Source organism: Labeo rohita, chromosome 6 (genome assembly GCF_022985175.1).
Source record: "Labeo rohita strain BAU-BD-2019 chromosome 6, IGBB_LRoh.1.0, whole genome shotgun sequence".
NCBI classification, from domain to species: Eukaryota; Metazoa; Chordata; class Actinopteri; order Cypriniformes; family Cyprinidae; genus Labeo; species Labeo rohita.
Window position 1 is genome coordinate 1,875,111 of NC_066874.1, and position 144,179 is coordinate 2,019,289.

General features: G+C 35.2%; 5 protein-coding genes across 11 annotated transcripts in view; 2 read left to right on the top strand and 3 right to left on the bottom strand.

The window, feature by feature from the left end:
- Positions 1–7,106, bottom strand: part of dlgap4b (discs, large (Drosophila) homolog-associated protein 4b) — a 126,880-nt gene extending 119,774 nt beyond the window's left edge. For all 5 annotated transcript variants that reach the window (XM_051112304.1, XM_051112302.1, XM_051112303.1 and 2 more), the window contains exon 1: positions 6,843–7,106. The gene's annotated coding sequence lies outside the window, so the exon portion shown is untranslated. The remainder of the gene's footprint in view (positions 1–6,842) is intronic.
- A 39,830-nt stretch (positions 7,107–46,936) lies between these two features.
- On the top strand, positions 46,937–86,146 carry quo (quattro). 3 transcript variants are annotated; one of them, XM_051113137.1, is made up of 23 exons: positions 46,937–47,261; positions 57,438–57,635; positions 58,501–60,400; positions 61,213–61,386; positions 63,578–63,701; positions 64,622–64,715; positions 64,891–64,977; positions 65,601–65,717; positions 66,270–66,365; positions 67,090–67,238; positions 67,601–67,739; positions 71,706–71,828; positions 72,100–72,294; positions 73,036–74,141; positions 75,710–75,959; positions 76,911–77,000; positions 78,734–78,964; positions 81,869–82,039; positions 82,119–82,296; positions 84,169–84,285; positions 84,364–84,582; positions 85,445–85,650; positions 85,789–86,146. In XM_051113137.1, exons 1-23 carry the CDS (start codon positions 47,259–47,261, stop codon positions 85,828–85,830), a joined length of 6,009 nt encoding a protein of 2,002 aa, XP_050969094.1. In that variant the 5' UTR covers positions 46,937–47,258; the 3' UTR covers positions 85,831–86,146. The 3 variants fall into 3 exon arrangements, with proteins under 3 accessions (XP_050969094.1, XP_050969096.1, XP_050969095.1); XM_051113139.1 differs by having other exon boundaries at positions 78,737–78,964; XM_051113138.1 differs by having other exon boundaries at positions 61,216–61,386.
- Positions 86,147–88,252: 2,106 nt separating this feature from the next.
- tgm2b (transglutaminase 2b) lies at positions 88,253–102,608 on the top strand. Its single transcript, XM_051113192.1, has 13 exons — positions 88,253–88,328; positions 90,731–90,910; positions 94,936–95,154; positions 95,300–95,418; positions 95,938–96,066; positions 96,774–96,954; positions 97,500–97,635; positions 97,787–97,890; positions 99,456–99,695; positions 99,780–100,055; positions 101,242–101,402; positions 101,490–101,626; positions 102,021–102,608. Exons 1-13 carry the CDS (start codon positions 88,325–88,327, stop codon positions 102,169–102,171), a joined length of 2,037 nt encoding a protein of 678 aa, XP_050969149.1. The 5' UTR covers positions 88,253–88,324; the 3' UTR covers positions 102,172–102,608.
- Positions 102,609–106,241: 3,633 nt separating this feature from the next.
- vstm2l (V-set and transmembrane domain containing 2 like) lies at positions 106,242–119,542 on the bottom strand. The gene is made up of 4 exons (XM_051111605.1): positions 119,319–119,542; positions 108,999–109,169; positions 108,748–108,791; positions 106,242–107,214 (listed from the first exon to the last, which is right to left on the bottom strand). The coding sequence occupies exons 1-4, from the start codon at positions 119,416–119,418 to the stop codon at positions 106,828–106,830; spliced, it is 702 nt and encodes a 233-aa protein (XP_050967562.1). The 5' UTR covers positions 119,419–119,542; the 3' UTR covers positions 106,242–106,827.
- Positions 119,543–136,877: 17,335 nt separating this feature from the next.
- The window catches only part of tgm5l (transglutaminase 5, like), a 9,905-nt gene continuing 2,603 nt past the window's right edge, over positions 136,878–144,179 (bottom strand). The window contains exons 6-15 of the mRNA XM_051112322.1: positions 144,128–144,179; positions 143,827–143,962; positions 142,766–142,869; positions 142,323–142,562; positions 142,205–142,237; positions 141,094–141,126; positions 140,785–140,991; positions 139,394–139,557; positions 138,973–139,103; positions 136,878–137,969 (exon numbers count right to left, since the gene is read on the bottom strand). The exon at positions 144,128–144,179 is cut by the window's right edge and continues 126 nt beyond it. Coding sequence (XP_050968279.1) covers positions 137,819–137,969; positions 138,973–139,103; positions 139,394–139,557; positions 140,785–140,991; positions 141,094–141,126; positions 142,205–142,237; positions 142,323–142,562; positions 142,766–142,869; positions 143,827–143,962; positions 144,128–144,179 — 1,251 coding nt within the window. The 3' untranslated portion in view covers positions 136,878–137,818. The remainder of the gene's footprint in view (positions 137,970–138,972; positions 139,104–139,393; positions 139,558–140,784; positions 140,992–141,093; positions 141,127–142,204; positions 142,238–142,322; positions 142,563–142,765; positions 142,870–143,826; positions 143,963–144,127) is intronic.

Below are 144,179 nucleotides of genomic sequence, written 5' to 3' on the forward strand. Positions count from 1 at the left end.
AAGGATTCACATATAATGTACTCACTCCCCCCCCCATGTCATCCAAGATGCTCCTGTTTTTCCTTCTTCAGTCGTAAAGAAATTATGTTTTTTGAGGAAAACATTTCTGCAAAAGGAAGACGGGTCTTATCGAGGGAACAATCAGTTATTTTCATTAAAAAAATACAATTTAAATACTTTTAATCTCAAACGCTCATCTTCCCTTGCTCCTTGAACTCTGACTCAAGACAGTTAGGGTATGTCGAAAAACTCAGACCGTATTTTCTCCCTCAACTTCAAAAATGATTTCAAAATCATCCTACATTGCTGCAAAAGTACCGACCCAGTTTTTGCAAAGTGAACATGCAAAGAAGATTAAACACCCTTAACAAAAAAGGTAAAACAGCCATATAGGACAATTTTGAAGTTGAGGGAGAACATGAGATTTTCGCCATACCCTAACTGTCACGAACCGGAACAAAAACAGTCCAGACAGAGTAAGACAAGACGAGCGTTTGGCATTAAAAAGTATATAAATTGTATTATTTTTATGAAAATAACCGATCATTATGCTAGATAAGACTCTTCTTTCTTGGCTGGGATCATTTACAACCGCATTTGGGATCGTTTGAAGCCGAATTTAAACTACATTTTGGAAGTTCGAACTCGAGGCACCATATCAGTCCATTATATGGAGAAAAATGCTGAAATCTTTTCCTCAAAAAACATAATTCATTTATGACTGAAGAAAGAAAGACATGAACATCTTGGATGACAAGGGGGTGAGTACATTATATGTGAATCTTTGTTTTGGAAGTAGACTTCTTCTTTAAGTTATAAACTAATAACTGAGAGTTCACTGTACATCTCGCAATTCTTCTCACAATGGCAAAATATAAACTCAGAATAGCAAGAAAAAAGTCAGAGCTGTAAAAAAAAAAGTCACAATTACCGTTTAGCACAGCACATTTCGTAATTATGATTTTTTCCTAGACTTGCATGTTTATATATCTCAATTTTAAGTTATAAACTCACAGTTGTTAGTTTACAGTAAATCTAACAACTGTGACTTTTTTGCAGAATTATGAGCTTAAGTTTGTAACTCAAAATTCTGACTTTTCTCTTACAATTGCAAGTTACAAACTCATAATTTTAAGTTTACAGTACATCTTGCAGTTTTGACTTTTTTCCTCAGAATTGCAAAATAAAAACTAATGAGAAAAAGGTTGAGAGAATAGTGAGAAAAAAAGACTGAACTGAGATAAAAAAAATTGCAATTACCTTTTAGCTCAGCACATCTTGTGTTTATGATTTTTTCCTAGAATTGCATATTTATATATCTCAATTTTAATTTATAAACTCACAATTGTTAGTTTGCAGTAAATCTCACAACTATGACTTTTTTTGTAGAATTGTGAGATTATACATAAGTTTATAACTCAAAATTATGATTTTTTTTTTTTTCTCAGAGTTCATATCTTACAATTGCAAGTTACAAACTCAGAATTTTAAGTTCACAGTATATCTTGCAGTTTTGGCTTTTTTTTTCCTCAGAATTGCAAAATATAAACTAGTGGGAAAAACTGTGAGAAAATAGTGAGAAAAAAGACTGAACTGTGAGATAAAAAAGTTGCAATTACCTTTTTTTAATCGCATGGCAGAAACAAGCCTCCATAAAAATCTCACCAGAAACTGTTTTGATTTTATGTTGACTTTAAGCCAATTTCACCATGACGAAGCGTCTTTGAGTGCTATTGTTCTTCTATATCTAGTTTTTCATCTAAAGATCACTCTGTCTCTCTCACAGCACAGCAGGGGTTTGAGAGAAAGATTGTGTCATAAAGAAAACAGAACAGAGTTTCTATTCGTTTTTGTGTCTTTCTCTCCTCCCGATTGATGCAACACAAGGAAATCAGGCAGCTGATCTCCAGAACCAAACACTCGTCTCTATTTCTGCAGATACTCAATACAAGGAAGTGCATGAATAATGTAGAGGCCAGCGAGGCTGTGCTTCATCAGCGGGCCGCCTCTGTCCAGATAGTGCTATAGTCACAATGACACGTCCTTCACTTTTACACACAGCGGCCTTTCATGGCCAATTAGGCCTATTTGTCCTCGCGTATGTAGGTTAGAGCCATCAGAGCTGTGATTTGTTTTATATAAAAATCACTGCTGGGATTTAGAAGGTCATTTGAAATCTGAAATAGCTTGAGGAGAGCGTTTTCTTTGGGGTTTGAATGACACACCAGAGAGAACAGTGACATTTAGGAATTAACGTAGTGAAAGTCTTCTCTGCTGATGGATTTAACGACGTGACGCTTGAAAACAAAAACACAAAGCTGCTTTACTGACATCTCTGAACTCCACGGCTCTGCTCCAAAATGAACTGAGCTCCCTCAACGCCTACATAAACAGCTGCCTACTAAGACAACATCAGCTTTTATTTAATTAAACTATTTCCAATTTAATTTTTATATAATTTTATATTATTGCGATGATTACTTTTTTGTAATATATACTACTATTCCATCATTTGGAGCCAGTGAGATTTTTTAAAAATTAAATTAATACTTTTCTTCATCAAGGATGCATTAACTGATTAAAAGTGACAGTAAAAATATTTGAAATTGCAATAACATTTCACAGTTTTACAGTTTTTATTGTATTTTGCTTGAATAAATAAAGCCTTGGTGAGCAGAAGAGACTTCTTTCAAAATATTTGAACAGTAGTATATAAATAACAATATATAATATGCAAATAATATGGAACATTGCATTTTATTCTACGTGTATTTAAAACAACTCTTGAATTACATTTTTCCACTAAAAACATTACAAACATTTTTAGTTTTTAACCATAAACAACACTGCAGCAATACTAATTATGTACAGTATATAGAAACTATTTTGCTATTTTAAAGTAGTCCTTGCGAACTGATTTAAGCTGAAATTTTATTTTTTAAATGATGTGCAGCTTTGACTCACAAGATTTTTTGCCACAACAAGACATCAGTCGCCTCCAATTCGGCTTCTTATTTTTCTTTTTAGCACAAGAGCATATTGAGGTCGCTAAAGCAGTTAGGTGGGGCTTATTCAGGCCAATAAAAAAGCATCCACACACACACACATTCACGCTTACTGAAATAGTGCTGCTAAAGTGAATGTTAATTTGGTGGCATAAAGACACAGCTGGTACTGCGAGACGTGAACATTGTGTCACATTTCAGCAGCGAGCGCGTACAGAAAGAGCTCTCAGCCTGAGCCCTGTTTAAATATGAGTAAGCGCAATTGAAAAGGCTATTGATCTGCCTATGATTAGCAGTCCATTCATGGCCTTTGCTGTGGCTGTTGGCCCTCGCTCCCTTATTGACTCGCCGTGATGGACTGACTTCGGCCCATTCAAGAAAAGCGCGTCAGTGTTTTCACAATGGCAGACTGAGATAACATAGAAACTTCACTGCTCTTTGAGGGCTTTCGATTGATACGATTGTTCGGAGGTTTCTAATGAAAGCACAAGTCAATCATCAATGGAAAGCAAAACTTGGAGTGCACAGTAGATTGAGGATATACTTTAAGACAAAGCACTACAAATCTGAGCATTTGGTGTTGATTTTAGATCATGCAACAGATCTTGTGCACTAGAGTGAGTGCACTAATTAACTTCTATATTTATTAGCTCTCGCTCTGTTTCAAAATCTAGTGATGTGACTAGATAGGCAACATAATTATTAAAAAAATAACATTAACAGTTAATGCATTAGGTATCATGAGCTAAAAATTAACAACGCGTTTACATCATTTATTAAACTAGGCTTTTGTTCATTTAAAAATGCATGATTTTTAATGTAAGCAAGTGCATGATTTTTAATGTAAGCATGTAAGCAAGATTTGTTTGAACAAACTTTTACTTTATTAAAAACCACCGGACAAATTAAAAGAAACAATGTTGTTTTGTGATTTGTGATTTTTGGATTGCTAATTAACGAAAAGTTTATTTGAACATTTTACAACCTGGACATGTTAGAAAAAAATAATAATAATCATTTACACAGATTAACCAAGATTACTAATTGTGGTAAAATAATTGTTCACTGTTATTTAATGTTAACTGCTGAATTATATGATAATGCTTTTCTAGTAAAAAAAAAAAAAGTAATAGATTTAAAATGCATTTATTTTATAGTAAGTACAGTTCAAGTCCATTAACATAACTACTGACTTATTGCTCGAGACTTACTGATATAAAAATTGTAACTAAATTACAATTAAGAACAAAATTACTTGTTCCAGACTTTAAATATAACATTTTAGTATACTAAAAGTACAATTGCAGGGTATTTTTATAAAGTACATAATATGTAAATGTATTTGTAGTATACTTATCATAAAATAAATGTATTTTAAATACATTTTAGTATGTTTATTTTTCACTAGGGTTACTGGAAAGCATTATTATATTAACTGTACTGACTTCTAAGTAATCTTCTTTTGAGCAAAATCTTATGCAGCATTAAATGCATCTTTTACAGAGGAGGCAAACACAAAATGCATTTTGATAAAATTATTGTACATACATAAGTATTATTATTTCAGTGACTTAATATTTGTGGATACAGTTTTTAGTGTTACATCATTATCTTCATAACTTCATATCACCATAACTCTATTAAAATTGTGGATCCAGTTTCCCGTTTGCTTCATGTGAGACGCTATTTGTATGACACACATTTGCGCTCCAAATCTGTCACTTATGAGCCTCCATTTCAGTTAGGACGCATATAGATGGTAGACAGCAATTCAGTGCACTAGGTTGTAGAAAAGAGTCCTAGAATTACACTTTCCATTCACGTTTTGAGAATAATCTCATCAGGATACCCAGCTTTTGTCAGTAAACTTACAAAAAACAAAGAGAGAAGAATAAAAAACATTAGAAGAAAGTTTGTAAACTGGACATGCATTTCCAAAACGTGCACTTGTATACAGTCTTGTTTATTGTCTAATCTGTTGGATTATTGTCTTCGTACTACATATATTGCACTGCTGATATGTGATAAGCAAAATGGCATTGCTATATATTGTCATGCTGGTAACATTAATGTTGAATCAATGCCAGAACCTGTAGAGAAACAGAAATTCATTCTCCCATATCTGGGCTGAATGACAATAAAGTGAACTTGACCATGCATGAACTTGCAAATGTTTGGGCAAAAGTAACTTAAATAGCTAACAATATAATGTAGCTGCAATATTATGCCATCATCATTCAAATTAAAACACCACAGTATTATTATAAAACAGCACAAGCTGAAGAAGCACCAACCATGCAGTGCAGTATAAAATGCACTGAGAAAATGCAGCAAAAGCCAAGATATCTAGGTCTTCTGTGAGTTGCTAAAACAGTGCATGTAAGTGTGGCCAGAGACGAATCGAGCAATTGCCAAGCCATCAGCCTGTTATAGAGAGCATCACAGATGACACTCACTGCGCTAGATAAAACTCAACAAATGAGAGCTAACACAACAATCTGAGAAGATCTGTTGTATTTTTGAAGATGCTAAAAGGACAGACACTCGTTACGCAACACAGTGTTCAGTTAAAAAAGTTGACAAACTTAAAGTCACATTTAGATATTTAGATTTAAAAAAAGCATTCTGCAGAAACTTGAGAGGTGAGAATGGAATAAATGAGGGTCAGATACAGGAAACAAGAATGATGGAGCCAGATGCACAAACAAAACCAAAACTGAGCTTAAAATCTGCCCTATTCAACCAGTATCTTAAAGGAGCCTGTGTGACAAGACTAAAAATGCAACTCGTGAGCATATGATCGACTGAAACCATCACCAGCTGCAAGATATTTTCAAACAGCTTAATTCACATCACACAGAATAGCCAGACAGCTGTAGAAGCAAATTCAGCTTTCACAAAAAGGCAGACATTTACAAGAGCTTAATTAGGCTACAAGCTGAAAAACAGCCCAAATAATGATTACACTGAAATGGCTAAACAACACTGCTGACAATATCAAATCTTATTTTTGCACCCTGCTCATAGGAACCAATGTGTAATACCGCACGTATTTATATTCATACAGCACTTTTTAGCAACACACACATTTCTTTTTGGCATGTACTGAAACTACTCCTGACCTCCTTTGGGAAATGGCCAATTTAGAGGTCAGGAGAGCATCTGAACCCAACCTTCAGCCTCAAACCAGCTTTACAATCAATATCTGTGATTCTCCACCAGATAATGAGAATTAATGTGGCTAGCAGTTCTTTCTGGCATTTAAGAAAGCCCAATGCACACTAGAAAGTCGATCAAAACTAGAGCAAAACCAACAATTAGAAAATCGCTGCTACAAATGCAGTTTCACTCTCAGAATGTGTTTTAACCTACATGTGAGATAAGACTGAAAGACAGTGGTCATTACAGGAAATAACTTCCCTTCATTAAGTGCTTATTAGCCCAAATGCATCACCCACACGACTAATAGGCTGTGTCTCAATCCCTAATAAGCCGACTGAATAGTGTTTGCGTTCTGTGACAGTACAATTTTTGTACATTAACACTTGTATACAATACAAAACATTATGTACATGAGCGTTTCGACTTACAACTGGCTATGATGGCCAAAAATGCAGGCTATGTAGCCAGCTCACTATGTTTTGAGACACAGCCCAAGCCCTCACACAGTTTTCCAGCTCATCAGATAGAAACACACGGGCACACTTACAAAACAGGAAAACACACATGCTGAGACACATCTCAACTCAAACAGCACAAATAGCCTGACAGGATCTGATGTTCTACCGTCAATATTTGATCTGAGACTAGAAGGTTTAGCAGATCAAGGAGTTTTACCTCAGATGCTCGGATGACTGTTCCCGTCGCTCTTGAGAAATATTAAACTTCCCAGCGCCGCTCTTCGTCTCAATGTGAGCTCAGGTCTGGCGGTGTGTGAGATCAGCACAGGAAACACGCCGCATTTCTCCCTTAAAATCACTTTATCTCCGGCGAACGCGAAAACGAGCCACTCTGGTCTCCATCACTGCGAGATTCATCCGCGAGGAGAGCAACACAAACACTGAGAGGAGAGAAAGAGAGAGAGAGAGAGATCGGGTTGTGTGTCTGTGTATGAGAGAGAGAGAGAGAGAGAGAGAGAGAGCGAAAGAGAGAGAGAGAGAGAGAGCGTTTGAGATCAGCACCACGGACAGCGACCCCCACTCATTCAGTTCAGACGTTTAGCAAGTAAATAAAACAAGCGTAAAAAATACTTTTTTTAATCTTTAAAAGCAGTGTGATATTGGTTCTTCAGTGGAATGCAAAATATGTTCTGAAAAATGTTCACACTGCTTTTTTTTTCTATACAATTGATTTGATTATTAATTCCAAATATATATAAAAAAGTAAAATACATTGTTCAGTTCTTATTATTTTACAAAAAACTATGGTTGAAGTTAAAATTTCAAATATTAGTAGGATACATTGTAAAAAGAAAAAAAAATGTTGAGTCAACGTAAAATAATTTATTACTCTGCTGCTTAAAATTTTAAGTTCAGTCAACTCAAATAAGTCCATTCAACTTGAAATGTTAAGTTGTTAAGTGACAACTTAGATTTTGGTGACTAAACAAAAAATTGGTTTGTTAAACTTAAAAGCTGGGCTTGTTACCCAGCTGTCTTAAAATTGTAAGTTTAATCAACTGAAATATCTAATATGTCACTTAGTACAACTTAAGATTTCCAGCTGACTAAACTTTTTTGAGCTGACTGAACTTAAAATTTTAAAGGCAGCCGGGTAACAAATTATTTTAAGTTGACTTGACAAATTGTTTTTTTTTTTTACAGTGTATAAGACAATATTTGGCCGAGAAACAAATATTTGAAAATCTGGCATCTGAGGGTGAAAGAAAAAAAAATATTGAGAAAATCACCTTTAAATTTGTTCAAATGAAGTTCTTAGCAATGCTAATGCTAATACTAATTAGAAATTAAGTTTTGATATATTTATGGAAATTTACTAAATATCTTCATGGAACATGATCTTTACTTAATATCCTAATGATTTTTGGCATAAATAAAAAAAAAAAAAAATAATTTAGACCCATACAATGTATTTTTGGCTATTGATACAAACATACGGGTGCTACTTAAGACTGGTTTTGTGCTCCAGGGTCACATTTTTGCATGTCAATCGAATGGTCAATTCCTGTCTAAGTGGGCCGTTCTGGGTCAGAATAATCTGTGTTTTAAACTTTATGGTGATATTTAAAATTCTGACTACATGACACTAACAAACATGACAGAAAGAACAGGAGGAATTCTATTACAGCACAGAAGCTAGAGCACTATAATGTTTGTACATGTCAAGCCTGAATTAAATTGTGCACACACTCGTTTTGACAGACTCACATTAACATACAATACTTTGTTCTGTATATTTAACAGTCTCTTCTTCAGGTCTAGAGTACAAATTTACCTGCAGAGGCATGTGACACATATGCTGAAGTCTTCTGGGAGGAGATGTTGGGAATAATATGTCAGCCGTGATCTGAGGAGGTGACTGAAGCGTTTGACTCGTTTGAAGTGATTCGATGAAGTGATGCTTGACACTTTTGGATGCAGTTATTATATACAGAGTGAACTGGGTTAAAGTAGGTGTCTAAATTAAGTGCACAAACAAATCTGAATAACTATATCAGTTTATTTCTGCGAAGTTTAGATCCTGAAATAACACTGACAATGTGCTTCTTACATGATTTTTAAAAAAAAATGTATTTCCATCATTAAGATGCATGTTAGCTTCCCTATTGTGCAACACTTTTACTATAATTTAAAGAGAGTATGTTTGTGTTGTCTTATAAGAATTGTGTAAATATGCTATAGAAATACACATGCTCTGGTCAACCACAAAATGACAAGAAAATTAAGTTATGCATGAAGTGCTAAAGTGAATTTCATATTTTTGAGCATCTTTTAAAATGGTAATATTAACAATTGTGTAATCTGATTAAAAATGAATGAATGTTTTAGAGAAACACAAACCAACACCACAAAACATCCACTGCATTCAAATGATCCAATTAAGGATATTTGGTGTTTACAGAGAGGTTAAAGATTCGTAAGATTGAACACACACGCATGTCTGCTCCTCTTCTATCATCATGAAGGCCTTTGGAGAAGCATTTAGCCCTGAGCTGCCAATAGGAATCTGTCACTGCAGTCTACAGTAGTTGCTTCGGATTAAAAATCTGACAAGTGGTACATTTTGCATACTTATCCTTTAGACTCCCTTCTCTGCAGAAGCTAATGGGATGAAGCGAGATTCAATCCGAACCTTTCCGTTTGATCCCACCTCAAACACATTAAATCCAAACGCCAGCTCTGTCCTGAACCAAACTCTTACCCAAACTGCCCTCGAACTTACACTCTAGTCTGGATTATCCTAAAGTGACCTGAAACTTCTTGTGTATATGAATGTGTTTATGTAACAGCATAAACTATGCATCTCTTTACTGGTGACCGATGATGAAGGAGATTATTAGAGTTATAGACATTGAGCTACTGTTCAGATTACATACACTACCATTAATGATAACGCGATACAGTGAAAACGTAATACTTTTATTCAGCGAGGATGCATTAAATTGATCAAAAGTGGCTCTAAAGTAATTTACAATTAAAGATTTTGGTTTCAAATAATTACTGTTCTTATGAACTTTCTATTCATCAAAAAATCTTAAAAAATAAAATAAGTTTCCACAAAAATCTGAAGCAGAACTGGTTTCAACACTGATAATAATCAGAACTGTTTCTTGAGCAGCAAAACAGCATATTAGATTGATTTCTAAAGGATCATGTGAGTAATGATGCTGAAAATTCACCTTTAATCACAGCAATAAGTTACACTTTACAATATAATAATATTCAAACAGAAAACAGTTATTTGAAATTGTAATAATATTTCACAATATTACTGTTTTACTGTATTTTAGATCAAATAAATGCAGCTTTGGTTAGCAGAAGAACTATTTCTTTAAAGATTAATGTCAATATCTTTTAATCAATGTCCAATAATCTGTTTTATGCTTATGTTTAAACACACACTCACACACATCAAACAAGTTGAATTGAATATTGAGTGTTTTCCTGGTTAATCACTGCAGTCAGTGTAAACTGTGCTGTAGCCGCAAGGCAGAGTTGAGCTGCATCTCTCTCTCTCTGTGTGTGTGTGTGTGTGTGTGAAGGAAAAGAGTTAGTCAGTAATCAATACAAACACTACCACGCCAATCAATGCATTCAAACAAATAAACAAAAACAAATCATTCAGTCCCACATCACTACCTCTAAAACAAAAACAGGCCAATCAAACCACATTTTTGTGCTTTTGTTTCTGTTTATTATGCAGACTCCTATTTATTAAAAAACAATTCTTTGCTATGCACCATGAATATTGTCATCTCTTATGACAGATTGCTTGTGATGTTCTTCATTTGCAACTTGTGTTGGATAAAAGCATCTGCTAAATGAATACGTGCAAAAGTCACTTCTTAAAAGGATAGTTCACTCAAAAATGAAATTTCTCTCATCATTTTCTCACCCTCATGCCATCCCAGACGACTTACCTTTTAAGATGAACACAAGTGAATATTAAAAAAAAAATAAATCTCTATGAGTCCTTGTAATGTCAATAAAATGAAGTGAGTTTTTTCTTTAACCATGGAAAAATCTCATGAATGCACAGCTTATTGCATTAATAAAATACATCAACAAGAGACACCAGTGTTGGATGCAGAGCATTTTTTTTTTTACATTTCTGCCAAGTTCTTCATTAGCTTAACCGAAGTCTGTTTACAGTTTCCAAACATCTTCAAGACTTTAATGCATTGTGCATTTATCCACATTAATCAACTGTTCTAAGCATGGATCATCTAATGAATTAATTAGCAAATGTCTCAGAACTATAATGTTTATTCCCAATCTAATGTGCTTTGTGCTATTTGTAGCCAAACTCTTGTGAAAAATAACCATTAAGTAATTCATATCCAGCAGACTGCCATCGTCACTCTTTTAAATGTATTTTTAGCTCATCAAATAGAGAGAGATGAGCGGAGATGTCAAAACCACATGAAGAGCTTATGTGACGTGGCATCTGATCGGCAGATGGTTGTGAGACACATGAGAACATCCATAGATGGGAACAGCTGCCATCCACCAAATTCAGCCCAAATCCGTTTAGAGACAACAGCTAAAATGATCTCAAACAAACTACTCTGGGTGAATGTTTTTAGGATAAAAGATAAAGATGACATGGCCTAACTCCATATAGATTACACTCAGATTGCTCTGACAGGAGAGAAAGAGAGAGAGAGAGATATCAGGCAATGAGCACACGTGCATTTTAGATGCTGTATTAAAACAATATTTTTGGAGCACCACTTTAAAAATGCAACCATAATTGCAGCCATGGGAATAATAAGCACAAAATATGGCTGAATAAAACAACTCAAGTGGAACAGTACTGTAATATTCCAGAGCCTACTGTGAAGAAAAAAAAAAAAAAAACATTATTCAGAATATATAATTCAACCCCTCAGATTGATAAAAATGTTCATAGTGATTCACTTTTCTTGTACACAAGACAAGAAAACACTATCTCTGTGTCTATCTCAGGATATCATATTCACTGCAAACCGGATGAACGGCATAACAACAGACAAACAGTTTCTCGCTGAGTGTTGTTTCTCCATGGGCTGCAGCTGTCAGATCATTCAAGGTAAGCCAGCTCTAAGCATTGTTTATTATTTCAGTTTTTAGTAAAACTGGGAAACATTCTCATCCTGTCAGTGAGGTGCATTAAACAAAATCATTATCCTTGCTGTCTAAATCAAGACATGAACTGCATGCAGTTAAACTGCTTTAAAAATAAAGCTAAATGCATTGACTTCTATTCTCAACTTCAGATTGTATACATTTAAAACCTCGTGCATATTGCACACACAACTGAAAAATCACAAACTAAGTGTTTCTATTTTTATTGTGGTCTTTTTTAAATTTGCTATGATTATCTGTATCACATAAAGCCGCCCTTAAATGGCACATAAGATTGAAACAAACTGTAGTTGGTCACTGTGAGCATTTTTCCAAACTAAACTAACTTGTAAAGACAGTTGGATAAATTTGCAACAACTCATAATAGGTCATTCATTGTTAAGAGTTTCTCATTTCAACACTATTTGTTCTTCAGACATTCCTCTTTTTGAATGAAAAAATATTAGCTAAAATGACCCACATTTGGTTTCTGACCATTGAAAATGTGCACAATTTAATGATTTACCTTTGAGTCGCACTGAAATCCCTACAGCTCTGGAAATCATCACTTTTGCCTCAAACTCCAAACTTCCTGCTTGTTAAAGGAGAAGTCCACTTCCTTGTCACCCAACATGTTCATGTCTTTCTTTTCGTCGTAAAGAAATTAGATTTTTTGAGGAAAACATTTCAGTATTTTTCTCCATATAATGGACTGATATGGTGCCCCGATTTTGAAATTCCAAAATGCAGTTTAAATGCGGCTTCAAACGACCCTTTTTCCCAGGAAAAAGGGTCTTATGTAGTGAAACGATTGGTTATTTTCATCAAAATAATACAATTTATATACTTTTTAATGTCAAACACTCGTCTTGTCTTACTCTGCTGAACTCAGTTTTTGTTCCGGTTCATGACAGTTAGGGTATGTCAAAAAACTCCCATCTCATGTTCTCCCTCAACTTCAAAATCGTCCTATATCGCTGTTTTACCTTTTTTGTTAAGAATGTGTGATCTTCTTTGCATGTTCACTTTGTAAAGACTGTGTCGGTACGTCTGCAGCAATGTAGGATGATTTTGAAATGATTTTTGAAGTTGAGGGAGAAAATACGATTTTTTTCGACATACCCTAACTGTCTTGAGTCAGAATACACATAGTTCAGGCAGAGTAAGACAAGACGAGTGTTTGACATTAAAAAGCATATAAACTGTATTATTTTTATGAAAATAACCAATCGTTTCACTACATAAGACCCTTCTTGCTCGGCTGGGATCATTTACAACCGCATTTGGGATCGTTTAAAGCTGCATTTAAACTGCATTTTGGAAGTTCAAACTCGGGGCACCATATCAGTCCATTATATGGAGAAAAATGCTGAAATGTTTTCCTCAAAAAACATAATTTCTTTGCGACTGAAGAAAAAAGACAAGAACATCTTGGATGACATGGGGGGGGGTACATTATATGTGAATCTTTGTTTTGGAAGTGGACTTCTCCTTTAATATTTAGTAAGGCAAGTAAGTAAGTTGTGCTTGAGTATGTGCTTTACAAGTACTAATAAACACCCAATAAGCTAGTAATATGCATGCTAGTTATTAGTGAGAATTGGTCCCTAAACTAAAGTGTTACCCAGGAAATAAACCATACTGGGCCTTAAAAAATAGGATACCAAAATAATTGAGTCTAATAAGGTATTAATATATTTTTAATACTTATTTTGAGTTGCAGACATGCAAACTTTCTGGAAAAAGGTGTGAGAAGTGCTTTTTTTCCTATTTTTGAACTGTCACCATTGGCAGATAATACAACAAGCACTGCAAAAGTCAACTGATTTAACTAACAGATCTACCAATCTCTGTCTAAAAATAACATTATGATGCTGTCATCTTTCTAAAGTCACATTTACCCCTCTGTAATTTGTCTCCAAAACTCAGGTGAAAATTGTAATTTTGATCTCTACAATCTCTACAAAATAGTGGATTACTCAGTAAATACACAACCACGGTATGTCATATTTTTGCTTTTCTTCATATTCTTGCTTTCAAGACATGTTTGTCTTTCTCCAGAAAAAAAAATAAAAATTAACTAAATTAAAAAAAACGTAAACTGGGGAAGTTTTGAAATTTGATTGATTTGACACAGAATGCTATAATGTTACTGCACTTTAAAAACACTTATAAGGGTCAAGATTTAATTCATAACTTATTTTTATAAACCAAACAATCTTTGACAAGCAAACTATGCCTAACATTATTCTCCTGCTGAATTTAGAAGATGCACTTCTGGTTGAACATTGGCACTTTCTCATTACTGATGCAGGTGTTTTATGAAAGCAATAAGTCATTTGAAGCTTTGATTTTACCGTGCCTAAGAGTGTGTTTTACCTCAAAATCATTGTGAGGCACATTCCTCTCGGCTTATTGCTCTTTTTGAGACATATTTTTCATTCGTTTACTTTTAAAAATTGCAATAAAAGTGAGGTTTCGACAGATTTGACACAAGCGCACACCTGTTTTCACACTCACAACTTCACAGTTTAATATTGTGTCGTGATATCACAGTCATAACTTTACATTGCTTATGTCTTACCAGCTGCTTGTGAGACCGACCAAATCATTCATCTCATCTTGTTTCACAGTCTGACTATAAATTGCGCTCTCCACACCTCTCTGTGAGCGCTCAGAGGTGCTCTTACAGAGGTCTCTGTGCTTTTCTCATTAATTATCACCTCCAAACATGCACTTTTACAACTTCAAAACACATCTATTCTCAAAACCGTGATTCACACGCTTTCCAGATTAAGAGACACTCACAAACAAAAAGGTGTTTAGAAAGAGCTTCCAGTCATTATGAGATGATTTCAGGATCATAATGGAGACGTTATTGGTTTGATTGTTCTTGAGTGATCGCTAAATGACATCATGTCTTTAGATTAATACAGTCCAGACACTAAACTACATCTGCCATCAGATGCGCGTGACCTCACACTGAGACGATAATTAATTATGAGTGAAATGGCTTGTTACTTACAACATATGGGAAGTGCGGATTTGATTCGCAGAGAAAGGTGTGTGTGGGAGCTGACTCTAATTACAGCGATGCAGTTGGAAATAAAGACGGAGGAAATCGTCTCAACTCTCTTCCCTCCTTTCAACAGGGGATGTCAGCAGAAACAGAGATCAGGGAAATAAGTGTCAGCTCAGTTCTCTCTTCTTTCTCTCTTTTCATGCACTTGATAAGAAATATCAAGTGTCATCTGCATTATGCAACCTTTGGCCCACTTTGTTATTGTAGCATATTTTAGTTTAGAAGAAGCCGTGCAAGTTTCTGAATCACTGGAGGTACCGAACGGAGATGCAAAAATAATGACAGGATGTTCTGCCCACCAAAGCTCTATTTACTTGATTAAAAATACAGTAAAAGCTGTAAAATTGTGAAATATTATTACAAATTAAAATAACAAATTCCTTTGTGACTATATTGTGAAATGTAATTGATTGCCGCGATCAAAGCCGAATTCTCAGCACCACTTACTCCAGTCTTCAGTGTCACATGATCCTTCAGAAATCATTCTAAGATGCTGATTTGCTGCTTAAGAATAATGTCTGATTATCAATGCTGAAAACAGTTGTGCTGCTGAATATTTTTTGTGGAAAACCATTTCATTAATTAATTTATTTTAAAAAGAATGTCTTTACTGTCACTTTCGAGCAATTTAATGCATCTTTGTCAAAAACAAATTTAAAATTCTATTCCAAAACTAAAAAAAAGTACAGACTAAACTTTTGAACAGTAGTGTATAAATTAAATATATATAAGGTGCTTCATAATGCCATAGAAGAACCTTTTTTGTTTAAATGGTTTCAGAAAGAACCTTTAACATCCGAAGAACCTTTCTGTTTCACAAAAGGTTCTTTGTGGCAAAAGAAGGTTCTTCAGATCATGAAAAGGTAAGAATGAGATGGTTCTTTAAAGAACCTTTGACTGAATGGTTCTTCTATGCCTTCACTGTGAAGAGCCTTTTAAAGCACCTTTATTTTTAAGAGTGTATTACAAATAAAACTACAACAGATATTTTATCAGTGCCCAACATGTTTGGGGCTGATACAGACTCAGTGACTTTAAAAATTAGATCAAGATGGAAGAAAATACTTTAACAAAAACTCAAGCACAACTTTTGAATCAGTATAGAATGAGTTTTTCTATCTCACTAGCTCACAGACATTGTCAGGTGTTCAATGCAGGTTGTACATGTGCTCTTGTGTGTGTTTATTCAGCGCTGCCTGTTTCTATGCTGGATTCTGTGATGTTGGTTTGAACCTCCAGAGCTGCTATTTAAAACCCATATCAGCTACACAGAGAGAGAGTTTGCTCAGCCCAAGGCAAACAGAACACACACGACACACGCTTTACACACACATACTCCTTCAAACACACACAATTCACACTTTGGCATTCTTCCTAAATGGCCACATGTCATTTTTCCATCCACTCATCCGACTTTAGTCGCTCTCAGTCTGTCCGTCTCTCCAACACACACACACACGAGGTAAAACAACACAAGCGCTGAAGGAAGCGTCACTCTCGAACCTCTTGTCTGGTTACAGTAAATCCTGTAAATGGCACGACCGTCTGTTTCCTCTCTGACTCTACACATTTAATTGAATGAGAGGGTCGGCCGGCGCTGTTGTCCACCGCCAAACCGCTGCAGGATTAACTGGGGCATTTTAAAAAGCAGATTACGGGAGGATTTTGGAGCAGATGAGACCTGTTCTGTTCTCTTCATGTTCCATTAACTAATTGTTACGTATTACCTCGCATGCTCCTCCGATCACACCGACACGTGGTGGATGATGGGAAACAGGAGGGACTGAGAGAGAGAGAGCACTGCGTCAAACACACAACCCCAGTGGACGAAACTACTGCAGATGGTAAAGATGTGCATTTTTAGAAGAACATACTAGTGCTTTGAGGCAGAAAAAAATAAGAAAGTTTGAAATAACGCGCATCTTTTTAGTATAAAGGTCAAAACAGTAGCTGCTTAAAGAAGTGTTTAAATTAAATGGTGATGAATCAGGATTCTTCATGCCAACATTAAATGTGAGTGGATAATGTTAAAGGAACTCAGGACTTTTTAAACTGGTACTACACATTACCATAGTAATTGAGATTTGAGAGCTATGGCAGAGGGGAAAAAAGTTGGCAACCAACAATTTAATTTTAGCAGTTCCTCACATAAAGCATGACATTGATTTAGAAGACTTGGAATACAGAACATGAACTAAATAGACTATGATGGTTGCTAAGGTTTTCTAAGATTTCCAGGACATTCTCGGTGGTTTCTAGAGTGTTGCAGATAGATTACTATTCATTATAGATACTATAAACTAACAAGAAACTCTGATTAATGAATCAGTAAGTAATAGTACTCAGTTGAACTCAGTGGTAGTTCACTATTAGCTAATCAGTAACTACTATTTTTTTCATATCTCCTGGAGAACTGCTAAGAACTACTATATGCATGTTCATAAATAATGTGAATAATGCAAAATGTATAATTAATTCTAAAGCAAAGATCATGGTAACCCACCAGTAATGACTCAGGTACTACCAGATCTGTCAGAAGGAAATATAAATTACTTGGATCAATATTCTAAAGTGAAGATCATGATAACTCCCTAATAATGACTAAAGTCATTAAAAACTATTTGAATGGTTTTTGTAAGGTTCCGATGGCTTTGGTAACACTTGAGTCATTACCATGATCTTCACTGTACAACACTGATAATAATTAGTAATCTGTTCTGATGGATTTGGTAATAGTCACTACTAGTCATTATTACTGGGTTAGCATGATCTTTACTTTAGAATTAATTATACATTTTGCGTTATTCACATTATTTATGAACCTGTATATAGTTCTTAGTAGTTCTCGGGGAGAACAGTAGTAACTGATTAGCTAATAGTGAACTACCACTTTCAGCTGAGCACTATTTGTCAGAATTTCTTGTTAGCTAATAGAAGTTACTAGAATGTTAACAGTGCATTAGTCATTAGTTCCTGTGTTTTCATTAATGACAGAACAGTATTCTAAATTGTTACCAAAAATTCATATTACAAAAATATGACAAAATAGGATATTTGAGTTTTAACAGACCCCCTAAAGTGTAAGTCTGTAGCTTGTTCCCAACCCTTGGTTCTTTATACTGTGTGTAGTTACCTGGATGATCTACGACTGTTTTTTTTATTTTTTTTTTTTTTTTTTCTGTTTTGTGATGGTTGTTCATGAGTCCCTTGTTTGTACTGAACAGTTAAATTGAGCACTGTTCTTCAGAAAAATCTTCCAGGTCCTGTAGATTCTTCAGCATATTTTGCATATTTGAACTCTTTCTAGTAGTGATTTATGGTTTTGAGATCCATCTTTTCACATGGAGGACAACTATGGGGCTCAAACACAGCTATTAAAAAAGGTTCAAATATTCACTGATGCTCCAGAAGAAAACACGATGCATTAAGAGCCGGGGGGTGAAAACTTTTTGAATTTGAAGATCAAGGTAAATTGTACTTAATTTGTCTTCTGGGAAACATTCAAGTATCTTCTGTTGCTTCCGAAAGGCAGTACTAAATGGAAAAATGATGCTTCAACAAAATAAAAAAAAATTTGGAGATCAAAATTTTCACCCCCTGACTCTTAATGCATCAGTGAATGTTTGAACCTTTTTTAATAGTTGTGCTTGAATCCCTCAGTTGTCCTCGGTGTGAAAAGATGGATCTCAAAATCATACAGTCACTGCTGGAAAGTGTTCAAATTTGCAAAAGATGCGGAACAGTGCTCAATTTAACTGTTCAGAACAAAAAAGGGACTCATGAACAACCATCACAAAACAAAAAAGCAGTCATAGACCATCCGGGTAACCACGCACAGTATTAAAGGGGTCATCGGATGCCCATTTTACACAAGTTGATATGATTCTTTAGGGTCTTAATGAAAAGTCTATAATATACTTTGGTTAAAAATTTTTAAAGGTTGTGTAAAACAGCACCCTTTTTACCTTGCCAAAACCAGCTCTGCAAAAATCGTCTCATTCTGGTCGAGGCTGCTTTAAATGCAAATGAGCTCTGCTCACCCCGCCCTCTCTTCTCTCTGTAGAAAAACGAGCCTGTTTACTTTAGCCGCATTTAGCCGCGTTTAGCCGCTAAACATGCTAACTAGCACTTTATTAGGAAAGGCGATCGCAAAGATTCATAAAAAAACCCTTATACTCACTTCTGCTGTAAGTGGAGCTGGATCACGAATGATTCACGCGAACATAGATAGATATATGTAGATCGGGAGGCGCATTCCCTTCACAAACAAATGTAATCTACTGCGTCTTCAGCGGCTCAGATGTCAGGAAGTAAATGATGACCACTATGTTCATTATTACATCCAGCAACAGGACACCTCAATCGCTCGATCAAAGATATTCTTGTGTAACTTACATCCCTGCTCTGGCATCAAAACATGGAAAGTTACTGGACTGTGACAGCTGATCTGAGGTAAAACGCTCATGTCAATCAACTATCGTGGGAGCGGCCTCTGTGGGTGTGACGGCACACCGACAGGCATCTGAGAATGGCTCGATTTGAAAAAGGGGATATTATTTTTACAGATTAATTAAAAACCACTGCATGGATTTTTATCATTATAGGGTAGATTTGTACATACACTACCAACACACATTACTGTTCAAACAACATGAAAAAGTGAACTTAGCGTCCGATGACCCCTTTAAGAACCAAGGGTTCCCAAATTTTAGAAGGGGGTTATTTTAATAATTTCAGCTATTTTTTGGTCTTGTGGACTATATGTAAACATCTTTTATGTAAAATATCTTACCCAGGACAGTACAAAATAAAAAATAACATGCATTTTGTATGATCTCTCTTACTTTGTTAAAATTATTCAAATTTGCATTCTGCAAGGGGTTCCCAAAATTTGCATAAAAACTGTATATGTTATTTTAAAAAATAAAGTGAGGACTTTACATTTCAGAGCACTACTGATAGATAGATAGATAGAGCGATAATACAAACACTACAATGAACATATAAATGACAGACAGACTGACAGACAGAAAAAATACTAAATGTCCTGAGGCTATAGGGCATCCTAGCTTATTTTAACCCAGCACTACCACTGAAACCTTCAACTGTGAAAATCAGGCCAGCAAATCAGACCAGAGCCGACAAGAGCAGAGACTGACATGAACCCAGCTCTGAAACACAGGACAATTCTGCTCACGCTTTATATTACAGTGTCCTTCATGCACATAATAGATGTTACAATTAAAAAGTTAGAACCATAACAACATGCAATTGCGAGCAGCTCCACAATAATGAAGTGCATGTAGTTAGTATTCATTAGGATTTCGTAATGAAAATACTAAATAACATGAACACTAATGGCAAATTTGACTGCAGTTTTATAACGGGGCCAACACTGCAGGCTCGGTTTAGGATAATTCCCCATTTGGCTCTGAAAAACATTATCCAACTGGCTGAGTTCCATGTTTAACCAGCTATATTTGTATCCACGAAGTGTGAAAACAAGTTTACCCTTTTCGAAAAATATTCTCCTCATCTATTCATCATGGAAAGCGAATGCACATTTTGGCAAGGGTTAAACTCCGAAGGAATAGATTTCTAAAAATTGCAACTAAGTTACATAATTCACTATGGCGTAGAATCTGTATTCTAACAAGTCGTGCGTATTATTATGATTACAAGAACTTGAGGGTTAAACACATCAAAGTATATTTTTAACCACAACCGCACAGTCAGAATGAGTTTAACTAACCGAACAATCAGTTAGCGGGACAGTCCACTGCACGCCATCTGGGATATATGTGTCATCTGTTATGCACCATGTACTTCACATACTGTCTCTTCTGGGGGCGCATGAAGAAGAGTTTCCATTGGTGGCTTTCCCTCAATTCAAGTGTGGCCACCCAGAAAGTAATTCAGCTGAGGGAAGGCAGCCAATCACAGCTCTTCTTCTTGCAGTCTCCTAGAGGCACTTGACATATACATGCATTATGAACTGATGCACAGCCTGTTAGCCAAAGCATGTGAAAAGTACTGTATAAGGCACCATGCATAAGGTAAGGGTCTGAAATTCAGAAAAAGAAGATTTTTTTTTCTTTTCTAAAAAGCAAGTGGTCAGTAAAAGAAGGTGCATTTAGAAAATGTGGATTGGCAAACTCAGAGGATTGCAATTTTGAAACCCTGTCCCAAATTCTGGTTTCCAGTTATCTATAAATGCATATTTCCCATAAATCAAATAAATAAATAAATATTTCTTTGATCATTTCTTGAAAAAAAAAAGAAAGAAAGAAAAAAGTTTAACATTCTCTGTTAATAATCATATGATAGATAATAGTCTTAAGCATGCAGGGGAAAAGCCTTTGGTAAATTTATAAAATAAAATAAAAAATAAAATAAAGTAAAGTAAAATAAAATAAAATAAAATAAAATAAAATTTTACGAGCAAATGTCACAAACACACACCCTCTCCAGAATCATTTGAGACATTTAACTTAATTTCAGCACTCTGATGAGGATTTTCTACACAACCAGAAGGTCTTTAGAGGACAACACCATCATACGCTCATCCTGAATGTAGTCTGAACATGACCTGTGTAAACACAAGCAAATATATTCAGATTATTTATGAAGTTCACCGCAATCCGAGGGAAATAATTAAGCCTGCCTGGGCATTTTATACTAAAATCAAAGGAATTCAAATTTCCCTTCATTACTTATTCTTACCAGGTTCAGCTGAAGACATCAAGTTATATAAATATTTAAATTAAGCCAATTATCATATGCACAGGCTTTGCATAAGCCAAATAAGTTCACTATTCATGCACTCAGAGCAAAACATCCACTCGGTGAACAAGAGAGAAACCGCAGGCAACACTGAAGTGTACAGTAGGTAAACAAACTGAACTGCTGCAGTGAGCTGATTACTGAATAAAATAATAATTTAAACAGTAAAACCAAAAGTAATGGTGACTGCAATAACTACAACAAAACTAAGACAAAAAAGTAAGTATGAGCAAAAGTGATGCTTGTGTTAGCAAACAAGTTAAAAAAACACAGAGTAAATAATCTGCCTCTCCTCTCCAAAAATACAAGGTGTCATAGCAACAGTGTAGCAGAACATTTTGCAGGGTGTTTGAAATACTTTAACATCTCTGAAAGCACACAGCACTACATCAGTTACAGGAGATGAAGCAACCCTGACGGCCGTCTTTTACAGCAAGTGCAAGCTGAAGACAGGAGAGGAGGAAACTTCAGCCTCAGCTGTTTTTTTTTTTTTTACAAGACAACAAAAGATCAGAGAGCTTCCAATTCAGCATTGAGCAGTGCTGGTACACTCAGACATGATGACCTACTTAGAGTTTGGGCTCAGAGTAATTCCTCATGCTGGACCTGAACTCAAAATAACACAAAATGCAATTCTAAATGCAAACAGACTGAGAACTCTTGACTGTGTGTTAAACATTAGCACTGATCACTGGAAAAATAATAATCATTAATAATTAGGTTAGTGATTTGAACAAAATCCAAAACAAAATCAAAGCCACAGCCATCAACCTAGCAGCTGCATAGCAACACACTGGAAACCAACCACCTTTAACACCCTAGCAACCACATAACAACGCCCTGTCAGCAATCCACAACACCATAGCAAATACAGAGCAACACACCTAAAATCCCTCAGAACACCTTAACAAGCAACTAACAACATCCTGGCAACCACCCCAGCAACTGCACAGCAACACCGTGAAAACCAACCACCACTAACACTCTAGCAACCACATAGCAACACCCTGTCAACAATCTACAGCACCATGGCAAATGCACAGCAACATGCCTAAAATCTCTCAGAACATCTTAACAAGCACCTAGCAACATCCTGGCAACCACCTTAGCAACTGCATAGCAACACCCTGGAAACCAAACTCCTTTAATACCCTAGCAACCACATTATAACGGCCTCACAGCAACTTACAACACCATAGCTAACACACAGCTACATACCTAAATTAATCAGATCACCTTAACAAGCACTTAGCAACACCCTGGAAACCAACCACAACTAACACCCTAGCAACCACATAACAACACCTTGTCAACAACTTACAACACTATAGCAAACATACAGCAACATACCTAAAATACCTCAGAACACCTTAATCAGCACTTATCAACACCCTGGAAACCACCCGAGCAACTGCATAGCAACACCCTGGAAACCAACCACCTTTAACATTCTAGCCACCACATAACAGCACCCTATCAGCAACCTACAAACCATAGCAAATGCACATATCATATAATAGCAACATATCTAAAATCCCTTAGAACACCTTAACAAGCACTTAGCAATACACTGGCAACCACCCTAGCAAATGCATAGCAACATTCTGGAAACCAACCACCACCAACAACATAGCAACCACAAAACAGCCCCCTGTCAGCAACTTACAACACCACAGCAAACAAACAGCAACATACCTAAAATCTCCCAGAACATCTTAACAAGCATTTAGCAACCCCCTTGGAAACCACCCTAGCAACTACATAGCAACACCCTGGAAACCAACTACCACTAACACCCTAGCAATCGTATAACAATGTTCTGTCAACAATCTACAGCGCCATGGCAAATGCATAGCAACATGCCTAAAATCTCTCAGAACACCTTAACAAGCACCTACAAACATCCTGGCAACCACCCTAGCAACTGCATAGCAACACCCTGGAAACCAAGCACCATTAACACCCTAGCAACCACATAACAACGCCCTGACAGCAACTTACAACACCATAGCTAACGCACAGCTACATACCTAAAATTAATTAGATCACCTTAACAAGCACTTAGCAACACCCTGGAAACCAACCACAACTTACACCCTAGCAACCACATAACAACACCTTGTCAGCAACTTACAACACCATAGCAAACATACAGCAACATACCTAAAATACCTCAGAACACCTTAACCAGCACTTATCAACACCCTGGAAACCACCCGAGCAACTGCATAGCAACACGCTGGAAACCAACCACCTTTAACACCCTAGCAACCACATAACAACACCCTGTCAGCAACCTACAAACCATAGCAAACACACAGCAACATAGCTAAAATCCCCTAGAACACCTTAACAAGTACTTAGCAACACACTGGCAACCACCCTAGCAACTGCATAGCAACACCCTAGCAATCACATAACAACGCTCTGTCAGCAACTTACAACGCCACAGCAAACACACAGCAACATACCTAAAATCCCTTAGAACACCCTAAAAAGCACCTAGCAATACCCTGGCACACAACCTAGCAACTGCATAGCAACACCCTGGATGACCACCCTCAACAGTGTAGCATTATGGTGGTGAGTTGTGCACAGGCAAACAACACTCATTTGAATATATAGGAGTTCATTCTGAACCAGACTGGTGTAAATGTCTGCTTGAGAGTATGATGAATACAGCAGTGAAAATGGAAACAGTGTAATGGCTCAACACTTTGTTAATCATTTCCATTATCAGCCTCGTTGCCATAACAATGACCCGTCTGGTCCTCTGATGACTGTATCATTCATCATGATAAGCATCACTACAGGACTCCTGAACGCTGAAGGATGCAAACAGGTCACCTCTCTCTCTCTGCCTATATATCTGCACTGCGGCTTTAAAGAATCACCCAGAGCTTGTGTGTGTGTGCGTGTGCGTGTGTGTGTTTGAGCTCTCCGACGGCTCTCTGACCCAAATTCAGCTCCTCTTCATCCAGCAGACAGGTGGAGATTGGCCACGCTAGGACTGTGCCGCAGTGTTCCGCATGCCATCTTAAAGCAGCTATATTTATTCTAAGGAGGACACTGTGCTGCTTTTCCTCCCGGAACTTCTGATAAGTTGACGCTGGGCTAAACGGGCCACAGAAACCATCAGGGAGTCTGAATTAGGCTGAGTCACACGCACAACACACTGGTGTGAACTCTGAGATCTATGACAAAAACACAATGTTCTACTTTTCTGCTCTTTTTTCCCTTTCCACTCAAAATATGATCAAATGTTTTCTGCAAAGGCCTCATCTTGATTTTCACACATTATAAATTCAACACCCACATACAAACAAATATAATCACTGTATTCACACACTGCACGTTCATTCACTCCTGTTTGAAGCTTTACATCTCATGTAAATGGATAGGAGTTTCGGGTCATGCTCCATAATAAGAGCCGGTGAATGTAGTGTAACATTTGGCTCCATCCAGTGCACAACAATGGTACTACAACTGTAAGTAAGATGCAGTAGTTAAATAGGCAAGTAAATAAATAACTAAATAATTACATGAATAAAATGTATTTATTTATTTGCTCTGGCAGCTCACCTACACTCAGATGCCAAATGGTACTTTTCTCAGTGCTGATCAATTGGACCAATTATTTTATTTAATTAAAGCTTAACATGTCCACCCTTGTCGACATAAAATATGCCAAAAAAGATTAGATTACATTTTTTTATTATATTTTTTTAGAAGTTGAATAAATGTTTCATTGTCATATTTTGTCATGGTTTGTGTGTTTTGCTTTATTTGTCCACTCCGTTGTGTGCTGGTCAACCCTGTCATCTTGATATTTTAAATTAATATTTTCAATAATAGTTCAATAAGTTCTATATAATCCAGTGTGTTCGATAGCTAGGTGTGGGGGCAATAACATGCAAACAAAAAACTGCATTAAAATAAACACAGTTTTCTTCAAATAAGAAAAAAAATGCATGTGTGAATTGTATGAATTTCTTTAAAAACACATGATTTACATAAAATATTTTATGCATTTATAATTTAGAAAGCAAACAAATAACCCTTTTTAGGAAAGGGACATCACTCCTTTCAGAAAATATCACTTGCATCTTAATATTGCAATGAAAATGTATTTAACAGTAATATATATGTCCATGACAGGGTGGAGATATCTTAGGGTTTATGTTTTAAATAATGGCCCATAATTATCTAAAAAAAGAAAAAGTGTGGGAGCTCAGCTAATATGCTTTTATAGTAGTTAAGTGTCTACTATTTATGACATGACATAACGCGAATGGAAAATTAAGACCAAAATTGTTGAGTATTGTGAGGCTTGAAAAGCACTCTATAGTGATACTGACCCAAGCATATCAAAAATATGCACTCCCCTGTTAAACTGGTGATTTTGGCTGAAAACTGGAATCATACAACACAATTCTGACAATCATTTCAACTGATATTCAATTATAGAAGCCTATTTCTGCTGTAAAAAAAGGTAATTGTGACGTTTATCTCACAATCAAGACTTTTAAAATCACAATTTTGTTTACATCTCACAATTTAGGATTGCAAGAAAAAAGTGAATTGTGAGATAAACTTAAAATTGTGAGATATAAATGCAAAATAGTGAGATATAAACTCACAACTGCTAGAAAAAAAGTCTGAATTGTGAGATGAAAAGTCAGAAGTACCTTTTTATTACTTTTTTATGGCAGAAACAAAAACAGAATTGTAAAGTCCATGTAAACTCCGAGTTCTGAGAAAAAAACAACAACTCAGAACTGCAAAAAGAAAGAAAGTCTGAGTGGAGGGGTTTAAACTCATAAAACATAAAAGTCGGAATTGTAAGAAAAAAAGTCATAATTTTTTTTGTTCCATGGCAAAAACAAGCACCCATATTCAATTATTTTTTATGTTACTGCAGGATTTTTCACCTTATAAACATTTCTTAATATTGTGACCTAAAAGAAACATTAAATGAATATGATTTTAAATAGTAATAATAACTGCAGGAACTCTGGTATTTGGGTAGAAACAACGGCTGCCACAGTAAATGTTCATTTTATATAATCATTGTTATAGTACTTAAAGGTAACATGTAATTTGTGTAACATGGAAATTGTAAAACAAAGTGAACACCATTTTCTCCTTTTCTTTTTTCTTGAAGTAATCCTCCAGTCAGAACTCTCTCTCTCTCTCACACACACACACACACACACACACACACACACACACACACACACCTGTTGGCTGCAGCAGCACCTGCTGTTGTTCTGTCACCTGTCCGTCACGTTCACACACATGGAGTTCAACACTGCAGATCACAGTACATGTGGAGTTACACAGAACAACACTACAGTCCAGAGAACTGCTCAGGGTAAGTGCGTTTTTTTCGTACTTTCTTTCTCTATACACATACAAGCAGCACTGAAGTGTGTTTATATAAAAACAGCAGAAATCTCTTCTCAATTGCAGTCAAATGAATAAGTGTGTGTTTCTTAGTTTAGTCTACCAAAATGGTCAAAACTGTGTTTGTTGAAAAAGTCTTCAATGTGATCTATAATCACTTAAGTGTCCATAATATTTATTACATTGTGAATACCTTTAATTCTAAACCTGTAATAAGATAAACAACCTATCTGTGCTTCAAACATACTTAAAGATTTAAGCTGTGGCCTTCTATTGATGTAAATGTTGTTCAGGTTTGACAGTGAATTATTAGAATTCAGCTTCATTCATGTGTCTCACAACAGGGGGCGCTGCACAGAATCAAATAAATCCTTCTATTAAATTTAATTTCTTTGCTTAGTTTACTAGTGTAGATGCATTTGTAACACACTTAATACAGTTCAGTATTGATGTTATTTTAATGTAGTCAAAAATAAAAACTAATGTACTATAGATAATTTAATGACTTTTTTCTCATGTGAGACACATTAGGACATGTTTAGTGTCTGTCAGCCTCCAAAAGGCACAGAACAAATACAAAAGGACAACTTTTACAGTGATTTTTTATTCTTTTTGCCACTTGAAAGACCTTGTTCACCATCTATTGCTGTTGTTCTTAACACTTGGATTTACCTGAAAATAGTTTTCGGTTGCGTGAAACAGGACATCAGTATCAAATCAAATATAAGATGAACAAATATTAAGTCTTTCTTGCTGAGAGCATAATAAAAGCTCAATAGTCTTTTGAAAGGGAAAGCACAGGTTTATGTAACGCAGCTGCAGCTTCACAATAAACCCTGTGATATCAATTCATTCTCACTTAGAGACTGTTGATTTTGGATCCGATCCATTTTGTTTAGGTCGGTGCATTAAAAAAAAAGATCCTGTTCTACATCAGGAGCTCGATTTACACTCTGATTGAGGTCTTTTCTTCTCTGACATATTAACAGAGGACACATAATACACAACTGGGTGGAGAACACTGATGAATAACCATTTGAGAAAAAAGAGCTATTCAGATGATTCATATGCATGGGTGTATTTATTGTGCAAGAGAATATTACATCATTTATGAGCAGACCAGAAACAGGTTACAAAATTTTACCAATCTCAGAATGCAGTGCAATAAACTGTCCAAAATATTGGAAGAAATAAAGAAATCAGATGCATTGTTAATATTCTCTCTCAATGCTATATTTACTTGATAAAAAATACAGTAAAATTGTGAAATATTATTACAGTTCAAAATAACGGTTTTCTATGTGAATATATTTTAAAATGTAATTTATTGCTGTGATCAAAGCTGAATTTTCAGCATCATTACTCCAGTCTGCATCAATCACATGATCCATTAGAAATCATTCTAATATGCTGATTTGCTGCTCAAGAAACATTTCTGATTATAAGCAATGTTGAAAACAGTTGAGCTGCCCAATGTTTTTGTTTAAACCGTGATACATTTTATCTTTTGATGAACAGTTCAAAGAACAACATTTATTCGAAATAGAACTCTTCTGCAACATTATAACAAATGCTGTAAAATAACTTTAATTAATGCTAACAAGTGAGGCTTTACTGTAAAATGTTAAAGAGAAAATTATGAATAGATCTCATCTAATAATGAAAAGTATTAAAAAGTGTAGTCCATCACTGCTTTGTGCTATTTGTAGAAGTTGCTGTCTATGTAGAGTACTACAAATCGCTCACTTATAAGTTTCTATTTCAGTCGGGATGCACCCTTAGAAGGTAACTGCCTATATAAGGCAGCTCATTAGGTTTTGGAGCAGAGCCATAATGTTGAAAACCACCAACATGTGTAAAACAGCAATATACTGTATATCCCTGCTGAACAAGCTACGACTTGTTGTCTTTAAGTGCTGTAATAACAGTAGCTATGTGGCGGTAACAAAATGAATATGGGTGAAATTTCTGCTTGTTTCAGGAAGGCGAGGTCAAGTTTAATCTCTTGTCCGTTGATAAGCGTCTCTGATGGTCCGAGCGCCAGACGTGAAGTCACTGTTATCGGCAGAGCCGTGCGGGTTCACGCTCATGTCACGTCTGCAGTGTGTGTTTGTACAGGAAGTTTTGTCTGACCTGCTGAAGCCTTCAGAGAACAGAGCCATAATGAGTGTTATCCTGCCTCTGTGGTTGTTACAATAAATCCTAGACAACATACAGACATTTTTAGTGTATAATTCATGTCTGCAGGGAGAAAAAGCTCCTGTAGTGCAGTGTGATGTTCGTGTGAATCCTTTATGAGTCATTTGTCACAGGGCTGCTGTTCAGGATACAGACTTATAACCCTAACACTGAAGAATATCAGTGTGAAATGCTGTTCAAAACACACTTCACTTCCATATTCTGACATACAGAAACAGAATAGCCAAAGAAGTAGAACATAAACTGAGTTTATCAATCAGGAATGGTGAAAAGTAGGCAGTTGAAAATGCATAAGGACTGATGAGGTTAGATGAAAAGAAAAGTCATTTCAGAACACGTTATTACGTTTCGATGGAACAGCATGCACTGATGAATAATGCCCATTAATATCAGGAACGTTTTAATAATGTAGTAAGCACCCAGCTTTCGGGGAACGTTGTTAGAACATTGCGGCTAAGGTTCTCTCAAAGTATGAACGTAAATAAAGTTACGAGTTGTGAACGTTCCAGTAACATTAAAGGAGAAGTCCACTTCCAGAACAAAAGTTTACAGATAATGTATTCACCCCCTTGTCATCCAAGATGTTTATGTCTTTCTTTCTTCAGTCGTAAAGAAATTATGTTTTTTCAGGAAAACGTTTCAGGATTTTTCTTCATATAATGGACTGATATGGTGCCCCGAGTTTGAACTTCCAAAATGCAGTTTAAATGCGGCTTCAAACGATCCCAAATGTGGTTGTAAATGTCAGACAAGACGAGATTTTGAGATTAAAAAGTATTTAAATTGTATTATTTTTATGAAAATAACTGATCGTTTCGCTAAATAAGAACCTTCTTCCTTGGCTGGGATTTTTTACAGCCGCATTTGGGATCGTTTGAAGCCGCATTTAAACTGCATTTTGGAAGTTCAAACTCGGGGCACCATATCAGTCCATTATATGAAGAAAAATGCTGAAATGTTTTCATCAAAAAAAAAAAAAAAAAAAAAACGTAATTTCACAAAATTTCACATAATTTCAAAAACATCTTGGATGACAAGGGGGTGAGTACATTATCTGTAAATCTTTGTTCTGGAAGTGGACTTCTTTAGGATAGAACGTTCATTTAATGTTCTCAAAACATTAGGACAAAAACATAATTTAAACATTATTCATGAAACTTTTTTTTTTTTTTTTTTTTTACTGAAACGTTTTACTTTGGACGTTCAAACATTTTTTAAATGTTTCTATTTTAGGATATTTTATATGTAATTGTTTTAGAATGTTTCAAGAACATTCAAAAATAACGTTGCCATAATGTTTGCTAAATTGTAAAATAGAATGTTCCCTTACCATTCACATTACCAAGAAAAGACTTTGTTTCCCCTTCAATTTAAAAAGTAAAAAAAAAAGGTTCTTAAATTTTATTTAAAAAAAAAAAAAAGAAACAATAACATTTTTATAGCTTAATAGTAATGCTAACAAATAATTTTTAGAATATATTTTTGTTAGCTGGATAAGGTCACTTTTGGGCTTGTGTTGACTTTACAGAAGAGATGAGAACATTTTGTAAGTTTTCCTTTTCTTAAGTCACTTTTAATCTCTTTTTACTGAGTTCCTAAAGATAAATAAGAGAGGATGATAATGTCAGATTAATAGAAAAGTTGCTTTGGAAGCACAGCAAGTTATTACATTTCGACTAGGGATGCACAATATTAAAATTCTGGCAGATGCAGTAATTACTGTCATGTTATGGCTGATATTAAAATTATTTCCTATTTTAGCTAAATAAATAAATTATAAATTGGATCACTAAAAACTACAATAAATCATTTTAGAATTGGGCATTACACCATTAAAATGTAAACCATAAAAAGGGATATTCATTTAATTTAACAGTTTTATTAAACTGTTAGATTTTTCAAAGGTTACCTTTGAGCGTGATTATGGAAAAGATAATCCTAAGCAATTAAATATCAGCAAATATATCAACTGTTACTAATTTAAGAAAAATATCAGCTGATAACCACTATACAATAGAGCATATTGTGCATCAATAACAGATTATGAACATTTTCATGAAAACTTTATTTTTAGTCTAGTAACATGCACTGATGACTCATAGTAAATAGATTTTAATTTCATGTTTGAATTTGAACACAGTGTTAGAGAAGCTTTACATCACCTGTTTTCCAAACCACTCAACATCTCTGTTGGTCAAAGTGTGACAGGCTGACGCTGTGTATGAGAAAGGTTCATTTTGCACTCAGGTCTGGATGTGATGGCTCAGCATAAGAACAAATGGAGTTAGACAGAGGTGTGTGTGTGTGTGTGTGTGTGTGTGTGGCTCTCAGACTAATGACTGATAACACACTCAGTGTAAACACAGCTAATCTCCTCACAAACACAGAGACTCAGCAAAATAGGTGTGTTTGTCTGCAATGTCCAGACATTCACACTGACTCGTATCTGCTGAGCTTAAAGCAAACACTTAGAAAAGATATGACAGGAGTGACTGACCGCAAAACACATTCACCACAAACACATTCACCACACATGCACTTGTGTTCATGGTCACTAAAGTGATATTTCACTCAAAAAAGAAAAAAAAAAAAAAAAAAAAAAAAAAGGTGAAATTTTCATCTTTGGGATAATTATTTTAAAAACCCTAAACTGCTGCAGGTTTTCATCAGCCAGTGGAGGGCACTGTTTTACATGTGTCCTTCAGTAAAATCACAGTACTCACATAGCATGCATGCAAATTCATATATCAACTTCTATTGTTGTTGATAATGCTGTGAAAATGCATGTAAGCTCTCTCAGCATGTGTCTGCATGTGGACCAAATTTTCACCCAGATTCACTGCACTCCCTCCTGTACGTCTCGTGACTGTAAGCCCTTCGCCTCTGATACAGTTTCCCGAAACTTTGTAGAGTTATAATGAGTTTCAGATGCTTTGCTCTACATCTGAGATTCATTAAGGCAGAGGAGAATGCAGTCGAGTCTTTCTTTATGACAAAGTCACTAATTTCTGCTGTCTTTTCAGCTGCAGTGTGCTCTTGAATAGTGCACGACACGTCCAGCAGCATGAAAGTTTTCTCATTTTTATGTAATCATTATGCAGTTTTTATGAAGTCAGATAAATAGCGTAAAGCTACGTGGGATATTTTTAAAAATGTATCTGCCACACTATTTACACAAACTGCAAAACAAAGATAAAAGGGTGTATCAAATCCCTCAAGAACCTGTCAGGAGTCATATTTCACCTCAGAATGAAAAAGAAAAAATAAATGATATTCTGCATAAAAAATAAAGCTTATTAGATTACCATAAATTAAAAAAAAAAAAAAAAAATTTTTGTTCTATTAAAAAAAAAATTATAATAATTATCAATACTAAAAATGATTACATAATGTTTTTAATTGTAAAGTACATTTTTAAAAGTATAATTATAAGCATGGTGGCATCATTTATTGTACTAACTTTTTATTTACAGTAATTTCAATAATAATAAAAAAATAATAATAATAAATAAAGGGCAAAATGTATCTTAATTAAAAAAACAAAACAAAACAAACAAAAAAAAAGGTCCTTACATTTCTTTTTTTTTTTTCTTTGTTTTTTATTTCTCTTTGATTTTAGTGAGAAACATGACCCAGAAACTTCATAAACTTTCCCAAGTATATAAAAATTATATCCTAAAATAAGGATGTTGAAAAACAGACCATTTGTCTATTTGTCTCCCAAGTACGCTAATGTCATCTGTCATATTAACCAGACTGTCAACACTTTTCTATAAACAATCCCAAAGCCAGCCATGACAGGCTATCAAACCATTTACATGCTATGAATTTGATATATTATGCTATACTTGATCAGAAATAAGGGATAAATGTTTACTAAGAAAAACCCATCTGTAAAATGCATCAAAGTCAAGTATGAACCAAATGTGATTCCTTCAGCAAACTCCAACTACTAGCAACTGAACGTTTACATAATAAGACCATATTTGTATTCAAGGATGCACAAAATCAAAGAGTAAACAGCTACTGTAGAGTGTCTAAGGTAATTTAGACAGAGCCTCACGGTACATCTGTGCTTTATAAGCATTCCCTTTGGGTGATCGCGTATGACTGTCCAGTTTCTATACGGGCATTCACATTAAACACAGATACACGCACACAAGTACGAGCGCCTGTACATCTGAACAGTCTGAGCCGCATCTGCAACGATTTAAAATGTCAAATTGAATTAGAGCTGCTCTCCATCCTGTGTGTGTGTGTATGTGTTTGGACGGTCCAGCCATTTGTGTTTGTCCTGAATGGTGAATGCATGCATACCTTCACCATTACACAAGGGAATCGTGTTTCTCCTAAATTCACCAGAGAAGAAAAGAGAAACATAAAAGGCATTTTAATGACAGTAAATGTATTTCCGTCCACATTACGGTCAGCAGCGGTGCAGAAATACATGGTGCGTTTAGGTGTGTTTGCCATGATTAGGCCGTCTGGCTCATACTATATTTAAATGGGGTGTGTCTCTCTCTCTCTTACACACACACACGCACAAACAGAGACATTATTCAGGTGCTCTGTTTGTCTTCTCCACCCCTGTCCAGTGCACACAAACCCCTGCAAACATCAGCTGAGAGTGAGAGACACATCTAGAATTTTAGCAGATTAGCAAACAAACAAAAAAAAAGAAAAAGTTACAAAAAAGCCACTATAAATACCACTTTCATGATAAATACACTGTCATAATATTACTACTATGGCATTATCATGAGAATCTTACAGTGCTATGCTGTAAAAAATGAGTTTTCAAAGTTTTAAATACACTCTGGAGGACATTTTAAAAGAAAGTACTATTTTAGTCTTTTTACATGAATCAGAGTTTCATGTGTAATTCAGTGTTACTTGCCATCTCTTTGTATTGATTTGTAAAATTTCCTAGCTATTTATTGCAAAGTCACTTTTTTCAGTGCATGAAAATAATGTGGTATGGCAATATCATAAGCAGCACCATGGTGTACAAAACCATATTGGCATACTTTGGTCATTTTTGAAAGATATTCGTAATTGTAGCTATAGGGCAGAAAAAAATAAATGTAAAAATTACAGCAATCAAGAGGAGATATATTCTGTAAATCTGACTAAAATGACTTTCATTTCTAGTTTGAGTACAGTAGTTTCTACACACACACACACACACACACACACACACACACACAGAAGATGTAAATGGTTTTGACAGATGAAGTGAATCATTGTCTGCGACTGAAAGAGATTCTACGAAAAACCCCAGTTCACACATTCATTCATGCACTTCTATTGTCTCGTTATTGAAATTGAGAAGAGACCTCCATTCAACTACAGTCGACCCCACCCTAACACACACACACACACATTTGTTTTTCTATCATGTTGGGGACTTTCCATTGACTTCCATCTTTTTTTTTGTTTTTTTTTTTTTTTTACCTAGAATGAACCCTCACAAACATTTCAGAATTTTACATTTCCACTAAAACACTGTTTATCAAGCTGTTTTGACATAGACATTTGGCCTAAGACATCAAAACACACACACTATTGAACTGAATCAACACTAAACTGACTTGAGCTGAATATGAAACTATTGTCTTCTGTAGAGCTGCTTACGGCTGAAATTAAAGTCATTTCACACTCTTATTATGTAAACCTTCTTTAAAACAATATGTACTGTATAAAGCACTACATACACCTCCGGAAAAAAGGTACAAAAGTTTAATGTTTAAGTTTAAAAGGTGCTAATATGTATAATTTAGGCACTATTATGTGCACTTTAGGTACTTTCAAGGTACTAAAATGCATCTTTTAGGTGTAAATAAGGTACAAAGGTGTATCTTTTGAAAGTGTACCATTACTTGGACAGCTTTTGTACCTTTGAATGTGCAGTAGTTTATGTTGTTGTTTGGCTGTTTATTCTGCCGTGGTGATTTCAGTGGGTTTATTATGTCGGCTTGACAAGGTCAACATAGTGTTATTGTTCAAACGCTATATCTATGAGGTACTTCCAGGCAACGCTTTGTCAAGCTGATCTCAAAGTCAAGGCTTACAAAAGGCTGTCTTGAGAAATCTTTTTTTTTCTAGTCTAAATTAAACAGAGAATCTTCATACTTGACATGTCTCAATACACCACCAGAGATCATAAGCGTGTATTTTGATTATGCTTGCTTGATAAAGCCAACATACTGATCTACTATTTCTTCTTCTTCCGAGACTAAATTTAAACTGTATCTCCTCCAAGTGATTTCAAGCTATAACTACTGGTCTGACTCAGATTGCTATATCTTTTCTAAATGATCTGACTTTAGGTTTTCGTAAACCGAACAATCAAAACTACGAAAAACCCTATGAGCTTTCATTGAAGGGGTCAAAACTTTTGAACAGGAACACTAGGCTAAACATTGACAACTATCCTAGGACAATGTGCTAAATCATGCTAGCAACATGTTATATGCTAGCAATTTATGCTACCAGTGTGCAAAATCATGCTAACATAGGGCCCTATGATTTCCAGACAGAGTCGCGGAATCCAGTCATAAAAACGGAATTTACAGAATAAGGCGGAATGTCACGGAATTTGTCAAAGTTTGAATGCATTAATCAAAAGTAGGTCATTACACTTAAATCAAACCGCAATATGGACTAGTATCTGTAAATATTGCACCGCAAAAATACCATTTAAATGTGAATCCTGCATGTTCTGCGCGTCTCTGTTTTAATGGATGGAGCAGACGAGCGCTTTTGTTTACTACACGCACTGAAGCACGCTTGAGGTGGTGATTTCAGCATCTGTCGTCGCACTAAATGAGGACATAAATACATGAATAATATCTGCTGAGAGTCACTTCATGAGCATTTGACACAGCTCTTTCCTGTCATCTCTCTACTGTCTTATCACAATAAAAGGCATAAAAAGCCCAAAAATATAAGTAAAAAAAAAAAAACACACAAAAAAAAAGTCTGAATTCGTGGTGGCTATGCTTTAAATTAAACTATTACACAGCTCAGACTCATTCAGGGCAACTTAAAGTCAGTGCTATATGCTTCATCATTTTTCTTGGCGGAAGCTTTGGTTAGCTAATAAAATATTAAAGCTTAATTCAATATTATGTGTACAATTTCTTAATTCTGTCAGCCTGGTATCGTGGACTTGCTCTATTGTTTCATACAAACACAGCTGTTGCCATTTTTTTTTTTGTACATTGTAATGGGTTATAAGATAACTAACAAACTAGTACTACTACTTAATTATTTATGTGGTGAAATGTTGTGTAAGAAAACTGGTATGACTGCACTGTATACCTAAAATGTCTAGTTTGAACTTGCCGTTTGCTAGCAACTGATTTCTCCATGGAAGCTTTGTAATAATTAAGTAATAATTTTGACATGAAACATCTAAATAATCTATCAAGCAGCTGTGTAATAAGTGAGATAATGTACATTCAGCCAGTTGCTATCGCAAAATAAAAATGTATGTTATCCCTTACTTATTATAATCTTAATTCAAATGATAAAGTGATTTTGAAAGTCTGACAGTAATCAGTGTTGTAACACTACTGTATCACTACTGTAAGGTTAACTCTGCCTGGTTTAAATGTTTCAAAATGATTAACAGTTGAAAATATTAGACATTTAGAAAAGTAATCAGATAGTAATTAAAAGTAATAAGTTCCATTACTTTAATAAAGTAATTGAAAAGTTACACTACCTATTACATTTTAAATCAAGTAACTTGTAATCTGTAACCTATTACATTTCCAAAGTAACCTTCCCAACACTGATTACTACTACTACTAAAATGAAACAAACATTATTTTTTAGGGTATAACCACACAACATTTCTTCCATGTTTAAATTTTAATAGTAAGCTCCCCTTTGTTTGCCAAAAAAAAAAAAAAAAAAAAAAAAAAAAAACAGTTTGCTTAATTTTCAATAATTAAAAGATAAATGAAATTAATGTTTTATGCCTTTATTTGATAAACAGAACATTTTAAATACACAGCACAGAATTTCTGAAGGTAGGAAAAAAGGCTATTTTAAGAATAAATTTGAACAAATTAAGGATGCATTCAAATAATTAGACATGCTAAATTTATGCACAGAATTTATTAATTTATTAAATTTTAAAGTTTCATGATTTTAATTAATTAGACATGCTCTTTGATTAATAAAATTTAAATTTAACCATTAAAAAGGAGTTGAAAAAACAGAATTTGGGAATAAGTAAAACGGAATTTGTGAAAAAATAAAACAGTTTTAATAGGGCCCTACTAACAACAAGCAATGCTATCATGCTATCAGCACACTAAATCATGGTAGCAATGTGCTAAACAATACAAACAACAATGCATACAAGTAACATGTTAAAACATGCTAGCAACATGTGTTAGCAATGTACTAAAATCTGAGTTACTAATGGAAATCACTGGATATATGAGTTTGGATTATGGCCTGATTTAACTAGACTGTGTTACTGCTGGATTTGTTTTCATTACTAAAGACTTGACCACATAATGGGTTCTTCTGAGTAATTAAACATACCTCAAAACAAAAGAAGAGGGATGGTTTGAAATCATGTAGTAGGCCTACATGCAGTACAGCGGTCATTCATTCTCTCTGACAAATGCTGCTGGATCTCCAGACAAATAGAGCAGTTCCTGTTGCAGTGTTTTGTTTATTTACATGCGAGCCTTTTCCCTAATGGCAATGTCAAGATTGGTCAATGGAAAGGTCATTGTTTCCTTGGAAAGTACTTTTAAAGAGCCCTGAAGTCATTTGATCTCCATTCACAGCCCTGTCAGCCACTTGTGCCAAAGAGAGCAACACTGATCGGCCTGTTTTACAGTGTTTCAGCCCATTCACATTCATTTCTTTTTTTTTTAATAATGCGTTTTAATATCACAGTAAACCACAATATTTTATGTGAAGCAGAAAATGAGAAACTGTACTTATACAGCTACTACTAACACCACTCATCTCATGAAGCACTGCAAATGATGTACAGTACTGAACAATAAATTATGGCATGACACATAACTTCTGACTATAAGTGATCATATTCATTTTATTTTACACTTATAATTCAACTTAAATTCAAGTCTGATTAGCAGTATTATTTTAGTATGATTTACATACTATTGTAGTTTTATTGTTTTTATTTAATTAATATTTGTTATTGTTCCATTTTACACACCTATTTTTCATTTTATTTGTAGTTATAGCATTTGTATTATTTTTTTGTAAATATATAAGTATGGTTATATCAGTACATAGTAAACTAAATGAAAATTAGCACTGTTGCCTGTGTAACTAGCTGAAATAAAATAAGTGTTTTTACATTTCATTTTATTTCATTTAACATTTTTTTCAAGTAATGATCTGAGTTTAGTTAAATTAACTATAATAACCCTGCTGATTAGTGATTTTTTTCTTTCTCTCTCTTTTTTTTTTTAAAAAGTCGAAATCACACAGACTGGCTTCTACAAAATCATATATCATCCTTTAACAGGTTCAGAGCTCAAGCTACACCTGTCATGAAAGATTTATATGCCATTGCTAAGAATCTATTTCTCTATGGAGAAAATAAATAGGACTTTTACAGCTGGAGGTCGACTCGTTGTTCCTTAATGGCTGAAACTGCCACTGAAACACCACTGACTATGTTCATTCGCTTCCTTTAGCTGTAATGAGATCCTGACAGACCAGGAAAACACCACTGAGCATGCTCAGATTTAACTTTGGATTACAAAGAAGACTGAAATAAGAACACTGCTTCAAAACTACAAACACAAGACTTAAACACTGTATATGTTAATATACTAGCTGAAATAATAATTTATAGACCTTGTCTGTGCAAAGTTACTCCTCCCACAACTCCTGTTATAATAAAGCTATTAAACCCTGTATGATTACTGGAAAAGGGTGCAACATAACTAACCAATCTAACTGCACAACTAACATAACATAAAATAGCAACATAACTAACCAAAACCACTCCACCTACAGGAATTACACCAGTAATGCATAACCAGAAGTCCATCCGCTTAGAAAAGCAGTCCCTGCTCAATAAGGATGATGTCACTTTAGAGAAAACACATTTTTTGTATGGAATATTTAATATAAAAGAAATACATTGCATTTCTACATTGCAAAAAAACTAAAAACTCTCCTCTACACAAACTGCAGATCTTGCTGCACATCCACCTACAAGCTTTAAGGGAATACACCATGATTTCTACAGTCGAACTGAATTTTTTTTCTTTCCATTTCATCTTTCCTATCAGGTTGAATTCTAATCTATAGGCTTTAATTTTGATGCTCTCTGCACATCACAGTTCAAAAAGCCTCATTCCTAGAGTCACGTTGATAACGTATGCTCAGGAAACACTGCAGGATAAAGCAGAAACAGATGATGGTGATCAGGTTTCAAAAGTGTCCGGCTCTGCTGTTTAGGTATTAAAGAGAGAGAGAGAGAGAGAGAGAGAAGAATAAGTGTGTTTAAGACAATGAACTCAGTATAGAAAATCTGCTTGTAAACCAACCTCGTAAACCAACTAACACTAGTTCACACCACTCACTAACATTTCAGGTTGATTTGTCACACAAAAACACGATTGCGCTCAAATCATCCACAGCTGTCTCTATTCCAGATGTGTTCTTCAGGCTAGAACTGATATCTAACACATTCTTCTGTTAGCTAAATTTTTCCATCTGTAAAAAAAAAAAAAAAAAAAAAAAAAATGGATCAATTTCACATTCCTCTTTTTAGATTTCTTTTGAAATAATGTCTGAGGAGCACTAAACAAGATATTTTGCAGAATGTCCAAGCTGTTCTTTTCCACACAATGGAAGAGTGAAGGGATGTCCAAGGGTTGTCAAGCATTTTTGCATTTTCACAAGTTTTCTGAAGTAACACATCATCTATGAGTGAGAACAGACTAAAATTTAAACGATGAAAATCTCCACTGGTACAGCTCTCAAATCTCTTTTATGTTCGCACACACTGAAATAAATAAATAAATACAATTTACTTTCAAATAATTCAATCTTGTTAGTAAATTAATAAGCACAAAGAAACAGCAAGTAACACAATGAATTACAAATGAAAAAAAAAAGGATTGAATTAGTATTTGGTAACACTTTAGTTTAAGGACCAGTTCTCACTAACTTGCTAGCATGCATATTATTAGCATATTGGCTGTTTATTATTAATGCCTTATTCCAGGGGTTTTCAAACTGGGGTCCGTGACGCAAAGTCAGGGGGTCTGCAAAATAATTTGCTATTATAGGCTACCATATTTTCCGGACTACAGCTCACGTTTTTTATCTTCTGAAGCGTGCAATGATTTATATTCCAAAATGACTTAATGCTTAATGTCAAATAAGCAAAACGTAAACACTTAAACGGGTTCACTTATAGGAGAACAATACTTCCAGAACAACAATTCACAAATAATTTACTCACCCCCTTGTCATCCAAGCTGTTCATGTCTTTCTGTCTTCAGTCGTGAAGAAATTATGGTTTTGAGAAAACCATTTCAGGATTTTTCTCCATATAATGGACTTCATTGGTGCCCCGATTTTGAACTTCCAAAATGCAGTTTAAATGCAGCTTCAAAGGCTCTAAATGATCCCAGCCGAGGAAGAAGGGTCTTATCAAGCGGAACGATCTCTTTTTTCTGAAAAATAAAAATGTGTATACTTTTTAAGCACAAAAGTTCGTGTAGCACAGGCTCTGGGATGCGCGTCCACAATGCTACGAATTAGCAGCAATTCAGCGTCAATTGACTGAACTGACAACAACAAAACCGTGACACCACTGTGTGGCAGGTCTAATCGCACCAAACTGTGACTTTGTGAACCGTTACACCCCTAATGCATTTATTTTTATGTTCTGTTTTAGTATTTGTCAAGCTTCCTAACGTTCATTTATTTAGGCCTATTAGTATTTACATTATAAGAAAATGTGACTTGCATGTGTTTTGTTCCCCCTGACCCGGTGCAACTTTCTGGAAAATATGATAAATTTAATTATTTCATGCTGTAAAAGGACATATACAATGGGGACAATTTGCACCAACAGAACAATCGTATTATGTTCATTATTCCCACCCACATTAAACTTTAGCCTTTAGGTCCTTAAGGGGTCCTTGGCTCCAAAAAGTTTGAAAACCCCTGCTTTATTCTACATGATCATATAGATCCCTTAATCCTACACCATACCTAAACTTAACAACTAAACAACCTTAGTAACTCTGCAGCAAAATGGGAGTTTATTGAAGCAATAGATGTTGAATTCTCATGTTGAGAATTGGTCCCCAAACTAAGGTGTGACCATATTTTATTGTAAATGTACTCCAATAACCTTTTATTTACAACTTAGAAAAAGGGTTTTTTTTTACAGTGTATAGTGTCAAGGCATGTCACATCAGGTGATTGCAAAACAACTCTGATGTAACTGAATATTTTATATATTTATAAGAAAGCCATTGGTCGGTTCCTCATGCAAAGCTGCATGACTTCAGAAGACTATCAGACTCTTATTTAAATCCAATTAATTTTAAAAGTACTGTAAAAACTATATAGTATATCAAAGTTCTGTATAATTAAAAAACAAACTAATTAAGAAGATAAAAGTGGAACATTCACAGAAAAAAAAAAAAATCTTGATATGATACCATTTTGTCAGTTGTGGAGATTTAAAGCACCTGCACATCATTTACTGCCATTGTAAACAGCAGCGTGAACAACATGGTAAACATTACTGATGGGAAAAAAAGACAAACAGATTTGGAGCAACAAGAGGATCAGTAAATGATGAGACAAAAATCAAATAACACATCATTATTGGATTAGAGCTGATCTCATAGGGATTCACTTAAATTATACTGGGACTGTAAACACAATTTATTATGTGCATGTATTTATATAACGACAATGATGAAGAGATCACTGCTTTTGTTTGTGAGAAGACATGAGACAAGATGCTTTAGAGAGAAGGAGAAAATGAGTGTGAGTGTGTGTGAGAGGATGAATGACCCTTTAATAGAAGGTCAGACTCCTGCAGGTCCAGCAGCTTCAGGGTGTTTGCTGGATTGAGACTCTTGTGTTCAATGCAAAAGTCCAGATGAACATGCAGTCCGAAGTAACCACAGGTGTCTCTCACTTTCTAAGATTTAACAAGAACCATCAATCCTTCCTCTCTGTATTCTTCCTGTTTCTCTCAGCATTATTATGATCAGGACTCAATAAGGGCTGCCCGACGGCCTGGGGACTTGAAAGACAATCAAGCCGGTGCTTTGTCAGCACGAAAGTTTATTGAAAGACTTGCCAATTTAAACATTCAAGCAATTTCGATTTGCATGCCAGTGTGGGAATACTGGATTGAGATTTATTTTGCTTGAATGGACAAATACACCAAAAAATTGTCAAAATGCCCGTCTTGGCAAGTATCCTTGTAAACACAGATGTTAAATCTTAAATGAACTTAAACAATAGTGAAAGAAATCGGATGTGTGTTATTATATTGGATCCGTTCATTAAGACTTAAAGTGACAGCTGCCTAATACACCGTCGTTAATGTTAAACAACAGAAGACAGAGAGAAACTCATTTTTGTCATTTTAATGATGTTTACATTTATATTTAATTTACACAGTGAAGACTATGCAGTGATTCATTATGCATAATTGTTCTATTGCAATTATTTGTGTCATTGCTTGTAATTAGTTAATTTATTCTTATTTTAATACTGACTGTTTATTTATCTTTAACAATGATTGAACTTCATATTAGTGTCGTGTCGTAGTTTTTGCTGTGATATCAAAACTGGAATCAAGAATTCTGAAATTTCACTGGTATCTAATATTTTGGTGTCAAACAACCTTATTTATTGGAATACAAGTTTATAGGGTTTCAAAACAATAAAAACAATACTTATTTTATTTATTTATAACTATGAACTACTTTTTTATTTATTTATAACCAAAGAACTACTGAGTCCTATTATGCATTTTTTTCCCTAAAACATTCTTTTTAGCTTAGTCAGCCATTACAACTAGTATTGCTCACACACATGGTTAGTGATCTGAACAAACCTTGGGTATGTAACTCATTCTGTATCTGCATATTTCTGTGGACAAAGTAATAATGTAGCTCTTTCTGCTTGTTTTGTGTTTTCTGTAAACGGTCTCATCTATCTCCAGACATCTGCTTCAGTGTTTTAGACGGGCTTTGATCAGATTATTTCTTTATGAGCATCAGATAAATGTTAAAACATGACAGAGATCTTTCTGTCTGCTTTTTTCCCCATCAAACCTCCCTCTCTCTTTCTTCTTGACTCATCTGTCCATCAGTCTAATTTCCACACAGGCACTGTTTCTTACACTTTATCTTTATTCAGTAATCGCTGAGAAACACAAGGACTCTATTATCCACATTCACATTCTCTGTGTCCTTGATGTTATCCATGTAACGCTCCGGACTAACTGGTAAAACCATAATTCTTTCATCATTGTGTTTAATGTCTGGCCACAATCATCTATCATATTCTGTTGTATACGTTCAGTTGGGCGGCGGCTTGTTAAAGTCAACATGAAATCAAAATGGACACTATTTTTTTTTCTTAATACATATTCTCAATTTTTATGATTTATAGATCTGTTTTTCATAGTATTTTATTAAAATGTTTTATCACAAACTTGCTCTGCCTCTGAAACAACTTTCAGTTGCTCTTATTTTTCAACCACTTAACACATTTGTCAAACAAACATCATCATCATTCAGTCATTTCTCAATGGCAAAAATGAAATCCTGCCCTAGTCCTGTTTTACTCAGCATTGTTATTAGACTAAAACCATTAACATCATTTCACTAATTAAAATAAAGAGAAAAATAAATAGATTAAAAACTTAAACTTAAAAAAAATGCTACTAGAAATGCTTCATTAACAATTAACTGAAATAAGTTCAGGCTGAAGTATTAAAAAAAAAACCTAAAACTGAAATAAAATAGGCTAAATAGAATCATAAAAACCCAAAAGCTAATTAAAAAAAAAAAAAAAAAAAAAAAAAAAAAAAGCAAAGATTTAAAACACAACATGAAAATTAAAGCTACTTCAAAATATTCATAAATAATAATTATAATAAAATAGTAAAAACAAATAAAAAAGTAAAAACTAAGAAGTAAAAACAAATAAAAATGACAAAATCACATCACTAAGTCGGCGTGATAGCCTTGTGGACAGTGGCCGACATACAGCGCCATTGCGCTACGGGCGTCCCGTGTTCGAATCCCGACTCAAGGACCTTTCTCGATCCCATCCCCTATCTCTCTCCCACTTCACTTCCTGTCCAATCTGATCTGTCCTGTCATAATAAAGGCTAAAAATGCCAAAAATAAATCTTCAAAAAAAAAAAAAAAAAAAAAAAAAAAAAAAAAATCACATCACAAGTTTGAAAAAGTATGTTTTCAACACAAATCAAAATTGTGGACAGGAAGTTCGACTGACTATGGCAAAACTTGTATATATGTTCTTGGCATGACCCAAGGAATATGTTGAGACCAGTTTAATTACAATTGGCTAATGCAATCAAAAGTTATTAGCGTTTTTGAAAAATTTATTGTTAATGGTTAATGAGTGGTTTATTACTTTTGAGCAATAGGTGGCGCTGTTACAAGTGGTGTCTGATGTGGCACATACAAAGTTTGGTGTAAATATGTTAAGTTACACAAAAACCATGTTGTATATCAACACGAAATCCATAACGTTTTGCCAGCATGGTTGGAAGGTGATGTGGACCAAATTTGGTGAAAATCTGAGCAATGGTCTAGGAGGAGTTTGTAAAAGTTGTTTTTCAACATATATCAAAATGACAGACAGGAAGTTCGGTTGACTATGGCAAAATTGGTATCAATGTTCTTGGTATGACCTAAAGAATATATTGAGACCAGTTTCATTACAATAGGCTATACATTACATTCATACATTGGATACATTCATTGGTTTGGTTTGTTAGCATAGGACAGTATTTTGCAGAGATATACCTATTTGAAAATCTGGAATCTGAAGATAATACTGATAAAATTGCCTTTAAAGTTGTCCAAATAAAGTTCTTAGCAATGCATATTACTAATCAATAATTAAGTTTTGTTATATTTAAGGTAGGAAATTTACAAAATATCTTCATGGAACATGATCTGTACTTAATATCCTAATTTTGGCATAAAAGAAAAACTTACAATTTTGACCCCTACAATGTATTTTTGTCTATTGCTACAAATTTACCTGTGCTACTACAGACTGGTTTTGTGGTCCAGGGTCACATATAGCATTTTATGTCAAAATTCAAAATGGCCTATACCCAAAATAGCTGACATGGCTCGGCTTGCTCCACTGAATCTAAAGAGACGAGTTTTGTGATTTTTGGCCAAAGTATTCAGAAGTTATTATCAAAAATAGCAATTTTTAATATAGCTGCTCCGAAACTGCAGGTGATCTTTGTAGAATTCGTTTACACGTTATTTGAGAACAGTTTGACTAATCAACTTAAATTCCATAACTGTTTGCCAGCATGGTCAGAAGACGATCTAAGCCAATTTTGGTGCAAATCAGACAAGCTGTCTAGGATGAGTTCAAATAAGTATTTTTTTTTGTAAAAAAGCGAAAAAAAATTATGATTTTTAAATTTTAGTGTTTTACAATTTAATGATTTTGGTGTTCATTCAGTTCAACATGAGCCATGGATTTAGAAGAAATAATAATAGACCTTATAGTTCAAAAGTTACTAGTATATACATGAGTGAAACTTTGTGGTAGCACTAGAGAGTTGAGACACCAAACTTGCCTCTATCAGTGTGCCAAATTTCATAACTTTCCCGTAAGCGGTTCCATGGACTGCCATAGATTTGATCGGAAAAAAACAGAAGAATAATAAGATATCTAACGGAAACAAGAGGTGCCTTCGCAATTAAAAATAAGCAATATAATAGTACATAAATAATACTACAATAACACTTTTTAAAAGTAAATTGCATTATACATAATCTTACAATTCGTCAGTAATCCTTAATAACTTTAATAACGTCTCACCAACTTTGTTTCATTTACATTTTTTCCAAGAAAAAAAGAAATAAAGAAAAACTGCAGTTTAAAAATAAACTGGTTGGTCACTGTACATGTCAATCAGGCGCTCTTTTCCTGTCTAAGTGGGTGGTTCTTGGCCAGAATAATCTGCAAAGTTGACCACACTTTCATGCCGATAGTTAGAAGTGTGTGTGTGTGTGTGTGTGTGTTTAAGTAATGGACATTCCTTCTAAGAAACCGTCAGTGTTTTTCATCCGTCAGTCTCCTCCTGAGAGCGTCTGTGAGTAATATTCAGGTGTTTGTGTAACTACACATTCCAAGAGTCTCTCGCTCACTCTCCGTTTCTGCCTCTCCCTCTCTCTAAAGTGTTTAAACGAGAAGAAACTCAACTGTACAAAGGAAATGAAAGAATTTAGGGAGGCTTTAGTGGTCTCTTTGTTTGACCGAGTGTGTGTGTGTGTATGTGTGTGTGTGAAGGGAGGTCCTGATTTGCCACTGAGAAAAGTATGAAAAGCCTTCAGGGGGATTTCCTCCGAAAGAAAGACCTCCTCCTCCTCCTCTTTACTTGCTCTCTCCGTCTCTCTCTCTCTCAAGCACTTTACAGTCGAGACAAAACGGCACAGTGAGCCGACGACAGACCGCTTGACACTTTGCATTTCTCAGCAGACGTCGTACTCTTGCACAAACTTGCAATAACTTGCTAAATAATGGCTGTAATCCACCATAGTCCAAATCTACCAGCCGTCCCAAACCAGACACCATGGAAGCACCCCTGGATGTGAGACTATCATGGGAGAGCTGCCATTACCAATCCAGAACTAAACTGGGAATTTCACACTGCTGGAGGCACAGATTTTAGGATGACAACTCAGTAGCAGTGATTCAGTCGTCAAGATGGTAAATAAAACTCGTTCATTTCAGTTTTTACACACACGGTCTGTGTTGTTGTGCCACTGACCTACTGAACCACTGATAACCGGACTACTGAACTAGTGATGACTTACTGCTGTTGTAGGTGAACATGATTTAGTCCTTAACATGCATTAATGTTTAGCATGGCAGTAAGTTAACAAAGAAAAAAGTTTTATCCCTTTTTACGCTTTGTTGCTGCGAGTGTTTTCTAGTCTCAACTTCTTGAAGTTTGTCTCAACTTATGTTACTAATAAAAATAAACATGCTGAAGTTTCAACGAGTGTTAAAACACTTTATTACGAAATTTAAAAGACGTGAACGTATAGTAGCCAAACTTTGTAAAATTGTCTTAAGATCAGCTTTTGTTTTGCTATTTGTTTGATTCTAGCCTTGGTGTTGTGATTTCACAGTAAGGATAAAACAGATTCATCATTCGAAATTGTTTATATATGAAAAACCTCCTAGATTTTCAGTGTGGTCTCAGATTTTTCTCAGAACTTGACCTACTTTTCAGCTTTGCTTCTGTACTGATGGTTTGTTATGCGTCTCTGAATGATTGATGGTGTTTGGCTGAAGCTTTATTGAAGCTTTATGTTGTGTTTTATTTGAGATAGACAGATGTGTTTAATCTCTGATACTGCAGTGATTTACATGCTGGCAGGTACAGGAGAGCAGGTCGAAGTGTGTTTAAGGCATGTTTGTGGATTCAAACCTTTGGAGTTCATGCCAACTGCAGAGCAGAGCAGGTTCTACACTCCCTTTAGATGATAATAACGCTCATACTGTATTTATCTATCATTTCACCAATATGTTCTGACATGTGGTGATTTTCTGATATTTCTGGTTTTTATTCTGCCAAAAGCAACCACTGCTGCAGCTGCCAGCGGTCTGTGCAGTCAAATAAAAAGTGTCAGATCCCATTTATTGACTTCATAGATAATGCAAAAACACTTTACGACAGACATGCAATGAGCTCTGAAATTAAGTGATGTACTACCACTCAAATTTTTTTTTTTTTTTTTAAAGAAATTATTTTTTTACTCAGCAAGGATGCATTAAATTGTTCAAAAGTGACAGTAAAGTCATTCATAATGTTACAAAAGATTTTTTTATTTAAAATAAATGCTGTTCTTTTGAACTTTCTATTCATCAGATAATCTTGTAAAAAATAAAATGTATCTTGGTTTCCACAAAAATATGAAGCAGCACAACTGTTTTCAACATTGATAATAATCAGAAATGTTTCTTGAGCAGCAAATCAGCATATTAGAATGATTTCTGAAGGATAATGTGATACAGAAGACTCCTGAAAATTCAGCTTTGTTCGCAGGAATAAATTATATATCAACATATATTCACATAAAAAACAGCTATTTTAAATTGTAATAATATTTTACATTTTGTAGATTTTTTTTCTGTATTTTTGATCAAATGAATGCAGCCTCAGTAAGCAGAAGACACTTTTTCATAAACATTAAAAAATATATTTATTTTCAGTTTTATTTTAGTGCTCTCCAAACTTTTCAAGAGTATTACAGTGCTTAACCTCACTGTAAAACTGATTTGAATGATTTCAGAGAAAAGACAAAGTACACTATTTAAAGAAGTTTTGTACCTTTGTCTTTTTTGTAAGTGTTCGAATACTTTGATTCATCTCAGATGGTTTGGTTCAAAGCTTGGAATTTATTACAGAACGTTTTTGAAAAAAACAATCACTAAATGTTTATTTTGTAAAAACATCAATAAAAGCCCCCCAAATTTTTGTTAGCCATAAGTAGGTCTGTCACAATAACAACTTTTTTTGTGCGATATATTGCTCCAGAAATAATTGCGATAAGCAATATTATTGTCAGTTTAAGACCATTTTATGCCACTGAATATAGAATCATAATATAACAGCTTCATAAAGACTTTAGTCAAGTCAAGTCAAGCTTTATTGTCATTCTGCTACATGTGTGGACATATAGTGGAACGAGATGTCGTGTCTTGCAGGACCACGGTGCTACGTACTAGTTAAACATAATATAAACATACAACAGTACACGAATAAGAAAAGCAATTATAGACCTATACAACAGTTAACCATCTGACTATACATATACTATAAATACTATAAATACTATAATAAATAATTGACTACGCATACAAAACTGAAACTACAAAAACTTTACATAAGTACTGTACATGACGTTTTACAAAAGAGACAAAAAAAAAAGATGTTTTGTACATGAGATTGTGCAAAAGAGATATTTTGTGCATTAAATTGTGCAGAAGAGAGATTTTGAGGGAAGCAGTGCAATATTTAGCAATCTTTGTTGCATTATGTGCCAATGGTGACCATTCAAAAATGGGGAAACAGCACTTTTCAAGGTTTTTTCAAGGTCTAAAAGAAGGCCGACACATTGTCAAATGACAACAAACTTTTAATTTAAAAACTTTAAGAAAATTTAGATAATGGAAATTAAGTATCAATATATTAGATACCTTAAAAACTTGAATAAATAGTGATTAAACATTTTCAGACAAAAAGTGCAAAGTAACAAGTAGAAAAAAAAAAAAGAAAAATGCACAAAGAACATGTATGGAGGTTTTTCCAAGTACAGATTTTTCCCTGACCTTCTTTTCTCTGTAAATTAAGGGTGCACACTATTACTGAAAAACACAATCCCTACTTAGCAGTCAGATGTCTGTATTCACGAAGACACAGATCCCTAAACAAGGCCATATTGAAATTCCATTATCTCTGGAATAGAACCATACAGGGCCTTAAAAATGAAGATGCCAAAACGAAAGTTTGTTAATATCTAAAATGACATTAAAATATCTTTAAAACTGCTTGAGGTACAGACATGCAAACTTTGGAGAAAACCTCCCTCTACAAAATAGTGGATTACTCAGTAAATATTCATCCATGACATTTAATATTTTGGCTTTCATCATTATACATGTCTATCTTTCTTTAGAAAAAATATTAGCAAAATAAAAAATATGAGCTGAAATTTGGTTGATTTGACACGGAATGACCCAACTGTGAAAACTCTAAAATAAAATTCCCTACTGTAATTTCTCACCTACATGCCTTTCAGTATGGAATGTGCACGACTGCTAAAGTGACAGTGCATTTTTAAACATTACAGGAACACACATGGGTCTGACACCAAACATAAACACAGATGTGATCATGTGATGTTAGACTTTACAGGTTGCAATATACATGCACAAGTGTTGTAGAGATGTTTTGAGCGTTGAGCAGGCCACTCACCTGCACACTTGTTTTCTTGTGCAGTGGTTAAACTGACCGTTTGACAGCTGCTCTCACTGGAGAAAAACACCATTAGAGCAAACTCCCACATTCATACACATAAACAACAGTCACGCTGTGCTCGGACCTGTTAGCAGCTTTCACAGACCCTGACAACACAAAACACACACTCTACCACAGAAACAAACTCATGCCTTCTGGCATCTACCTGTCATAGCATTAGTGCTAAACACAGACAGCGGTGTTTGTCTGTGACACAGAGTCTGTTACAAAACTGAGTCAACTGCCCTGCTGTCTACTCTCTGCATAGACAGCTGCTCTTTAATTGCATAACTGAAACTGACCATGATAAAGCGAGAGTTCAGGAACAGTCTACAAAGCCTTAAGCACATCACCTAGATAAAGCCATGCTCTAAAAGTACGTATTTACAAATAAACTTTTCTATCACTTCACAGCTCAACGCAGTGCATTCTGGTATTGGTATTCAGTCCTAATGATGCTATATTAGGATTTGGCTAAACAAGGTACATTTTGGAACTGCTTTTACATGAAGAATGCGCCTATGATGCCCTAAAATACTGCCTATGTAGGGAGCTCACTAAGATTTGGGCCAAAGCCCCAGTGTGGTTTTACAGATTTGTTTAGGCATACTAAATAAGTTAGTGGGATACAGCTGTTGAAACACTGTCGGTATGATGCCTTAAGGATAGGAAATAAAATAAAAAGGAAATGGAAAAGGTTTTCCTTGTAACTCTGCAAAGTTAACACAGCATTTTACTGAGGGTAACCACCCTGCGTCTGACATGTCGTAAAATATTTTAAGGGCTTTTTATAAACATCAACAAACTGAAGTGTGATGTTTTGTGCATTTTCCCCTCAAAAAATCTGATCTTCTGACCTCGCCAAATTCCTGTCAAGCGCACAAAGAGAAATCGGATGATTTATGTCTGTTTTCGATTAGCATGTTGTTCATCATCCAGATGTTCCCAGTCACATGATGTCTTAGTGCCGTACAAAACATCCTGGAAAGAAAGGGATTTTCTGAACGGCACATATACTGGCTTGCCAGATCCTAGTGATTTTAAATCCAGATTTTTCGGCTGCATCTGCCAAAACTGGTAATGTTCTCAGTTCTTCCTTTCACTTTTCCACCTGACGCAATGCTCCAGTCATTCTGAAGTTCACCGAACCGTAAGCAATCCATGCATGTGTGCTAGAAGAGCCGTGATGTCTTCATGGTCTTTCATGTGTTTTGGGTTGCCAATATTTATTTTGGAAACAAGTCCCAGGACCCTGAATCAAAATCCAATGAAATATGATATCCGGGATCATTTGGAGTCAGTTTTGCGGTCTTGGATCCCAGCGAGAAACCACAGAGCGTTGCTTCATCAGCAGGGCATACTAGGGAGAAAGTCAATAAAATATACGAGCTGTAAAAATAAGTTGGCAGCGTGCAGAGACAGACGTGTTCGCTCGACCTGCAGATGTCAGAGGTGATATATGGCTGTTTAAGGTTTAATATGTTCTGGAAATAAACGCTCAAGTGCTGCTAGAGTGTCTGAGAGAGATTCATTTATGGATAAACGGATATAGAAGAGGTATTGGGATGGGGAGAAAAACGGGGAAGAAAAATAAGCAAAGACAAAGCATGAAGACAGAAAATCTAGACACTCGACAAAATCTCCGATGCTCAAACCGCATTTGAGCATCACGTCACATCTTGGCAAAACTAAAACACTCCTGTTATAATCAGTGAAACGGTCTACACCGAAACCATTGCATCATTATGCATTTGTATTAATCTCATCTCATGGATTGCAAAGCTTGCAAAGAATGCAAGAAAAGTTAATGAAGAGTTAATGAGAAATGCATTATGCAGCAGAGATGGGGAACTGATAAAATGTGCATCTTGAATGCAGTGTAACTTGCTTTGGATAAAAGCATCCACCAAATGTTATTTCAAGGTAAAACAATGCATTCAAATTATTTACTTCAATTTACAACAAATAAGGATTTTATTTTCATTTTACTGCTTAAGTCTAGTCTGTGATAACATAAAGCATCCATGCTTTCAGACCGACTTTTTTTTTTTTTTTTTTTTTGCTTACAGACATTGCTATCGTATTTTAAACTGGTTTTGATTAGCATTGCATCTCTTTTTAAGTACTTTCACTTTTGAACAAGGTTAACTACTGTAGTTAGATAATGATAATGGAGAAGACATTGTTTTCTCTGTTTTTGAAATATTTGGCCCTTCAAATTGAACAAAATGCTTTACATGGACAGAGCAGCACTTTTGTTTGTCTGCAGCGCTTGCAAGGATTGCAAAAGATGCAAAGAATGCAAGAAATGTATGAAGGCGATTTATTCTGAGCCAGTAAGAAATGCACTAAAATAATAAGTCCCAAGAACATGCAAAGACATAAATTGTGCATTGCACCAAAGGTGCTAATGTGAAAGCAGTCTTAAAAATCCAAGGTTCCAATTAGAATCAAAATACTAAAGAACCTCTTTTTCTGACAACCACATTCAGACAAGTGAGTTAATCTAGGAGTTGCTTGTCAGATGTCGTAGACGTTTGTCTGATGAGAGTGGCCAGTGGTGTGAGAAAGCTCCATTGTGCCAAACTCCCTCTGTAAGGAGTTAAAGCACAGTGGCAAAGACACAAAGACAACACTGTCCTGAAGAGGGAGGAGAGGAGGAAGAGAGAGAGGAGAGCTGCTGGGAGAGACAGATCACAATTACTGGAATCTGACAGCTGTAATGAGAGACTTTCCAAAGCTTACAGATGATGAAGAATCCCGTTCAGGTTAGATTAGTGTTCATCTCAAGAGTGCACATGGACTTTCTAACTTCAAGCACTTGTACTTTTAACATTTTTGTGTTCTTTGTGCAACCCTGAGGTGATTACAGAGCTTGAAAAGAGGGTTTTAAAGGTTCTGAGTGCCTCTTTTGTCCCATGCCAAATGCACAAGTCAAGACTTATTCTTTGAGCACAGAACTAATGTTTCCAAACACTGTACTGGTACTATTCTGCTAATGCATTTTGTTTTTGCATGCGTTTATTTAACTGTGGACACTTTTGGCAATTTGGACTTGAACTCCAATAAACACAGCTTCCATAAAACGCTTTTTACACTCTCTAGTTTAATTTGTCAACTAATAGAAATTTGACGTCATTTTTTATGCAAAATTTCACCACCATGTTATTTCCACTAAAGGCCCCATTTTCACAACCGTGTTAGGCACATATGCCCATGAAAGCATTCAATCAAAGTTCAATTTTTGTGCCATGGCAGCATGCAACCAGGCATCTGGGTGTATATGGAAGAAGCCTATGTCAATGAAGCACAGCATTTTTTCTTGCCATTTTCAAAAACCACATCTAATTTCTAAATACAGCATAAACTCAGCCTGCATTTGCAGTTGGATCTCATGTCTAGAGTCCTTTTCTAAATTTGACATTACAGCACTGCTGTAATGTCAGTGGATTAATATTTAATGGCTATTTACAGTCAAAACCGGCCTTGCCAACTCATGCATGTCTAAAACCTATAAATGACAACAGTACCTCCACAAAAATTACAAACCTTCTAGGCCATGTATGCATATATAAACATATTGCAAAGCACTGTGCTTATGATGTATGATTCTTTAAGCAGGAACCCAAATGTCACATGATGTACTGTTTAATAGCATTCTGTGATGGAAATTACATTTTATGGAATAAAATGGCCAAAATAGTCTTGCCAAATTAAATTTCATAGCATGCATTTTTGTATCCCAAATGCACACAAATAATATTTTCATACTTTTTGCATAATGAATAATAAATTACTAGAGAATGATTGAAAGTAGAGGTCGCCCGATTATCGGCCTGGTTGATATTAAACATTTTTATGGTTATCGGTATTGGTCATTTTCAAAACCGATTTGCCGATAAAATTATTTAAAAGCATTTAAAGTTTTTGTCAGAGCCTTTCTTATTCTTACTTTTGACATCAATTTTAATTTTTTTACACCAGACATATATATCGGTTCAGAATATCGGTTATCAATCTACTTTATCTGCCCTGAAAAACACATATAGGTCGACCCCTAATTGAGAAACACAGTAAAAATCACAGTGACTTTAGTAAGCAGTACATTAACGTTGCCTTTGCAAACACCTCTAAATACAAGCCTGCTAATAAACAAGTTGTTTACTGTGCATTTATGAAATCATCTGCAGAAAGCTTCTGAATTAATGATAGGTGAGCTATGGTGTGTTTCAAACATTAGACTGAAGCTACAATTACCTGTTGAGCTATGTGTTGTGTAATTATAGAGAGACTTATGCACTGCCAAATGAAAAGATGTTTTAGCAACAGATATTTATGTGTAGATTTAATTGAGAGTTGTCACACTAAAACTGCACTGCTAAAATGATGGTTCCTGCAAGTGAGAAGACAGACAGACATTATTTTATAAGTGCTTTAAAGTGTTTCTACTCACATAAAAAAGGACCCACATCTCCAGATATCAATTGAGCCTTCAAATGAACTTTCAAAGTTCAGCCAAGGGCTTCGTCTAAAGGTGATATTTACAAAAACACAGAGAAATGCAACTGACAGTCTCCCTGAATGCAAATACCAGACTGCAGGAACAATGCCAGGCTCCAGATATCCTTCATTTATGATCCTGAGGATTTGTTAAATGAAGTTTGACTTGGACGTGTTTGGAAAACCAAGGTGTGGATGTGTAACAGGAGAAGTAACGGGGGGTTAAACAGAACGACGGGCCCAGAGCCATGGCGAGACAGTGATCTGCACCATGCAGATGTGTTTACTGAAGAAGAAGAAAAGGAGAGGATGGGAAAGTCAGCCAGAGGACCGAAGAGGTTCCACATGCACCCGGGACGGACCACCCGGAACGAGACACAAGCACGGGCCAGACAAACTACTTTGGTTAATGATTAAACAAAAAGCCCATTGTGTCTTTCCACAATCGTTTCAAATTATTAATCATTAAACCTATTGTGGAAGGTCCTGTTCAGAATCATAAAACATACACACATCGAAAATAAGCTGACAATTCAAAATGTTTTAAATCACTGGGAATATCAAGCAGGAAATGGTGAGAACCTGGGAAAGTCTAGCACAGATAAACATCAATGTGTGCGTGCTTCATAGATGAGTACATGACAAAGCAGACCTCTGATGTCTGTATTATACAGTGACTCAAACTGCATGGGGTTTCTCCAGTAATTCAATTGCAGACTTTGAGGAATCATCGTGTCTGTAGCAAAAATGGTGTACAATGAGATACAGCTTCACAGAATTAAAGACGTGGTTAGGCATTTGTTCAAATCACTAAGCTCAAGTATGAAATAATATTAGTATTGTTGTCTTAGCAAACACCACTTACTGTAAATACTGTCAGGCCATGTCAGCGTAATCATTGTTATTGAAAACAATAATAAACTAAATGAAAACAATTTCCGTTAGCTTAAAAATAAAAACTAACAATAAAACTGAACTGAAATACATTTTCACTATTTTAAAACTAACTAAAAAAAACTGTAGCTAGAAAACTAGACTAAACTAAACTGTAAGGAAAAATAAACTTAAATTAGAATTACACTAATCCTGGTCCATGTGCACTGTTATATAATACTGATATATCACTTTTTTTCCCTAAAAAGGGAAGGTTTTGTTTATGTTTGTTCTTTCCTAGGCAGACATAAACTTCCTATATGAGATCACACTGTAATCATCTTATCCCGGAAGCCACTACATCTGTTGAGCCAAAAAATTGATAGACTAAACAAACAACTAACTATCTTAACACGGCTACAGCATGCATTTCTTTTTATAGTTAATCATTGTGGTAGGCTTCATAAAAAAATTTTAAACATGCGGTTTAAGAGTTTTAACCTCTAACCGGCAGTAGATGGTTATCCATTCTGTAACAGGTTTTGTCTGTTTAAGGTTTAAACCAAGGTCATCTAAACTGGAGGATAACAGATTTTGCTAGTTTTCCAGACAGCATTCCCTGTGCTTTTCCCACATCTGCTTTGTACATTATTTCAAGTCGGACACATGAAACATGAACCCAACATCCTCATTACAGAGGACTGGCTGAGAAATGTGTATAACAAATATTTGGGAGAGCAAATATGAGACAGACACTCAGCTGCAATCCTTCAGATGTGCATGAACGTTGATGTTTCTATATTAAACACACATTCTCGGTACATAAACACTTGCATAGCGATGTTCAGACCATGTGTTTTCTTTGTTCTAGCTCGTTTTACTTGTATGCTAATGACACAAATCTGCTCCACATGACGTAAACCATCTCAAATGAGGTGTATCTGGGACAAACTCACACATTCAAGTCCCAGAGACATTATAAGCAGAAGGAGATGGTCGCTAAAGGTAAAATGAATAGTGGAAATTGATCTATCTAAATCACCTTTGTTCAACACACGTCAACATTAACAAGGTAAACAAACTGCAAGGTGCCGTATTTCTTCCATTCATATACGATAGCACTGACCATCTCTTCCACTTAAAATGCCTTAGGCAAGGAACACACTGCCTTCATATGGTGGATGACGGAATGGGAAATGTGGATTTAATTAGGCCAAAACAGTGAAACTTTGACATGACACAAGCTCCATTGTCTCTTTGCCTGGCTCTGTAACAAGTGAGATTTAGGAGGGGTTGAAATTATGAAAAGGTTTTGCCACAGGCATTTGACAACAACCTCATTTTACATCTGTAAACAAAGCATTTAGGGATACTGCACGACAACTGCTGTATCATATATCATGTTATATGTAACCCTGGATATTTTTTGTACAAAGAATACAACAACTAACACACGAATAAATCTCTCTCTTCCTCCACCTCAGAACCCTTCCTCTCTGGACTGGTCCATTCAGAGCGCCCTGTCGTCTCTTTTCCCTCCGTTTGAGGCTACCGCTCCTACTGTTCTCAGCCAACTCTTTCGCACCATTGAGGAACGTTACCATGGAGATGCACTGCAGTGCCTGCTGAACTTCCTTATCCCAGCCAAACATATCCTAGAGAGTGTGCAACAAGCTGCCTGTGTGAGTACAACATTCTAACCACAGCAAAAATCGGATTTAAAATTTAACAGTGCCACAGTAAAATTCAACCATCTAAAACCTACCAAGTGACTTTTTTTTATTTTAATACATTAAGGAAAGATTTGTCCAAACATTAAACAAAAATTTCATTATTCACTCACCCTCATGTCATCCCTAACCCGTATGACATGCTTTTTTATGTGAAGCACAGAAGGCTGTCCACAGTCCAAAAGACTGCATGCTATATTCCAAGTCTTCTGAAGCGATGTGATTTGAGAACTAAAGCAAAGAGAAAGATGAAATAGGGAATTTCACAATTGCAAAACTGGCATTTCATCTTATATTGTTTGGACAAACTGCTATTCATGCTTAAACACTCCACACTTCAACTTTACCATAAAGGTTCAGAAGACTTGGAACAGAGGTTTGAACAGACTACTTTTATGATGCATGACAGGCCATGCTCAGTGCATGGAAAAGGACAATGTGCATGACATAAGAGTGAGTCAATTATGTATTTTCATGTTTGGGTGAACTAAGCCTTAAAGGGTAAAGTATGTTAGCATGCACAGAAAGATGAAAGCAGTTTCCTGTGCAGACATTTCTTCCATGTGGACTTTTATGGCACAGATCCCACAAGCCACTTATCCTTGTCCACTCAGCACAAGATTGTTTTGTTTTATCTTCAGAAAGAACAAAGGCCTTCCGAGGCAGCTTCTTCTGAAAGGGATTCAAGAATGTTTGCGTGCAAGCCAATAAACTGCATCAAGACCCAAGCCATTAAGGATCTTGTGGTCATAAAATCTGTCAATCCAAAATGATCTGCAAGTCAACAAACTAACTTTTCTTTTGTTTCTCCCACTAGGCTGCATACTCTGATGTCCTGTTCCGGTGTGAGGGTTGGCCACTGTGCCTGAGAGATCGTGTGGTGATCCAACTCGCCCCCATCAACCCTTTACTGCTCCGACCTGGAGATTTCTACTTGCAGGTGGAACCTTTCGGAGAACAGTCAGCCCGAATCGTCCTTAAAAGCCTTCTTGTGCAGGAAGACCTCCTGGGGCAGGAGAATCTGGTGCTGCAAGCCGGTTCCAGGTTGCTTGAGGGTCCTGCAATTGAGGAGACGCCCATTCCTGAGACATCTTATCCATGTATATTCACAGAGTCTTGGCTAAGGGAAATAAATGACGGACGTCATGGAAATCCTCTATGTCAGTGTGTGCTTTCCTCTGACCGGGGAGTTGTGAAGGTACCTTGGAAAGAAGTTGCCAACCCGGAATTCCTTGACAGGCCCAAATCTAACATTTGGCTTGAAACGAAGACATGCTCAACTCCAACTCTCCGTGTGCAAGACCTCAAAACTGAGATTCCAGAGAACGAGTCGCAATTACAGGCACCTGTAGGTCTCTTGCCACTTGAGATGGAAACTAGGATCCTTCCGGCAAATGATGGGATGCCAGTTTGTGTTCAGCTAGTGGAGGGTGGTAGCAGATTGGTGAAGGTTGACCAAGGACTTCCAATAAGCAGTTTTGCTGGAAAACCTGTTGGCTGGGTAGCTCCTAATACCTGGGACAGCAGGCACAACAGAGAGCTGGAAGGAGAATATGTGGATCTGCTGGAGTTCAACAAGGAGAAAGAGACTTTGGTCCTTAACAAAATAGCAATGCCCACAAAACCACTAGGCTTCAAGTTAGTCAGGACAACTCAACCTGCCCCAAAAAGTAATGTTAACCTGTGTGGAGAGGCATGCAATCCTTGCATGCAAAACCAAACTTCTGAGAGCATGCAAAATGATCCAGAATCCAAATGCAGGTATCGGCATTCTTACATGGCAGCTCTCCGAAACCCTGTGAATTTTGAGAGAGCAAGTATGCTGCCTTCCCTAGAAGAAACAAGGACAGATGTAGGGGAGGGTGAGCCAAGCTGTGAGGGATACGGAGTTGGCCTTAGACTTAAACCTACGAGTTGTACATTTGGCCAGACACCAAACCAAGCAGACAGAAACCCGATGCAATCCTTTGAGAACTCAGTCCAACAAAAGCAAAGCCCAAAGAACTCAAGTCAGAGCATACCTCATGACCGCAGTTCGAGGGAGAATGCAGAGTCTCTTGACCAACATATGACCCAGCAGATGCCTAGCATGGTCCAAGCAAGACAACAACACAAGTCATTCCTCACTGGGCAACAGGATCTCCATCAGACTGTACTAGGAACTAAGGCGTTACCCGACAAAAGACTGCACTGTCTGAACAACTCTTTCAGACAAGATTCATTTCAGATGCGGATTAGCGGCCAGAAACACGCCAAAACCCAACACTTACCCAAAATGGGACTCAGGGCTTTACCTGACCACAGTGGTCACAGACAAGATGCTAATCTATGTTTGCAGGGTTTCAATCCAATTCGGTACTCACAAAACCAGCTGACACAGGCCTCCGAACAAACACCTCCTCTATTTCAGCGCCAGATCCTTTTCCAAAATGAGAATAGGCCTTTGGATTACAAGGTCCTCTGTGATGACAGACACTGTGGAAGAGGCCCAGGTTCACCTGTACAGGTGATCAAAGGTAAAAGCAGGTCTAAATCCCGCTCAACCTCTTCAGTCTCGGAAACAACCAGGGAGTGTCTGCAACCGCACAAGCCAACCAACAGAAGCCGCAGTGATGTCTATCCAGAGATCATTCCCATGTTGCCTGCTATCCAGGGGATAAAACACACAGCCAATTTGGTGTCCCCAAAATTAAACAGGCGACAAGAAGCAAGAAAGGGTAAGTTGAATTAGACCTACACATGTACAAGAGACTTCTGCTTGTGATTTGTTACAGTAATTTAGAAGCAAATATGAAGAAATATTCTAACAGTTCTTTTCTGTGGTTTCTGTGCTGTGTGCGTCAACTAATTGCATACAGATTTTACCCCACATCTCACTTTGTTGTCAAAAGAACATCTGAAGCAACATGATGTCTGGCCAACATGCTGTTTTTCAGATCTTTATCCTTAAATGAAAAGCATGTTCAAACATGACTGATATGAACAGTTGTTTATACAAACACAAAACTACTATGAGGCCACGTCAAGTTGCCGCCTGCCATGACACATATCAACTGATTTACAGACGACCTTGACCCTGGTCATTTGCTGAGGAGAAAATATACCCTTCTGAGAGGTCATCTTAAAAGAGTGCAATGTGACACTGGCCAAAGGTCAGGGGTGTGCACAGCATTCCACTGGGGAATTTCTGCAGTCCTTCATCTGATTTCTTTCTTTAGTAGAACAGAATGAAAGCATTCATGAGGACTGAGAGCAAAGAGCAGGGAACAGAAATAACTACATCCCCCTCCGTTTTATGAGGAAGCTGTTAGATGTCTTTGTAAATGAGAAGAGAAGGGCCATAGCTTTGTTTTTGTTTTGTTTTTTTCCAAGATTTTCTAAAGGGGAGATCAACAGCTCCATCTAGCTGTGACACACATCTATTCACTCGTTCAGAAAAAGTCCAGTTGAATTAGGTTTTTAATCCCCATCTTATGTGTTGGTATATTCACCAATGTTGAAGATAAATCTCCTTTCCTGTCTTTCTAAGAAGTCTACTCACCTGGAAAAGCTGGAACTCCAGCTGCTAATGGAGTAGAGCTCCAGAAATCAGACGCTGAACAGCTTTTGCCTAGCCAGCCTGAGAATGGAGTTCAGGCAACTTTCCTTTCCCAGGACCCAACAATCAAGAGCCTTCTCCAGCAAGGCATCATCTGTCTACCAGGTTTGCTTCCTAAATCATGTTTAATTGGGAATGTATGTGTTTTGGTGTAGTGTTTAAAGCTTAGGGCTAGGATTGATCCATGCAAGGCTAATATAAAAACAACTGTTCACTCATCAACAGTTTCATCAACAAAAGTATAATAAAAATAGTCCATACATCTTTTGAAGACACATAATACAGTGGATTTGTTTGAAAAACAGACACAAGAGAACCAAAGGTACCATTATTTAATTCAATACAAGAAAACTCATTAGTCACTAATGACTGAAATTAAGTCGGTTTTCACACAAGACTATTATATGACTTTTAGACTTGAAATAGAACACACAACCTGTATGGACTAGTATTTTCATGCTTTTTTATTTAACCTTGACACATAATGTTGCATGGAAAAGAAGAGTTTGGAAATTGTGCCTAACATCTCATTTCAATTTCAACACAAGCATAATAACAAATCAGAAATAGGGCTTTCAGTTTAACACACTAATTAATTAGCTAGGAAAAAAAATAACATGATTAAAATATTTTAATGCTGTTAACACACTGGACATGTACATCATCTTATATTTTATTCAGTTGACTGTGGATAAAATATGATGCAGGGAAACAACTCCATAAATGCAGTTATGCCCTAAAATTCAAGATATTGGTGCAAAAAATGACCCTGTATATCAGCAAGAGCAATATGCAACAGTTCAGTTCAATTTATACAACAGTTCATTAAATAAGAGATTGATATTGTTATATTTTAAACACAACATTGTGTTTTTGCTCAATTTTGTACAGATTATTGTGCATCTCCGAGCAACACAACAGAGTTTAGCTTCTGAATGAATCTGTGTTTTGAACGAATTGTGTGAATCAATGAATCACAGGCCCATTAATAAAGAGAGCCATTTACTTAATTACTGAATTAATTAGTCCTTTGAACGAATCAAATCGAATGAGTGAATACATAAAGACATTTACCGCCACCTGCTGGCAGACTTAGCTTCTTATTTAGTATCATTTCACTAAATAAATAATAATAATAAAAACATTAAAAGGATAATTCACCTCCAAAAATTGTTTTGGTTACAACGAATTTCATTATATGAACAAAAAATACTGAGATGCTTCTCAAATTATCTTCTTTCATGTTCCATAGTTTATGTTAGGCCGTTGCAGCCTAAATGTTTACTGTAAGTGTAATACATTTTATGTTAAATCAAATAAAATATTTCATTCTAAAGCTACAATTTGAAAAATCTACTTAATACTTTCTCATTTAACACAAAGAAATAGCTTTAATCTTTTGTAGGTATTTTCACAATCAAATTTATTTTGTGATTAATTATATTAATCGACAAATCACGCAATTAGATTAAAAATGTTAAACAGCCCTATTCAGAATATAAATTACATGAGGGTTCAGAAGAAAACAGCTAAATGAGTAAAGTCTTAATTTATAAATAATTTTCTCCTGTATGTACGGCTGTATCATGATTGAGTACATTTGTTTTTTATTTTGACCAAGGAAATGGTGAGCAAATAGGAACACTTTTTTAAATTACTATTATTTATTTAAAAAAATTACAAGAAATTATGTGAAAAACAACTAATGTTATGTTGAGGTGACAAAAATTACATCACAATCACAAAAAAGACAAACAAACTAATACATAATGCATGGCCTATTCCTTTAACAACCACATTGCTTCAGTAGGTCTGAACTTGTATGTAAGTTACTTTTGATAAAATTACATCCTGCTTGCTATTAACTTTTTACATGCACACACGTTGCATATTCTATATTCTAGATTAATCTAAATGCATCTGATGTTGATGGCAAATTCTTGTGGCAGTAAACAGGAAAAGTTCTGACTTCTCTTGACAATTTTTGAGACCTGTCAGGTCTATGACTAAACATACTGAGTTTGTCTACATGAGTAATATTAAAGATGTCAACAAACTATCCAATTTCTCATTAATTTAGCGGCTAGCATGCAGCCATTGCAATCCCAATACAGAAAATACACAACTTTTTTGACTGTTCTGAGTGTTTTCTCCAGACAGTGGTCATTTATCTGCAAGTAGCCTGCTTTTACTCTTCAATTTTGTCATGTTATTTGCTAAAATGGCTGTTTCATACCCAACCACACATGCACGCAAATGTTGTTCTTACCTCAGTCTGTTCTCTTTCCAATACCAGGCAGTCGTGACAGAGCTGGGCGGGCTGTGGTTGAGGTTTACGGGGGCAGGAAAGGCTGGGCGTCCTCTCAACTCTCTCCTCAAGAGTTTTGCAGACTGTTGCTCTACCTGCACTCCGTTCCCAGGTACCAATCAGAGACCAATCTGCTCACTCACCACAAGAGGGCAGAAAGAGACAATGTAATTCTGACAGAGTATCAGTAATCAGCAGAAGCAATGTGGAACGGCCTCATTAGTCTATCAGCCATGTTGTATAAAAATATACATCATAGGCTATATATTTTAGTCCGTAATAACGAAGTATATCAGTCCGCTCATCCAGGTAAAAGAAACCGGCACTACTTTCTTGCGCTCTCGTTTCACACAAACGCAATGGACAATGCAGGACAATGTTTCTGTAAAGTACATGGTGATGGATAATTTTCCTCTTTTTTTATAATAATAATAATAATAATAATAATAATAATAATAATAATAATAATAATAACAATTAGGTAAGATAATTTTAACAAATCAATATTTCATATCCACATTTATTTATTTGGTGAGTTGCCCTAATAATGTACAGTCAACCAGTTATTACGCCAAAATTAACCCCAATAGGGTGATCAGGACGATTTTATATATATATTTATATATATATATATATATATATATATATATATATATTATTATTATTATTATTATTATTATTAAGCTATATTGTTCATATTATATAGCTATTTATGTTTCGATTCTGTCAGTAATTGAGCTGACATTATATAATATATCTAGAATTGTCTGATGAATCCACGTTTTAAAATGGATTCAAATGTCAGTGGCAATTTATTTCAATCATATCTGTATTAAAAAGATGTGCTGCACATTTTTAAGATTGATGGCTATTTTAATGGCTGTTAATTGCTTTGACAGTCTTGAGCTTAGATGGTTATTTCATTCTTCTGCCAAATATGTCTAATTACTCATAAATATATTTGTTTGTTTGGTTCCTATTCTAATTAATCCCAGGATCATATATAATGTAAAATAAGATGTGTTTTTCCAGGATGGAGGTCAGAGAGCTGGGAATGACCATAGTGATTGACAGCAGGAAGTGCCCTCTGCCCTCTGTGTTCTACAAATCACTGCTCATGGTTCAGGTGAGGATCTGCCTAGAAAACAATCATCACCACCAACAGCCAGCATTAATATCTGAACACATCCTTCATGCACACAATCTAGAAATGAAGTTGTCCAGTAGGCGGCAGTCAAGAGTGCAATTGCATGTTTCACACACTAGCCTGTGTTTCTGATGTATTTGTGTGTGTTGTACAGGAGCAGGCCCTTCATGCAGTGCACACTATCCTGATGCTTGTTGATAAAGACGCAAATCCTCGACCGGAAAAACACCCTGGTCTACAGGTAATTAACACCCCAAACACACTCGCTGTGCCCAGCAATTACACCTTCACAGAAACCTGCAACCCTTTAATTAATGCTCTCTCTGAGTTCAGATGTACACGCCTTCAGCTCTGGGTGTTGATCTAGGGCTTGTAGACTGATATCATACCTGGTACTGCTGCACAGTTGGCAGGAACTGCTTTGGCATTTTATAGTTGCTTTCACACTTTGTTACGAATTGTTTATATTGCAAATAAATGCTGTTCTTTTAAACTTTCTTTTCATCAAAGAATCCTAAAAAAAAAGGTTTCCACAAAAATATGAATTATAATATTTTTTAAAAATATGAGAAAAGCACTGATGATAATCAGAAATGTTTCTTGAGCAGCAAATCAGCATATTAGAATGATTTCTAAAGGATCATGTGACTCTGAAGATGTTGAAAATTCAGCTTTGATCACAGTAATAAATTACACTTTAACACATATTCATATAGAAAACAGTTAAATAAATTATAATTATATTTCACAAAAATATAACTGTTTTTAATGTGTTTTTGATCAGAAACATTTTAAAAATCTTACTTATGCTTGGGTCTCAAGCGTGCAGTACAGTATGTTAAAGCGCATGATCATTTCTTTCAGATAGATGTTGTGACATCACTAAAAGCTCTTCATAAGACAGTTGATGGACAGCAGTTGACCTCTGACCTTGGTGGAACCTTCCCTTACAGTCATGAAGACTGGCTACAGTTTCACCAGGTAGGAGAATAGCCCCCACAGAAACACCAAGTAATGGCCAATTACCAATATAAATGACGCAACAAATAACAGTTCGTGTGAAGTCAGTGATGTTGTCATATCACGTACTCACTAAATATATTTGATTTGTTTCTGTAGTGAGAACATGCTATTATGAGGTCAGTTCTCGCAAACCATCAGTCAGCAGCTGTTAAAACACTTGTAAACAGACAGTCAATTTGCACAATCAGCTCTGGTGAAGTGCATCATAACATTTCTGACAACAGCAAATTGCTCTTTGTTTGTTCTGTTTGGTCTGTTTGAGGTCTGGCTCTTCAACTTACTTATGTAACAATCTGTTTTTTCCCAGTTTTATGTTAATTGATTATAAACCAAATTTTATCTTGATGAATAGCAGCTACCTTCAGCTGTCTGCTGGCCACATGCTCTGGGTTTGATCATGTAAATATTTTGTTGAACTATTCAAGTAGTTGAATACTCAGCAGACGCCCCTTCTTTCACAGTATGTAGATGATTATATAAACATGCGTCTTTTCCATATGTGTTTTTTAGAAACTTTCTCTCTTTCAACTCGACCTACAAGCAGCATCTTCATTACTTCAAACAGCAATTAGGAGGCTTGATGTTAAAAAAACAAACACTGCAAAGGTAACTTTTGATTCTACATGCTAATTTCTGATCATTTCCAGTAATGCAGAACACGTTTGTATCACATTATGTTTTTAACATTAAAGCTAGAGACGCTGATATGTAAATATGAACAGATACAATAAACCAGTAATTATTTTCATGTTATATCAGAAAACTAAGAAATGTCTGATATTAAAATTCAACGCACTTTTCTCTAAATAAAACAAATCAGTCACTGCAATCAGTCTGTTAGAAAAGAATTTAAGAATCAAATGTAATAATGTAGAGTATAAAAAGGAATATTCATTGTGAGATTATGAATAACAGTGTTATTAAAATATTAGTGAGTATGCAAAATTAAATATTCAGTATGGACAATATCAGTAAATAAATAAAAAATCTCTAAAATAAATTGTTATAGTTCAGTTATATTGTGCATCCCTGAACACTGGCATGTTTTTATAGTGAAAAACTATTAGATATGTTCAATAAATGATTACGTAAATTAAAATTAACATAAATGCAGGTGGTACCAAAAAAGATCTCTCCTTTTTCACTCAGTTTCTCCTCATAATAATAATAATAATAATTATTCTTATTTATTTGTTTTTGTTTGTTTAATTATTTATTTATAATGCAATTAAAAAATTACATTTTAAGCAAATTTAAAATAAAAAGCTCATTTATTTAATTTTACCTCCTGAGCAATGCTACTCCCTAACTAACTAAGCCAATTGTTCAGGATGTCCAGTCCTGCATCCAGGAGCAAAGAAGTTCCATGAAGATGGTGCTTGAAGACACACGATTGGTCGCCCTACAAAGAGAAGGCGGGTCTATACTTGCCAGAATGAGGAAGGAGGAGTCTCGATTTGCTCAGTCTGAAGACTTCAGGTATTTACCTCAGAATGTTTGCATCTCAGCAGACACAAGTTAGTCACATTTGATCATGATTAGAGCTCAGCTGCACCCATAATGTTTGGACAGCTGTTGGGTCCCAGTTAATCCTATTTACCCAACAGCAAGAGCCTTTATACACACATTGAGCTCCACTGGAGAACCCATATATGGTATGAAACACAAACTGGAAAAGTATGACCAGCATGTAAAGAATTGGTATATTTTTACTAGCTTATAGAACTCAATAATTACCATAAAGAATTGAAAACTGCAAAACATGGCAAATACAGTACATTCACATTTTTTGTGCAAGCGCTAAGAAAACTGCTTCATTGTGTCTTTTTTGTCTCCTGCAGGGACTCTCTGGAGTCGGTGACGTGTCTGTATAACCAGGTGGAAGAGGCCGTTCACACGCTAGTGATGAAATCCAACCAGTCACTGCAACATCTTGAACATGTTCTTCTCTTGAGAGAAACAGAAGACTCACTCAGCAAAGTATGCACTACATCCCGCCACTGAATGCGTGTTCATGACAGATAATAAGCGCAGCCCACAGAAAGCGCTTCAGTGCTGAAAATAACACAAGACAAACATTGTGCCCCAGAGAATAATCAACCAATGTTCGACGGGCAGACAGTCTCAACCTTCATAGAGAAACATAACATCACTGTGCTAAATACAGTGATCGTAATTTCTCAGCTTTGACAAACATAAAGTTTCAAGTCCGACTAGGTCAGTGCTGGTCTACATAGTAGATAGACATGCTGTTGTAAGCAGGTTATGAAGAAATGTTGCAGTGCAACAACATTTGTGGTAGGGGTCGACCGATATGTGTTTTTCAGGGCCGATGCCGATACCGATTATTACAGATCAAATGCACCGATAAACGATATTTTGAACCAATATGTGTCTAGTGTAAAAATGAAATTTGTCATAATTAATAATAACAAGAGCTCTGACAAGAACTTTCTTTGAATGCTTTCAAACATATCTTTAATTCTGAGAACTGTTAATAATAACAATATTAAATAAACATCAATATTAATAATAACAATAATGACATAAAAAAGTGCAGGGAGCCCCCAGCAGCATTCTGTAAACAATTGTAAAACTTAAATAAGTAAACAGCAAGTAGCAACAAATAACAAAAAATAAATGTAATAGCTCCCTGAAGTTTTATAAGCTAATAAAGAATTAGTAGTCCCAATCTAGCAGCACCAGGTTGTGGTGCAGGAAGCAGAGCTGCTCGGCATGCTCTCCCGTGAGCTTGCTTCTTTTCTTGTCATAAATTGCAGACACTTCACTGAAGACACGCTCACTAGGGACTGATGAGGGTGGTGAGCAAAGAAATTTTCTTGCTGCTTTGGCTAGTTGCTTGAAGCGGCCTTCATTCCAAATTACACCAGAGTTACCGACCGCTACCGCGTTTGTTTGTAAATTTATTCCCGCGTCGCAAAAAATCTGGTCGAGTCCCGCGGGAATGCAGACCTCTAGTATACGGTCCTACTTTTGATTAATTCATCCAAACTTTGATGACTCATCCAAACTTTGAAAAATTCATTTACAGTTAACAGTATACAGTACATTCCATTTATATGACTGGATTCCGCGATTCCGTCCGTGTTTTCCGCATCCGGGAAATCAAGATAACATTGAGGTGTTTTTGCAACTTCACCGTAAAGGATTGTGAATTACTAAAACACAATCAACTTCTGCTGCTGACTTACCTTTGAGAGACAAGTGATTACTGCCGCACGCTGCACGCAGCTCCAGCAAGCGCGTTCTGTCTGTGTCTTCACTTCCTTCAGCCTTGGAGTTGATTGGTCGGACTCGCGACTTCCAACAAATCTGATGCGCGGTGGGCGGAGACTGCTCTAGGGCACAGAGTGGTGAGCTCTGACAGGCTGCGTCGGAGCCAAAGAGCGCATTTCAAAAATAAATTATTTTTATCGGCAAATCGGTTTTGAAAATAACCGATTCCGATAATCGTGAAAATGCTTAATATCGGCGCCAATAATCGGTAGGGCCGATAATCGGTCGACCTCTAATTTGTGGCACAATTTGCCACAAGAAAAAACTTTGGCTCCAAGTTAAAAAACAAAATGGTAAGCTACATATAATGAAAGTAAACAGGAAAAAGCGATAAATGTTAAAATGCACAATTCCAACTTTTGTCAGTAAGACTTAAAAATTAGTCCAACTATGTCATGAAAATAAAGATGACGTAAAAATGGGAAATATGGTAACTGTGGCATGATCTATCCATAGCAATCTGTTATGCTTAACTAGATACTGTATATTACCAGGTTTCAAGCGCTTTGGGTATTTAAGAACGTATGGAAACGACATTCCATATTTTTTAGCAAGCCTGTAACAACCTAAATCATTTATTAAAAAAGAATTTTTGTCAAATTTTGCCAGGTGATTTACCATATTTTTTAACATCTAAGACTGTTAAAGCACCACCTTTGGTCCGATGTCCCTGAAACTTTGCATGCTTGTTTAGAATCACCTGTCACATGTGCACAGTGGGTTTTGTGAAGTTTTGAGTTTTCGTTTAGGCTTTATAGGCTTTTGGGTATATTTGGACAGGCCCCTTTTCTAAAGGACCTTGTTATAGCTTCCCAAAGGGTAAATTTCAAAATGTTTTTGATTTATTTTTTGAATTATTGACCTAGAGCAGGGGTACCCAACCCTGTTCCTGGAGATCGACCTTCCTGCAGAGTTTAGTTCCAACCCTAATCAAACACACCTGTCTGTAATTATCAAGTGCTCCTTCAGATCCTAATTAGCTGGTTCAAGTGTGTTTGGTCAGGGTTGGAGCTGAACTCTGCAGGAAGGTCAGTCTCCAGGACCAGGGTTGAGCACCCCTGACCTAGAGAGTCCAGAGAATTGCACTGCAGGGTTTTTTTTTTTGTTTGTTTGTTTGTTTTTGTGTTTTTTTTTTTTTTTGAGATACACAAATATTCCTATAGATAAGATTGTGCACAGCGATTTTGATGTTGATAGGACAAATGGTTGCCTAGTTATAGCCATTTTTTTACCTCTTATAGCTCCACCCAGTGGCCAATCTTCACATTTTTTCCTGTGACCTTTTTCCTTGAGCCCGTACACAAGTGTGCTGAGTTTGGCAAAGATATCTCATTCCGTTCAGGAGGTATAGGCATTTTACTAAAGGGGCCCTGCCCTCTTTGAACATTTTGACGTCCCTTTGCCATGGTGTCCACGGGTTTGTCAATCTCCAGAGAATCTTTCTTCACTGGTTTGGTTCCGATCAGGCGGAAAACCTAGGATTAGGCATTGCAAAAATTGTGAAATACCTGAAAATTTTGCCAGGCTCACGATTGAATCTAAGGCGTGTGTTTTGTCCAGCATGAACCAAGGATTTCAATGACATAAGACACTTGAGCCTGACGGTTTAGGAGTTATGAACAATTTCGTACTTTTGATCGCTGTAGCACCCCAGTCAGGCCGATTGGGGCGAGCCTTAGTCACGTTGTAGGTGGTGTACTACCATCCCTCCAAGTTTTAAGTCTCTATTACTTATGGCTTAGTGTGCACAATCAGTTTTACATGGAAATCCCTCATCCGTGATCATTCTATCAATTACAGTAGGGTTTCAGCACTACATGCCTGAACCCCTGATTCATGTTAGTGCTTTAGCAAAAATACAAGCTTCACATTTGTAAAGTATGCATAGTCCCATTTACTTCTGTTTGTAAGTAACCATGATTTGGTGATTAATGGGTAACATTTTATAATAAGGTCTTATTAACATTTGATCATGCATTAAAGCAATAGTTCTCCCAAAAATGAAAGTTTGCTGAAAATTTACTTACCCTTAGGTCATCCAAGGCTTCGTCAGATTTGGAGAAATGTATTTTGCTCACCAATGGATCCCTTGCATTGAATGGGATGAGAGTCCAAACAGCTGATAAAAACATTGCAGTAATCCACACCACACCACTCCAGTCCATCAGTTAACATCTTGCTCAGACAAAAGATGCATTTTGTAAAAAACAAATCCATAATTAAGACGGGTTTAACTTCAAACTAAAATATGAGTCTTCTATTGATAATTTAGCTTTTTCCAGTTTTTCTGGAAAGAAATATGCACGGATCAAGCACCGTTTACAAGCCAAAACAGTCCAAAATAAATATGTGGGTGGATTTTGATGTGAGACAACAGAGGGATGGGCTTTTTTTTACTAGAGAAGGAGTTATTGTACTGTGAACTGTTAATAATGTTAACGAACGGAACCTCTGTAAAGTGTTACTGCTTTATGTAAACTAAGGGATGAGTGAAAACATTTTTTTGTGTTGATTATCACTGTAGCACAGATGTCTTTAAGAGGTCGGGTGGAGTCAACATTATACTGAATTCCTGCAGTTGTCTTCAGTAAGCATAAATACCATTTTTAATTCATCTTTACAATTAATTGCTGTTTATGTTGTTCACAGATCCAAAAATGGTGTGATGAAGAGGAGCAGTCATGGCAGAAAGATAAAGATGACACTGAGAAAACACTGCTGAAAATAGAGCAGAGACTACAAGAAATTCAGTCTGTACTTATACAAGCAAAGGTAACAAATCCTTGAGACATTTACTCAAATATACAGACTAGATGAACAGTCCGTAATATGAATGCCTGAATGTTATCAGACTTAGATTGTGGATTGAAGATTTATGTGAACTGTTGGGCTCAGGTGAACCAAAAAGTAATAAAAATACCAGACTTTTTCTGATAATGAAAATACTGGAATGTGCAGTCTTAAATAATGATGAGGTGGAGCTTTATGAGTTTTCAGACATCTCTGAGATGTTGCATAATGTGTGCGAGTTCTTTTTTTCTAGGAGAAAAACGAAAAAGGGATGTCGTTGATAAAGGAAGTGGACAGGAATAGCAAAGGAACACGTTATCCTGAAACTGACGCTTTCCGTTGTAATGCCACCGCTTTCAAAACCAACATGACTGGATTTCTTTTGAAATCTGAGGAACGCAAATCTGAGCTGGAGAGGTCTGTCGATCTCTTTCGTTTTTGTGAAGAGGTTAGTCAACATACACAGACAATTACAATAAAGGTCAAAAGTTTACATTTCCCTTTCAGAATCTTTAAAAATGTTAATTATTTTACCACAATAAGAGTGAACATACAAAATGCATGTTACTGTTTATTTAGTACTGACCTGAATAAGATATTTCACATAAAAGATGTTTACATATAGTCCACAAGAGAAAATAATAGTTGAATTTATAAAAATGACCCGGTTTAAAAGTTTACATCCCCTTGATTCTTAATACTGTGTTGTTACCTGAATGATCCACAGCTTTGTTTGTTTAGTGATAGTTGTTCATGAGTCCCTTGTTTGTCCTGAGCAGATAAACTGCCTGCCGTTCTTCAGAAAAATCCTTCAGGTCCCACAAGTTATTTGGTTTTCCAGCATTTTTGTGTATTTGAACCCTTTCCAACAATGACTGTATGATTTTGAGATCCATCTTTTCACACTGAGAACAACTATGGGACTCATATGCAACTATTACAGAAGGTTCAAACACTCACTGATGCTCCAGAAAGAAAAACCATCCATTAAGAGTCGATATATTCAAATAGAAAACAGTTATTTTAAATTACAATAATATTTCATAATATTACTGATATTACTGTATTTTTAATCAAATTAATGCAACCTTGGTGAGCAGAAGATACTTTTTTTAGAAACATTAAAAAATCGCAATAAAATAATAAACTGTTTAAGCCTGAAATGATTTTCATCTTCTTTGTTTTCCAGGCCTCATCTCTTGTCAAAGAGTGTATGGAGTATTTAGAACACATAAAGAGCTCAAACGCTCCCATGTGTGCCTGCTTGAGTACACTGAAGGCTTTTGAGGAGCGTTTCAAAGACTTCTCGCCCCAGCACTTTCAGGACAAGAGCTCGGCACTGCTGGAGAGGCACCCGGACGGGATATGGATGTGGAATGCGGTCTGGGCTCAATGCCGAGACATCAGACAGCGGCTCACCGAGATACTGCAGGCCTCTTATAGAAATCAAAAGCCTCTGGGATTGCCACAAAAGGACAGTGGGGCAGCAAAGCCTGAGGAGGCCCACTTGAAAGGTCCGACCCAGAGTGTAATTACAACTGGCCTTGGAGAAAATGAAGGCGACCCCCAAACAAACCTTGCTGGCGGTCATACTGAGACTCAAAATAGTCCTGCAGGACAAGGTGATAATGAGACGGTGATGCATTTCGACCTTCGGTGTGAGCCTGTGAGGACAGAAACATCAACGTCTTCAAACTCTGATCTGATAATGACCGAAAACACACACAAGGAACTGCATGTTCAAGGTCCTCAACAGCCATTCAAGCTCAGAGAGGAAGGAAGAAGTGAACATTTCCACCAAAGCACAAGCAAAGTTTCCACATCCCACAATAGCCCGGCAACAAAATTAAGGAAGTGTCGTCGCATATACTCTCACAGCGATAGTGACCTCAGAAAATCAGGGCGGGTCAGTGAGTTCAACTGTTCGCCACATTATAAAGCCCTGGTTCGCTCTCGTAGTGAGGGCTCTTGTTTACAGTCCATAAACTATCAAGTTTCTATTGGCAAAACTGCAGTCAAGCACAAAGTCCAGACATGTGCAGCTTCCCGCCGAGAGAGTGACTCGAGCAGAGCATCATGGGATGAACAGAGCTCTAAACTGTCTCACCAGGACAGCTTCTGTTCTAGCACTTCTGGACTGAGCCAAAGCGACGTCAGTGAGAAGTTCAGCAGTGACACCAAATCTGATGACCACACCTTGATTTCACCAGCAGCACAATCAGAATCTCCAGTCCGAACTCAGGACGAGTCCGTCTGCAGGCCTGACAGTGTGCTGGATCACAACAGTACTGTACTGTGAGTCAAATGTAAAATATATGTGACTCTAAACAACAAAACCAGTCTTAAGTAGCACAGGTATATTTGTAGCAAAAGCCAACAATACATTGTATGGGTCAAAATGATCGACTTTTCTTTAATGCCAAAAATCATTATGCTATTAAGTAAAGATCATGTTTCATGAAGATATTTTGTACATTTCCTACTGTAAATATATCAAAACTTAATTTTTGATTTGTAATATGCATTGCTAAGAACTTGATTTGGACAAATTTAAAAGCGATTTTCTCAATATTTAGATTTTTTTTTGCAGATTCCGAATTAGAAATATTGTCCTATCCTAACAAACCATAAATCAATGGAAAGCTTATTTTGCTTTCAGTTGATGTATAAATCTCAGTTTCTAAAAACTGGCCCTTATGACTGTTTTTGTGGTCCAGGATCACATACGCCATGCAACATTATTTTCATGAGAGTAAAGAAGAATTGCATGTGAAGATACAAGTATAAATGCGACACAAGTTCATTTGTTATGATCTTTTGGTTTGCACCAGTCAAACTCCAAATAAAAAGAAAATAGTCAGCTGAGATGTTATGTAATATAGTATTAAATTATTTAAATAAATCTATTTTAATATTATAATAAAACATTTTTAAAAATCATTTTAAATTATTATCAAAAAATCCAAATAAAAGAATCATTACCACATGATTATTTAATATAGTTTTAAATGTTATTAGAACACAATAATTTTAATATTATGTTAAAACAATATTTAATTATATTATCCAAAAAGATAGTTTTCATCATTACCACATTATTATTTATTTATTGTTGTTGTAATATTAATAAAATAAAATAGTTAAAACAATATTAAAGCAATATTTAGTTAAATTGTTAATAAATAGTTTTAATATTATAATAAAACATTTACATAAATAGTATTAATATGATATTATCCAAAAAATAGTTTTCATTATTACATTTAAACTAAAATAATCATTACCACATATTAATAAAATGAAAGACTTGTGATGGTATATTATAATAAAAATCCACTGAATACATTTTTTATAGGATATCATCCAACTCTAGTTTCCTTCATGAATTCAGTTTTAATATTATGATAAAACAATATTTATTAAAATAGTTTTATTATATTATATATTATAGAATATTAGTTCCATCACAAATAACTAGATATATGTGATGCATACATGTACATGCATTGCTACATTGACTGCTTTGACATGTGAAGGAATTTGACATTAGTTCTGTTTTTCACTGGAAACCATATTTTAGTATATTAGACATAGGCTTCTGGGGAAATGCGATGATTTCTTAATGTTAAGTTATATGTCAGGGCAGAACATCAATAGGATTCCTAAACATGTCTGAATGCAAATACAAATGTGTCCTGGCACTAAAATGTTATCAGAATATTGAAATATTTCAGGACAAATAAATCTGTTAGTCTGCTATGCCTTTGTAATTGTGAATATTGTCAGGATTGTAGACTAAAACAGGGATAATGTCAGATAACAGCAGTGAGGAATGCATTATGTTGTTGTTGGTCTCCTAACAGTAAACTCCAGCACATCATGGAGGAGCTCCTTCAGACGGAGAGAGAGTATGTGAGAGCGCTGGGATACGTGGTGGAGAACTACATCCCGGAGCTGGAGCGTCCCGACGTGCCTCAGGACCTGCGGGGACAGAGAGGAAGCATCTTTGGGAACCTGGAGAAGCTGCGAGACTTTCACCAGCATCACTTCCTTCAGGAACTGGAGCTGTGTCTGAAGGAGCCCTTCTGCGTCGGACGCTGCTTCTTAAAACACGTGAGCATTCTGAGCGGGACGTCGGCACAATCACAGTTTCCAGTTAAAATCAAAAAGAGTTTTACAGCCCGATACCAGAAAACCTTTCAAAGCTCCTCAAAGAACTTTTCATTTTATAGAAACCCTTTAATGAACCCAGAAACGAATACACTTATAATAAAAGAACAATAAAACTTAAAAACAAAAGAAGGTCACTTTCACCCCAAAATTATAAGTAAGACATAAATTATATTTTGCAAAAAGAAAATTAAGCCTCGATATTTGTCATGTTTAGGATATCATCATTTTAGGAACATTTATATTTGTTTATATGTTTTGTATATTTGTTTATATTATTTCAATTGTACTTATCCATCATTGTATTTGTAGTGCTTTAAAAAAAATCAGCATCCGTCACAACATACAAATTTTTATACACATTTTCATAACTGTAAGGCAAAAAACAAAACAAAACCCTAATATATTATTTAAATTGCATGAATATTGCATGAATATTACACGTTAATATGAATATTACATTTCCAAGTAGAATGTTTGGAAATGCTTGGCAAAAAAACTGATATACTATTTAAATTACAAAGAGTATTACAAAGAATATTAATTGCAAATTCTGCCCTATTTTTTACAATAATGAAATATCTTATATATTACTTATTACTTATTATTATTTAAATTGCATACATTTTACAATGAATATTAAAAAAAAAAAAGTCAAATGATCGGATGCATTAAAGAATTTGATGCAAAATGTGTTTTTTGTCAAAATCCTCCCCAGTTTTCTTTTAAATATAAAATGTGTTATATATTTATATATAGATTTTGTTGGTGCTTTCACACTCATGTAGTATGACAGATACACTTGAAATGCCTTCACAGAAGGAAACAAAAGCATGTACAACAAAGCCCACTTGTTTGCACGAGTGATTCTAACACTGTGTCTCTCAAATTCAGAAAGAAAACTTTGGTCTGTACGCATTATACAGCAAGAACAAGCCTCGCTCTGAGAGACTTCTCATCGATCATGGCAGAGAGTTCTTTAAGGTGAGATCTTTCTCCAAATGATCACTGTTTTATTTCATAAGTCATCCAAATGTTATTTTAAGGTAATCATAAAAGTATTTCTAAGAATTTGAATGTATACATTGGTTTACACAATGAAATGTAGATTTTCAACACTATTACATGGCAAAAACAGCACAACTTAAAGTAAATATATATATATATATATATATTATTCAGTATTCAGTATGCTTTGACCCTCAGCAAAAGCATTTGTACATCTGTCTCCAAAGTGTTCCTTACATGAAGGATCTCTGTCCAGTTCCTTTCTGTTAATACTTGCAGACTAATAGAAAAAAAAAACACAAAAAGAAGATTATGAAAGATTTTATCTTGTAATGCAATATTTCACACAACTGACAAAAAGTGAAGTAATGGGCAAATACGTGCTGGAACAGGCCTCATCTTGGCTGTGTTGGGAAATGTTGCGGTCATTCTCTTGGAAATCCATCTCCTCAGCATAAAGCTTTCCTTCGTCAGAAGTGAGAATGTATTTGAAATGAGGATTTGCAATCTCAACAGGAATAAACCATGGGTGCATTTCCAGATGGCACACACCTAGAACAAATATTCAGTGTTTAATTTGCAAAAACAAAAGTCATAACAGCATTGATGATGATATTACTATAATAATCTTATTTTTTATCTACCTCATGCAATTAAAGGAGAAGTCCACTTCCAAAACAAAGATTCACATATAATATTTTCACCCCCTTGTCATCCAAAATGTTCATGTCTTTCTTTCTTCAGTCGTAAAGAAATTATGTTTTTTGAAGGAAACATTTCAGGATTTTTCTCCATATAATGGACTGATATGGTGCCCCGATTTTGAACTTCCAAAATATAGTTTAAATGCGGCTTCAAATGATCCCAAATGCAGTTGTAAACGATCCCATCCGAGGAAGAAGGGTCTTATCTGGTTATTTTCATTTAAAAAATACAATTTAAATACTTTTTATTCTCAAACGCTCGTCTTGCTTTGCTCTCATTGAACTCTGTGCATTCTGGCTCAAGACAGTTAATATCAAAAATACCCTCAACTTCAAAAATAATTTCAAAATCATCCTACATCGCTGCAAAAGTACCGACCCAGTCTTTGCAAAGTGAACATGCAAAGAAGATCAAACACCCTTAACAAAAAAGGTAAAACAGCGATATAGGATGATTTTGAAGTTGAGGGAGAACATGAGATGGGAGTTTTTCGACATACCGTAACTGTCATGAACCGGAACAAAAACAGTCCAGACAGAGTAAGACAAGACGAGCGTTTGACATTAAAAAGTATATGAATTATATTATTTTTATTAAAATAACCGATCGTTACGCTAGATAAGACCCTTCTTCCTCGACTGGGATCGTTTACAACCGCATTCAGGATTGTTTGAAGCCACATTTAAACTGCATTTTGGAAGTTCAGAATCGGGGCACCATATCAGTCCATTATATGGAGAAAAGTGCTGAAATGTTTTCCTTAAAAAACATAATTTCTTTACGACTGAAAAAAGAAAGATAAGAAGATCTTGGATGACAAGGGGGTGAGTACATTATATGTAAATCTTTGTGTTGGAAGTGGACTTCTCCTTTAAGAAGCAAAACAACTTTTTCATGAGTTTAATCTTTAGCAGCATCTAATGAATCAGTTTTTTGAAGTGTTTTGAGTGTGATGCTTCTGATGCTGTTGTTTATTAAATGTAGTAATATGATGTGAATTGCAGCAGAAGCAGCAGCTGTTGGGTGATAAGATGGATCTGTCTTCATATCTGCTGAAGCCCGTGCAGCGCATCAGTAAATACGGCCTGCTGCTGCAGGACATGCTGCGCGAATGTGATTCTGGAGCGCACACGGGACACGAGCGTATCGAGATACAGACAGCGCTGGAAATGATCCAGTTTCAGCTCCGCCACGGAAACAACCTGCTCGCCATGGACGATATTCAGGACTGTGATGTGAGCGTTATCATTAACTATTACAATTTTTGGTGATTAAAATCAAGCTGAAATAAAGTAAAATATAAATATTAGATTTAAAACTAAAAAATATAATTTAATTAAATTAAAATGAAAATAAAAATTTTAAATGAAAATAAAAAAATTCAACTAATTGCAGTAAAAAAAGTTGAAGTTCCAAAATTACAATTTTTTAAACTAATTGAAAAATACTTTAAAATGTCAATAATTAATTGATTCATTCATGCAATAAAAACGAACAAGATGATTCATAATATTTTCTCTTAAATCTCATCTTAACATTCAGTACCCAAAGAATCAGTTAATATTTTTTGAGTGTGAATTTTGAGTGTTTATATTCCTTGTAATGTGATTAATAATTCTACTAATATATTCTGTAAACTATGCAAATTTCCAGTAAATTAAAATAAAGCTGAAATAAAGTAAAATAAAAAATTGGATAAAAAAATAAACAAAAAAAAATTAAATGTTGCCTTGACAGCTAACTAAAATATAAATAAGTTGAAGTACTAAAATTACCCTTTTTTAATTTACTAACTTTTAACTTGCTCATTTTAAAACATTAAACTAATTAAAAAAATATGAATTAAGTAATTAATAAGTAAATACAATTTAGATTTATAAATTAAAGTTAAATAGAAATATTTGAAAAATAATAATAATAAGGATAAGATTACTAAAACTAAAATGAAATCTGAACATTTAAATTGATTAAAAAATGTATTACAATATTAATAAGTACAACAACAGTATATATGTAACACTGGAGTGACAGAAATGAGATTACAACATTTCAGAAAATCCCAAATCCATTTTAGTTTACAAAACTAGGCAAATTTCTTCTTCAACCCTGTAATTTAGAAAAGCATGTAATGGCAAGCATCACTATTACACATACAGAGGGTTAGTGATTTGAAGTGATGTATAGTGTGTAATACTGCTGATGATGTTTACCTGGTGGATGATAAAATACAGTGAACTTGAATTGAAGGAGGGACCTGAGTCACATCTAGAGAACAGAATATCACATAGAGTTAAAGATCAAACCATTGGCCAGTAAAACAAACACTAAAATCGACTAAAAACACCTTCGAAACACCATAGCAACACCCATCATCCTGAACAGGCAAACATGACCATAATTTCTTAAGAAAATGTAGTGTTTACTTTCATAAATCTATTATATGTGTTGTCTTGCATAATAAGGCAAAACATATTGCAAACTAAATGCTGACTGAAATAGAGATATTTTTATAGAACATGGTCAGTTTTGCCCACATCACACACTGGGTGTAATTAGAAAGACAAATACCTTCATATTTCATGTATTTATTTTCAGACTGCATGCTTTAAAAATAACAGTGAGCTAACTAGTACACTCCCTCCACCTGCACATCAGCCCAGTGTGTGCTCATACAGTCCAGTTACTGTACTTTTATGTAACGGGAAACTCTGAAACATTAAAGGTTTAGACGTGCTCTTCGTCTCATCTATGACACATTCACAGCGGTTTTTCAAGATCATACTCAGTTCTGAAAATGATTCGTGTCAACTTTTCCAAGCAGCTCCCTATGCTTCACTTCCCTTCCCATCCCACTGTCTGTCTGAACATCAATTCCTTCCACCTAAAAACACAACATGAGAGCTGATGACTGAAGTGTTTTGAAATACTGTACATATCAAGATAATCTTATAGTCTACCAGCCAAAAGTTTGGAATAGTTAAGACTTTATAAATGTTTTTGAAACAAGTCCCTTCTGCTCACCAAGGCTGCATTTGTTTGATCAAAAATACAATAAAAAATGTAAAATATTATTACAATTTATAATAACTGTTTTATATGTGAATATATAGTAAAATGTAATTTATTTCTGTGAATTTTCAGCATCATTACTCATTCAGAAATCATTCTAATATGCTGATTTGCTGCTCAACAAACATTTCTGATTATTATCAATGGTGAAAACAGTTGTGCTGCCCAATATTTTTGTGGAAACTGTGATACATTTTATTTTTTAGGATTCTTTGATAAATAGAAAGTTCAAAAGAACAGGATTTATTTGAAACAGATTTTTTTGTAACATTCTAAATGTCTTTACTGTCGCTTTTGATCAATTTAATCCAACCTTGATTGATAAAAGTATTGTTTTTTATTTGACCCCAAACTTATGAATTGTAGTGTATCATGGTTTCCACAAAAATTGAAGCATCACAACTGTTTTTAGCACTGATAATAATCAAAAATGTTTCTTGAGCAGCAAATCAGCATATTAGAATGACTTCTGAAGGATCATGTCACACTAGAGTAATGATGTTGAAAATTCAGCTTTGATTACAGGAATAAATTACATTTTGACATATATTCACATAGAAATCAGTTATTTTAAATCACAATAATATTTCACATTTTTACAGTTTTTACTGTATTTTTGATCAAATAAATGCAGCCTTGGTGAGCGAAAGAGACTTTTAAAAAACGATCGTAATCATTCCAAACTTTACATATAGGTTTTAATAGGTTTTGAAGTTAAATGCAAGTCTCTCGATACAAACTTGATGACATTTTGATCATTATTAAGACAATGAAAAAATGAAGAGTTCAGATGCAACACCAGCTAAAAGCCATCTCGGTCAAAAATGAGATAATGATACTGAGTGAATGCTTCTGACACATAGTATACGTCCATCAAATATTTTTACTTCGAACTCGCTAAATTCCAGCCTCAGCCCAATCAGAAGTACCAGTACTTATACTTACATAGAAATCTATACAAAGTAGCCAGAAAGAAATGCTAACTTTATAGAAATGTGTCAGATGGATTTGGAGACTTCAAATAATTTTTCAGCTGTGTGAGATGTGTTGTTTTGGTCATATGTCTGCAGGTGAATCTGAAGGAACAGGGCCAGTTGATCCGTCAGGATGAGTTCCTGTTGACCTTCAGGAAGAAGAAATGCTACCGTCACATCTTTCTCTTCCAAGATCTCATACTCTTCAGCAAGACACGCAGAACCGACGTTGGAAATGACACGTACATCTACAAACAGTCCTTCAAGGTAAACCACTGCATGATGCGTCAGTGAACACATCAAAATATCAGTGAATATTTCACTTTAGCTTTCCGTACTCCCTCAGACCTCAGACATCGGTATGACCCATAATTCTGGGGACAGCGGTCTGTGTTTTGAGATCTGGTTTAGAAGAAGGAAGTCGCAGGACACGTACGTCTTTCAGGCACCGAGTCGAGAGGTGAAGGAGAATTGGACCAGAGACCTGGAAAGGATTCTGTGGGAACAAGCCGTCTATAATCGAGGTAAAATCTGTAATTTTATCTAAGTAGTTAGCTTTACTTCAAAAAGAATGTAAATTGATTGAAGTAATGTACAGTAACGCTTTTCAGTTTCAATAAGTGTGTATATCCAAATAACTAATTTATGTTGAGCTAACTAAGCAACTGTTTGGTTACCCACATCATGTTGAAAACAATTAATGATTAACCTGTGATTAGATATGGTGTCTTATTTTCTGGAAATCCATTGAAGAATTGTTGCCTTTTTGGAATTCCAATCCTCTTTATCTGCAAGTTAAAAACAAATCCCTAACTGAGATTTAAATCGCAAAAGGATTTAAGTTAATCGAGGTTTACTGTAAAGCCATAATTCCATGCAATTATTGCTGCAATCCACTTTTTATCTTCAGTTCTTTGTTTGATTATGAGATTAAAACCTTGAAACCTCAGCACCTCATCGGGAGTCAGAAATCTGACTGTGCTTGAACGGTCTGCTGAAATGTGATCTTGTATGTTGAGGAATGTGGTAAGGAGTGAAAGATGAACAATAGAAGCACACCTCCCATACACAGCTGCATGCATTTATTCATCACTTTCACCGCTCACGGACTCCACACGCATTTCCTGATAATAGTCCTCCAATTTCATATGTCTTATGAATGTGTAAAAGATGTAGTTTTCTTTAGAATTAGTTGCACCATTGTGGGTATGGGAAATAAAGAACAACTGGAAATTCCTTTGAGTGATTTTAAGTTCATTTGGGTGCTATTATGCAACACTTACGAGCCAACATTTCATCAGTTCCACTGTATTTCAGACCCGTGTTTCATTAAGCCATCGTCATTCATTTAGAGAATTAGGGCCCTATGAAATCGGTTTCATTTTTTGCCAAATTCTGTTTTTTCCATTTAAATTTTTCTGGATTCCGTTTTTTCCTGTTTTAATTTTTCTCAACTCCTTTTTAATGGTTAAATTAAATTTTATTAATCAAAGAACATGTCTAATCACTTTAATAACGGTTTAACAAAAATGACATGTTTAGGGCCCTATGAAATGTTTTATTTTTTCTTTTATTGTTAGCAAATTCTGTGTTTTAGCATGTCTAATTATTTGAATGCATACTTAATTTATTCAATTTTATTCTTAAAATAGCCTTATGAAAAGTTTTTTAGTGGTAGTAGTAGTAGTGGTAGTAGTAATATATATCTGGCACAACGTCTTCAAATTAAACCGGACTTTTATTCTGATGGGTTGCCATGTCTACCTTTACATTACTGTGTGTATATGATATAATGCTAGTTTTCCTAAAATGGAATGGTCAAATGCTCATGACGTGACTCTCAGCAGATGTTGTTCATGTATTTATGTCCTCATTTAGTGAGACGACAGACGCTGAAATCACCGCGAGCGTCACACGCACTTCACTGTGTGTAGTAAACAAAACTATAATATATCCTAATTTGCTGCTCAAGAAACATTTATGATTATACTGGAAGCATTTCAAGATTCTTTAATGAATATAGAACATTTAAAAAAACAGCATTTATTTGAAATACAAAATTAACTTTATAAAATTACTGTCAGTTTTGATCAATTTGTCAAAACTGTCCGTGCTGAATATAAGAATTAATTTTAAATAAAAATAAAAAATGTACTTACCCCAAACTTGTGAACATTTTTAATTATAAATTAATTCGTGTTTTTTTTTTTTTTTTTTTTTTTTGTTCAGTTTTTTAACCTTAAGGGGTTTGTTACATCCAGCTGCTAGTTTGTTATTATAATAAACCAACATGATATATATCTTTAAAAACTGTGAGTTTTACATTTAACAATATGTAATATATGGACCATATATTATTAATAACCCCAATTGTTTGTTTGCTGATCTTCACACAGAGATCCGTATGCAAGAGCGGGTGTTCATGGGAATCGGACACAAACCCTTTATGGATATCCAGCCCAGTGAGATGGCCATCAATGACCGAGCCATCAACTGCACTCCGACAGGACGAGGTGAAACACCTGTCTTAGCTAAACATTAGCATCCTGAGAAGTTAATCTTATTTAACTCTGTATTTAATGATATTGTAGGTGGGATTCCTGTCCTCCGGTTGAATTCTGTCGGCTCGGCCAGCTGTACGTCATCTTCAGGAAGCCATTCGTCCTCTTCCTCCGGGTGGGGATCCACATCTCCTGTGGGTCATCTGATCGGTCCTAGCGGAGGAGACATTGTCCGGTACGTCCACGGGACCTCAGGGATCCTGGAGGAAGATGATTTAGACCAGGAGAGCGGAAACCAGAGTACACTGGGTATGTCCTTCTTCACAATATGTTCTATTTAGAAAGTAGCTCACACAAAATGTCAAATGCAATGTCGGATTTGAAATATGCATTATTTCTTAATACATATTTCTGGTTTTATTTTAAATGATTTATTCAGTTCATGTTATTCCAAAAAAAATAAATAAATAAAAATAAAAAAATAAGGAAAAATATCCTTCAAAGGGTTCAGAGCAATAAACTTGTTTTCCACCTAAACTTGAATTTATTTTTCTGAACCAATTGTTTTAAGCATAAACTCAGAATATCTTTTCAGAAAGCATGACAAATTTATGTCAATTTCTTTATTGCACTGTAAAAAAAAGCAAAAAAAAAAACAAAAAAAAAAAAAAACAATTTGTTGTGTCAGCTTAAAATAATTTGTTACCCAGCTGCCTTAAAATGTTAAGTTCAGTCAACTCAAAAAGGTTTAGTCAACTTGAAATGTTAAGTTGTACTAAGTGACAACTTAGATGTTTGGTTTGTTAAACTTAAAAGCTGCGTAAGTTACCCAGTTGCCTTAAAATTTTAAGGTGAATCAACTCAAACATCTGGGTTGTCATTTAGTACAACTTAACATGTCAAGTTGACTAAACCTTTTTGAGTTGACTGAACTTAACATTTTAAGGCAGCTGGGTAACAAATTATTTTAAGTTGACTCAACAAATTGTATTTTACAGTGTGTGTTTCAGTTGTAAATGCATCAGATTATGGAATTAAAATGAGTTGCAAGTGTCATTTTTTGTTGATTATAATTTTTACCACCCATGTTTTCTGTGTTTTTTAGAATGATGCATATATGAATGTCCTGCAAGATATTATTGCTAATGTGTTTTAATGTGTTGTGTTTCAGTGGAGAGTTCTGTGTCCTCAGGAGAAAGTGTTAGTTGCTTCAGCAGTTCTGGTCAAAGCTGCTCGTCTGTGATTGGTGGAGACTGTGACCACGGCCCATCTGAGATGCCTGTCATTGGTCTGAAAAAGCCATTTGCCCACAAACACGAAAGCAACGTTAAACCTACTAATCCACCAGGCCAAACCAAGGACCATTCGTGCACTACAGTACGGCCTATGAATTCATTTGTTTTATTATTATTTATGAAAGCATTGTGCATTACCATTTTCAACACATTCAAGCAATTCATAATTTTTTGGAATATTCTGCATATTTATATTTTCATTTACTCTTGTTCTTTACAGGTTCAAGGGACGAGCATCATAGGAAAGTCAACTGAAGTATAGCTCATCATGTATGTTTATACTATAATAGCATCATGCTTTTTATGTTATCATGCATTTTTTTTACCTATGGAACACAATCAATCCTGTGAAACTCTTAAATAAAGTTTATTTTATTTATTTATTTCAGCGTGTGTGTAACAATAGTTCATAGAACTAACTTCTAAATGTTAAACCTGCAAAATCCTTTGTTTGCTTGTTTTTTTTTACTTGTATTTCTGTTTTTTTTAATTAGCCTTATTGCACAGATGAAAAAACACAAACAGATGTGTAATCTTTTAATAAAATTGCTTTGATAAAATAAACAACTGAAGAATTGTCAAAGTCTCTGGTGTAAATAAAATACTTTAATTTTCAGTGGAATGATTCTAAATGAATTGCTTTGTATAAAAAAGAATCAAATAATTCCGTAAACTTTGAATGAAAGTGAACATTATTTATATTTAAGTAAAAACAGAAGTCATATTTGGAGTAGGGATGCTAATGAAGTTGAGCTACACATTGCGAAACAGAAAAACTCCATTGCAAAACATCTTGCAAAAACCACAACAGAAATACTTTAGGATTGACCTGTGTAGTCATTTCCTGTCTTTCTGTCTAGCCTTTGAATTTGTCTCAAGATATCACATTTCTTAATATTAATATTTTGTGCTGACGTTAAAATGACGTTACTTCATGCAGAATGATGTCATCACAGGACTGGCTTTTGTTAGTTAAAGGGTGAATAAAATAAATAAATAAAATAATAATAATAATAATAATAATAATAATAGAGTTAACAAACAAGATGGAAAGTGAGGACATAGTAAAGTCTATAAAATAATTACCAATTACAATTACATAGAACAGTGGTTCTCAAAGTGTGGTACTCATGTTGAAACACAATACAATTTAATTTCATATTTATTATTCTGTATTATTAATATCATTTAATATCAGAATTAATATAATTTTTATTTAACTTTTAGGTACAACACATTTTAATTGAATCATCATTTTTTATTTACCTGTTTGTAAGCACTGTGCAGTGTTAATGTTCAAACTGTGTATTTACAATGTTAAAGTGGCTGACAACAATGAATATTCTTATTAGGAATAAAACTGCCTCGCTTTTGAACTGTGCAGAGCTGTAGCTGAATTGTTAGGCCTACTGCGCTACTGCACTGTAAAAAATGACTGTGAATTTAAAGGTAAAAAACTGTAAAAATGCTACAGTAAAAACCTGTTAAATGGTTAACGGTAAAATACCATAATTTACAGTAAATAACCGTAAATTAACATTCCCAGAATTCCCTGTGTTACTTTTTTTTTTTTTAATTTGATGATGTTTTTTTGTTGTTGTTCTTGAAATAACTCTTTCTTCTTAGTTTTTTCTTAGTTGTTTTGTACATTAGGGTTGTATGTTACATTAAGAAACAGAAAAAAATGGAGACAGACTAAATCCAGAAGAACTGTGGCAACATCTCCAAGATGCTTTAAGAGACCTATAACTACAAAACTACAGTACTGTTAAAATTTTTAGGCAGTTAGGCACATAAAATGAGGATGCTGTCAAAAACAATGTCATAAATAGATTTTCTTTATCAATGAACTTCTATTAAATAAATAAGCAATTGATGTGACCATCCTTTGCGTTTAAAGCAGCTTTTGCCCTGTGTGCACTTTTGATAGTTTTTCAGGTAGCTTTGCAGGTAGGTTACTTGAAACATCTTGGAGATGTTGCCACAGTTCTTCTGGATTTAGTCTGTCTCAGTTTTTCTGTTTCTTTATGTCATTCCAGAGACAGACTGGATGATGATGAGATCAGATCTCTGTGTGGAGCACTGGCTGTTGTCAGACTCCTTGTGCAAACAAAAATCTCACTAGATTATTACAATTAATGGCAAACAGAATGTTTGGAAATGTAAACCGATATTTTTTACTGACACACTACAGCAAAAGATAGAAATAACTTACTTTAAACCATTTTTTAGCTGGTGAAAATACTAGTGGCCTAAGACTTTTGCACAGTACTATATATATATATATATGTTATGTTTTTATTGTGTTAGCTGTATTTTTGTCATTTTTACTTAGTCAAAATAACCCAGCTGCAGGTTGATTTAGATTAACTGGAATGCACAATGAACAAAAACATGATTTTTAAGTTATTTATTCGGAGTTATTTGTTTTTGCAAATGAACTCTTTAAATATTTAAAGTTCACTTGATTGTGATTTTGTGAGTCAAGATGAAAAAAAAAAAAAAATTTAATAACGATAAACTAGAGAGGAAAATATTTTATTGAATAAAATAATACAATATTATTCTGTCAAGCAAGCGCAAAGAAGGGGTGAGTAGTATGTATTTCACTGACAGTGGGGTGTTTACGCGCGGTGGGCGTAACGCTTTGACAATAAAGACGCGTGTGAGTGTGAGTGTGAGTGCAAGCGCATTTTGACTGTCACTGACTGAACACACACCGCAGGATCACCGCAACATTACAGCACAGCATTAACATGGGTAAGTGTATTTTCAAATGTATTTTTATTGCAATGTTTTCAACCTGAATATACATGAGAGAGTTCTAATGTTTGTTTTAATATTTATCCACATGCATCTATCGAATAGCATCACGCTATGAAAACTTAAGTATTGTAGCTACTAGTGGTTACTCTATAGATTTATTTCTACTTGTTCTGACATTTAAACAACTTTTGAAAGTGTAACTTAACGTAATGCATATCAATTCTGTCATATTAAATAATATATTTGAACCATTTGTTACCACACGCAGAAAATTTAAGTTATCTGATGTTTGCACTGTTTACACTTAGATTTAAATACATTTATTATGCTAAACTTGCTAAACATTTCATGCATATATTTATTCTTGTCCATGACGGGTCAAACGCATCATGTAGGATGCAAATATTGTTTACTTGTTTACATCAGCTACTGTTTTAATTTACAGTATTTATTGGGTATAAATGTTAAATTCAGCAGGTTTGTTTACTGTAGTTCTCTAATGAATCTGAGACACAGTTGCACTCATTTCAGCATCTCTGTGTGAATGGTACATTGTGGTCAGTTATACAGTACGGTGTTATTATATGGCATGTAATGAGAGCCGGGTGTGTGCCAGGTTTACATAGTGTGTCATGAACTTACTACAGTATGTACTGTACTTTCCACGGCTGCATGTAAATGTTCTTTGAAGAGTCTCAGTAAATGAGGTTCTGTATGGCATGCAAACATTATGTCTTTAGAGCTACAGACAGCTGTTTACCATGTGCACCACTAAAAATATTTACTAAGAGTCATAATGATGGAAATAGTATACTGAAAATAGTGACCAAACCATAAATGGAAAATTACAGCAAAGAATTTCATGAGGGAGGAGAATCAGAGACTCATTATTTCTCTCACCTGCTTATAAAAGCTGCTTCACTTCTTTGTTATTGTTTTATTCATGCAGTCCCTTCGTTCATTAAAATGTGTAACCAGATTGTTTGTGACAGAATACCTGTGCTAGTTTAACCTGGCAGACATACGCTCTGAATATCCACAGTCTGAAAGCTAAACAGAGGTGTGTAAGCCAGTGATGAGACACACACTCTTCTAGAGGCGGCATCTCTTTAGACCAAGATTAAAGCTCTGGTAAAGATTACGACAGAGGGTTTACTGATAGAAAACAGTGAACGCCCCACTGCGCACATTCCCCATTAAACACCGATACACACACACTTTCTGGCTGGTCTGAAACTAATTTTCTGACCACAGGGTTGTTAGTTTACAACATAGAGAAACTCAATCTGCATTCCCATGAGTCTCTAGTAATTTAAAAGTCCATCCATCTCCCTACCTTTCTTTTGTTCCAGATAGACAAAGACTTCCCTTCCTTTAAAAAGCATATGGAAAGGATGAAAGAAGAGAAACTCTATACATTGAGATAATTTAGAACTGAATTACTGAGTGTCAGCGGTCAATCAGTGACAGACATGTCTCAATGAAGTGTCCTTGAAGACAGCATCTGTTAAACATAAACCACATGCTTCACATGTGCAATGCATTCTTTACATTGTATCTCCTTACCAGACGCTCCTATTGGAAACATTCAAGCATCTCAGCAGATTTGAAACGCACCGAACAGATTGTGCATTTTGTCATTTTAATACAATAGTTGTTCCTCTTGTGTGTTTTGTGCAAGAACTACACTGAAGAACATTGTACAATCATATTGTTGCTTTTCTATTTATGTACTTATAAACTGACAGTGTAAACAAACACTTATTGTGACTTCAAAACACAGCAGATAATATAAGTGAAATTCCTTTCTTCCACTTTAAAAGCGAATGCAGTCAAACATCACCTCAGGGAAATATCCTGAAAGTATACAGAGCAAATGGGGAATTTATACTCCAGTGCTATGAATGGCATGCTCATAAATAATGGTCAACAGGAGGTCACACTGTTTAGTCTAAATTTTAGAAGAACCTTGGCGTGCCATGCATAATTGTAGTGCTATATATATGTAGGATGAGGCTTACTTTGATCCATTAGTCATTGATTGGACGGTGACGTGTGTCACTGTATGGTTACAAAACCCGAACATTAGGCTACTAACAAAATGACATCATTTGCTCATTCATAAAGTTATTTGTTTTGTTCCTGAATGAATTGGTTGCAAGAATAATTCAATGACTCACTCATTAAGACAGTCGCTTGTCACCACCTACTGGCGTAACAAGGTCACCTGCAAAAAGAGTAATTCTAAAATCCTCACCACACTGATGTCAGCACTTTTGAAATGCTGCTTGACCAATCTGATTGAAAAAGCTTTTAGAGTAATTATTAGCAAAGCCCCATTTTTTGTTGGTATCAGTGTGATGTTCATTTAGGTAATTTATCCTGTGTTCATGCAGCTCTGGACATCGGCACCTGGGATCTGGCGTGTCAGTTTAATAACACGGATCACCACACGGAGCTGAACGGCATGGATCGGCTGATCGTACGGAGAGGACAGGCCTTCACCATCAACCTGTACCTGAACTCTGGCTCTTACCAGCCCGGATACACTCAGCTGCACATCACTGCAGAGACAGGTAATGCACAGAGATCTCAGCCTAATATTTCAATACCCAGCTAACGGGAAACCTTCTGAAAATCTTGGATAATGTTCTGGCAAGTTTCTTTCAAATCTATGAACAAACATTCTTCCAGTAACATTAATAGAACGTTCATTCAAAGTTATGATGGAATGTTCTTTCCTGGAATGTTTTAGTTGGACGTTCATCAGTGTTTTCTAAAGTGTTACTGTTTGTTTCAGATTGTTCAGAGAACATTAGAATGAATGTTTGCAAATAAATAAAAAGGAATGTTTCCTTCATGTACGCATAACCAAGAAAAAACATTTTTAAACATATTAAAATCTGGACATTTTGAATGCTCGGAGAACATTCAGAAATAATATCTTTATAACCAAATGGGAATGTTAGTAAAACATTCTGGTAACACTTTACAATAAGGTTCATTAGTTAACATTAACATTACTTAAGTTTAGTTAACATGAACTAAGAATGAACAATACTTCTACAGCATTTATTAATCTTAGTTCATGATAATTACAGCATTTTTAATGCATTATTAAAATTAAAAGTTGTGTTTGTTAACATTAGCTAATGCTCTGTGAACTAACATGAACAAACAATGGTTCGTTTATTCATTGACAGTTGGCCAATTATTTATTGTTCATTCATGTTAGGTAATGTATTAACTAATGTTAACAAATGACACCTTATTGTAAAGTGTTACCATCATTCTTACATGTTTTTGTCAGCTGGGACATTATCAAGATGTAATAGTTTAGGACAAAAACAAATACATTTAGTTGCCATATTTTATGGATTTTATACCCCTACTGTCTGCAATATTTATATCTGCCTGTCAGTCATTTTCCTGCCATGTTATGTTTTTTGGAGGTGGGTTATGGAAAGAAAAGTTGGTTTAATTCTGTAATTATGTTACCCAGTTCTGGTGAAATACCTTAAGTTCTTCCAGAAATAAACATTTTGAACTAGCCTAAGGTGGTTTTCTCATTTTAGCTGGTTTAGCTGGTCAGCAAGCATGACAATCTGACAAGTGCCTTAATCTCCTCTAAAACCATGAAAAAAGACCAGCCCAACCAGGTAGTGTGACTTCTTAAGTCTGTATATCTGTATATTTGTATATTACAAATGTTGCAATTTGCAAATGATTATTTTACTATTTTTGGAATTGTTTTATACTTTAAGAGTGTTGACTGACATGCCAGAGGACTTACTAAATTAATCAAATTTGTAAACTTTTTTCAAACTCTGTAAAATGGCCCTGACAGTAATATAAAAAAGATTGGTAATGATCAGAATAGTCAGTTCTCAAGTGGCAGGAATTCCCATTACAAAAGCTCTGACAATTGTTCTTTCTTTTGAAGAAAATCTAAAAAAAAAATGAACATAATACTCAACAAGTGCAGTTGAGGATGAAGGTTAACAGAGAGAATGTCAGGGCTCTTGTTGATTTTCTGTGTTACAGATTCTGTCATTTGTTGGAGCTGGAACATGAGATAACATAAAGACATTAGTGAACACAAAGGGAGGCAGCAGCGTGTAAACGCTGGCATTCAGACAGGAAAGACTCTGCTCAGACTCAGATAACACTAATGTCAAGAAAACAAGACCCTCTGGCATGTTTAACGGAATCTATGGTGAGATATTGCACATGTGAACTCCTTAGAAGTTATCAAAGAGTCAAATACAAAACTATTGGTTTGGGTGAACGTTCAGAAAACGCACCACACAACTTGTATAGAAAAAGAAAAAGTATAATAATAAGCACAAACATGTTTTTGCAGACAGTTACACCTCCAAACCAGGTAGGACAGTGACAAGCAATCTGTTTCGTCGAAAGGGAAACTGATGCACATTTTTAATGCAAATTTTGGGTGTTGCATAAAAAATGTTAGATTGAAACGACAAGATGTGCATGAAATCTTAAAATGCACATAAAAAAATGGTCAGTGGGAACCATTGTTCATCAAAAATATAGCAAAATAAAGCAAAATAAAAAATTGCATACAGATTTGGAATGACGTGGGTGAGTAAACAGAATTTTCCTTTTTGTTTACAGTGGGGGATTTTGTAGTGGGCGGGGCTACCCATCATGACACAGCAGAAACCAATCAAAATGTCATGATTTGGAAAAAAAATCTTAGATTAAAGAAGACATCAGTCAGGCATTGACTTTTTTCTTAGACCTAGACAAACTAAAACTTACCCATGATTCAGAACTTCTGTTTATATTGTAGTTCTGATGGGAACTTTGTCTCTTATGCGTTAGTCACGCTCGAGCGCTCTGGAGTGAGTTCACAGGAGTGCTGCTCTGGAACACTTCCAAATTTGAGCACGAATGGAATTGCAGTGTGTGCGTTTGTCCGGCGGCCTTTAAACGAGGGGTCAGTGCGAGCCCACATTCCCAGAGATTCAGAGACTGGTGCCACAGCTGCAGACACATTCCTGAACGCTGTTTAAGATTGAAAGAGGGGGATTTTGGTGTAAATATGTAGACATATTCTCATTTAAAACTGCTGATCGTATCTGTGAATGTCTGTAAGTCCAGAACAGTGTGAACTTTGTGACTAATTACATGAGTTTAGATGAAACAATCCATCCCCATCAAACCCTTTATACACAATGTGGACAGTCTGTCCCTGCAGCAGTTTTTTAAACCAGCAACATTGTAATGGCTGCATTTCAGAAGATACTGTTAAGATTCACCATCAAATAGATGATTTTATTCCACTGAGCTTGTTGCCAATGCATTCCGAGATTGCATCATGCATAAAGATTACATGCAGTGTTGCCTAAATTAATATGAATGAATAACATTTACTTTAGAGCAAATGAGTTTATTTGCAAAAACAGTTAATTCGGTTTTTTTTTGTTTTTGTTTTTTTCAAAAATCATGTTTTTTAAGTTATTTTTACTTTATATCAAAATAATCCAACTGCAGTTTTATTGAGAATAACTGGAACGCACAATGAAAAAACATGATTTTTGAACCTTTAACTGTTTTTGCAAATGAACTCTTCAAATGTAGTTGTTCATACTGATGTTCCACATGTGAATAAAAAAGAAAGATTTTGGTAACACATTACAATAAGGTTAATTAGTTAACATTAGTTAACTACATTAGTTAACATGAACTAAGAATGAACATTACTTGCTACATCATTTATTAATTATTGAATTAATTATTGAAATTTATTTAATGCATTATTAAAATCACGTGTTGTGTTCGTTAACATTAGTTAATGCACTGTGAACTAACATGAACAAACAATGAGCAAATGTATTTTTATTAACTAACATTAACAAAGATTATTTATAAATTCTGTTATAATTGTATTGTTCATTGTTCGTTCATGTTAGTTAATACATTAACTAATGTTAACAAATGACAGTGTCACCAAGATTTAAAATGTTTTTTTTTTGGTATCTTATACCAAGGCTGCATTTATTTAATCAAAAATACAGAATTTTTTTTACAAAATAAATGTAAAATGTAATTTATTCTGTGATCAAAGCTGAATTTTCAGCATCAGTGTCACATGATCCTGTAGAAATCATTCTAATATGCTGATTTGCTGCTCAAGAATCATTTCATTCATATTATCTATGTTGAAACAGTTGTTCTGCTTCATATTTTTGTGGAAACAATGAGATATATATTTCTGGATTCTCTGATGAATAAAACATTCAAAAGAACAGCATTAATTTGAAGTTTGTAGCATTATAAATGACTTTACTGTCATTTTTGCTCAATTTAATGCATCTTAGCTCAGTAAAAGTTGAATTCCCTATACATTTTAATGCACAGCTTTACTCCTCTAAACAATTCTTTACAAATTGGAAGTTTTTGGAAAAACGGAAAATATGCGTATCTTCCCTGATCATTTTCTAAGTGACCCATACACAAAATTTCATCAAACTGCATTTGAAACTATCCAGACACACACATAAAGCACATAAAGCCCATAAAGCCCCGTTTGGTTTTGATTATTGTTGATGATTTTGTTCTGATGGTTCGATAGGCCCTCAGCCGGAGGAGCAGTACGGCACCAGGGCCGTGTTCGGCCTCAGCAATGAGATCGATGACACGTGTTGGAGCGCGGCGGTGAGCAGTCCGCCCGGAGACACCGTTTGTCTTTCCGTCTGTGCCGCCCCTGACGCTCCCATCGGCCGGTACGTCCTGACTCTAGATGGGCGCATCCAGTTCGAGTTCATACTGCTCTTCAATCCCTGGTGCCCAAGTGAGTGAAAACAGATGCGTTTGGGTGTTCCACACATGTACACGCCTTAAGGTTATAGACACGGATATCCTGTTCTTTATACGAGCAGACGATAAAGACGGATGAGTAAGATCTCTGCGCACTCAACCCATGCTCTGATTTACAGGAGATGTGGTCTACATGGACAGCGAGGAAAAACTGTCCGAGTACGTTCTGGCCCAGGATGGGATCATCTTCAGGGGTGATGCCGAATACCCAGTCCCTATGGCCTGGTATTTTGGACAGGTACCAACAAACAAACCCATGATTACACATGTTCACAATCTGGCTGTGCTTGATACGCTGAGCTCACCTCCTGAAAACACAAACAAATGAACTCTGTTTAAAAAGCAGTATGATGCATGAAAGCAGAGACAAGAATGAAAGTAAATAACATGAAAAAGAAGAAATAACTGGTGAGGAACAGCTATTTGCGTAAATTCCACAAAGCCTGATGAGAACATATCCAAATCAGTGTTATTTTAGTATCATTACTGTAGTAGGGTTTGTATTTGGTTTTTATTTTTATATTTCCCATTTTCAGTTTAATTTTAGTTAAAGTCAAAACATCTAAGATTCCAGGAGTTTCAGAAAGTTATCATGCGTTCTCCATTTAATCTAATTGCTTGCTGGATCTCAGCAAGATTTTTCATGCCTAAAGGCTTTTTGAGGGAAAATACTTTTTGTAAATGTTTTAGTCAATTGTATTGTGCAAGAGTGTATTATTTACACATTGATTGCGACTCTGTTGTGTTTGTTCTGTAGTTCGAGGAGGGCATACTGGACGCTTGTTTGAGAATCCTGGACATGAACCCTAAATACAGAAGGAACCCTGGGAAGGACTGTTCTGGACGCAGAAACGTCATTTATGTCACAAGAGTGCTGAGTGCTATGGTCAGTCGCACGTCCTGATTTTGCTGAGTTAGATGTGTTCCTGGGTCAACATATTTTGTTGACCCTGGAACAATATTTTAATCCAAAAATTTAATCTTGACCACATCCCTATACCTAAACCTAACCTTACCCATGAGTAAACCCTAAAATCAGAGGAAATGATAGATGAATGACACTGATGTACAAGCACCAAACACTGATTGCAAGCCTAAACTTCACAAAAACTATAAATTGGTTAATCACAATGTTGTTCCAGGATCAGCAAAGATGTTGATCCAGGAACATGTCGTACATGGTAAAATCAGGTTATACATGGTCAGTACTCTAATACACACACACAAAAACATGAAAAATAGTACATTTTTAATGAAATGGAACTGTTTTTCATCAATACTTTGCAGAACTGAATAAAACATATACTACCACTCAAAAGTTTGGGGTTATTAGGATGTTCATTTTGAAAGAAATGAATACCTTTATTCAGCAAGGATGCATTAAGTTGATCAAAAGTGACCGATATTTATAATGTTACAAAAAAGATTGCTATTTCAAATAAATGCTGTTCTTTTGAACTTTTTATTCAAAGTATCTACAAATGAAAAATGTATCACAGTTTCCACAAAATATGAAGTTCTCAGCATTGATAATAATACATTTTCCCGTAGTTATCAGACATTAGGGATGATGTTTTCTCATACTCTGCACAGATCAACAGCAATGACCAGGATTACGGCGTGCTGGAGGGCTGCTGGAAGAACACGTTTGATGGCGGCGTGAGCCCCTTGTCCTGGAGAGGAAGCGTTCAGATCCTAAAGACGTGGGACAGGACTTCCTGTATGCCGGTGCGCTACGGCCAGTGCTGGGTCTTTGCAGCCGTCGCCTGTACAGGTATTAAATGATCCTATTAGATGATGTATCGCTTCTCATTTATTGCTTAAAAAAAAGTGGGATCTAATTTAAAATAACAGTTTTATATGTGAATTTATTTCTGTGATCAAAGCTGAATTTTCAGCATCATTACTCCAGTCTTCAGTGTCACATGATCCTTCAGAAATCATTCTAATATGCTGATTTGCTGCTTAAAAAAATATTTCTGATTATTATCAGTGTTGGAAACCCAATGTGTTACACAATATTTTTGTGGAAAATTTTTTCATGAATAGGAAATTCAAAAGAACCAAATTTATTTTAAATATAAATACTTTGTAACATGTCTTTACTGTCATTTTTGATCAATTTAATGCATGCTTGTGGAATAAATAAAAACCTTACACAAACCTTTGAATGGTAGTTTATGCAGTGCATGGTCATTTTGTTTGATTCTAGGCGCATTCTTGTTACTTTTGCATCACGGATGTGGTTGTGTTTTGGGTCGTTGTGCAGAAAATGTGTAAATGCAGACAGATGAAGCAGGTTTTTGTGTTTGTCCTCAGTGTCTCGTGCTCTGGGAATCCCATGCAGGGTGGTCACAAACTTCTATTCGGCCCATGATACCAACAGCAACCTTGTAATCGAGCGCTATCTCAATGAGAAAAATGAATTAGACAGCAGCACCAGAGATATGATATGGTATGAAGAACCACGTCTTTCACCCAAACAACACATGCAAAACACATGCAAATAAAAAACTATACATAAACTATTGAAAAGCACATATTTGGACACTTACAGTATGTAAATGACATTGTTTTGGAGATTCAACAGTGTTTTTCTGCTGTAGGAACTACCACTGCTGGGTCGAGAGTTGGATGGTGCGACCAGATCTCCCTCCAGGTTTTGACGGCTGGCAGGCGAGTGACCCGACGCCACAGGAGAAAAGCGAAGGTGTGCAGATGGCTCTTTTCTTTCTAACATACAGCAAATCAAACATCCTTAAATGTAAAGTGATAGTTCACCCAAAAATGAGAAATTCTGCAGTGCAAAATATTTTCTTAACAGTGTTTTTTCATAACTATGTTTTAATGCATAACTGCAACCCAACTCCTATAGAAATGAACCATATAGGGCCTTAAAAAAATGAAATTTAACAGTTTGGACGTGATGTAATTTTGCGATCCCCATATCTCTGGGAATTAACTATACATGGCCGTAAAAATGAAGATTACAAAAGAAATGTTTATTAAAAATGAGAATCTGAAAGGATATTAGGATATATTTAGTCATTCTAGAATTAGGGTCATGCAAATTTTAGAAGAAGAATATTTTGGTACTCAGACAGGTGTGTACAATGAAATTGTTTTGACATAAGGAAACAAGCTACATTTCAACCAACCACATCTGTTCTTCAGACATTACTCTTTAAAAGAAAAAGTATGAACTGTATGCAAAGTGACCCACATTTGCTTTTTGACCACTGAAAATGTGTACAATTTAACAATTTACTCCTGGAGCCATATTGAGATCCCAATATCTCAGGAAATAAAAAAAACATATAGGGTGTTAAAAATTAAGATACCAAAAGAAAAGTGTGTTAAGAACCAAAATCTAAAAGGATCTTTAATTGTTTTTGAGTTACAGGCTTCGGAACAAAAACACAAGAAGTTCTTTTTCCCCATTTTTGAACTATCACCATTAGTATATAATGCAAGAAAGATTGCTAGTCAGATTTGAGAAATAGAAGACCCTATAGTTTTTATTCATATTTTGATTTTTATTTTTTCTTTTACATTTGAACTTTAAAGTTTCAGTAATTTTGCTTTTTTTACTTGCCTGTATAGTTTTTAACTTATATTTCAGTTATAGTTTTAGTTTTTTAGTACATCAAGTTAAAATAAATTCAAATAAAAAATGTTGTCTAGGCAACTAGCTGAAATAAAATATTTTATTTAAAGGAATTAAAATGTTTTTTTATGACTTTTATTTTCAGATTTAGATAGCTTTAATAACTATTTTTTTATTTGTTTTTGAGACAAAATATTATAATTATAAAATATCTAAACATTATTTTAAATCAAGATACGTTTACCTGAAAAGCAGAATAACTTAATATATTACGTCTCGTTTTGTGAAAAAAAAAAGATCAAAATGAAGTGAGTTTATGCTTAAAAAAAGAAAAGTGCCAGTGCACTTAAATTAAACATAAAATCTGACTTAATTTAAAGGAAAAACAAGACTATTTTTCTTACACTTTTGGCAGACATTTTTTTTTCCAGAAAACAAAACTTAAGTAATTCTGCTTCTGAAGTAAATGTATATTGATTTAGGTTTAGAATGTTTAGATATTTGTACTGCAAAACAAGACAAAAATACTAAGTAAAATAAGGTCAAATGAATCAAATGATTTCATCGAAGTCTTGTGATTGATTTATATGACGAACAGATTTAACTGACTCAAAACAAAACCAAACTAAACTAAAATAAAGAAGCTGCGATGTCTTTCTGTCTCTCAGGTGTGTTCTGTTGCGGGCCAGTTTCTGTGCGGGCGATAAAAGAGGGAGAGCTCACCCTCAAATATGATGCACCATTTGTGTTCGCGGAGGTGAACGCAGACTTAGTGTACATCCTGAAATATAACGATGGGAGCACAAGGAAAATCGTGAATGACCAAAAAGTGGGGCAGAAGATCAGCACCAAGAGCGTAGGCCGAGATGACAGAGAAGACATCACACACCTCTACAAATATCCTGAAGGTAGGATAATGCAAACAAGTGCACGTCCTTCCTACGTTCGTGCATATGAAGAAGAGATTGATTTTGCAATGATCTGTGGTGCAGGTTCTGTGGAGGAGAGGCAGGTTTTCAAGAAAGCAAACCACCAGAACAAGCTGCTTCAGGAGAAAGCAAACTCTGGGCTGCACATCACCATCAAGCTGTCGACGGGCATCAGGAAGGGCTGCGACTTTGACGTGTTTGCAGTAGTGAGTAATAACACCGAAGAGAATAAGAAGTGTCGTCTGGTGTTTGCGTCACGTGCCGTGTCGTATAACGGCGTCGTCGGCCGTGAATGTGGATTCAAAGACCTGCTGAATGTGGAACTGGCACCTGGAGGAGGTGAGCAGCTTTGTGTTGATGTGTGATTCAGTTTACAAAAGCAAACACATCTACTTAAGCAAGATCCATTTTGTGCACAGATATTTGATAAAAAATTCTTTCAGCACCCTTAAGTACTATAGTTTGGTTGCTATGAACCTAGTATGTAAAACAAGATTGCATACTAGCAATACATTGGCCAAGCATTCACACATACATTTGCATATGCATGAAGCATATTTTTGGCCTTAGTAAAGGCGCTGTAATGTACAGCATAAAGGCACAATTAATTTTTTTATTTTTAATTTGTATTAATATTTGTAGAAGGGGAAAAAAACCCACTGTATGTTCATTTACTGTTTAGTTTATTTATTATTATTAATTGAATTTGTTTATTTATTATTATTAGCCTACAGTTATTTTTTGCATTTTTCATTTTCAATTTATTATTGAGTTTTTTTATAGCCAAATACACTCTCTCTCTCTCTCACACACACACACATATATATATATATATATATATTGTATACTACTACTATCTACTATATATAATTAATATTATTAATAATAATTCTTGTTTTAAAATTATTATTAAATAAATTAAAAGTAAAATATTCAATATAATTAATTTAGAAAACTATAATTTATAATATTATAGAATGGAAATACATAGACAGACATAATTAATTAATGTTAATTTAATAATTAATTACTGAATTATTTATTATTAGCCTGCATTTTTTTCATGTTTCATTTATTTATTATTGACATTATTAGTTATTATTATTTATTATTGTTTAGAGCTAAACTATATGATATTAAATGAATAAATTATATTTATTTATTATTATATATTACATTTATTACTATATATATTATGTATTAATAATTATTATTAATAGTAATAATAACAATAATTATTTATTTAGATTTGTATCATAAAATATAATAAAATGTAATTAAAATATAATTTCTAATATTATATGTATTCATATAATATTATTATACTGTATATATTTTATAAAATGATATATACACTATTAAAATCTATCTATTTATCTATCTATATATATATATATATATATTATTTTATTAATTTTTAATCATTTTTAAAATGAATTTATTTTTATATATATAATTGTGTAGATGCTTTGTGTTGTGCATGTACTGTAGAATGCGTCCTCACTGTGTTGTGTGTTTGTTCCAGAGAGAAAGGTTCCTCTGAGGCTGAACTACAGTAAGTACTGTAATAATCTAACGGAGGACAATCTCATCCGTCTGGGTGCTCTGCTGATCGACTACAGCACAAAGGAAGCCGTCATGGCCATGCGTGATGTCGTGCTGGACGATCCTGAGATCAAAATCAGGGTATGACCACAGGATCACAAGTGGACATAACAATGGCAATCGTGTTCATGCTGTCAAATACATGCTGATGTATGCGTGTCATTCCAGATTCTGGGAGAACCCAAACAGAACCGTAAGCTGGCGGCTGAGCTCACCCTACAGAACCCGCTGCCAGAACCCTTACAAGGCTGCTGCTTCACCATCGAGGGCGCAAACCTCACTGGCGGCACCAGCATCACCGAGAAGTAAGAGAAGTAAAACTGCTGTAGCACAAGCTGTGTTTGTGTAGCATGAAAAAATGCTATATGGAAGCATCAAGAAGCTACATGGATATAATTATACCCATTAAAAAAATCCATAAAAGCCATAAAATATGCAGAAACTATCATTAAAACACATGTAACACTTCAGACTATTATCATCACACTGTTTCTGTTTTAACATTTATCAAAACTCAGTCCCACAGTCCCAGATTTTCAGTGTGGTCTCTAGTACAGACTGTACATTAAACAGTGAGGATACGCCTCACGCTGCTCTTTGCTCTGTTAGTTTATACTTGAATAAATACTTTTCCGACAAGGATTATGACAAGAATTGAACCTGTGTGATTTCTAATGTGTAAATATTTATTCGTTTTAGACTGGAGTCACCCATTGAACCCGGGCAGGAGGCCAAAGTCAAAATCTACTTCACTCCCACTCAGTCCGGCCTGCGCAAACTTGTGGTGGATTTTGACAGTGACAAGCTGGGCCACGTTAGAGGATACAGGAACGTTATCATCGGGAAATGAGACCCTTCTGTGGAGGAGAATGGAATGCAAAACCAACCATTTTTCCATGTACTTTTTCAGTATTCAGAGAGTAGTACGTTATCTTTTATATACTGTATTTTTGTAAGAATGTGAAAAGCCAACCTGGGCTTCTGTAGCAGTATGTACTGTACATGCACGCCATGTAAGCACACTACACAGTATGCAGCAATAAATATCAAGAAATCCTTACATTTTTATGACACTGAGACATGCACATTCCTGGAAATGCTTGGGAGCCACACTGCATTGTGGGAAATATCATCCTGTAAAAACAAAAGAATAAAAAATCATGTATGGAAGAGACGGTAATTTTAAAAGAGTAACATTTTATGCAGTTTTTAGGTTTTTGCTTTATGTATCTTCATATTCAGCTGTGACCTTTTCATTAAAAAAAACAATTACGGTATAATTTTGAATGGAGTGTTTTAGTTTTTCATTTAAAGTGCAATTATTGATTTAAAGTAAAATTGTCATTTTTAAAACTAAGCAACAAATCAACTCTCAAAAGTGACATCTGATTGTTCACATTAACTATGTATGTCCTATTTTTTTTTAGGTGCAAAAACACCATGACTTACATCCATAATATTTTTATCTCATCGTCTTCTAAAATTGATAACACCATTGTATAAACTTGCACTTGTTTGATTTACTTCAAATGATGACCAGCATGCCGTTATCAACATAAACACTAGCAGATTATTTAAGCACATGACAATTTTTTTGCCATCACAGGAAGTGCACAGACATTTTACAGGAAGCAGTTGATCATATACTCTGTTGCTAAAGCACATAAACATTTACATACAACATTACAGTCTAATCAGACATTTGGCATTGTTTTCTGGCCACATTCACTGTTTCATAATGGGTAATAAATGAACTCATACAAGCACAATAAATTCTTCTGTTCTCTAATATAAATACAGATGGATGAGAGTGAACTGACTTGCGTCCTTATGCAGTGTGTTTAACACATTTCCTCGCTGTCACACCTTAGATATTCAACACTGTGATTGTCTTTGCTGCTGGCAGCCTTAATCTCTTCAATCACAGATAAAATGACATTATTCTGCTCAGAAGCTATAGTTCACCAGACTTGTAATGTCTCTGAGCACCGTTTAGACATTTACTCCACCAGGAATGTCAGACCGAGTTCCTAAAGGGCCACTCAGTCCTGTTCCAACTCTAATTCAACACACCTGAACCAGCTAATCAAAGCCTTCAGGATTACTTGAAAACCAAGTGGGTGTGCCGGGGCTAAACCTTTTCCACAAAATGTTTATTATAGTAAATAAAGGTTCTTTAAATTCTTAAAATGTTCTTCACACTTAAGGCTAGCTCACAAATTTAGCATGAAAAAAGTCCATTATCCATTGTCAATAGCTTAGACATGTGAAGCTCTGCTCACACAGATGTCACTCCTAAAACCTTGAATTTGTGTGACAATCTTGAATATGACTGAAAATGAGGAAATCGTTGCGCTGTTTCCTATCAGAATTGCGGTATTTTGTGTACAAAAATCTGCCAGGCAGTGCTAAATGTGAAAGAAACTCAAAGGAAAGGATTAGTTCACTTCCAGAATAAAAATGTAATATTTGATAATTTACTCACCTCCATGTCATCCTAGATGTTCATGTTTTTCAACATTCCAAAATAAATTAAGATTTTTGAGGAAAACATTCCAGCATTTTTCTCCATATAGTGAACTTCTACGGTGGCCCAACCCTGCTGAAAAAAAAAAAAAAAAAAAAAAAAGCTAAAACCAGCCTAAGATGGTTGGCTGGTCATCCAGGCTGGTCTTAGCTTGTCGTAGCTGGTCAGCAGGCTGGTTTTAGAGACCAGCTAAAACCAGCTACTTCCAGCTTTACTTCCAGCTACTTCCTAGGCTGGTTGGCTGGTTTTACCTGGGGTTTTTTTCAGCAGGGAAATTATAGTTTCAGTGCAGCTTCAAAGGGCTTTACACGATCCCAGCTGAGGAATAAAGGTCTTATCTAGCAAAATGATTGGTCGTTTTGGGGAAAAATAAAATGTAAATACTTTTTAACCACAAATGCTCATCTTGCACTAGCTCTGTGACAGACATGCGCGTCTTCACGCATTGTGTAATCACGTTGGAAAGGTCTCGCGCTGTTAGTTTTTCGTCTGTGTACTTCAGTTCAGAAAGGTGGGGTAGGGTGAAAAACTCCATTTCATTTTCTCCTCCATCTTCAAAATTGTCTGACATCGTTTTACCTTTTTTTGTAAAGGGCGTTTGACTTGACACTTGGTCGGTAGGGGAGCGCGGGGCACAAACTAAAGTGGGGTTACTTGTAACACACGTGGTTTAAATATTTCCACACATGCTAGCATAACCAAATTTACAGTATTTAACAGTTGGCATAGCAACACTATACAGAAAAAAGCCAAAATTCAAAATCCTTTTGAAGATATTGCTAAATATTTATTTTACCATAGTAAAAGTAAATGTCTGAATGTTGTAGAATGTTGTAACACTGAAAGAAATAGATGTTTAATGTTTAGAAATGATTATTTCAAGAAATGTAAAGCATTTTGGCTCGTTTGTGTGTCTCCTGTTCTATGAGAGCTGTGTGTGGAGGGAGGGGACTGTCTCTAAATGTCTGAATTTGTTTCATCTATTTACGCACATATTGTATGGCATCGCTGAAAAAAAAAGGATTTCATCTAAAAGCACTTAAAGTTCTGAAGAATGACTGCAGACCACAGACAATGAACCTTTTGTTTTTCATGGTTGTACTCCAAGGACCGGATGAAGGAAGTTTGTATTAGATAAACATTCCAAAGTGGTTCTTTCATTCCACAAGCTGGCAGTTACTTAGTTTTGCATTTATCTTAGATACTTTAAGGTGTCAAAAAAACCTTTTAACAGAATTAAGTTTTTAATAGACAAAAGTCCTTTTTATTGATGTGGGATGTGCTTTGTCTGTCTGGGTCTAAAAAGGTATGATGGTGGTGAGTAATGACTGAATTTTAGCTTTGTGATGAACTATTCTTCACATGATTTTGTCCACCCGAACTTTATTTAGCATGAACAGTGAATACTGACCTCTGTTGGTCAAAGGGAGGAATTATCTTAATCCAAAATTAGCGATTTTAAGACGCCTGCTCAACTCTTCCTCCTGAGCATGTTAGTTATATTGCATTAGAAGCACAACATTAATTCCCCTTAAACACAGCAATAACATGCAAGGCACAATTTCTATTCACAGCAATGCAACACAAGTTGCACAAATGCAACAGAACCATGCAATTTGGCGTTAATCCAAAAGTGATGAATATTCACCGTTTTTCGGTCAGTTCGTAAAATGCACCAGTTTGGACATTTACATTAGTGGTTTCAAACTGGGGGGTTGATATTGCTCATTACTTGCCTTTCTATTAAATGAGCAATGATTTTTTGAAAAGTTACCATCATATTTAGGGATCCTTTAAATGAATCTAATCATAGGTTTATCCTGATGGTGGCAGTGTTGCATCATGCACATGTTTAGAAGAGCCTGATGGTGACAGACTGAACATAAAACACACACACATCACAATATGCATCACATTTCTGAACACAGTACGATCAATCATGTTTCGGAAACATTGATCATTATATTTAATAGGTTTATATGACTTATTTGATTGAAACAAGTGACAATATCTTTAGAAATTCCATAGTTACATAACTGAAGCATCTGCTTCCATAAGGAACATTAAAGCAAAACAAAGCATATAGAGAAGATGCATCATTAAAATCACTTTAACATCAGAAACCTGCAGTACGTCTGTTCAACATTAATTGAAAAGCCCATTTAGAAATGCAACTCTATTTTAAAGTCTTATAAAACACACACACACACACACAAACAGTCATCTACCATCTTGTGCGAAACACAATTTTGTCATGATGCAAGCCAAACAAATGCAAGTCACATACAAATAAAATGTGTAGCAGGATAGATCAAGGTAAACTTCACTAACATAATACATTACATTCAGTCCTTGTCTGTCCTTCCTTTCTAATGAATAAATTAACTTTTCAGTCTCTGCCCGCAGCTAAATTCACCCTTTGTTTCTTCTTTGTCATTAATAATCACCTCTCATTTCTGCTGCTGTTTTATTCATTTTATTCTTCTTCTCTCCTTACGGGGGCCAAATGACCATGATTTAAAAAAAAAAGGAAAAAAAAAAAAATCAGGAGAGATACAGCCTGAGTAAAAGTGAATTTTCAGATTATTTTGTGTTGACGTCCAACACAATGAAAAAAAAAAAGTTTGCTGACTTCCTAGTGGTTTTAAGATTTTAAGACCAGCAAACAGAAATGCTTCCAAATGAGATTAGGTTCAATTTTAAAAGCTTTTTAAATAGTTGGAATCACTTCATAGAGGTTTGAAATGATATGAGGATGAGTAAATGACGACAGGATTTTCCTTTTTACACATCGCTGGTTCCTTCTGACAGAAGAACCACAAATCAGAACAATTTCAGTTTGCATTAAAACTAATACTAAGACTGATTATATGCACAAATTGTGTCAGGATACAGTTTGTAAAATCGGGACTGTTTTAGTTGTATCGAGACGTCTGGTCACCCGACCTCTCTTCTTGTGTGCAGTTTTGAGTAGAACAGTCAGTCTGTCTCCAAATCTCTGCTGTCTGATTGGTGTTTCAATTCCGTTCTTGTCTTGTTCCCCTCGTGGAGCTGATGATGCTCCTCTTCATGAAACTGCTGGGCCTCTTGTGGCATCCTCTGCTCTTCTTCTCTCATATCGTGGATCTTCTGATGGTCTTCAGGACCGGTGTTCTCCTCTTCTATCTTCTGGTCAGTGTTGTGGATGGGACTCTGGTTTGCCTGCTGTAAGTCTGGCTGTACCTGCAGATACGCCTGAACCCTGTGCCGCTGGGCTTGGCTTTCACTGAAGTCAATGACTCGACACTCATACGTCCCCTCGTCGGATGGTCTAACGCTAGACAGACGAAGCTTATGTGAGATGTTGCTACCGACCACTTTTACCACCTTAAAGTAAACACAAAATATAATTATGGAACTAATACATTTAGCTAAATATTGACAAAGCAAGTCCTTTTAAGTTTGGGAATTAAGAAAACCAACTGTGCGCAAAATGAAGAAGCACGTTTGGAGCGACACTGAAATTCTCTCACAAAAAGTAAAATTAATGAACATACATTAACATACAGACAGCTAAAAGACCCTCATGGCCTATATAATCAATTACACTCGTTGTTGTCAAGGACATGAATAAGAATTAATGAGATAATTAAATTACTGTGCAGAATTACTAAAAAGAGAATTTCAACAAGAAAACAGGAGGAACAAGTATCAGAATGTTCTGATGTGAATGTGTTATGATAATCAAGATGTGAAACATCTATATCAGAATAAATCAAAATATAATACATATGTAACTGTGATCATTAAAGGGCTACTATTATGCTCATTTACAAAGTCTTGATTTTGTTTTGAACATGTTTTCATGCTTGGTGGTTCGAAAAACACATTATTTTTCATATAATTTAAATTATTACAATACTTTTCTCCCAGCCTGGCACAAATGGCTCCATTAGTTCCGGGTTTGATGAAGCCCTACCTTCCGAAAAACGAAATGTGTTGAACAGCTTAGATGTGATTCAGTACTGCTAAGCCCTTTACCAAAGTAGCAAGTTCTGTATACAACTGTTAGCACAAGCTAGATTAAAGTCATATTTTTCTTACAAAAATGCATCAATTCGCTACAGGAGGCCTTTATAGACCCCCCATGTGAGGCACTTTTTATTATGGATGGATGTACTTTATTGGACTTGTTTTGGACTGATGAAGAGAAATGCCCATCTATGCCATTCTAAAGCTTAGGAGTGCCAGGATAATTTTTAATATAACTCCAATTGCATTTGTCTAAAAGAAGGAAGTCATGTACACCTAGGATGCATGGAGGGTAACATAATACGCCACAGTAATGTTGGGTCCTATTGTCAGCCTGCCAGATTGCTGATACATGATAGTATCATGCTAATTTATTTGCGGGTCTGACACGGCCACTCTAGTCAGTGCCTGTGTTTATACCAGCGCCGTCTCTTTGGCGCATTGTGGCTCTGACGCAGCCACTCTGGTCAATGCTTGTGTTTATACCCAGTGCTCCGTGGCTCGGTAAAGCTTCTCAGAAGCTGCTCTCCATGGTGCATCGCTGAAGTTAGGCTAAACCTCGTAACTCCCCACTCCCCAACCATACGGATTTTCGTAGGCGGGATTTATTTTAATGATATTCTAATGGGCCGCGTTGTGACATCATAACATCAGAAAAACAAATGCTGTATTCCAAAAGAGCCGTTTGTTGTGGTTCTTGAAAAGGGATTTTTTAAAAACGAAATATTTCCCTTTGAAGCGGACTTTGAGATTTGTAACTTTGTAGGTCTTTGTAGACCGCACACTGACTAAAATTCAAAAAATGAAAAAGCATAATGAAAAAGCAGGACCCCTTTAAGCACTTTTTGTTGTTGTGGTTGTCAAAATTAAGAGACATGCAAAACTCACACTTATTTTAGTTGCTCCCTTTGGTGTGTTTTCCCGTGAAATCACCTGTTGACACACATCAGTATTTAAAACCAGGTACTGAACTTTCATATATTCTGTAAAAAATTTTGTGTCAATAAAAATTCAATTTTATACACATATAACAAAATGAACGCCTTCAAATCTTACCATATCTATTGTTACAAATCTAAGAAAAGAGAAAAGAAAACAACAAAATAATGTCATGTAAAAACAGAAAAGAAAGAGGCTTTCCTGATTGGTTGTCCATGCTGGTTGCTCTGCCCAATCTCTGCTGTGTCTGGTGTACCACCACTGGATCTCCAAGGAGACGGAGGAGGAACTAGCACCTCTGAAGGAGCAGGCCATTTCCACATCATCTCCAGCCTGAGAGACCACATCATGAGGAACCTCGGTGAAAAGAGCTGAAGAGAAAGAAAAAAGATTCAAAAAACTACATTCAATCTACATTTCACTGACTATTATTCAATATGCTCTCTTTTATAAGCTCTTGGCTGTGTGAATCTCTTCACAGAGATACTTCAGTATGTGTTTGTGTGTGTGTGTGTGTGTGTGTGTGTGTGTGTGTGTGTGTGTGTGTGTGTGTTTAAAGGTCTGACAGTCCAATGCTCAGGAAAACAAATTAATTGCAAAAGGACTGGAGATAATTAAGCAGACACATTTGAGGACAAACAATATAATGAATTCACTGGTATAAAACACACATGCACACACAAACACACACACAGTCTGTGTGTCTGCCAAATGCCTAAAGGCTCAAATGTTCTCTTGAGAAACAGCTTCTGCAAAATAATGTTCTCCATGTCTTCATTCAGTTCTGATATTTGTTTCTCACTGAACTATTGTGCAAGGAACCAAATAAAAATAAGTCATTATAAATTGATAATCTGCTCTTGTTATTGAATGCTTCTCGAATCTGCTCTTGTCTCGAATGCTTCTTTTCAGCTAGAAAACCTGAAAAGCAAACTTACTGCAAAAATCTGCAAAAAAAGTACAGACAAAAGAGGAATATTATTACAATAATAATAATAAAGAAATAATTGATGATAGATGATTGTATTATTTATTTATTTATTTTTATTATTTATTTTATTATTTTTTTAATGAGCCTATACTCTTGAAAATAAAAGTTTCAGGAGGTTTTCACAGTGATGTCATGTAGAACAATTTCTGGTTCCCCAAAGAACCATTCAGTGATCAGGTTTTAAAGGTGCAGTGTGTAATATTGACAGCTAGTGTTTGAAACAGGTACTGCAGTCCACATTCAAAATATTGCTTCTCCCACCCAGAGTTGCCATATCTGCTTAGCAAAACCAGCCCAGTTGCTGGACAGAGGACAGGGGATTTCGCTTCAATCTGTGGACTAAAAAACAGCCTGTCGCAACAGTATAAAAGCAGCCCAATTTTACAGGAACACTGCAGACTTGGCAACACAGCCCCAGCCCCCTCCTCAGAATCAATGCTCATCGGTCTTTCCAGATTAAGGACATGCAACAGGAATGAGTGCAACTGCCAACGGAAGGTGACAAGTTTTACACTGTAAGCTGATAAGCTAATTCATACACATTTTAATGTGCCCCTGGTCACAGAGATTTTTAGACGGAAGCCGAAGCTTTTTAGGTCAGGTACAATCTGCCATCTCTGACCCAGTTTGTTTGCTGGCTTCCATGGCTGTAATATGTTGTGTTTTCTGCCAGCTGGCAACCCGGGGTGTCGAAATACTATTGGGTAAACTGGCAGTGTGTGGAGTCACACAGACCAAAACAAAAACAGACATTCCAACAAAGAATGCACATCTCAAAGTAGAATAACTTTTTTCACTATGAAGAAACTTTTGTGGAAGGGAAGGATTCCATGGATGTTAAAAGTTCTTCAGTTGTGTGAAATTCAATTCAACTTTTATTTTTGGTTTATTTAAAAAAAAAAAAAAAAAAATAGTTTAAGTGCTGTGTGTGGAACCACTGTCTTACATTGTGGTTTACAGTAGGCATCTAGCTTGGAAATGCTGTGCTATAAATATTAAAAATAAGGAAAAAAGAAAAGTTTTTCCATTACATTTGCTTGGGCATCAAAGAACTTTGAAGAGCTTTGAAGATGTTCTGATAATTTAGAAAAGGGATATGAAACTTGCGGTCAACAAACCTCAAAGTACCATATTTACGATTCAAGAAGCAGGCTGTGGCACAGACACTATTTTGAAGCCATACAGCACTAGTACACAAACACATAAGCACCCTTCAGACAAAAATCACAACCAGTAAACAAAAGTCATGCTTAATCTGCATATACACAACAGCTGCTCTCATCCACGCTCTCATCTTCTGTCATTTCCGTCTCCTCCTCTCCAGCCTTTCTCATTTATATCTGCCTGAATCATGTCAACCTGCTGTAGGGCACCCCTTATGGAACAAGACTGGCGTATCCCATGGTGCATTGTACTTTTGACAGCCTCATGACGGATCTTCCCAGAATGGCCTACAAAGATTTGATGTTTAATAACATCAGCACTTTCACAAATCAACCTTTACCAGCTCAATACAGACTTTTCTACAGAATGCTACTACATTCACATTCTTCCTTAACATTTAATGAAACAAAAGAGATATACAGTAAAATAATGTCTAATTATATTTCACATTTAAACAATTAATAATAATAATAATAATAATAATAAATGTAATTCCAAAGTATTATTTTGGTGCACAATATTCATACTAAAGCAGAAAGAAAAAGAAAGAAAAATATTTATTGTAGTGAAAGGATTATGGCTAATTAAAAATAAAACTTAAACTAAATTTAAAACTGTAAAAGAGAGAGAGAGAGAGAGAGAGAGAGAGAGAGAGAAATTAATAAAATTAATAAAAATATTAAAAACAACAAAATATATTTTAGTTGCCAAGGCTACATTTCTTATTTCATTTTAGTTTGTTTAGTTCATTTAGTTTATTTTTTTGTTTAATAATGAATGAATTAATTAATAAAAACTATATAAACAGTAAAAAAAAAAAAAACAATAATGACTATTAATAAATTCAGAGCATATAAAAATAAAAACTGATTTAAAATATTAAAAACTATCGTAGGAAAAAAAAGGATCAGGATTTAGTATGTTTGTCTGTTTAAATGGTTCAGAAATGCATTCCAACATGTTAGTAGGCTGCTTGAGCTAGAATGGCCACCACATCATAAAATATAATTATAGAATAAAGGATATAATGTCAAAATTCAATTAGAGGAGCAAGTCCTGCTGCAAACAAAAGGAATAAAATGAGGCAACTGTAAAACTTCTACCACTTTCCCCTCTCTCTCTGTCTGTTCGTGGAACAGACGTCATAAATCACTACATTCATAATGATGAAGGAAGACATTAATATTCTTACTGTGAAGAGAATGTGCTCAACAACCAGACATTTGATTGCACTGAAAAATACTGTTTCCACTCCTAAAAAGGATGCACAGACATTCAAATCACACTGCTTGAATGCATAATTCACTCAATATATTTGCTTATAAACAGAAATTGTCAAACTGCCTTTTTTTTGTGCAGCTTTACAGAATTTGCACAAAACTCATTTTCTGAAAGCCACTGAAAACAGATGCTTAATTTACAACATGCAACTTTGGTTTCAAATTTGCTCGTTAGGACCACTGGCAGTACTGATAGGCCTACACTAATCATAACCATCATCACAATCTTGATTGTTTTTAAAAACTGAAGAATAATGACAAATGGAAAAAGCAAAAAGAGTCCAGACTGGGGTTCTAAAAGCCGCTGTAGATGCGCATGCCCGTGCTGCGTTAGAGTCACTCTCTTTTTCAGGAAATAAGTGCGTAATTGTCTGAATTGCAGGCTTGAAAGAGACTAATGCAATTCAGGCAGAACCGAAGCACTGAGCCGCTCAGACTTCATACACTTCAGAGCAGATTTCTTTTAACCCCAGCGATGGACACAGCGATGGACACAATTTGCAAAGCTTTAAATAACACCATTAAAGAAAAAGTCCACTTCCAGAACAAAAGTTTACAGATAATTTACTCACCCCCTTGTCATCCAAGATGTTCATGTCTTTCGTTCTTCAGTCGTAAAGAAATTATGTTTTTTGAGGAAAACATTTCAGCATTTTTCTCCATATAATGGACTGATATGGTGCCCTGATTTTGAACTTCCAAAATGCGGCTTCAAACGATCACAAATGAGGTTGTAAACGATCCCAGTGTCATATCTAGCGAAATGGTCAGTTATTTGTTTTTTTAAATATTACAATTTATATACTTTTTAATGTCAAACACTAGTCTTGTCTTACTCTGCCTGGACTGTTTTTTTTTTGGTTCGTGACAGTTAGGGTATGTCGAAAAACTCCCATCTCATGTTCTCCCTCAACTTCAAAATCGTCCTATATTGCCGTTTTACCTTTTTTGTTAAGGGTGTTTGATCTTCTTTGCAAAGAATGTGTCGGTACTTCTGCAGCAACGTAGATTTTTGAAGTCGAGGGAGAAAATACAATTGGAGTTTTTTTCGACATACCCTAACTGTCTTCAGACAGCGTAACACAAGACGAGCATTGAGATTAAAAAGTATTTAAATTGTATTTTTTTAAAATTAAAATAACTGATCGTTTTGCTAGATAAGACCCTTCTTCCTCAGCTGGGATCGTTTACAACCGCATTTGGGATCGTTTGAAGCCGCATTTAAACTGCATTTTGGAAGTTCAAACTCGGGGCACCATATCAGTCCATTAAATGGAGAAAAATCCTGAAATGTTTTCCTTTACAACTGAAGAAAGAAAGACATGAACATCTTGGATGACAAGGGGATGAGTACATTATCTGTAAAATTTTGTTGTTAAAGTGGACTTCTCCTTTAACCCCTTCAATAGGCTAATGAACTACATTATGTGGTAGCATTTTTCCATCAATATTACATAATATTTAATTCATATTTTAATTAAGCTATGAATAAAATGTTGCTTCTGAACAAAATTCATGGAAAAAAAATGTATGCAGAAATGTTAATAATAAGCCATTTTTTGTTTTTATATTATCACTAATAATTACAGGAGTTATTTTGATTAAACTATCAATATGATTTACATTTTATGAAAACTTCACACAATGAAATATTTAAAAACAGCTGGTAAGATTGAATTAAAGGTAAAATTCTGAAGTAGAAAGATTAAAATGTAATTTTCTTGCAAAATATACTCCAGTAATCTTTGTTTTGTTGTAGAACTGAGCCATTGTGGTCTGTACAGTATGTTTCATATTGAGATTTTATCCAATCAGCTCCACACACACCACATAAACATCTTTTCCCTTTGCGTCGTGGTAATTACTCCCTGATTTCTGCTCTTTGTTTCTGTAATGAGAATGTACACCGTGACCATCTGTTTTCTTTGTTCGGAGACAGACTGTCTGTGCGTCCTACAGTTCCTCTGGTCATTAATATGCACAGTCTCCATTCGGTTGGCATAAAGGTAATTATCCAGAGTCTAAAATGCTGCACTGTTATTGTCTGAGAGCCGATCTGCCCAGCACTAACACAGACTCCATCATCTCGCTCTTACATCAGTCTGTTTAATAACAGTCTGTAAAAAACTTTGATTGCTGAAGCTGTATGGATCACACTTATGGATCACCTGTGGCAGCAGTTACAGCTCTTTCAAGTCATTAAAGGCACTGCATGATTGACACTGGGATTTCTGATTCCTCTTTTTATCACTTGCTATAAATGCCATCTAGTCTTGAAAGACATTGTGTGTGTATATGAATTTCTAATGCACATGCAAAAAAATATCTTTTTGTTCTTCTCTGCTGGAACTCATTTCCTATTCTGGCTTTCTAATAAACCTGGCTTTGTATACTACCAATATTGTTGGCTCAGGGACGAATTGCTTTCGTCCTGTCTGCTAAATGCATATTTTCTGTATATATGCATCAAAGACTTGAATGACCAACTAGACTTGAAAAATGTGCAAAAGAACCAGAAAACTTGAAATTATTCAGCATTTTCAACATTTTTATTCAGAACAGCTTTTGTTTGTTTTTCTTTTCTCATAAACATTTATTTTCTTAATTGTGTATTTGCATAATGCAGTTTAGTATTTTTTGTATTGTCTATCATTTTTATATAATATTTAGCATTTTTCTTTTATTTAATTTATTTTTATTTTTTTTTTACCTTTGGACAGGTATACATACAAATAAAATAATATGTACTTATTTGTTTATGTATGTATTTATATCTAACTTATTTAAAGGTAGGTTATTGTTGTTGTTGTTGTTTTCAGGATTTCTCTCCATATAATGGATTTCTTTGGTGCCCCTGAGCTTGAACTTCCAAAATGCAGTTTAATTGCAGCTTCAAAGGGCTCTAAATGATCCCAGCCAAGGAAGAAGGGTCTGATCTAGCGAAACGATCAGTTATTTTCTAATTCAAATATTTTATTTTTTTTATTGTTAAATTGTAACCTCAAATGCTCGTCTTGTCTAGGTCTGGTTCAATACAGTTAGGGTATGTTGAAAAATTTGCATCTCATTTTATCCTCCAACTTCAAAATCGTCCTACATCACTGTTTTACCTTTTTTTGTAAAGGGCATTTGATCTTCTTTGCATGTTCACTTTGTAAACACTGGGTCGGTACTTCTGCAGCGATGTCTTGAACCGGAAATAAAATATGCAGGTCACGCAAACCTAGACAAGATGAGCATTTGAGGTTAAAAACGAAATAACTGATCGTCTCACTAAATAAGACCCTTATTCCTCGCCTAGAATCATTTAGAGCCCTTTGAAGCTGCATTTAAACTGCATTTTGGAAGTTCAAAATCAGGGGCACTGAAGAAGTCCATTATATGGAGATCATTCCTGAAATGTTTTCCTCAAAAACCATAATTTCTTTACAGCTGAAGAAAGAAAGACATGAACATCTTGGATGACAAGGGGGTGAGTACATTATCTGTAAATTTTTGTTCTGGAAGTGGACTTCTCCTTTAAGCCCCTCCACTGTTGCATTTGTTGGGTTGCTATCTGTTGGCAAATGAGTTTTCATCCAGGTTCCAGTGTCCTTGTGGATTTCAAAATGTTTTCTTTTCATTCTTGGTACTTCACTTCCATTTTTTCTATTTTTATGAGGTTTCCAGCAGAGCAACATTACCGCAGCATGATGCGGCCGCCACATGCTACAGTAGCCGGAGGTGTTGCCAATGCTTTACAAATCATCCTGCATACTTCCCTTGACTGATTTCCCAGAAACCTCGTCTTGAAATGTTCCTTGTTCTTCATGAAGACGTGTTTCCATGGAAATGCACGAATGTAATTTCATATGCATAATTGCATGCTGGTGCAATCAAATCAAGTTAATTATGCATTCAATAACTACATTATTTTTTGATTAATTCAGTAAAATTAATTACCTTATAACTCTAATATTACAGGCTACACTGTTCTACGTTAAATGCATAATTGCTCAATACTGTAACCCAAAGGGTGAATGCTTTTTGTATGTGAATGCTTTATGTCTTGATATATTAAGCAAAATTGTAAGCATGGTCATGATTAAAGACTGCAATACAGTGCCTGTATACATACCGAAACACTGTATGTAGCTTTTCAAAACTTTGAACTGAATCACTGCAGTTTGATACACGCTCTGAATCGCTGATTCAAAACAGATGATTCACAAAAGTTTTAAAGCTTCACAAAAGCGCCCATTACTAGCTACCAAGGCACCATAACATCAATAAATAAACTTATAATTTCGGACATGCCTTGCCTTCACATCTTTTTACATGGCGACATTTTCAGATTTCAGCTTTAAAAACGTATTGTTGGATTCACTGCACCAGTAAATGATGTGCAATGTTAGCAGCACAGATCTCTGTACCTGCAGAGATGCAAGCATTACCTACCACAGCGATTCTCAACACGCTTACCCCAAATCATGGAAGTGAGCGTGTGTAGAAGAAATAATGAATGAGAAATCAGGAAGTTGTTGACACCAGCATGATATTTGTTCTTTCTCACCTCAACAAAGGGTTGATTGGTTTAATCTCAGCTGGAGGAAGACCTCCATACAGATGAAGACAGACAGCAGAGGTCACACCCAGCTGGACCCCCTGTCTGAACAAAACCCCCTGTAGACATTATTAAACCAGCTCATGCTGACCCGCGACAGAGAGAAATCACAGCTGACGATGAGATGGCGAATTTCATGCAGCAAACATGTTTCAAATTGCTGGATATACTAACCACACAATTTTAAAGATGGAAATCAGATCAGCTGTTTATATCCCAATTAATAATATTTAACATTACATCACTATTACTTTGGTTTGAACAGATTTTTGTATGAGTGCTGCACCAAATTCTGCAATGAAAAACTGACTTTTCCTCCACATATATTCCAGCTGTTTAATTGAAAAATGTTTGAAAATGTTTTTAAAGCTTTAACTGACTTCAATTCAGATTTTTTTCCTCACAATTCTGAAAAAGTTGTTAAAAAAAAAAAGTTAACTTGGTTGCAAAAAAAGTCAGAATTGGGAGTTTATTTCACACAGTTCTGAGGAAAAACGTCAGGATTGCGACATGTAAACTCGCAATTGCACATTAAAAAAAAATAGAATTGTGAGATAAAAAGTCGCAAATACATTTTTTCTGTTTTTTCTGTTATCCTGTGGCAGAAACACGTTTCCGTACTTTACAAACAACTAACATGATGAAAAAATCTAGTTCACTATCAAAAGCCTGTTCTATAATGACATTATCTTGCAGGATTTCAGCAGTAAATACCAGCATTTGCTGGGTTATGTGATGTACACTTCACAAACACACAAGATATCAAGACTAACTTTAACTTTTAATTGACTCTGAGAGGCTGCTGGTGCTAATTGGTGTTTCAAAGTAACCAATCAATACTCAGCTCATTCACAGCACGCTCGTTTGTATTGATCAAAGATGAACACCTCAAAATCCATAATAATCACAGGGCATATAACATGACAGAAGAACAAAGAAAACAGCCAAAAAGGTAAACCTGAAAGCGGATGCTCTTCTCAAGACAATGACTAGAAAATAACTGTGGAACAATTTCCTTTGATAGAAATTTGAGAAAACAAATGACTAGTTCAAGAAAAAAGCTCAAGTAGTACTCTTAAACAATTACTTCACAAATAACTTACCAACATTTTACACCAAAATGAACTTGAATTTTGCACTGCTCATTCCCATGATGACATCTCAGCATGGTGCTGAACTCAGCCGCACATCAGACTGCATTAGCATCAGAGGACTTCTGATGAAAAAACCTCTGAATTACCATAACCATCACAGACAACCCAGGTGAAAAAAAGAGTGCATTTCCATAAAGTGCTCAATTTTCATGCACTAATTTTGTACTTAATATACTAAAAATGATTCTTTAGCACTTCTTAAGATAAACTTCAGTTCATCTAAGTGTACTCAACTGTGCTATTTTGGGACACCATAAATATGAGCTAAAATGTGCTTTTAACATACTATATCTACATTTAAAAATGTATTTAGTTACCACTTGTATAGTACACTTGAACCCATCTTTCATACAATAAAGTATACTACAAGTGGTAGATAAATACATTTTTTATATCCTTGCAGGACTCCAGTTCAGGACTACAGTCCGGTTCAGGGGACTTAATTCTGCTTATGTCTGCTTAAAGGAATGGATCAAAATTCTCTTACAAAAGTCTGACAATTTGTAGGTTTTGTTGGTGAAATCTGCATTAATAGAGGCTTTTTAGTTAAATATAAACCATTAAAAAAAAAAAAAAAAAAAACAATTAGGAAAATGCAAAACAGTTCATGAAAAATCAAAAAAGTCTACAACATATATATATTTTTTGACCAAATGTGTGTCTTTATAAAATCTGAACAACTAGCCCCAATCTTACATGAAAGACTGTTATGAAAAACCTTCAGATTTTCTACATTTGTATTTAAAATTGACATGAGAACACAGAACAACAGTTTATTTTACACAATTAACTCTTGTCTTAATGAATGTCAGTGTGGTTTTATCGTTCAGTCGTTATCCATATTACAAAAAAAATATGAAAATATGTAAGCTAAATAGAATTTTAACTCAATACTTTAACGTTACAGGAACATACACTTTGTGACAACTTGCCCCGCTCTGTCCTGTAGTCCGATTATATTCACAATATTGTATTTATCTTAATTTGGCTTGCTTTCAAAACTCTTAACAACCTATTTCTGTTAATACCATAATTTATCATTAAAAAAAAAAAAAAAAAAAAAAAAAGAATCTTAATCTTTTAGGAGTTTATAAGTAACTTTCAAAAACTAAGCTAATGCTTTCAAGCTCAAGTGTTAGGTTTCACACTTAATAAAATTAGCAAAAGATGGTGAAAACTTGCTGAGTTTCCTACCCAGACAGGATTTTGGGTGTTCCGAATCAGTTGCCTATATATATGCTGCCCCAGAAATGCTAAGTAGGCAGTTCATTTGAGACACATCCCACCACGCTCAAAGCCATTCTGCTTGTTTCTGTCCTCACACCTACCGTTTCCAGATACGTGATTATCCACTGCCAAATTCGCGGTGATTTGGGCATAAAGTCCCACCGACTGTATAATCCACAGCATCTCTCCAATCGAGCCCATTTCTGCTCTATACACTCATCAGATCCTGCCGGTAAATCGGCACCTGGGCGCTCGTGTCGGTCGGTGTCTGTGTTCCGTCACGCTTCGGAGCGCACTAACTGCCCGCGTGGCTGTGGCGGAGGAACACACGAGGGAAGGGCGCCTGGGATGCGGTTTGCTAAAAGATCAATTAGGCGGAGCGACATAAGGTAATTCATGAACCGTTTCTGCTCAGACTACAAAGAAACTGTGAAAGTTAAAATCACTTTACGTGTGTAGTCTAAACATTTAAGTTATTGCACAGAATTTCGACCAAGACTTTTCATTTAATAATGTAGTATGTTGTACAGATGATCAGGTGTCATCATTTGTAAACACAAAACCACAAAACAATGTTATGGTATCTTAAGCCATGTCAGAAAGATCGTATTTATGAGCTGAGTGCACATGAACGCAAACACACAATGTTGTAGCTAACTACAACTTTCTTCAAGGCAAGCAATTCGTACTTTCGGAATTAGTAGGCACTCGCCTATTAATTCTTGCCTACTCTTTTATGAATACTGAAGATTCAAACATACTTATCCGCTCGCCTACTGCTTTTTGCCTAATATAGAGTATGGGAACGTGACGTCAGCAGTGCACGGCATTCTGGGACTTTCGGACACGGATACAGGGTTAAGGCTAGAAGGAATACAGCTCTAGCTACTGGGCATGCGCATGTCAATCTGACATTATTTTGTCACACTGTACAACAATAAAACTGTTTTTATATTATAGTAAGGACTAAGTTTAGGGTTAAGGTAGGTGTAGACGTTAAAAAAACACAGTCCAACAGGTAGAACAATTCATTTCATTGTTAGTTTCCGGTCGGAGCTGTATCCGTTCTAGCCACAACCACACTACAGTCTAGACTGGGTGATAGTGGAGATGTAAAAATTTATATTGTACATTTAAAAACACATTAGAATGTAGAACGCTTGCTATGACATGAACTGCCATATCTGCTGTCATGACCGAAGTGGAGAACAGGTCTAAAATGAAGAGCAATTTTATGCTTTTCAGCTTGAAACAACACAATGGCGAAAGTAGCTCAATGAAAATCTGGCTTTGTTGTTTGTATTTATTATTTATTAAAGATTCATAATTTCCGATCCACATGAATTTGTAAGTGTTCACGCTATGAATAACACGTTTGGAAATGTAATTTAATCTTTGATATGACTCGTTGCGATCATTGTCTTTGTTCGTAAAGCAATTCATCTGATTTACTCTTCAGCAGCTCTTTGTAAGAAATCGTGTATTTGTTTAATTTAAGTCCAGTAAAACTAATTGCACTTCATCCCTTAATGAAATTAGGGCGATATGATATATGATTAAATACATCAGCGTTCCTCACGTACCGTCGCTCTGCATATATTGCATATGCCTCTCTTATTTAACCTGATTCAGATAACCAGCTAGTTCAAAGAGAGCTCCATGACTGAACTGTATTCCGATTAACACGGTCCCTACACAATGTTTATTGCTCCCTACTCCCTGAGCAGTGGTAATCAGTTGAAGTTTACTTTACTTGAGAATATTCATTCATGGATTTGCATGATTTCTGTGAGTGTGTATGTGTCTTGTTCTGGCCACATGACTGAGTGCTCGAATGAACGCAATGGATTCCAATATTAGTACATTTATTCTAAGCAAGTGCAAGCAGCTCTTAAAAATATTAACGCAAATACAGTCATTTTTTCCTCTAGTGATTTGTATTTATTGTCATTGTACACTATTTAGCCTGTCCTAAAACATGGTGGCGACTACCCAGAATGCAATGATTCCCACGCTCTATATCCACCTTATTTTTCAATGCGGAAGTAAGCTGTTTTCTTGTAATGTGTTAGACCTCCGGTTCATGGTCCACCATAGGGAAATAACGAGAATAAAATCGAAGTGCAGTAAACGGTAAAACAGTTTGCACTACAAACCAGTGTGTTAATAATTAAGATCATACATTAAAATAATATGGTAAGACACCAGTTTGCAATATCAAGCAACAAAACGAGCTTTTTGTGCAGCTAAAAATAGCTGGAAGTGGATGAGACCGGAAGCCAGGCACAAAAAAATTGACAAATGGCTGCACCCACACTCAAAAAAAATGATTCTTTAAACCTACTTAATTCAATTATGGACAGTGGTTCCACACAACCAAATTGTTTTTGATGAACATGAATGGAATTTTTTTAATCTATGCAAACTCTTTGTGTTGTGACAACACAGCTGAATATGAGGAAGAATTTATGTGAAATGGTAATGTCCAACCAACTCAGTTTATTCACTTCCTTGTAACTTAAACGGATTAAGTTCAGTGAACATGTTTTGGTTTATTAAAAACTGGCCAAATGTGTTTCACTTTATCGACATAAGAAGGTTTGTTTCAGACAACTCAGATAACTTATGGACAATTTATGCATTTAGATAACCATAACCAACCCTCTGAACTTCAGCAGTCAAAAGAAAAAAAAAAACTACAGTGTAACAGTAAAGAATTGTTTTAGGTTCATGTAAAGCACAAGTAAACATCGCTATTACTCAGAGACACACAGACATCAAGTACCAGCATATGAATCTCAACAATGGTGACAATCAACAAAATGCTTCATGCTGCAATGCATGCTGGGTAACAACATAGTAAAAACTCCCATCATGCACTGCAGTATGAATAATTATTGTCACCACTGTTGAGGATCATATGATAAGTGTTCATGTTTAAAATCCTGAGCAAATGCACCTCTTTTTTTTTCAAAATTGAAGCTTTATGGTGGTGATTGTTTAATAGGACATTTTTTCAGCAATAAACCAGAGAAAAAGATCACTTTATAACGTTCACACAAATGAGCTATAAGCAGAAAGTGTAAAATAATCTGTTGCTTCAAACATTTGATTCAGCAATACACAAATGTTTGTTGTGAAACAAAATTGTTGTAAGTTATTAAAAGGGTCAAGAGACAAACTAAAGCAAACCTTGACCACAATTATGGTGGCATTGTTTTTTTAAAATTATTATTACAATTAAGCCAGTCTGCTTAGTAATGAGTGAAGCTGGAGATGCTGTTTGTGGAGTTGTTTAATCAGATTTAGAGAGATTTAATGTCTTTTATTTCAGTTGATTTCATCTGTGTCTAAAGTCAGTTGTAGTTCTTGTGTTTCTCGTTTCTTCAGTGATTCTGCTTGTTCATCACTAATGCTCAATCACCTTTTAATTTATCACTTAATTATCTATTTTTTTTGAACGGTGAAATTAAACTGTTTACGTTAGTTTAACGATTGATAATTAAGTAAAATGGAAACTTAAACAGTTTAAATTAATAGAGCACAATACAATAGTGTTTTGGCGGAAAAAGAAACATACTTGTGTTGTTTTAACAATAAATACCTGGGTAAAACAAACAGTGGCACAAAACCATTTTTTTGAGTGCACTCTTATGGGAAAAATAAGGTGGATAGTAGGAAAGTATGCGGTTTCGACAATGAGTTTTCGTTTTGGGGGCGTGTCACAGAAAAAAAAAATGGCGGATGCGATAGATGCAGTCTGTATTGACAGTAAACTTTCATTTACAACAAAACTTTCTAAGTTGCATGTACAAAATATTATCAAATTATGTTAGAATATGTAATGATTCAATTTACAGCACCTTCACAAAGTTAATAAAAACATTAAAAAGCAGAAGACCTTATTCATCATTTTGTAATTCAAAAATCTTGCTGATTTTTTGTAGAAAAGGTGCATTGTCATCTTTGCTTCAATCCGCTGGTGAAAAAACCAGCATATGCTGGTAGGTATGTTTTGATGCTGGTTTAAGATAGTCCTTTGCTGGTTTATGCTGGTCCTTGACCAGCAACATGACCAGCATAAACCAGCAAAGCACCATCTTAAACCAGCATCAAAACATACCTAACCAGCATATGCTGTTTTTTTCACCAGGGTCAAAGTGACTTGAACATACATGACATCATAATTTCGCCTTTGCAACTTGTAAATATGACTTCCCAGAAATACTTAAATGCACCATTAGATCCAAGAAAGTCTGACTTATAATTATTATTATTATTATTATTATTGGAAAGAATGCATAAAATTGTTCTTACCTGACATACCACAGTATATATTGCTGTTCTGATCAGCTTGTTTCTGCCATGATTTCTATAAACCACTGTAATGCAAACCTCTAGTATTTGTTTCAGCAGCATTACATTGCTTTACTGATCTTTGCTTCCATTTCTGTGAGCCAGACTGCAGTATTTTATAATCTTACAGACAGTTCAAGCATATCTAGCAGATTCATAAATATTAAACATAGCTGTGAGGCTGAAAGAAATGGAACCTGTGCTAAAATAGTTGAACAGGCCTCACAAATGTTAATCTGTCCAGTTCTCAAACCAATGCACAGACTTCAGGATCAGGTTTGAGCCCAAGGGAGTCTCATCTCTGACTGAACACGTGTGCTTTTGCTATTTCTGACCGGGAGAAGATGTTTAACATGTAAAGTGGGAAAGATCACTACTTGCTGGTGTATTGTAAATGCATGTCAAAAATGGTTGAAATAGTGAGATACGGCATTAAAATTTGGCTGCAATCGTGTCTCAGTCTCAAAAATAAATAAAACCCTAGAAATTAAAGGAACTCCTTCTAGAAAAATGAAAAATCATTGTGCATCCTTGGTACTAATACATAAAATCGTTCACACAGTAGTTTTCTGTGTGGCTAAAAGGTTTTCTCAAGTTCCTAGTTGCCTTAAAGGTCACTAGAAAATTGCGTGCTGTGTCTCTGAACTTTTCAATCAGCGATGTTTGCTTTTAAAACCTATAGTCTGGTGGATTTAAATGTCTCTCTTTAGGTGAAGGGCAAGGCCAGCACTTTAGCAGCTGCTAACGTTGAAGGTGCCATTAAATGCGGTCAAACATCTTCATACCTTCCACACAGTATAATCTGTGGAGAGCATGGCTCAGAGTTCAGACAGAGAATATAGATTTTCATAAAGCTGTTTTTTTTTTACCGGATCCCGAACAGCACTGGATTTCATGCATGACCTAATGTGTGCAGTGTTGGCTGTTTTGAGACTTTATTTTGGCCTCAGCACTTAATTGATCAATAAGATAATTGATTGGCCTGCTAGACAGCCGCGCTGTGTTAATGAGTTAGTGATTAAATGGTAATGAAAAGGTCCAGGAACATGCCGCTGCTCGCGCTAATAGTCCAAAAAAGGAACAATGAAACCAAAGAAACAGGATTTTAAAAAGCCTGATTCAATAAAGAACTGTTCAGATGCACGCACAATTTATTTGAAGAAGTCATTGCTATTTTCGCATATGGCTGATGTCTGAAGTTCAAAATTAATTCAAAGCAAAATAATAATAATAATAATAATAAAAAATAAAAATAAATAAATAAATGCAAACTAAACCAGAGGGTGTGCAAACCAATTTTTTCTTTTTGTCTTGTTTCTCATTACAAAATTTAGAAAAATAAAAAATGTATTCAAATTAGGAGAGTTTATGCGTGAAGCAATAAAACATATTTGTGAATGGCATGAAATACACTGAAGTACATTTGTTTTTCTAAACCTGCTGACAGATATTCTCTTGTTTTAATCATAAATTCACTTAATTTTGATAATTTTTTTCAGAAAACGCCATAAAATGTAAAAAAATATTAAGCAATAATATTCAGATGTTTCTTTTGGGTAAACAAGATAACATTAAGTAAGAAAAGTTTTGCATTATAGCATATGAAATTACATAAATATGTTATGTATATGGAAATTAAACACATATGTGTAACGTATAACATAATGTAACACTGCACACCATGCAACTTTGGATTTTGTGTATCAAGACGTGTTCAGTCTTACAAGCACAGAACTTTTTACTTATTGTCTCAGAGAATGGTCTTGCTGGTGTTGTAAAGTGCACAAACGTGCACTAAATGCATGCATTATCTCTGTCTGTGTTTGAGAGCTGCAGCAGATGGGATTTTATTACACTGTTTCATGTTGAGTGATGGCAGATAGAGCCGGTTTACTGGCACACGGTCCTCTTGTCTCAGCTCCTGAAAGCCATGTGTGTCTGTTCAGAAGTGCCAGCTGTGAGATGCCAAGACCCAGAGCACTCACCGCTCACAAACGGGCATTAACAACAGATGCAAATGTGACAGAAAGAGAGAGCGAGGAGCTTGCCATGCTTGAAATTAACAACAATGAAGCACTTGCTGCTGTTCTTCAGTTCCAGCTGAACTCAGATTTTAATCAAATTAATATGCTTCCGAATGTAAACATATATGTTATACATTTATGCATTTAGCAGACACTTATATCTTGACTTAGAGGAGCAAAAGCTATATTAGACTTTCAGAAATCTGCTCTGGTCAAGATCAGATGCTTTTTTGATAATTGTTATTATATATTTATTCATTTAAAAAGGAACAATGTACATTATCACCATTCAAATAAATGTAAATATACCTTTTAATTATACCTAATTTTCATTTACACTGCAGCAAAGTGAAAATGGTAATTTTCTGCCTGGACAATTTATGTTTCCAAACAGTTCCTTTAACTGTTAAAATGCAATGTATTATTTAAAATGCTCAGTACATGGAAACATGATCAGCACAGGAAAATTCCTTCACATTACTACAGTACATGCCTCATTATTTAATCATAATTTCTATTAAAAAAGAAGACCAATATTGAATTAAATCGAGCTGAATTGAGGCAAAAGGGATCTTGTTTTGTGGCTGCTGTGCTTTCCAGTATTGAGAGTGAGACAAACCAACTACAAAACATTACGTGATTCATCTTCGCTATTGTGTATAATGTGTGTGCCTCATCAGAATGCCATTGATGTCTACGCAGGATTGAGTGAGAGAAAAACAAGATTTGTGAAGTCATTTAAGCACTCTGGAGTCGTGGCATGGATGTTGGGTAATATGTGTGTGTAGGAAGGTCAGTTTTTTTTATTGGTCTCCTAATGGTGCTGCTTTTATGTGTTCCCTGCCTTCATAACAGCAGCATGACAGCTGGTATTTCACTAGCACAGTAATTGCCCTTAAGAGGCTGAGAATGGCACATACTTTTCTATTTCACATATTACATAAAGGAGCATTTTAGTGCTGCTATTTGCAGCTCAAGTAAAACAAATAATTGGACAGGAAATGCACGCAAGAAGTCTTTGTTTGTTGGCTGTAACAATCAATATGTAACATCCAATAACAAACAATTACAGTACAGAAATAGAATTCAACATCAGAGTGTTATGAAACCCAATCTGTTCATATGGATCCAGCATTTTTGATTCAACGTGAGCTTTCCTCAGGGTGACCTTTCATCTTTTATAGTTAGATAGAAATTAGATGGAATTAATAAAAGGAAACACTCACACACCCAACACATGATAACTGAAACACTCTCAGGAGAAGAGAGCCAACAGTGAATGAAATAATAAAGAGAAAGCCGCCACAACAGTCTGTGGCAATGAAAGCAAAGCGGCTTCATAGCCAGTGTGTTTGGCAGCACTAATGGAGACAAATGACTGCATGTGAAAATGCTGCCAGCAGAGGCCATATAAATAGGGAAATGCTTCATTCTAATGCACATGAAAATAAGTCCAGTCAGTAAACACGAGCTGCTTACAAACACTAGTAGATGCAGCATCACAGACGACTATCAAAGAATGATAATGTGTCAGACTACAGCAGCTGAGAACAGACAGTATGTCACTAAAATGAGGAAAAAGCCACAATCTGTATTTGTAATGTCCGTCTTAAAAAAACATGATAAGGCAGTGATTTCTGTAGGTTACCACAATGAGTACTTCTTTTAACAATGACCATACATTTTTAAGTAGTTCTAAGGCGACAGAAAATGAAATAAGGAGTTGAATAGAAAATGAAGAGTTTTTTCATTGTTTTCTCCTGCTGTGAGACTCTGGAGTGACCGGTGTGCAGGTCATAATAACTTGGGTTGTGATATTATTGTCTCCAAATTGTGTTTCAGCCTGGCTAATGAAGAGTTGTCTCTGTGGGGAAATAAACTCTGCTTTAACTGTGCATGGGGTGGTGATGGAGAGCAGAACGATGGCTTATTTGACAACTGTGAGACAATATTTGGGTCAATAAAGATGAAGCAGCGAACAATGACCCAGTTCTCAGATTAGCTGACAACAATAATGCTGCTTCCCCTCAGGAGAGAACAGAGACTGATTTGGAAAATTGGGAGAGTTTCTTATGAAAACCTACAGATGACATGTGACTTTCAATCAAAAAGATTTTTTAAACAGACCAAACTCACATTGTGAATGTTTGGCTGGCTGTGATGCAGACAAACAAACAAAGCGATGTTTTTATTTGTACCAAGTTGCAACATCACAGCTTAAATATCCACTTTTCTATAACATTAAGTAAAAAGTGGGGTGTTGCAAATGTAAAATGAATTAATGCATGAATACACAAGGTCTAAGTGAGTTTTTATATTGTTTTCATTCTAGTTTTGTTTAAAATTATACACAGATGCATAACTAATTCACTGAAGCTCTATTTTTATTTAATGAATGGCTCCAAGCCAGCATGTCTGAAAAAAATATTATAATGGTAATTCCCTAGTACTTTTTTTGTTAGTTTTGTTATCTACTTTTCCACAGCTTAACTAACCAAAATATGCTCGAAGAACATATTTTAATTCTAAGTAAGCCTAATTAGAATTAAACATTCTAATTAAACCATGAAAACGTCATTTCTGAATTTGAACGTTTAACATGTTAAAAAAACATTGGTTATGCAAACATTCTATTTTAGCATTTTGCAAACATTACGGAAATGTTACTGTTGAATGTTCTCCGGAAATTCTGAAACAAGTAGTAACATTTAAAAAATGCTAGGTTCAACTAAAGTGTTTCAGAAAAACAAACATTCCATGAACGATGCATAAATAACATCTATGTGCACATTTTTAGAATATTTTCAAAGTAACTCTGAATGAACGTTCTATTAGCAATATTGGAAGAATGTTTGTACATAACTTTGAGAGAACCCTCCCAGAACATTAGCCAAAGTTTTGAGAGCATTCCGTGGTATCCGTGTGATTGCTTTCTGAGTAATATGTCAGCAACATTTTCAAAATGACATGCATTGTGATCTGTGTGCTGCTGCAAATGTCTGATTTAAATAAGATCCAGCATAATGAGATGGAGCGGGGAAGGTGATCTTGTTGCCTAATCACAGAGACCGAAATGTTCATGACAGGTTGACTCAGCTTGTAAGAGCCACTCCATAACCCTCCTGTGAATCACCCCATTTTTTAATGTGCATTTCAAACCCACTCAGTTATTCTAATTCACCATGGCAACAGCTTTAATGAATGTCCTTCACAGAATCAAAGCGACACAAAAGATGAATCATGTATGTAACGCTCAGGTGTCAAAGGAGCATTATGAAGGGGTCATGCATGTCAAAAGCTTCCCTAAATCATATTTTAGACTGGCTCTCAGCTGGTTTTGCTCAGCTGTTTAAGTTCCCTGTTTAAGTCGATAAGCCTGTTTATTTATTCTTCTTACCTATTCATGATTAAATGCTTAGCTGCATTTTATTTGCATTTGGCATTTTTTCCCATACTTTTTGCACAATACACTTCCAGTTGGGAATCACTGGTATATTGCACTTTGACAGCTTTTAAAGTCAAACTAAAATATCTGCATATGCTGTATTTTATTGCATAGCACCAACAAAATAAAAAAAATAAAACTGCCTTCAAAAATGAGGTGAGCCAGTTCCAAAACCTGCAAATTCTCCATAAAGAGACACTAATCAAAACAGCACATTATATCCAACTGTGTTAGAGAAACTCAGAAAGCCTTTAAAACTATTTCAGTCATGAGTGCACGGATGTAACAGTAACTAAATCCGTTGAGGCAGCCGACACATCGTGGCTGTTTACCGTCACACCAGAGATGATGATGTGCAGAAATGCTAATTTTATTCAGTGTAGGCGCCAAGAGCCACTTCTTTCTGTCTCTCGTCTCTCTAACACTCATAGAGCACTGTTATGCCTCGAATGCCTCTAAATATGGAAAGAGATCAGCTTTCGAATCATCCACAGCAAACACAATGTTCTCAGCGAGCTGCCATACAAGCAAGGATTGTATACAGCTGGGAAATAAAACAGTGCAGTGGTGGCATTATACTTTACACAGGGAGTGAATGAGAGTTCATTATCAGATGAATACATTTCAGAAAATGTCATTGACTGTGTGTGAGCAGGATTTATTATTATCTTCTTCAAACAGAAAGGGGACTTTCAGTGACTCTTTCTGCAGGTTACATTGTTACACCAGTAGGTGGCGACAAGTGTCTTTATTAGTGAGTCATTTGAATGATTCACTGAACTGATTGATTCAAAAATATTGATTCATTCAGTAGCAAATCAACTGTCATTATAATAGAATCATTTAATTGTTCACTTTTGTGATTTGTTTAAAAACACAGATTCATTCAGGAATGAAACAAATGACTGTATTTATGAATGAGTCATTGAATCATTAATTCACCCAATTCCTAAAAAAACAAATGCAGATTCATCTGAAACTAAACAAGTGACTTCATTCAAAAATACTGATTCTTTTAGGAACAAAACAGCGGACTGGATTTATGAATCATTGAGTCATTGAATCATTCATTCAACCAATTTGTTCAAAAACACAAATTCATTCTTAAACTAAATAAGTGACTGTCTTTATAAAGGAGTATTTGATTTATGTACTCAACTGATTGCTCAAAAATGCTGATTCATTCAGGAATTAAGCAAGTGTTTATGAATTGTTCATTCAAAGAACTTTTTCAAAAACGCAAATTCATTCTAAAAGTATACAAGTCACTGTCTTTATAAAGGAGTCCTTGATTCATGGATTCAATGAATTCAATGAGTACTTCTGAATGAGCCATTCATGAATTCAGGAATTCAACATGTACTTCTGAATGAGCCATTGAAATATTCATCCAAAGGAATTGTTCAAAAATGCTAATTCATTCTGAAAGTGCAGTATATGAGTAACTGTCTTTATAAAGGAGTCGTTGATTAATTCACTCAACTATTTTTTTTTTTTTAGGAACAAAACATCTGACTGGATTAATGATTGAGTGATTGAATTATTCATTCGACCAATTTGTTCAAAAACACAAATTCCTTCTGAAACTAAACAAGTTAAACAAGTGACTGTTCCGATTCATTTAATCAACTGGTTGTTAAAAAAATTTATTCAGGATGTTTAATAAACAGGTATTTATAAATGAGTCACTGAATCGTTTATCTAAAGGATTTGTGCAAAAACATAAATTTATTCTGAAAGTATACAAGTGACTGTCTTTAAAAAGGAGTAACTGATTTATTTACTTAACTAATCTTTCAAAAGGCTGATTCATTCAGGAATTAAACAAGTAGTTACGAATCAGTCATTGAATCATTTATTCAGTTATTCAGTTGTCTCCTTAAAAACACTGAATCATTCAGGAACTAAACATTGCCCTTTTGTTTATTTGGAACTATTTGTCAGAAAAAAAAAGTAACAGGTGAGTTATTCAGTGTTAACGTCTTGTTTTTTTGAACTTTTTCTTTAAAGCAATATCACACTTGCAGTTTTCTGATTATTAGTTTAATAATTAGACAGTGTTTCATTGAATTAGACAGTGCTTCATTTGCATAGGGTATTGAAACAACATTTCAGAAAACTTGTAATACAAAAAACAAGACCTAAAAAACCTAAAAAAAAAAAGAAGAAAGAGGAATCGAATAAACTGAAGTAAATATAGAACAGAGCGAAACAAGGCAGACCAAAGGAAACCAATTAGTCTGTGTGGTTCAGCCACTCCAGAACCAACTCAATTACACCGAGCGTTTTGTCCCAAGGCTGCCAGAGTCTTTCATCATTTGATTCGATAGCGGTGGAAATGCCACCCCGACTCATCCATCTCTCAAATGAAATGAAAACCTTCATCTTTCTCCTTCCTCCAGACTTCGTCCAGTCTTTGTTGTTCACTCATCTTGCTGCCATTGCAGTAGACCTTAAAAGGTCAGAAGATGCTCTAGAATTAAAATGAGCGAACATCATATGCTAAAATTCATTTTTTATCTCTTTTTATATTGTAGCTCTGAATATTTAGCAGTGTGTCATAAAAAACATTCTCTCCAATTTAGTAAGATCACAAAATTGACAAACTGATTTATTCTACTTAAGAGGAGTCCCTCCAAACCACATGACCAGATGCAATTTATAATTCTGAGATAACTCTCTTTTTTTTCACATCAACTTTTAACTAATTGGATGTTTAGTATGTTCAAGTGCCTGTGAAATGTAAACATAATTACTTTATGCACTTTAGCATGTACATGAAAAGTAACAAGTGTTTTTTTTTCCCCTTTTTTTCATGTTCTTGTTGTTTCTGGAGATATGACATGACAGCTTGACAGTTAGCCTTCACAGTTTGTTTTGATAATTGCCACACAATATGAGCACTTTTTAATAAACTGCTGCGAGTAAACATCACAGATCATAAATGTTCTACTGTACATGGCATATTTGTAGCTGACAAATGGACATTTTTTAAAAAGTGCCTTTTTATCCACTATTTGCCATATGATTTTTGCATTGTAAAATTTTCAAAAATACATCTTTCCAAATTAGTCTTTAAGTTAATGTGAGGCTTGTGCTTAGAAAAATACTATTTGTACAGTTTTGTAATTGCATGGTAGAGTAGATTATAGAGATCATCAATGGCAATGTTTCTGGGAAGCAGTTCTGGTCATTTGACATTGAGCTGCACTGAAACTCATGCATTTTAACCAGTTCAACACACACACACACACACACACACGTCTGGCTTCATCAGTGCTGTTAGAGGAGGATTGGATCTCTCATGGGAATGACCATTACTAGGCAAAGGAGAGTTCATTCTGACCCGTGTGAAACTGTCAGATAGAATTTCAATCAGGTAACACAGAGGACCAACTAAAAGAAAAACCCCTCCACGACTACAGGCTGTGAATACACACAGCTAAAACCTCAGCTATAATGGGAAAAATAAGATGTCCTTCAAAAGAAAGAGTTCAAATATAGTGTAACTGACCCTTCGCCGGGAGGTTGATTGACAGGCGATCTGACCAATCATAAGGCAGAATCCAACAAATAAACCAGAGTAGATTAACATCAGTGGACTTAAACCTGAAAAATGATGTGTACTTATGTCTTTGACATGTATATTATTATCATTTTTATTATTTCTCATTTATAGACAAAAAAAAAAAATGTATTGCCTTGTTTGATTGTAGTGCATAAGAGTAATAGTATGAGAAAGTTAGCAGGAAAAAGGAAATCTGTGTGTGTTATAAAGGTAATGCAGTGCAGTCCAGGTGCTCTCTAAATGGTTGAAGTGTGCTCCACTTCCAGCAGCGTGAGAGATGACTGTGGTGATTTAGTTCATGGCGTTTAAAATTAGCCATGACATCCATCACTGGCACCTGGAGAGGTGCGGGGCACCGGCTGTCCTTCAGCCCGCATACTGTACTACAGGAGAGCAGCCACAGGGTGGAGCCAGAGGTCTGCAACACCTGGAGAGAGATCTGCATGCACGCATCTTTGTCTCAATGGTAGTTGCTCGGCTGGTGCATGTGAGCTGGATCCTGCCATCTTTACTGAATGGGCACTAAGGATTTAACAAGAAAATGTTCTATTCAAACTTGAAAATAATTGCGCTATCGCCTTGTGCATTTGCCTGCTGTGTCCTACATTAGTCTCCAGGAGTCATTCCAGTTTGAGCACTTAATTAGCATGAGGTATGGGGAAAAAATCATAATGCATTTTAACATGAACGCGTTTGATGTTAGATACAGCAAAAGTGACAGGAGTGTGATTGCCTGCGGTTAAATTACTGCTTGAATTAAATTACAGCTCAAGTCGGTCTCTCTTTCCTCTGGACTGAAACAATTTTAAGAGGAGACTTGCTGCTTGCCGCCTACAAAGACAGCATACTAACTACAAACAAAACCTTGCAAGAAAACTCAATGTACCACACAAACACTCTTGTGAAGTGCACTAGACTACGAAAACCCATTTCTGCCACATAACACATGATTTTTAAGATTATAATTATGAGATAAATGTCATTAATGGGATAAAAAGCTGAAATGTCATAAGTTTACATTCTGACATAAAAAGTCATAAGCTTGAAAAAAATAAACATCTAAATTATGAGACACTAAGTCATACAATTAGAGCAGCTGAAAATGTTACAAAAAGTTAATATTAGAATGTCATTATTATGACTAAAGTCATATTTAATAACAGCCATATTTTGACAAAAAGTCCAAACTGTGAGATACTAAGTCATAATTACGAGATGTCAAATTTTTTACAAAAAAAAAAAAAAAAAAAAAAAAAGTTTAAATTCTGATATTAAAGTCAACTACAACTCAAAATTCATTAATATGACCAAGTTTAAAATTATATGCTAAGTGACAAATCAAAATTATGAGATAGTAAGTTACAATTATAAGTCAATTTAACTACCCAAAAAAAAAAAAAAAAAAAAAAAAAAAAAAAAGTTTAAATTATGACAAAAGTTGAAGTGACAGTTCATGAAATAAATCGAAAGTATGACAAAAGCATTAAATTCACAAGTCAAAATTATGACAATTTCAGTTATGATACTGTCAGGGTTTGTCACAGCAGTTTACTAGAGAAAAAGACCAATATGCAGAATGATAAAGTGAGTGAGGTTTATTGACAAGACAAGTATCTATAGGGCTGATGTGAGAGTCCAAACAGTAGGAAAGGGCAGTCTTTTGGAGAACGGGGGGACTGCCAAGATCAGACCTGGACCATGCTTGGCTGGAGAACAAAGGGATAGAGCAATACCAGTCAATGAGAACACTGGAGATCAGGCAGCAGCTTGAGAAACCTGGGCTTGATACTTTGAGCTGTAGTGGAACCAGTCCAGTCAGAGCCAGGCCTTGAGAACAGCGGCCAGGTGAGAATCAGGACACCGAACAGGAACAAACATAGGACATAACACGACATACAAAACAAGACCACAAGAGAGAACAACAAGCAGCAAAATAAGAATGACTACGCACTATGACTAGGAGGAGGGGGGGGATAAGAATAGAAAAATAGAGTCAAACTGCAAATTGCAACGAAGCAAAAGAATGAACTAAAATGGCCAACACTAAAACTCTACAACTAAAATAAAAACTGGGGAAAGATTAAATCCAAAAAAAAGAAAGCAACCAAACTAGAAGCTTGAGAAAACCAGACCAAAAAAAAAAAAAATAAATAAATAAAATAAAGACAGGAGCTGAACTAGAGCAAAATAGCAACAGCAAAGAAAACCTAACAAACTACAAAAGAACTAAATACAAAGCTAGACTGACAGGGAGAGAATGGTTTACTATTCTAGTAGAACACTACTAATACAACTCGTTAACTAACAAGAAATTCTTTTTACACACAAGGAATAAACACAGCAAACCAGCAAAGATAAGAGGGAAAGGAGCACACTATAAAGGAGCAGGAACATGAGGATCAGGTGGACACAATCACGTAAACGAGGACTAGACTAGGACTAATCAAGGGGATGGGGTAACTGGAAACAAGGAGGCAGGGCAAGAGGAGCACATGGCCAACAAAAACAAAGACAAAGCCATGTGCTCAGACACAGGACAAACAAATACACATTAAACAAAGACAGAACAGACATGACTGTGAGGGCAGGATCCTGACAGATATTGAGTCATAACTATGAGATCGAAATTATGACAAAAATTTCACAAAAGTCAAAATTATGACATAAAGAGTCAAACTTATTAAATAAACATAAAATAATTTTGAAATGGTAAAAGACGGCATGGCTCTCCCAGTGGAAAATTTACTGTAGACGAGTCACATCACCCAAGTAAGTCACAAAATGATTACAGAAGTATCGCTCAGACAAAAAAAAAAAAAAAATATCACAAAAGTAAAGATAAAATTTCAGGTACACTTATAGAAGTGTATAGATGTTATTCAATTCCCTATTCATTTAAACAGAGCTTGACCTTAGCATTTTGCAAAGCTAGCAACGCAATGCTTTAATAAACATTAAAATACATAGCAGACAACTTAAACTTTCGTCAACACTTTTCACTATTCAGTGATTAGGTCTAACATTTTTCTTGTTTCATATGTAATACAATGCATTCTGTAATTGCTTTTCCTGTAAAGGATACTAGTGCTGGCTAAAAATTTGACTAAAAGAAGGTATCTTCTTATTAAGGTCTGTTTTTGTATGCAAAGTGGCACCATATCCAAGGTCATGAGTTCAATTCCCAGGCAAGACACAAATACACTGTAAGAATAAAACCATTTGCCGAATATGTAAATGGTAAGTCTGTGTAGGTATTCTAAATGTGTTAAAGCATGAATGCCTTCCATAAGGCCACAGCTGAAATATTGTATTCTCCAGAATTTCAGGTTTGTTCTGTTCTGATGTTTTGATCTTTTATTTTTATTTATTTTTTATTTTTTGGTTGATTGCAGTGTCAGTTGCAGTAAATATAGCACAGAAACATGACAGCACCATTACAAGAAGACAACATATGCAATGTTTGTGCAAGTGTTCTCATATATTTATATATAAGTTTACATGGAGTATCTGTCATAATGAAATCTCACCAGCATTGGCAATGCATCACACGCACAGCCACGTGAGTTTGGAGGGTGTGAAGATGATGATGAAATTGTCGGTTGCGAATACTGAAGATGTGTCATTTAGTGCTGCCTCATGTCATGCACATGCATACACATACTGTTTTGGAGGAAGCATGCAAAGTGTGGGTTCGTATATGCATGTGTGAGACTTACTGTAAGAAGAGACAAGATGAATAATGCACATACATCTGTATAACAGATATCAAGGTTGCAATAACAATAATTATCTGTTATTTAAAATATTTTACTGAAATGGTTCAAATTTGCCTGTCTACGTCTCTCTGTGCACATATTCTTCTCTCCTGGTACAAACAGCCACACAGCTCAAAAATCATCACACTTTGTATTTTTATAGTTTTTGTTCAGTTTACAGGCTCAGTTTACATGTTCATCACACTTGTTTTACCAGATCATTATTGACATCATAAACTGTAAGTTTATTGTTGCTTTTGTTATCATTGTGAGACTGATGCTTTCTAGAGGGTTTGTCAGGCTTGCAGAGACTGGAACACAATAAAGGTGCAGCACTGAACTGTTTCTAGTTACTCCTCCATTAGACAGATCAATAAACGCTGCATCTGCTGTCAGAGGAGAACACAATAACACCAAACCCCAGAGAAACACAAAAACAGTCAGTCATGCAACATTTTACACTGCAAAAATGATTTACTTACTTGAGAAGCAAAATGACATTAGACAATAAGTCTTTTTATTTATTTATTTATTTATTTGAAAGATGCATCACAATTTAGTTAGTTTTCGCTGTTAATAGGGGGAAAAACTGTAAACAATTGTGAAATAGGAAAATAAATTATTTTTCTCGTCTGTTTGGCAAATATTTTCTCTCATCTTAAGCAATAACTCAAATTTGAGTTTTTGAAAGTAAAACAATATCTTATGCCATTTTTGTAAATGCACATTGATTTATTAATGTTTAGATACTTGTAATGGAAAACAATGATTATTATTATTGTGCAGTACATTAGCTTTAATTTGTGGTATTACCATCACTGTTACGGTTTCTCATGTAGATTAAGAATATAAGAGTATTTAAAATTTAAAATAAGATGAATGTTTTTATTTTTTTTTCCTGATACATATTTTAACACAAAGACAATTAGACACTGTAAAAAGTTTCCAGGACAGTTTTAATTTCAATGTTGTTTCAATGTCAAACTAAATAAATAAATACATAACAGTAAAAAAATATTACTAATCCCTGGAACAAAAAAAATGCCCAAAGTTACAGAAGCACTGATGTAATTTATGGTCTTTTTTTTTTTAAAATAAACTAGTCTCTGAAAAACCTTTCACTGCTTTCTTTTTTTAATCACTGTAAATATCACTGTATTTTCACTGTAAAAATCACTGTATATTCAAGATTATTAAGCCTCAAAAAAAGTATTCTTCTTAGAATGTCAATGCATTATACTTGTTTGCCATCTGTTCACATACATTTTCCAGCAGAGGGCAGACTTCAGCATCAATGAGTATAAACGTACAGCAGGAAAAACATTTCTAATACTGACTTGTTGAAAAGTGTTGGACACATTATAAGCGTTTTAGAAAAAGCTGACAGTATTAGAAGAACATTAAATAGTACTTCATATTGAGGGTTCACAATCATTTTTAAAGGTGCTTCACTCTAAGATGCTTGAACATTAATGGTCTTAAATCCATGGAGGATAATGGGTGGATTCCTCAACACTAAACTAGCATAAATCATCTTGGCACCTGCCAACCTGGGAGTGAAACTGACAGGGATCTTCATGGTTTCTCGAGGCTGGACTGTAAGCCTGAAATACAAGGAACAGGACATTTAACATTTAATTAGTATTACTATTACAAACATCACTATTATTGCTGCTCGTGTTTAGGGTTAGTGGTTTACACAGAGGTTCAATGGTACTGTATATAAAGAGGCAAATCTGCAATTTAAACACAAATAAACTAACACTACAGATTTTGCAATACACGTACGCACAGAAACTGGAAAAAAACAACAAAAAAAAAAAAAAAAAAAAAAAACTGTGATCTTAGTGCTTCAGAAATGCTGACTATGCTGTGTAACTAAAAGCTGCATAAATCGGATGATGTCAAATCTCAGAAACAACCACTCCCAATGTACACATGAACCTGTACAATCTCTCTGACGCCCATCAGAGACTCGTTCACACAGACTCACTCCTCAGGTATGTCAATTGATTTCATCACGATAACCATAGTTTCTGATAAAATACAGGAACTACTGTAAAATCAAAATAAGTGAACATGGGATCTATTTTAAACAGTACGGATCTTTCTGTTGTTTTATTAAATTACTTTTTAATGACAGTGATATTAAAAAGGATAATGTGTCTTTATTGTAATAACAAAAGGAGTCACTATGTGTACTTGCACTGATAAATTTGGAAAGGAGTTGTCAGGTGTCAACATAACAGTGGGAAATGGGTGTGGATAGCAATGAATGAAATGAGGGTGCTGCCTGAAATATAATATTGTGTGATATTAAAATGCTCATACAAGCTAATTATGCAGAGATATTCATAGGTTGATTCTTATGAAAAGTATAACACTGACACTTTCTAAACATTTTTCTGTTTGTTTGAGCATCCCAGCCAGCCAAGCTAACTCTATCAACCAGTGGTGTGAGTTATGGGCGAAGCTATCTGTTTGACCGATGACCAATGGGGTGTGTGTGGGAAACCTGCTTCAAAACAGTCATTTTACCTGTATGATTATGTTGTGAATTTATTTGGTGATCGCTTGGGAAAAACTGAAATGAAACACTTCATGTACCTTGTTTGAAACCTCTCCTGAAGTCCTGAACAGGCTACAGTCAGTTCGCCGCTCACTGGAACACTGAACGGGTTGGTGAAGTTCACTGTGGCCACTTGCTGTGTGTTGACGCTCACATTCTCATTCTGAATCTGGAAGAAAACAGAATAATTTATAATGCATTATAAAGTGTTACCAGAATCACACACAAGGTCTATGATTTTGAATTGACGCATGTCTTTTATTAAGTAGATCTTAAGACCAATCTGAAAATGGTTTAATTTGGTCACTTATTTGGTTTCATCTTACTAACTGCATTCACAATCCATTGAAGGATGCGACTCTTTTTGTCCTTTAGGAACTTATTGGCATGAATGCATTTGTGGCTGACTTTTTTAAGCAATCTCATTAAATGACAACATGGATTGGGTTCACCATATACCTGTACATTGAGGGTAGGGCTGCGGATGTTGAACTCTTCTGTTGCCAGCACTCTCTCCTGAGATTTCACATCCTCAATAACCACAGTCAGATTAACCAGATAATCCTCCTCAGCCTCCTCCATCATGTAGTTGTTGAAAGGGATTTCATGTTTTATTGTCACAGCTGGTGGAGTAATACAACAGGAATCATGGAGCTGACAGAGCAATTCCTAATGAATCAGTTTGCCACATTTTAGTGGCATTGAAAATCGTGTGATCCAATAATATACAGCTTTTTACACTTTTTACCAAGTGTTAGGCGTAGACAAAATGTGTTATGCATACTGGCTGTGTTCAGACAATAAGTCTTTTTATTTATTTATTTATTTGAAAAATGTATCACAATTTAGTTAGTTTATCTGCTAAAAGCAAATATTTTTTCAGTGTACAGATGCATCAGTTAAAAGGATAGTTCACCCAAAAATTAAAATTACCCCATGATTTACAAACTCTCAAGCCATCCAAGGTGTATATGACCTTGTTTTTTAGATGAGTGCAAAAGGAGTTATGTTAAAAAATGTCCTGCCTTTTCCAAGCTTATCCATCCATCATAAAAGTACTTCACATGGCTCCATGGAGATAAGAAAGGCTTTCTGAAGCAAAGCAATGCATTTGTGTAAGAAAAATATCCATATTTAAAACTTTGTAAACCATAATTGCCAGATTCCGTTGACTGATGACATAGGTGTAGCGTAAGCGCCGATGAGAAATGACGAATGCAGAAGCGCAGATGAGAGTGCAAAACAAAACACAGGTCACAAATTATAAGTACAAAACAAGGATTTATAGAGAAAAATGCTAGGGGATTTCGATATAAGCCAAGAGGAGACTGTAAACAAAACTTCTACGTCATCCGTTGAAACGCCACTCTCTTGTGAATCTAAGGATTACGGTTTATGAAGTTCTAAATATGGATATTTTTCTTACACAAATGCATCAATTTGCTTAGAAGGCCTTTATTAACCCCCCGGAGCTGTTCCGGAGTTCTTTTCATGATCGATGGGCGCACTTAAATGAACTTCAAAATCTCAACACCCATTATAAAGCTCGGAAGAGTCAAGACATTTTCTAAAATAACTCTGACTGCATTCATCTGAAAGAAGAAAGTCATATATACCTATGATGCCTTGAGGATAAGTAAATCATGGGGTAATTTTCTTTTTCCCTTTAACATTTTATGGGCTATTTAACTCCATCCATTTGAACCTATCCATCCAGTTATGTTTTATTACCCTGTAAGGCTTTGTGTTTTAAAAGAAAAATAAGTTTGGCTGTAAAAAAAACGAAATTTTATTTTTTAAGCTCATTTTAAGTCATTTTTGCCATTCGCTATAATTTGCAGAACTCTTACTTTCATTCGGGCCGATTTTCAAGTCATCATGAGCCTCCCACAAGGTCCTAGTGGGATTGCGGTTGTACTCCTTGTTCTGAGCGTTGACGTGTTTTCTTAGCAGTTTCGGAACAGCGACTGTGTTAGTGATTATGACGTTGAAAGAAATGTTTTCTCCGACTACAGGCGCTTTTAGAAGCTGGAGAGAAACTGCAACGCCCTTAGGTGCTGCATGAAAGGACATGCTAAATGAAATGTTTGATCACTGCATTCAGTCATATTACTCAAACAAACAAAGAAAGAAAAGGAAAAGCAAATTCTAGAGCTTACCCATTCTTCCTGTAGCACCTTCACCACTGCGAGCTGAAAGAGAGATTTTTTAAAATGCAGATATAAAAACCAACAATATTCAAATATAAAAAAAATATATATATATATTTACATTAAGTATTGATACATATATTTTTTTATATTATCAAAATTGTACACATAAGTGCAAAGGTTTTATATTCCTCTCTGCTTTATTTTGTCACTCTTTTCCATATATATATATATATATATATATATATATATATATATGTATATATATACACTACCGTTCAAAAGTTTGGGGTCAGTACATTTTTATTGTTTATTGTTTCTTTTTTCTTTTTTTTTTTTTAAGAAATTAATACTTTTATTCACCAAGGATGTATTAAGTTAATAATTAAAAGTTTATTAAAAGTTAATAATAAATAATTTACATTGTTATAAAATATTTATATTTTGAATAAACACTGTACTTTTTAAACTTGTTATTCATGAAAGAATCCTGAAAAAAAACAACAAAAAAAAAAAAAAAAAAAAAAAAACCACAGGTTCCAAAAAATATTTGGCAGCACAACTGTTGATATTATCCAACATTGATCATTCTAATAATAAATCCGCATATTAGAATGATTTCTGAAGGATCATGTGACACTTAAGACTGGAGTAACAGCTGATAAAAATTCAGCTTTTCATCACAGCAATAAATTCTATTTTAAAGTATGTTAAAATAAAAAACATTATTTTATATTGTAAAAACATTTTGCAATATTACTGTTTTTTTTTATATTTTTAATCAAATAAATGCAGCCTTGATGAGCATAAGAGACTTCTTTAAAGACTATTACAAGTCTTACTGACCCCAAACTTTTGAACGGTAGTGTATATATACACACATTAAAAGTTATTTATATAAAAGTATTATCAAAAATGTACACAGACAAAGAGTTAACTAAAAATATGAAAAATGTAATGCAATTATTTTAGTTGACATTAACAGTTTGTCACCTGTTGTTATGTGAAAATGATTCCTCAAATTGTTCAGGAAACCTTTTTAGCATCTTTTTTCAGATTCTTACTAGTCAGATGATTTACACATGTCAGCTTACAAAAATGAAAAGCTAGAATGACTTACCAGTACTGCTCATTGCACGCATCATGCTTTCACCTAAAAGTGAAAGAATGTGACTGTTGTATGAAACTACCAGTAATTTAATGGTAAGTATTTTTCTGTCTCTCAATCTTTCTCTTACCCCTCTCATTTTTGTATTCAGACGTGACATCCTGCATACGCATGGCTCCTGGGTATTTGGTGCAGATCAGGGCTCCAACTCTTTTTTTATCAACACTGGTTGATAATACCTTCCCATCTTTGACGATCATTATATGGACATCCGCATTCACTTCTGCGTAAACGAACGGCACGTCGTATTGCACATCCACCTTCTGCTGATAAACAGCTTTAACAGCAGCAGGACCACAGCGGAATGTTCCTGTGATAGAATATGGAGGTTTTAGCTTGAATATCATTAAATCCCTCAAAAAATGCTGTGTAGGCAGCTCACTAGGTTTTGTAACAAAGCTCACAGATAAACTGGCGCACCAGTACAATTCAACATAAACTAGCCTATATGAAACCGATCTTTCCAAGTTTTCTACATGCGTTATCCTTGTGAAAATCAATGTAAAGACAGACCTCCGCTCCTCTCTTGTGGTGTGGGGTCAAGAACCTGCCATCCGTCATAACCTTGACCCAGATCAGGCCTCTTCATCCAACTCTCCACCCACACATGGAAGTTCCTGAAAAGGCCAAACACATTTAACTCACGTTCTGACATTTAAAAGGCTGAAACAATGAATTGTTTCTTTTTAATACAATCAGATCATGATTATTTTTGTTATACTGTAGCCTAATGATGGTGCACATGTGTTTACCAAAGCATGTGGAAAAACATTAAAGTACTAAAGATACTAAAGAAACTTTGCTTTTTTAAATAATAGTTTTATTCTGCATTAAACTGATCAAAAGTGGCAGTAAAGACATTTATAATGTTACAAAAGATTTCTATTTCAAATAAATGCTGTTTTTTTACTTTCTGTTTATCAACGAATGCTTAAAAAATAAAATGTATCATAATTTCCACAAAAATATTTAGCATCACAAGTGTTTTCAACATTAATAATCAGAAATGTTTCTTGAGCAGCAATGATGCTGAAAATTCAGGTTTGATCACAGCAATAAATTACATTTTAAAATACATTCACATAGAAAACAGTTCTTTTAAATTGTAATAATATGTGACCCTGAACCACAAAACCAGTCTTAAGTCACATTGGTATATTTGTAGCAATAGCCAAAAATACCATTGTATGGGTCAAAATGATCGATTTTTCATTTATGCCAAAAATCCTTAGAATATTAAGTAAAGATCATGTTCCATGAAGATATTTTGTAAATGTCCTACTGTAAATATATCAAAACCTAATTTTTGGTCAGCATATGCATTGCTAAGAACTTAAAAAGTGATTTTCTCAGTATTTCGATTTTTTTTTTGCATCCTCAGATTCCAGGTTTTCAAATAGTTGTAACTCCTAACAAACCATACATTCATGGAAAGCTTATTTATTCAGCTTTTAGATGATGTATAAATCTCAATTTCGAAAAATTAACCCTTATGACTGGTTTTGTGGTCCAGGGTCACATATTTCACCGTATTACTGTTTTTACTGTATTAAATGCTTTTTAGCGTAACTCACCAGATGCTATCCTTGCCGAAGGACAGTTTTTCCCCCATCTCACTGTAATATTCCTCAATCACCATATTATTGTTCGTGTCATGAGCGGAGTTGAAGTTGGTGATGACTCGAGTGGGAATGCCAAGGGCTCTCATTACTACCACACAAATAAACAGATTTGATATTCATCATCAACTGCACCAATTAAATTACCACATTGTCACACACCCCCATGCTCTTTCAACTGCAGATTATTTTTGTTCAATCCATGAAACACAAAAAGAAACCTCTGAATGTAATGTATGTACAGTATTTGTTCTACCTGTACACATGACAGCAGCAAACACCCAGCACTGTCCGTATTTCACAGGCTT

What these genes read in the sequence shown, in the direction of transcription:
- tgm2b (XM_051113192.1), top strand. An exon ending in ATCCTGAGATCAAAATCAGG is followed by an intron (nt 101,403 to 101,489) that starts GTATGACCACAG and finishes GTGTCATTCCAG; the next exon opens with ATTCTGGGAGAACCCAAACA. An exon ending in GGCACCAGCATCACCGAGAA is followed by an intron (nt 101,627 to 102,020) that starts GTAAGAGAAGTA and finishes TATTCGTTTTAG; the next exon opens with ACTGGAGTCACCCATTGAAC.
- vstm2l (XM_051111605.1), bottom strand. Translation starts at nt 119,418, where the DNA reads ATGGGCTCGATTGGAGAGATGCTGTGGATTATACAGTCGGTGGGACTT. An exon ending in TAATCACGTATCTGGAAACG is followed by an intron (nt 109,170 to 119,318) that starts GTAGGTGTGAGG and finishes CTTTCTCTTCAG; the next exon opens with CTCTTTTCACCGAGGTTCCT. An exon ending in AGGGAGCAACTAAAATAAGT is followed by an intron (nt 107,215 to 108,747) that starts GTGAGTTTTGCA and finishes GTTTACTTTAAG; the next exon opens with GTGGTAAAAGTGGTCGGTAG.
- quo (XM_051113137.1), top strand. An exon ending in CTGTACTTATACAAGCAAAG is followed by an intron (nt 71,829 to 72,099) that starts GTAACAAATCCT and finishes CTTTTTTTCTAG; the next exon opens with GAGAAAAACGAAAAAGGGAT. An exon ending in ACAAGCCGTCTATAATCGAG is followed by an intron (nt 82,297 to 84,168) that starts GTAAAATCTGTA and finishes ATCTTCACACAG; the next exon opens with AGATCCGTATGCAAGAGCGG.